This window comes from Halichoeres trimaculatus, unplaced genomic scaffold (assembly GCF_033239565.1).
Source record: "Halichoeres trimaculatus isolate MK-OKI-2021-1 unplaced genomic scaffold, fHalTri1.1 fHalTri1_scaffold_11, whole genome shotgun sequence".
Classification (NCBI taxonomy): Eukaryota; Metazoa; Chordata; class Actinopteri; order Labriformes; family Labridae; genus Halichoeres; species Halichoeres trimaculatus.
In genome coordinates, this window is record NW_027437189.1 from 32,476,642 (window position 1) to 32,615,736 (window position 139,095).

The 139,095-nt window shown below is 41.1% G+C and overlaps 2 protein-coding genes across 5 annotated transcripts in view; both read left to right on the forward strand.

Annotated features, from left to right (window-relative positions):
• Nucleotides 1-258: 258 nt before the first annotated feature.
• LOC141799254 (helicase ARIP4-like) lies at nt 259-118,376 on the forward strand. Of its 4 annotated transcripts, XM_074681450.1 has the most exons (25): nt 259-406; nt 21,960-22,043; nt 30,029-30,174; nt 42,310-42,468; nt 97,844-98,087; nt 100,421-100,554; nt 100,703-100,858; nt 106,865-107,082; nt 107,157-107,339; nt 107,455-107,588; nt 108,426-108,622; nt 108,716-108,919; nt 109,060-109,198; nt 109,352-109,529; nt 109,652-109,870; nt 110,100-110,218; nt 110,314-110,438; nt 112,063-112,162; nt 112,271-112,476; nt 112,875-113,050; nt 113,530-113,726; nt 113,804-114,000; nt 115,707-115,796; nt 115,907-116,002; nt 116,101-118,376. In XM_074681450.1, the coding sequence occupies exons 4-25, from the start codon at nt 42,354-42,356 to the stop codon at nt 117,093-117,095; spliced, it is 4,422 nt and encodes a 1,473-aa protein (XP_074537551.1). In that variant the 5' UTR covers nt 259-406; nt 21,960-22,043; nt 30,029-30,174; nt 42,310-42,353; the 3' UTR covers nt 117,096-118,376. The 4 variants fall into 4 exon arrangements, with proteins under 4 accessions (XP_074537551.1, XP_074537550.1, XP_074537552.1 ...); XM_074681449.1 differs by lacking the exon at nt 21,960-22,043; XM_074681451.1 differs by lacking the exons at nt 259-406; nt 21,960-22,043; nt 30,029-30,174; nt 42,310-42,468 and adding an exon at nt 70,191-70,482.
• A 5,019-nt stretch (nt 118,377-123,395) lies between these two features.
• Nucleotides 123,396-139,095, forward strand: part of tmem115 (transmembrane protein 115) — a 16,467-nt gene continuing 767 nt past the window's right edge. Inside the window, exons 1-3 of the mRNA XM_074681916.1 lie at nt 123,396-124,813; nt 132,764-133,128; nt 136,116-139,095. The exon at nt 136,116-139,095 is cut by the window's right edge and continues 767 nt beyond it. Coding sequence (XP_074538017.1) covers nt 124,322-124,813; nt 132,764-133,128; nt 136,116-136,428 — 1,170 coding nt within the window. The 5' untranslated portion in view covers nt 123,396-124,321 and the 3' untranslated portion in view covers nt 136,429-139,095. The remainder of the gene's footprint in view (nt 124,814-132,763; nt 133,129-136,115) is intronic.

The window sequence follows — 139,095 nt, forward strand, 5'->3', positions numbered from 1 at the left end:
AAAAAAAAAGGTAAAAAATGAAGATTTGACCATAGCAAGATAATATTCGTACCTTTGGTTAAAAAATACTAATATATGAAATGAAAAAATGACTTAGAGTGGTTAAACTGTGACAAAATTTGGTCTCAGTTCTTGGTTTTCATGGTATTTCTCTGGTGTTGGAATACATGAAGCTTTGTACTCTCGGTAACCCCCAACAGTTCGGATGCTCGTGCACTTCCGGAACTTTCGTAATGCCTTTTCTGTGCGGGGCGCGTGCAGGGACCGAAAGCACCGGCCCTCCTCTTTTAGCAAGAAAACTGATGAATGAGTGAAAGCGGCCAAGCCTTACCCAGCATCTCATTACCACTCCCGAAATAAAAGCTTTTGTACCTGGAGAGACTCACCGCAGAAACGTGGACGGAAGGTGAGAAAAAAAGAAGCGGTTTTTATTTCTGCTTTTGTTTTTTCTTCCTGTGTTTTTTTTCTTAAGTCTGAAATGCGGAGCGTCAATTAGGCTCCAGACAATAGAGGAACATGCTGCACTTGTGCACCTTTGCTTCCTTCAGTCTGCAGTGCTGTTGCAGCCTCCTTCCGTGTTATGAAACAAGCACGCGGTTTTTCCTTTTTCACAACAAGCCCCTCGGTACAAGCCGTGACCGCGGCTCCGATGGAAGCAGCGGGACACCCGGGCAGCAAACTCAGTGACACATCTGTGAGGTTAAAGAGCCCCGGTGAACAGAACCAGCTCCTGAGATGTGTCTCTGTTATCTAACGACCAGTTAGGCTATGGGGGCAACCAGAGTGGCTTATGTAAAGAGTTATGTATCTATGTAAATTAACGGTTAAATGTCACGACAGCCGCCTTATACTTCCATAAATGTGTGAATCTGTCCCGGCCATTAACGTTCAAAGTCCACTTGAACCCCTAAAGTTGTTCTAAGTTCAATGGGGCAGTGAAATGAAGCTTGGGGGTTGCAGTAGAGGAGTTCAGAGGTTAAATAACAGACTGAGCATCGAGAGGGCTCATGGCTCTGTATGGCTCTTCTGAAGCATCCAGCTGACTCATCACTTCCTCAGTGTGGAAGTAAGATCAGCTGGAATCACAGACATTACTGTTACTGTGAAAAGTGTGATTTCATGAAGCATACCTCGTGCTAGCCTTCACACTGGAAAAAAAAAAAGAAATCCTATCAAGTGTTTTTGTCTTGTTTTCAGTGGTAAATATCTTTTTAGACTTAATATGTGCCACATTCCCCTGAGCAGTTTATTTTTGAAGACTAAAATGAGGCTTGAACTGTTTGAAAAAAGTTAAAAAATATTCCAATTTAATAAGAAAAAAGTTACTTGTTTCACAATGTTATTCTCGTTTTAAGCATTTTTTTTTCTTTTCTATTGGCAACGGAAGCGTATTGCATTCACTTGAAGAAAAAAAAAACAACTCAGGTTTTTCAGAGTAATTTATTCTTTGGTTTGTTTTTGTGGTAATTAATTTTGTTTTTCTGATTAATATTTTTTTATTGGTTTGTTTTTTGTTATAATTATTTCTGTTTTTATGAGTATTTTTTTTTCTGTTTTCAGATTACTTTTTTCCTGTTTTTGGGAGTTATTTTTTTTCCTGAAGTATCGAGATACTTACAAATCCCGCGAGATCCTCCAACCTGCTGTTTTTCGTGGTAATTTTTTCCTCCTGTTCTTAGGAGTAATTTTCTTCCTGAAGTATCGAGCTACTTCGAAATCCCGCGAGAACCTCTAACCTGCAGACGACTCCCGTGGATGTGTGTGCTGATTCGTTACCACAAAAAAATTACTCAGAAAAACAGAAATAATTATAACAAAAACAAACCAATGTAATAATTATAACAAAAAAAAACAATAAAAAATATTAATCAGAAAAACAAAATTAATTACCACAAAAAACAAACCGAAGAATTAATTACTCTTTTTTTTTTCTTCAAGTGAATGCAATACGCTTCCCTAATTGGCAGATTGTTTTTTTACTTGTTGCAAGCAATTCAGACCTCATTTTGTCTTCAAACAACTCAAAACAAGACACTTTCTCTGGACTGACCAGTTGAATGTGGCTCATATCAAGTCAAAAAAGACATTTCCTCCTGAAAATAAGAAAAAAAAAACACTTGATAGGATTTCAGTTTTTCCAGTGTAGCTCACTGGTGAAGCCTCCTATCAGAATCAGAGTTATTACTTATCAGTGTGAAAGATAATGAACTGCTTTACAAGTCAACACACAAGAGTTTCTGACTCAGAGTAAGTGTTGGAAATATTTCTTTTTTTTTTCTTTAAAAGCACCACGTGCTGATTGGTTAATGCATTCACAATGAAAGGGTACAAAAAAGAGTAATATTACCCACAATGCATGTCAACCATAGTTCTTTCAGGGGCCACAAATGTTTTTATGATTAGTTCTGTAAAGATTTGGTAACTTCTGAGTGTGAACGAATACTTGGTTAGACTACATTTCAGTGCTCCTCCCTGTTATGAATCCTCTCAGAGAAGATTCTAGGCTTGTTAAATGCAGGAGAGACGGAGGGAGACACTTAGAGCGAAAGAGAAAAGTGGAAAAAATGAGAGACAAGCCTTTGAATCAATACCCAACACGCCTTCTTGTTGAAGTTCATTCTGGTCAATTGAGGTTACTGTGGGTGTTGGCTCTTTATAGATTTCTGTCTGTTAGACTGTGAATATGAAATATCAGACAGAAAATGTTATTCACTTTAAAGAATGCAGATACTCACTACTGGAAATTATGATTTTTTTTACCCTGTTACAAAACAAATCATCTGTTTTGATTGTTGAAAAAATGAATATTTCCAGCTAACAAAATAAAACCCAAGTTTTCCCTGAAAGCACTGACACTGACTTCTTTGAGACTTCGCTGGAGGGAGTTTGGCGAATCTGATTCGTTGTTGTTGTATTTCCAAGTCACATACTGTACCACGCTGAACGACCTGTGAAAGATCATGTTCTAACAGTGTGACTGTCTGGCTCGATGTTATCAGTGTTGATTTAGGGAGTTTTCTTATAACATGACTTTGGATCAGGTATCCAGAAAAGCACTCTAGTCAGGCGTAACCTAAGCTGATGGATTTTTTATGTAATCTTTCCAACAGCTTGAGAAAACACAACATAAACAGTGACGCATGAAGTGTGTGGATTCTGCTTTGGACTTTGTGAAAGCTTTAATCATCGCTCTGCTTCTTTTAACATCTTTACACCCTGAATTTTGCTGTTTGAAGGTGTCAGTTTGCTTTTTATTCTCCCCCTTTACAGCTAGTATTAGGAGCACAGTGCATGTTTCTTACTGCAGACAGTCTGGACTGTCAGCTTTGAACTTGAGTTATGTTTGAGTTTTTCAGTGGACATATGTGTCTAGTTTGGAGATTTACAATAGTCTGCCACATTTAATAATGTTTTCATTCTGCAAACTCCCAAGTCTTAGAAAAAGATGTCATTTCTCATTATGTACGTGTTTGCGTGCGTGAATTTTTAAACAGTCTCATATTTGGTAATCTGTGCTTAGTGCATTATTATTTAGTTGCTGAAATGTGTTTTCTGTTAAGAAAGTTTCAAAAACAGATGTTGGCAGACTGCTGCTCGAGGTTCAAACACCACTTAATGTAAGTCTGGTTTTAGCCCAGCTAAGACCCACATCCTGTTTATTTTGATGTTTTTGACGTGTCTGCAGCAGTGGTCTGCTCAGATGGACTGCGCGGTAACACTAGGTACAACGTGTCAAAGTGAAATGAGCAGTTGAATTGAAGGCGATAGCTCCAGTTTTTGTTGAATTATCTACCTGTAGACTTAAACTGAAGCAGCATGGCGTTTTGGGATAAAACTCTTTGATTCTTGATTTTAATCCTGGTTTCCTGGACTGTCAGGCTGATACTGAATTTGCTCGTTGACACAGATTTTTGAAGGTACCACAGCTCAGACACAGCTTTTTGTCTTCTCTCCAATCAATTTCTGTTGATTTTATGAAAAAAGGCGCCATAAGACAGGTGTTTGGTTTCTCTCTATTCAGTGAAGCTAATAAAAGATAAAATCACAGTCACTGCAGATGCTTTAGTCTGGATCTGTTGCTGGGAATAGTTTTTATAGTTAAAATATATTTTAAAAAATACAGAGCATGTGGCAGCATCTTAAAGGGACAGTTCAGTTTTTATGAAGTAGGGTTGAATCAAGCAGAAGCCCCTGGTCTGAAAATATGAAGCCCATGTGGAAATGCTTAACAACATAATGATGCTGTCTGCAGAAACACCGGAAACCACAAACACATCAAGCCAAAAAGCCAAATTTTACAGCATTAGTAAAAATGTTACTGTAAGGTTCAATGTTAGTTTCCTTCCAGCACACTCTGTGCATAAAGGGACTTTTTTTATGACTCTTTATTTTCAAATAGGGCTGCAGCTATCAAATATTTTAGCATTCGAGTATTCTACTGAAAATCCCATTGATTAATCGAGTAATCGGATAAAATACATTTCTGTTTAGTTAAAGAGCAGTTGTTTTTCAAATGATTTTTTTTTCTTTAAGAAATAGAATTTTCTGATACAGCATGTCAATAAGAGCACTTGCTTTGGTAGCTCCAAAATTTGTAAACACACTTTGACACATTTTTTGTGTCTTGTACATCTCATCAAATGTTGTGGACCCAAATGGCACCGTTTTCGTAGAATGACCCATTAGTCTCCAAACCCCAGAAAAGAAGCTAGATTTGTTGCTAGTTGCTATTTTGTATAAGAGGTAGCTTGAGGGGTCTGAAAACTCTCTTAATATGGCCTCAGCTCTATTTGAAATACCACTCTTTGATCTTTTTTTTAAATTAAACGATTCCTCGAGGCGGAGAAAATTACTGGAGTATTTTTTGTAATCAAGTACCTCGAATTATTTGAGGAATCGTTTCAGCTCTATTTTCAAAGCTATTACACTTTTCTCATTTAAAGGAATGGCTAACTTTAATAGGCAGGCATCCTGTATCTGTCTGCAAAAAGGCTTAAGGCCCCCGTCTTCACCCCATCCAAACTCAAACAAAGCTAGGGTTGAGTTTAGATTCTCAAATCAGGCCCCTGTCAGGATGGGCCCCCAAACTTGAAGAAAGTCTGCTTCCTATCCGCCCACTGGCCGATCAATCAGTGCCGATTTTCCTTAATTTTGGGAGATCGTGATCAATGATCGGTGATCGGTGACCAGCCCATCCTTACATATAAAACTGATCTTATATACCTCCAAGAAGGTCTGACAGCCAGCATTTGTTGCTTTTTGCTCTGAGATCTAAAACTCAGGACACTTTATTGGATGTTTAAGTTAAACACAAAGATTTTCTTGTTTCACAAGTACTGTACAATGATTTTCAATAAAATACTATAGGAACATTGAAGGTATATGCTGTCAGTTATAAAAAATAAAAAAATAAAAATTGGTATTGGCCCAAATTGGTATCGGCAGATCAGGCTTTTTAAAGTGGTGATCGGTGATCGGCCAGAAAATTGTGATTGGTGCACCCCTAGTACAAACACATCATGGGGGGTACTTGGAAACATTTAATGATGTATTTCCATCTTGGAAGTACTGAGATCAGTCAATAAAATGATAAGTGTGCATTACAACTCGTTTCCCCAGTGAGACATAACCTGTGGCACAGCCGCATCAAAATCAAAACAGATGCTTATCTGCAGCCGGGCAAATAAGAAAGACAAGCAAGATCAAGTGTCTCATTAAAGCTCAGATAATGGATGAAAAAAGCAAAACTGCTAAAGTGAGTCTGAATATTATTTTGTTGAGTGTTAAATGCCTGTTTAAAGGGGATTTTTTCAATGGAGCTCCATTTTTTGTTGTAAATGTTACAAGAGTTATATACAACAAAGGCAGGTTGATTAATTTGATTTCATGTTTATTTAAAGTATTTATTCATATTGAAGGTAACATAATTTATTTTTACTTGAGTTCAAAAAAGAAGAAGAAAACACCAGTGAATTAAATGTTCAAATTAAGGAGATGAAATTAAATGGTTTCAATTTAATGACCAGTTGTGTCACATTCTACTTTTGAGGAATCATCAACAGGCAAGAGCGAGGAGGTACTCATGATGTGGCAAAAAGGATCAGGGGTAAACAAAACATAAACTGTTGGGTACCACTGGTTTAAGTGTATTTTATGCAAAAATAATTCAACACCCTCTGTATCTACTTCAGAAAGCCACTTTGTTTGGTACTCTTTGGTGGACGTGGCTAAGGATGCACCAAAATAAAAATCCTTGACCGAAACCGAAAATGAGGAAACCTAGGGGGAGCACAGAAACTATGAAAGAAAATAATCTAACAGTTATTATTAGCACCATTCTGTAGTTGAAGACACAGTGTTTCCCTGCCATTATAGCGAGGCGCCCCCCCTGGCCCCCAGAAGTCAAGTTTATTTTTATAAAGCACCAGATCACAGCACAAGTCATTTAAAGTTGCTTCCCATATAGATCCGGTCCATACCTTGTTGTTTTATTTATCAGACTAAATAGTCTTATGTTATTTCTCTCATTGACACAACAGGATGCTCTTTTCATCTCTTTATCTCTCTCGCCCCAAGACATGCAGACACACATGCTTACACACACACACACAGGTGTGCACACTCCGTATAGCGGACAGAGAGTCAGGAAAAATAATGTCACAGCCACCAAAAGAAATGGGCAGGGCACATAAAACGGTGCCCATCTTTGTGTCACTGCACACATGCTGACCACAGATTTTGCTTTCAGGTGAAAATTTTGCAGGCTTCCAAGATAAAAATACTTCAAGTTGATATAGAACTTTGCCATTTTGACGGCAGCGTTGGCATGTAGTCAGCTGTGAACTAGACACAATAGAATACCATTATAGACTACAGGACACAGGGGAAAACAAGAGTTGAGAGGCCAGTAGAGAGAACCTTGACTGCCCTTTTATAAATAACACAAGGTATATAATTAGATTTGAACAGCATGAGCAACATGAACAAATGTGTGCGTATAACCTTTTTCTCAACACTTAAAGTCAAATGAATGTTGTGGATTCCCCGGATCATAAACTGCTGGGCAGAAAAGGGGCTGCACCATGGATGCAGATGAAAAGGCACTTTGACTGGTGTTGGTCTCATCGACCGTGTATCTCTAAACAGCAGGGGAGGGCAGGAAGCACCAGCGTCTGTCTGACCAGTCCTTGTGAAAACAGCAAGGCGGGGGGGATAGATGCTGGGCGGCGCAGTCTGACTGACCTCTTCTGCTCGTAGTCAGGGACGAGTGAAGCCTCACAGCAGGGTGTGGAGATAGAAGATCCAGTTTTACCCTCACTCCTCATGTGTCTGAACCACTGGAGCAGAAAGGGAGGGTGGATGTGTGGAGGAATGTAGGGCGACTTAGACAGCGACCTACGCTGCCTCTCATGTTTTAGTAATTATTTGAAACAACATGTAGGGAGCAGACAAACCTCTGTGTGTATAACCAAGTACAATTTGCTTGGTTTGCTTTTCAGAGACTTTTACATTTTTCATAGGAGAGGAAATTTTATGAGCATGGTCAGAAGTCTGTAGCTGCCTTTTTCCTCGACAAGAGGTGAGAATTTTTTTTAAAAAAAAGGTGTACTCCACTGTAACTTCATGCTCGTATTCAGGGGCCTGAAACCAGAGCTGGAATGAGGTGATGAGGGGGAAAGTTGGATGTAGAGATGAAAGCGATGACAGCAGCAGGAGACTCAGTTGTCAGAGCAATGGTCTTACAACTGAAAGGTCAGAGATTCAATTCATAATCCTGACCAACTGTACCCAGTGGTGACATTTAGGTTGTTAAATAATAGAGAAACCTCTACATATATGACAGGATTAAATGAAAGACTAGAAACCAGCTTCTTTAGTGCATATAAAGAGAAATTAGTCTCCTCTCTCATGGTCTGAAAAAGAAAATGTAATAATATGCTGTTTTTGTGTTTCACAGGCAGGTTTCTAACTGAGCTGCAATGCAGGGAAAGTAAGAAGAGTGGTAAAACTTGTACTTAAAATCGTGCTATCTCGGAAGATGATGTACTACCTATTAACGCAGTTTAACTCAAACTGTTTAAAGGGACTGTATGCAACTTTTGACGTTAAGTTGATTCTGGTGACCCCCTTACATCGGAGATCCTCGTCAGATCTGCATCTGCTCTGTTGCAGTTTGGCTATGTTCTTCCTAGCCTGTCAACTACAGTGGTCGGTAGGTGCCTGTATCTATTGTTTCTCGAGTGTCCGCTTGAGGCTGGCTCCGCAGGTACTGGAAGCCACATACACACCAAGCCAAAAAAAGAAGTTTTCAAAGCAGAAATTAACCTATTTACAGTCTGTTCAAAAAAACATCTCCTGTCTGAATCACTCAATTTACAATCGGCACACACTGTACGAGGGTGAATTTTTTTCTAACTTGGCAGTTTAGAGGATATTAAGGTGCCCAATCACGACTGTATGTGAACCCACCATTGGCCGCTATAGCTGATGTGCTTCATTTTCTGCTTCAGAAACAGACGGGTGACGTCCGGGAGTTAGTAAATGATTGTTTTCCAGAATTTCATTAGAGGTGTCCCAGTCAGATATTGATATCGGATATCGGTCCGAAATCAGCAAAAAAACAAGTATCGGTATCTTAACAGAATGCATCTAAAATCTCAGAGATAAGCAGTTTCTGTTACCCATTGGTTAATAATTAACGGGTCCATTTTTCCTCATGCCTACTGTTCCTGACTACTGTTCTTTGTTTGAATAATATCACCGAATCAAGCCTTTTCTAACATGACAGACATACTATAAAATAAATGATAAAAGTATGCATGTTTAGTGCTGATATCATATCTGATTAATATCGGTATCGGCCAATACTCGATGCTGCAGTATCGGTATCGTATCGGAAGCGAAAATGTAATATCGGGACATCCCTAAATTTCATATTTATGGCCACAACACAACAGAAGTACAGCCACAATCGGAGTTAAGAGGACAGTTGTCCTAACAAACACAGAAAAGTTGTGAAAGGGTTAGGGTTAGGGGTTAGTAAATGATTGTCTTCTTTTATTACCTCAAGATATGATAAATAAAGCTTTATTGCTAACATTATGATCTGACTGATTGAGCTAAATATAAGATGACGTATTTTCCGTAAATAAAAAATATAAGTACTATGAAAGATATTACAAAGTGGGAGCTCTATCAAGCCTTATTTATCATAGATAAGGTTAAAAAAGAAAAAAAAACTTACTTTTACAACTTTTCTGTGTCTGCTAGGATAACTAACCTCTTTTATCTTCCATTGTGATTCTACTTCCGCAGTGTTGTGGCGTTTACTCTTGCATTTGTGTTGTGGCTTGCGAATCATCTGACAACTACCGGCTCTGTAGTTGACCACATAGACTGTATAATATAGAAACAAAGTGTCAGTGATGTCATCTATCTGTTTTGTATGTGGAGTTATGAAGCCTATCATCCTTGGAAGCAGTATTTGACATGCTCAGCTCAACCTAGCTTCTTTCCAGGTGGTGTCAGGTAAAGGGACAAGCTTTGAGCCTCCTCACGAACAGCTACAGGGTGCCAGCTGAGCTGTGCTTCATAACCGTAATATCCTCCAAATTCTTGGGTAGTGAGAAAATTTAGCCCTGTACAGTGTGTTGGGTTAGAGAATTGATCCATGACACTGAGGCCATTTTTTGTACCAGGATGTAAACTTTGATTTTTGCTGTAAAAATCTGCTTATTTGAATTGGTGTGAATGTGACTTGTGGTACATCTGGTGCAAGCCTCAGGTGGACACTTGAGGAATTGCAGCTTTTAGTGCTTTCACATTTGCTTTGTTTCTCACAGCAGGAAGTTGACTCTTGTCAAACCCACTGACTATGATGTCAGCAGCCAGACCAGCGCAGTGAAAAAAACCTGCGTTTACACAGAAATGCTGATGGACTGAAAAGGCTGTAGTAAGCATGCCAGACCTGTAGGTGGTGCTACAACTGTCTTGTCCAGAAGCCACTTTTGGGAGATCTACACCGAAGTAGAGTTGAGCCAGTCATCTGGTGTATTGGGGAATACTAAGTTAAAAAGTGCAGCAACAGATGCACATTTTGTATAAAGACAGTCAGCAGATACAGCAGATTGAGCAGCACAAGCACAACATGGTTGTTCACGACAATCGTAACAACGGTACGGTTGTCCTGTTGTATGTGTGTGCGCGAGGAGGAGTGTGAAGTCAGTGCTTCCACTGAAAACACCGGCTTACTGTTTACACGGCAACGGTGTCGGTAGTGTTTCAGAAGAATCCCACTCTGGAGGCCGTTTTCAAAAGTCTGCGCTTTAGGTGTGACTGTGTAGGCTGAATGTTGTTTCCATGTAAACGCGAGGCTGAAACGCAACAAAACTTTTGCGTTTCAACTCTCAAGTCCAGTTTGTTTCATGAAGTGTACAGCGCTCGCTTCATGATGACGTAGGCGGCCATGCATGGGCCTCCAGTCCGGTTCATATTGAAGTAGTGTGACTGCAGGCTGTATGGGGCAGTGGGGTAACGGCACTGTTGGGGGTTGGGGCACAATTGTGCTTGAGTACCGTCAGGTATGGATGGCTGTGTGACTGCGCTGTGAGTCACAGGACCAAGGATTCCCCACTCTTCCCTTCCCCCTGTCATGAGCTCCTTTAAAACATTTCAAATCTGGACTCTAGGCCTGGCTTTGCTTTTTATGATGGCCACCATGATGGTTTGGTGATGTTTTTGTAGTTAAATAAAATATATTTTATTCTGAAAAGCAATATTTACTGTTGTTTCATTTCCTGTCTTTCCCCAACCCTAACCCTTTCCCACTCAGTCTCTCATTTATCGTGGCTCAGTCATCCAGTGCCACAATGGAGCAGAGATGGACCAAACACGGATCTAGTGGAACTGAGCTGTTTGAAGAAATCATCATCTGAAATGATGACTGCATTTCCCATGAGCTCTATCACATCTGTTGTAAGGATTTGGCCGTTGACAACCTTTTGGAGGATGCAGAGTGAAAGTTTCATTTCTACATTGGAATAATATGGGCGGCAATCAATTCAATAACTACAATCACCTTGAAAAGTTTGCTGCTGTAAACAAATAACCTGATAAGTCTGGGGGAAAGCTGTCCAGCCTTTCTTTGTACAACTTTCTAGAAGCAGGAATAGTTTGAGTGTGTGTTACAGGTGTTGTCAGGCCTTTTATTCTGTCGGTGGCAGTGAGATGAATAAAGGCGTTTGTAACATCTGAGGGTATGCAGACAGAGTTACACCTTCAGGCTCAGAGTGGGCGGATAGGAAGGCAATGACTGTGTATTGTTGTTTTTTTCCCTCAGGTCTGTTTTTCCTTTAATGGAAAGAATCTAGCACGCTGCTGTTGTGGAAAAAGAAGTCCCTTCGGGGCCTCATCCTGCGGAGGATGTGTAAACTTTTAATGATTTAACATCAGTGTTCTCTTCGATTCTCACTCATAATTCTCTCTTCAGAGACAAGGCTTTGATTGATGAAAACAAGCTGTTTGGATTAGTCAGATTGATGGCACTAGATCTCTGGGTGCAGAGGGAATTGTTTCTTGCTCTGATCCTTCTTTGATCTGTTTGCTTGTAGCTTCATTTGAGGAAAGGGTGAAGAGATTGGCTGAAGTGAGGGCCATGTTTTTGTCCCCTGTAAATGCTCTTATTAGAAAGCTTTGAATGTTTATATGTTAGAGAATTGAGTTCCTCATTGTATGGCAGTCTTTGTTTTTGAGAATAATGTGTTTGGAAAAGTTTAAGACACTTGTTTGAAAAAAACTTCTCCTACTTTCTGTCTCACAGAAGGTAAAAAATTTGAACTGAGATTTTTATTTAGGTATTGACTAATGTGTGGTCTTGCTTTTTTGGAAATAAACATTCAAATTTTCTTTGTGGTTTCAACTTTCAAGGTTGTTAGGAATCAGTGATGCCTGTAACGCGTTACTCTGATTTGACCACTTTTTTCAGTAACGGGTAATGTAACGCACTACTGTTTCCAAACCAGTAATTAATTAACCAGATTAAAGTCACTGATCCAAATCACTGTGTGTTACTCTTCGTTTCCCTTTTCTTGTTAAGAAATCTATATGCTTTTTTTTGTGCGTCTTGGGGAGTGACAGGAGTTGCGTGTTCATCATGTTTTCAGCACTCTGTGCTGGCAGTTTTCTTAAGATCTTTGACTGAAACATTTAGAAATCAAGTTGAGAGAGATCCACGCACTGCGGTCATAAACACTTGAGAAGTTGTTTGACTTTTACCTGGGGAAAGGTGAGTCCTGTATTTCACTGTAACTCCATCTATTACAAGAGCTGAACCCTCTGTTTAGCACAAATCCATCCGTTGAGGAGCAGAGCAACATAACATAGGCTACAATGAGGCACCCGGTGGCAAGCAGGGGCGTGCCCAGACTTTTTAGACTGGGGTGCCCTGAGCAGGATACTGAGGATATTTGAGCCCAAACATTTATTTTTTCTTATTGTATTACAAATACAAGATCAACAGACTACAGTAAAGGTGGATGATAAAGCCTCCAAAATATATCACAATATTTTAAGGAAATTTGCGATAACGAGATTTATGACCATATAGGGGAAAAAAACAAACTTATTATTAGTGGTTGCTACTTCTGAATAACAGCATTATAATTGCACACACAGTATGGAAGCCACTGTGTCAACCATTTACTTCTACTACACAAGCTTGTAATGTAAACATAGTACGAAAATCAGATCCAAAAGGAAATCTGAATTTTTAAAGGAGGAAAAGTTAATCTTACAGGTGAAAACTTCATACTTATTTATGACATGACAAATTCTTTCTATAAAGACACCAACATTAAGAGAATGAATGAATATGTTAAATCGAAAAAAAAAAAGGATTTTATTCTTCAATAAATTGCTATTTTTTTTACCACTTTAACACAGAAAGTACCCAAAATTGGTACCGTTGAGTACCGGTACCGATTGACAGGTACCGGGTATAGGTACCTTATCGTTTCAAATGTGAAAGGTACCCATCCCTAACCATAAGTCTAAACGTCTTTAAAGTTGTAGCAGTGCTCTCTGTGTCTCATCGTGCTGACTCTGATGATTTGCACTTCGCGTAAACAGACGTTCACGATGACATAGGCGAGCCATATGACACCTGCTAGAGACTGGTTCATATTGGAGTAGTGTGACTGCTGGCCGTACTCTCCAACGCGGAAATGGTGTTTGGGGGGGGCAATCATGCTTCAAGGAAAAGTTCGGTTTATACAGCTTTTACATTGTTTATAGAATGAAGTAGAACAAAATACTCACCCAGAAGGCTTTCCTGATCCAAGCAGTGCTTCGGGAGATATTTAGATCCAAAATCGTGCAGCAGACGTCCGTATAATGGGATCCATTGGGGCATAGACAGCGCCGCTCCTAAAACTGCATTGATCGTCCAAAAACTCGTGTTTTTCACCAATATTCCATCATGGTCCGCTCCGGGTTAGTCCTCTGCTGCAGTCTGTGTCACTCCAGACAGCGCTGTGTGGCTGTAATGACCTCTGAACTGACGAAGACTTTCTTTACGATTGCCCCTCAAAGAAAAGAGTCAGCTTTCCAGAGAGTACTGCGCATGCGCAGAATGGCACGGCACAGTTGGATGGCCAGTGTGACCACGCCCTAAATCCTCATGTGAGGACAAAGTTGATGCTGCTGTGCTACTTTCGCTCTTAGCCACAGTTTTGTACACAGCAGGGAGGGTCATATGTCACTGCAAATATATCTCCACTGTAAATATTGGGTAATGACAAATTTATATCGCCAAAAATATTATACTGGTGTTATCGTAGATTATATGAAATGGCTCACCCCTAAACTACAGCTTTAACAAAAAATGAAACTGATAAAAACCAAACTAGACTAAAACAGAGCATTTGAAAAGAAAATAATTTTAATCTTAAATTGAACTGAACAGTGCTGTAGTGTACCAAAAATAATGCTGTAAAAGCTTTTTTAGTTGTTTTTTGAAATTCAAAATGTAAAAAATGAATATTTTTGTTTTTAATTGTAAAGTACACGTTTTACAATAACCTATGTCTGCCTGTTACTTCAAAACAAAACATGTAGACTCATTATTCACTTTGACTGCATTGCACAATTTTGCCAAATTATGCAGCTTCAGGTGTTGTCGGCAGCTGCTAAAAGTAACTAATAAAGTAACTTGTAATCTAACTTAGTTACTTTTAAAATCAAGTAGTCAGTTAACTAACTAAGTTACTTTTTAGAGGAGTAATCAGTAGTCGGATTACTTTTTCAAAAAGTAACTGTGGCAACACTGCTAGGAATACATGAATTGTCTTGTTGATGTACTGGTCAATCTTAAAGCCTGTAGGATTTCTGGAGCCATCTGTGTGTGTGTTTGTGTCTGTATGTGTGTGTGTTTATTATTTAGCCTGAGTGGATGCACCTGCTATTGTTGACACTCATTTGTTGACTTTAATCCATGGCTGCACCTCATGCTCGTCTTTACTCTTAATTATCATCACCTGTGTGTCCCATCTTCATTACAGCTCTGTGTGTGTTTGTGTGTGTGTGTTTACGCTTTTCCATTATGTTATTCTTGTTTGAATTTTTTGGTCGGTGAATAACATCTGTGGTCAGTGTGTGTGTGTGTGTGGTGTGTCTTTCAGTAAATAACAGCATGTGTGTTTTTGAGGATGACTGTGGCCTCAGACAGGTGGAGCTCTAACAGAATCATAAAGTCTCAACGTGCTTCTGTATTTGGAATTAAAAATATAGATCTTTTTCTCCTGTTGTTATAAGAATGTGAAGGAGTTGTTGCTCTCAGATCATTTTGCTCTGCTGGTTACTGTAATCTGTTTTCATGCTAAAGACTCAGCTCAGGGGTCAGGGAGCATCTGTGTGGACAAGCAAAACACCATTTGCATAATGTTGGGAGCAGTTTTTTTAAACTGTCAGTTTTGTGCAATAAAGAGGGCCGAGGAGTTAAATCTTATGTTTTTTTTTACAACATGATGTGACATGATAAGTGCATATTCATCATCCAGTATAATAAAAAGGTCTAAATACAAAATTTGACAAATCTTATATGTAACATTTTTACTAACTGAGTGTTGAAAAACTAGAGTGCTGCTTTTTATTAATAATAATTTAAATTGAATTGTTAAAAATTGTCTAACAAAAATCTAGTCTTTTTTCTTCTTTTTTCTTAAAGCTCCTATAAGAAACTTTCTGTTTATGGTGATTATAGCACCCTCGTGGACAATGTGTTATCCCTTAAATCTGTACCAATTCTGTTTTTTACATGTGTGCGCAGGGCTTGACATTAACACCCGCCAACCTGCCATACGGGTGAATTTCAGCTGTGGTGGGTAACACCGTCACTCCTACTAGCCACTTTGGCGGGTTGAATTGTTTAATTGTAGTTTTCAGAAACAGCAGCTGAAATACTAAAGCTATTGCAGTACGAGATTAAGACACTACAACTCCCATGAGCACTGCCTGCACACAGTGTTTGTACATTGGTCCATTTGCGAAGTCTTCTGCTGACAGGCGCCCAGACGCGCTTGTCTCCAGCCTCCGTCTTGTACACCATGACAGCTCCAGGTGTTCAGGGCCTGATAACGTGATTTAAAAGTCCACTTGCGTCTTTTTTGTTTTCCATTGTAAACAGTTCAGGGATTTAAGGTACAAACTAGCGCCAAAACTCTTTTACTCACTCACTTTTTTAAAGTGGGGCCATTTATTGGATGGAGCTCAAACCAAATCATTCTAAAAAAATGAAACTTATGGTCAAGTGTGACTTTTATATGTTGTTTTTGTCTTCATGACACATTTTTTGACTGATAGGACTTCAAAAAAATGTGTGATAATACTACAGAGTGACTTATAGTGTAGACAGTATGGTACTTAGTTAATTACTGAAAAAGTACTGTTGTAAATAAATATTTAAGCAGACAGTGTTTCTAGCTAGATTTTTCAGTTTAGTTTTTATTTTTTCAATTAATCTTCAACCTTCACAACTTTTATTAAATTCAATGATAATCTCCTCCTTTTATCACATTGTTTCAATAGTCTGCATATTTTCATATTTAAGAAGCACAACCGTCAGAGCTGAATACCTGATTTATGTAGTCTTTATTTGAGCATGCACAGGGGTAATTTATGTTTAAAAAGGTTGTAAATCTATTTCAAGTAAACTTTACCATGTCATCATCCGCTTTGATCAAACTAAACATAATTATCCAAAAAACAAAATTGTGGCTAGTGAAAATGCAGAGTGGCTAGTAACTCAGAGAAACCACTAGCCACAGTGGCTGGTGAGCAAAAAAGGTAACGTCAAGCCCTGAGTGTGAGTAATGATTTCCAACAGGAAATCTCTTCGAGCTTTCTTTTAATAATCATCTGACATTAGTTCATTTTTGATGTGGAAAAAGTAATAGAAGCTGTTTTCAGCTAGCTGTAAATAGTGGTGTCTCACTTCAGTTCCCTCTTCATGGTTACAGGCATTGACAATACAAGAAAGACAAGGTCAGTCTTTGATTTGTGGGAAACTCCTCATATGTGTTGAGGTGACGCCTTCACATGACCTATGCTGTTCAACCAATAGAACAAAATCCTGAAGAGGTTCATACAAACAAACATAAGGTGATTAATGCTGGCAAGGAGCAGCCGATTCAAACCCAGGCGAAGGCTCGAGGGCTGGGCTAAAGCGTGAGACCTAACCACAAGGATTTCTCATCATCTGTGTTTGGAAATAAGATCACGTGCTGGGTGAATCGAGATCACAATCTTTTCAGGATTAATTGTGAAGCCTGTGTAGAATTTCCCGACATTAAAGTGATACTCCGGGATGGAACAAGTTGGGTCCTATCACAAGGTTTAGGGCAGAAATTACCCCTACAGCAGTGTTTTTGTGCAGCAGCGTGAATGCAGACCGATATCAGATTTTTTTGGTGGGAGTCCGTTTATTTGTGTTTTTGGTCAAGTGAAATATGGCCCTGTCTGAGTGCAGAGGAAACCAGCAGAGGAGCAGGAAGGGGGTGTTTGGTGCGAGCGCCCTGGGCTTCTGCTGCACAAAAACACTGCTGTAGGGGTAATTTCTGCCCTAAACCTTGTGATAAGACCCAACTTGTTCCATCCCGGAGTATCACTTTAAGACAGCCAATAACTAGCTAGTCAACTAGCTATAACGTAGTGGCTTCAGATCATCTTTAAAGGTCAAAAACAATTAAAATAAGATTAGCAGGTCAAACTTAATATCAGTTTCACTTTAAATTAGGGTCTTAAACTTGTTTGAATTGATGGAGCCATATGAAAAATGCAGCTTCTCAGACTGGTTACAAAATGATTAAATGAACAAAGTGGTTTTCAGTAAGGGCCTGAAACTGAAGACCTGACCTGACCCTTCTGTACCAATCAAGAGCTCTCCATTCTGTCTTTTTCTCCACTGTGTGTGCTGGCAGCAGCCGGACATGTTAGCCTTGTATTGTTGCTAAGTATGGCTATGTATGGTTAGGCACTATACACCCTTCCTCACATGCGTCCCCACATGAACCCTCATAAACCCTGTGAACCTGCTGGAGCATCCCTGATTGGCTGGAGATCAAGCAGCAGTATCCAATTGGAGACAGGGTGACATGGCACAGTGACTTCTGATCCCACCCTCGGGTCCTCTCAACCCTCCCCCCTCACACACACACAGGCTTGAACAGTATTGATTACCCCTGTGAGCTCCTGGTGGGATCTCATTCTCCTCATCTGATGCAGGAAAATCTGAGATTGAACACATTTTTTTTAGGTCTTTATATGTGACAAAAATAATTGAGGAGAATTACATCAATGTGTTAGGTTTGAAAACTTCCAGAAACACAGATCACATGATCACTGGTGCATGTGGTTTCTGTCTTTCACTCTGTGACGAAACAGCAGGCTGAAGGAATCACAGGTGGGTGGGGATTAGACGTGACACCCAGGTGGGATTGACCTGAGGGTTTACCTGCTAAAAATACTCCTGTAAGGGAGTCGATATAGGTCAGCTTTGTTTACCGATCCAGGTCTCTCCTGGGTATTGATGTGTTTGTGCTTGTGTGTGTGTGTTACCTCCAGGCCAGGGTATTAAAGGCAGGCTTATCCTGAATAAACTTGTCCGTGTAGGAGGTATTTACAGGTTCAGAGACAGATTTAGAACAGTTGGAGTCTAAATTGGGATGAGCAGGCTGCAGGTTGGAGCATTGTGTTACAGGTCAGATACAGTTAGCTCAGGTGGGGCCAGGTTTAGAAGAACTCTGAGACACGGTTTATTTTAGTCTGTGTTGTTCAGCTCTATTGAAACAAAGCACGAGTTACTCTTTAATCAGGTGCAATATTAATATATAGTTGTTTTTGGAAACAGGTGTTTAGAGAAAAGAAAAAGGGTGGAAGTGTTGATGGTTTGGTGCGTTGCCAACAAGTTTTGAAACAAGAGCTTAATGAATCACTAAGTATGTTTACATGCACCCAGCGTCCTATTAGGAAGCTTGATTGTGAAGTCACAGTGGGGGTCTAGTCTTGTCTGCGTGTACGTGCTGAAAAGAGGATCAGACTTCTGGCTGTGAACGCCTCACTCTACTTTGATAATGGGTGGCATTAGACGCATTTCCTAGAATTGTGCAAAACCTAAATATTGCAATAAAAAAATTCAATTGAGACACAAAAATTTCATTTATTTCATTTTCCACCGCTCATGGCAGCAGTGCCATCAGTGAAGACCAATGGCCCTTGTCCCTGGCCACTTCCACCAGCTCCTCTGGGAGATACCAAGGCATTCAAGACGTATAATCTCTCCACCGTGTTCTGGGTCTACCCCGGGGTCTCCTCCCAGTTGGACATGCCCGAAACACCTCCCAAGGGAGGCGTCCACCAGGCATCCTCACCAGATGCCTGAACCACCTCATCTGGCTCCTCTCGATGCGGAGGAGCAGCAGCTCTACTACGAGCCTCCTCCGGATATCCGAGCTACGAACCCTATCCCTAACTGTGTGTTCACACCAAAAGAGGCAAAAGCGGCAAGCACGCCCGAGAAATCAGACAGCGGCCAAAGCGGCTAAATATGTTAGCCCATTTGCGCCTTGGCACAGTGTGTGTGTGTGTGTGTGTGTGTGTGTGTGTGTGTGTGTGTGTGTGTGTGTGTGTGTTCTATAATCCTAAAGAAAAATACCCAGGAACCGGACTCATTGCTTATCTTTTAATCAATAAATGAAACCCCTGCGCAGCCCGTGCATATTCCCTGTTCCAAAATAAATCACAACCAAAATAAAACAACAATCTCAATGTTCATAAAACCAAAATCATGAAAAGTTCCCAAACTAGAGAAGAAATACAAGCTGTCCTTCTTCACACTATTTTAAACAGTCCTTTAATCCTGTTTTTTCCAGTCCTCTTAAGTCTGTAACACAAAAAGACGTTAATCCACAAGAAACTAAAGATGAATCCTCAAGGAAGAAAAGGGGTATAAAAGGGTAAAATACCAAAATAGCTTCGATGTCACCCCAATCCCAGGCAAGTGAAAACCATGTTACTGGTGTCCTGGGGCACAGTCCGGTAAGAAGCCATCCACGGAAGGATCCAGCGGGAGACTGTTTGGTAATAAAAGTAAAACTTAAATCGTTGCTGAAAAAAGTTAGCCTGGAGCCCTGGTGTCATCTCATTCAGATGAAGCAAGAAATCATTGCATGCTAGGCTAGGCGACGTTTTTGCCACAGACTACACTTCACATTGTATTTTCTGCTATTACTGCACATTTTTTTAACTCACCAGAACAATCTACCACCTCTGCGACACAATTTTTTTGTTGTTGGTCACGGTAGCTAAAAAGGTGGACATTAAAAAGAATAGGATGAGCCCGAACACAGTTTATGAGCTTTTCTGTATCCAAGATGTAACTAGGAACCAAAGCTACATGCGTTGTTCCTTAGGGCCCGTTCAGTCGAAGGACTCTCTACTCTCATTGGTTGCCATTGTTTGCCGCTGAACTGCGTCAACTTCTCATCTGGTGCCCCTTTTGACGCTTTAGCCGCTTTAGCCGCTTAGGATGCTTTGGCTGCTTTGGCCGCTCAGGACGCCGGGCTCTCACTAAACTTGAATTTACATCTGGCGTGCTTGCCACTTTTGCCTCTTTTGCCTCTTTTGGTGTGAACACACGGTAAGGCTGAGCCCAGGCACCCTGCAGAGGAAACTTATTTCAGCCGCTTGTATCGCAATCTGTTTTTTCGATCATGACCCACAGCTCGTGGCCACAGGTGAGGGTTGGAACGTAGAATGACCGGTAAATTGAGAGCTTTGCCTTCTGGCTCAGCTCACAACAACACTACAACAACTGCATCACTGCCGACGCCGCCCCGATGTGTCTGTCAGTCTTTCGCTCCATTTCCCCCTCACACGTGAACAAGACCCCGAGACACTTGAACTCCTCCGTTTGGGGCAAAGACTCTCTCCCAACCTGGAGTGGGCAGTCCACCCGAAAAAAAAAGCCCTTCAATTTATTCACTCTCATGAGGTGGTTTTCAAGAAGTTTGGATATTGAAGCTTATCACTAAATTGCAATTGAAACACCTTTTTCTTAAAAACACGTCAGCAGATGTGAATAACGGACGCACCTCCCTCACCTTTTTGGCCATGATCCCCTCCCAGAAGGGAAGGACAGAGGTATGAGAGAGCAGGCGAGCTGGAGATGACGATTTTCATCAAATATTTTGTTCCAGCCTGTTTGGAGCTGGCGTGTTACAATAACGTCTGTTGACGACATCAGCAACAACCGTAGCGCCCATCAAAATGACACTTCAGGCTCTCAAAATGTTGGGGTATCTGTGGTTACTGCCTGCTATAGTCCTATAGTTCCTTCCTCTGCAGTCTGCAAATTGAATCTCATGGGATGAAATTTTACTCAAGTTGTGAGCAGTTTTAGTTGTGAGGTAAACACAGGCAAGGTGCACTCGTACTAAATTGAATCTTCAGAAATGTTGCTTTTATTTGCTAAAAAGTGCAATGAAAACACAGCTAGTGTGTCCATTTTTGATTAGTCAAGCTGTGAACGTATCTAACCAGTCGAAACAGATCACCTTTTTGTGTTTTTCTCCCATCCATTAATTTATATTGTTTGTTGTTTTGTACTTTAGTGACCCTATGTGTGTCTATTGAGCTCCACTTAGTCCGTTCTCAGTCTGACTAAGCTGTTTACATTCAACTTAATAGTCCAGTCTCATTCTTACTAACCTCATAGTCTGATTTCTTTAGGTCCATGTAAATGTAATGAGTGAGTTGCTCAATAAAACAACTGATAATAATTTCTTGACCAAGAAGACTTATATCATACTTAACTTAATCCAAGGTGAGGTCTGGATGAGATTTTGCCTACCAAAAAATTTTGAATAGTGAAATATTAAAAACTTGTCAGAACTCTGGACTCTGACACTTTGATCAAACGTCAAAGTTTTGAGAGACTGCTACGAGCTAGAAAACAATCCCAGTAGTTCATCGGTAGCCATAGATGAGCATCAGAGTGATAGACAATCTCAGAAGAACTATTTTCTCAGTTTGTTTAACTTGCAAAACCAAATGTAAGCCTTTAGAAAATGAGTCAGCCAGCTGCATATTTAGAGCTACTCAGTGTCGTGAAACTGCTCACATAAAGGTAAATTTGATTTAAGTGAATTATGTCAACATTTCTGTTCTTATTCAGGTCTCATTCTTTCTTTGGCTTTACAGATGACAACTGAAAACATTCCTGATAGAAGCAGTTTTCTAAAGTTTTATCACTGTTGCCATTGTCACCATCTTTTGTGTTAGTGATAGGTGACTTTGAAGCAATCAATTTCTTTTCAGTTTTTTGCTGACAAGACAGAATCTTGCCCTATTTTCCCTGACTGAAGTTTCATAAACCTGGTTTATTCTTCTTCATTGACTGTTTTCTGTAGGCCCACTCTGTTGCGATGCACACCTCATGTAACAACTCATCAAACTGGAGCAAACCTTCATCTCCTGAACTTACATCAATGCAGGTATCACTTCCTAACATTGATCAGCATTTATCAGCTCTAACTCTGACATAATGTTCACACTCAGTTGCATAATTTCCTGTGCACCAGTCATCTCTATTGCACAAGTTGCACACTGGGGCAGGTCACAACATTTCAGCTTTGACACAAGACTAAAGTATAACTAGACTTTTCCCACTGTAATCCCGTAACAGCTTCACTATGAAGTCCCCCAATCACTACACCTTTGTCCAGTGCTGTCACACCTTTTTCAGCTAGCTGTCAGTATTTCCTGACTATCCAGACCAGCCTGAGGCCCCACTCACCTGACGTTTCACCCCAAAACCCTAAAATGCAGTGGAAAACAGTGTGTCACACGGAAACGCTTGGGGACTGAAAATGCTGTGGTTAGCATGCCAGGCCTGTAGTTGGCGTCATATCTGACTTGTCCAGAACAGATGCACATTTGGTTGAAAGACAGTCAGCAATCAGCAGACAGCAGCAATCAGCTGCCTACTGCACAACATGCAGTAGGCAGCAACGATCATAGAAACAGTACTGTTGTATGCACACAGCAGAGCATGACGTCAGCATTTCCACTAGGGATGAAACGGTTCTCAAAATCCACGGTTTGGTTCCTCACACGGTTTTAAAGTCACGGTTCGGTTTGGTGTGCATTGTTGTTGTTAAACACCTTTGTTTTTAACCTTATACCCTAATAATCTGAAAGTAAGTAGGGATTGGTACCTTTCACATTTGAAATGATATGGTACTGATGCCCGGTACCTGGCAATTGGTACCGGTACTTAACGGTACCAATTTTCAGCACTTTTTTGTGTTTATGTGTTAAAATATATCAATTTGTTTAATAGTAAAGTTTTTTTTTTTTTTTCAAATCAACATATTTATTCTTCAATATACAACCTTGCAATACTGTGTTCATGCCCATTATGGAAAATCACCCACTCTTCTACTCCCTCACAGTCACAAGGATGCATTTAGGTACCTAAACATGGTACCTTTTGATTCTACGTGAATCGGTACCTGGTACTTTTGACAGGATTCAGTCGATACCTTTAAAAGTACCTCATTTGATACCCATCCCTAAAAGTAACAGATTATTTCTAATAAATTATGTCACATATAGTCCTGAAAAACCTGAAAGAATGAGGCTGTTTTCCATTTCAAACATCATTAAATCTGAGTGAAACATTGCTAGTTTCAACATGCCAACTCTTCAGTAAGGAAAGTCACTATTGGCTGTCCCAGAAGTCCCTAAAAGCCACTAAATGACTCTGCTGTCCAATCTGCATTATAATCCATGTGCATGTAATTGTCATGGACTCTGAAAGAGAGAGAAATAACGTGGGAGACAGAAAGCAGGTAAAACACAACATCATGAATATGTTTACAACTACAAATTAACTTTCTTCAGTCCATTCTTGTTTTTTTTAATGTCAAAATATCAACCCTCTTCCTTTATGTGGGCTGGGGACCAACAGAAGTGACCAATAAACACACACGTGTGAGATTTCATCTGCTGTGAGTGAGGACTACGATGGCACATGCTGCTCATTCAGGCGATCAAAACACGCTTCAACGTCAGACTCCAAACTCCAGAAAAATAGAAAGAGTTGTCGTCTTTAAAAAAAACTCGCCAGAGGGGTCTGAAATCTAATCTAAAGTGCTCTGTGACAGCAGATCAACTCAACGCCACAGGTACACCCTCTAACTCTGCCTTCTCAACTCAACATGTAAACATCACACAAGCCAACCCACTACTGTTCCGCTGTATCCTTTGCTTCGTATTGCGCATCTGTATGATCGGAGCTACATACTTGCTTCAAAGTGAGCTGTAAAACAACAAAAAAAAGAAAAACACAAACCAAAAGGAGCATACACACCCCGAACCAAGTTAGGGAAACCAAACCAAATTGATTTTTTTCATAAACCGTTCATCCCTAGTTTCCACTGAAAACTCCAGCTTGCCGTTTACACGAAAAAGTGGCTGCAACATTAAAAAAAAATTAAATCTGGAGGCCATTTATGGTGGTTTCCGTTTTAGGTCACTTAAAACTCTGTTCCATGCAAATGAGAGGCCAAATGCAACAAAACTTTTGCGTTTCATCCTAACACTGTTGTCTTGTACGGCCCCCTGAGACAGAAGAAACATTTTTGCCACAGTGTCAACAGGCAGAGGTGAACTGGTGATGCTGATTGGAGTTTAAAACATGTGATCAAGGTTTAATCTAAGAGTAACTTAATTTTCACTTTAACTCGATGAGCAATAAACCATTAACTTTGACCACATTTGGGGGAAAAAAAAAGTCTGTTGACAGAAAAAAATAAGATCTGTTTCATTTTTTTTCAAAACACTGATTTTAACATTTCAGCTTGTTCCAGTTACTAATATGTTTCCATTTGACTGTTGACACCAAAATGAACATGTTTTTCCAAACACTTTTTGTTGTATTCTGCAAAAAAATAAATAAAAAAGAACAACAAAACCCCTCAGATACTGATCACATCAAGGCCTTGAAGTTTAAAAACACTTAAAGAGGGGGTATTGGGCATTACATGATTATAGCCATTAAAAATCCTAGTTTTTCTTACACTGGTCTTTAAAAACCCCTATTTCAACCCCGAATGCATTGTTCTTGCCGCTGTTTCTTTAAGGCTCCATATTCCAAAAACCCCCTTCCCTCTGATTGGTCAGTTTGTGGGGGTGATTAAGGGCAGACCTTGATTTTTGAGGCCCACCCCTCGGATGTAATGGTTTGAAAATTTGCATTTTAAGTCTGAACATCAAACATTGTTACTGTATATCCATGATTAAAATATGGAAGGACATAATATCCCCTCTTTAATGTCTGATAATGAATGTTATGTAATGTAGTGTTATAACATTTTGGATGAGCCGCCAATATGATTTAAATAAATTTAAAAAGTTGGTGAAAATAATTTAAGATATTTAGGCAATTAGCTCTTTCTCCTAATATGTAGGATGTGAAGTCAAGAGGTCAGATACTTTGCAAACATGATTTTAAACTTCCTCAGTCAGAATCAGACCGACCAAACTTTCCTTCAGCTCTGCCAAATAAATACCCACACAGGAGTTTCAATGCTTGCAGCATCGCCTCTGATAATGAAGACCACAGAGACTTCAAGACGATGCCTCAAATGTAGTTTTTTCTTCCTTTTAACAGCGTTTTTCTCATGTTTACTTTGAATGAAAGAAAGCTGAGTCAATGGGTTAACCCCACTCCCCCCTCCCTGCCCACCCCCATTGACAGGCTCCGGTATTGTGTAAGTCTGTTACACAAGAGAGGGGCAGTAATGCGGATCTTCTGAGTGTGTAAGCAAGTCCAATATGAAAGGATGGTGTTATACAAGATCCATTTTTCAGAGCCATAAATCGCAGCGTTGGTGGTTTTAATAATGCTGCGGGTGACCTGTGTTTTGGAGCTGGACAGTGAAGCTTAGTTGACGTCCGTGAAGTGGATCATCAACAGATCTGAGGAGGCCACTGACTGTTTTATTTCAATGATGCAGACACTATATGTGACTTCTGGGTCCTTTTACATTATTTGTTTATTTCTACCTTTGTGCAATTTCTAGGTGACATTTTTATTTATTTATTGCTCAAATAGAAAAAGGGACAGGGTTCTGGGTTTTCTTTTTCCTACTTCTACAAAATGATGTCAAAATATATTTGATGCTTTTTTTTATTTTATTTTTTTTAGAAAAAAACATTCATAGATTTTCTTGAACTTGAACAATTCAGAATAGTTTTTTCTTTTTTTAGTGAAGTTCCACCTTCACTTTCTCCTTTTATGTTTCTCCTCCTTTATTTAAATCTGCTCTGAGCTCCTGCAGAGTTTATAATGAGGCCATGGTACAAACTGTTCGATACTGCTGACGTCCCTACCTAGTGTTAAAGGTGTGTGTGTGTGTGTGTATGTGTGTTTTTTGTGGATGTATGCCAGTGGACTCTGGTGCCTCTATCTGTCCCTCTGAGAACTGCTTTGAAACCAGTTTTAGGAACCAGGGATTTTAGTCTGGTCCTACATCCGTCAAACCAATGAGACAGAGATGATGTTCAGGTGATGCTGAGGAAGTATTAAAGTCTTCTCTCCCAGAGCTCAGGTACAAACTGTGCTCAAAGTGGAATAAGAAAATTCGACCTCCTCTCCTCTGCAGGGAGGTAGGGGGAAGTGGTGAAATTAGACTGTGTGTGTGTGGGGCCTTGTACAGTGTGTGTGTGTGTGTGTGCGTGTGTGTGTGTGTGTGCATCTTGGCATACATCTTGTATAACTTTTTTTTTTCTTGTCAGCTCAACAGTGGCATTATTAGCCAGATCTTATGTAAGGCAGCTTATGCAAGCAGCTGTCTTCACACTGCCCTCCTCCTTTATCACTTCTTTTTATTTCTTTGTAACCCCCCCCCAGTCTCCCTCTTCCCCCGTCACTCTTTCTCCCCCTCAGAGGTTTTCAATGCGTAAGAACACAGTGTCTATGGATGCTCATTTGAAGGTAATCTGTCCATTAAATCCATGGAACAGGGAACATCTAGTGCTCTCTAAATGTAAGAGTGGGTTTGAGCTGGAAAAAATGAAAGTGAGTTCAGTCCTCACGTCACTCAACCACTGTGTCTTTTTTATTTATTTTTTTATTTTGATGGTCATTCTCATTCTTATTATAAATTTTATCTTTATCGTGTTTTGCTATCTAACAAGCACATGACACCACCGGTACAGGGAGTCAATACCAAAAAACAAACAAAAAACTGTTCATGGGGGCTTCTTTTCTAAGAATTGAGCTAAGCCGCCGTCACGGTTATGTTCCTCATTTAATAAAAAAAAAAAAGAAAAGGATGAAGAGAAAAAATTCTTGTAGATGTGTTAAAATTTGAAATCATTGCAGAAGTTACAAAAGTACAACCCCAGTTCCATCAGAGTTTGAGCATTATATAAAATGTTTATGGAAACAAAATATGATGGTTTGTAAAAACAGTAGATGCAATATGAAATAAAACAATCCAGCAACATCAGATGACATGTTTTTTAGTAGAAAGTTGCAAATATTTTTAGAATTAATCATCAAGAATCATTCAGAGACTCTGGAGAAATCTATGTACTGTAACCGTTTCATCTGATACTGGATGGTTGTGAAACAAATATGACTCTGTGGTGGAAATCACTGCATAGGCTCAGCGTCATTTCCACAACGTCCTCAGACTTTAATCTAAAGATGTGATTTTGCACAGTATTATCAGAATTTCTTTAACTGTTTTTCATGGAGCAGGCATTGGTCAATGAATGGGACATCAGTCTGATAGAGGAAATAGCAATGATGACATGCAAATATTGCCTTTTCCTGTTGTTTTACATTAAATCCAGATTTACATTTAGAGAAATGAAGGTTTAACTTTGAAAAATCAGCTCGTGCTGACATCGAACCTCTTCTCACACAGGGAGGTTGTTTCAGGAGGAGATTAGGCTTCATGTTGTCCTATATTTGTTTGTTAGACAAATTTAGGTTATCTCCACCCCTCCCCCCTTTGAGTCACTGGGATGTTTTTCAGGACACCAGACAGATCAAACTGTTCCCCTCCCCCTGTATGTTCAAACCCCCCTCTCTCCTCAGATCACCCTGGCCTTGTGTCCATTTGCCTTCCTACTCTATATCCCCTCTCTGAGCATTTCACGTCGGCCTCTCATCAGCATCCTGTTTCCATGGTTTTTCTTTGTGCTTTAAATAGTTTCACATTAAAAAAAATGTTGAACTTCACGTCATAATGTTTGTCTTTATGTTCATGATATGAAGTAACATGTTCAGAAAATGGTTTTACTTCCTGTGTGAACAGCTAGAATGAATGAATGGATAAATAAATGAATGAATGAATGAATGAGTGAATGAATGAATGCTTTATTTCGAACATGTGAGAGTAATACAAAGAGGGAAACGAGGAGAGCGTCACCAGAAAAAGAAACAAATGAAAAAAAAGAAAGAAAAAGAAACAAATGAAAACACAAAAATAAACAAATAGATAAAAAAGGGAAAAAAAACCAAGAAAAACAAAACAGAACATTTGTTACATTGTTGATGGTGTGTGATCACTTTTATACTGATGAGACAAACTTTCTGAAAATTAACACAAAACATTTGCTGCCTTTTAAAGTCTCCCATAGGCTGAGAAGATGCTAATGCTACCCTAATCATGCCATTAGCCAGTACAAGAAGGCACACAAGTTTTGGTACCGTACTTGTACCGTACAAGTTTACATTTTGCTCAGTTGGATTTTAAGAAGGTTCTAAGTAGAGCTTCAAAATGAAAAAAGAAAAAATAATAGTAAGATAAAAAAAGTAGGTTATTCATTACAAACAACATTTGAAGTGAAATAGTCTGTTTATCAGCTGATTAAAAGATTTAGACCACACCCAAAAAAAAGAAAAAAAAACAGAAAACCCCCTCAAATAGAAATAAAAGTTTTAAAAAAACAGCTCCACTGTTCTTGTTATCTTCAAAAATTTGTTTCAGCATGCTTCGTGCAAGTTTTTTCCAGGAGTCTGTGTGACTGTTGCTCCAAGTGGTGTAGATGTCTTCATGGAGGATCATCCACTGTCTGGACCTGATGTCCATTCCTGTAAACGTCTCCATCCATCCCCAAATGTTGTCAGAGTGATTTAGATCAGGGGAACATCAGGATGGTCCAAAGAGTGAGCTGATTCCTCTGGAAGAAGTCCTTTGTCAGGCGGACATTGTGACCTGCAGCGTTGTCCTGTTGAAAAACCCAGTCATTACCACACAGACCAGGGCCCTCAGTCATTAAGGAGGCCCCCTGCAACATCTCCACAGAGCCAGCCGCCGTTTGACACCCCTGACCAACCTGAAGCTCCATTGGTCCATTGAAGGAAAAAGCCCCAGATCATGATGGCGCCCCCTCCACTGTGCCGCCGTGAAAACATCTCCAGTGGGATCTCCTGGTCATGTCAGTAACGTTGAAGCCATCAGGACGTCAAGGTTCAGTTTTTTCTCCTCAGAGAATCAAACTTTCTTCACCTTTCAGTGTCCCATGTTTGCAGCTCTCTAAAAAAGTCCAGACAGCGAGTGTGGAGAGAAGGTCTTTGAAGATATGTTTTGTTCTTAAAGCTTGTCTCTCTCAAGGGGTGTTTACACGACAATGGTTTGAGGGTGAAACGCAAAAGTTTTGTTGCGTTTCAGCCTTGCGTTTACACGGAAACAGCGTTTCAGCCGACCTAAAACGCAAACTTTTGAAAACGGCCTCCATAGTGGGATTTTTCTGAAAATGCTCCCAACACTGTTGCTGTGTAAACAGTTAGCTGGTGTTTGCACTGGAAACGCTGACGTCACACTCCGCCTCGCGCGCACATACAACAGGACAACAGTACTACCGGAACAATTGTCACGAACTACTGTGTTGTGCTTGTGCTGCTCAATCTGCTGACTGTCTATAACAAAATGTGCATCTGTTGCTCCACTTTTGCACTTACAACACACTAGATGACCGGCTCAACTCTTCGGTGGAGATCTCTCAAAAGCCGCTTCTGGACAAGACAGTTATAGCACCACCTACAGGCCTGGCAGGCTTACTACAGCATTTTCAGTCCATCAGTATTTCCGTGTAAACGCAGATTTTTTTTCACCGCGTTTTAGCATTTTCAGATGAAACGTTGTTGTGTAAACGGGGTCTCAGATCGTCTGATGGTTATTGGGCTGCAGTCGGCTACACTAACAGCCTGCTGATGAACTAACTGTTTCACATAAATTGTTGTTTTCAATAAATTGCTTTTCCCCTTTTTTTGTCTCAGTCTCATTTCTTCTTCTTTGCATTTTGAAACTCTACTTTAAACCTTCTTCAGATCCAACAGAGCAAAACATGGATTCCTGAATTTTTTCATCTGGTTTTAAGATTTTGCTCAGGTGTGAACTGACATGGGGTCTATATTATAATATAGAAATATTTTAAAGTCTCTTCTCTCTTACAGATTTGAACCATCAGTCATCAGGCAATCTCAGGAGCTCCTCACATATAGCCCTGTGAGGATACAGCATCAGGAAGAGACTGCCTGGCAAACTGATTTCCACATTGGTAGAGCAGAATTTTAACCCCAGTTCGCCGACTAGTCTGAAGGTAAGAAAACAAATATCCACATGAATATAAATATCCACAAATATCCTCATAAAGGTTATCATAAAAACCCTGATCAGTGAAAAGAAAAACTACCAATTATTGACCTCCATGATAACATTAAGACCTCCATCCACATTTGAAGACTGTGAAACTTTCGTGTGTTGTTGCCAGCGCTCAGCAAACTCCTCATGTGGTGGTCCCCAAACTGATGACACGTTTCTTTTCAGTAAAATCAACATGTCAGCGTGCTCTGCTTTAAGTGGAGACTGCAGCCGACCAACTATAAGTCTGGCAGCTTAAAAATACTCTCAGTCCACACAGATGTGGCAGGCGCTCAAAGATAGTGATATGCAAGCTGATGTTTCAGTTCAAAAAGTGACTTTATCAGCTGATGACAGCGTGTGTGCCTCTGGTTATCAGAGTTTCAACAGTTGTTTAAAACAGGAGTTATTTTAAATGCCTCTGTTTATAATTACACATTAATTACATAATTGAAGTTTTGACATCTTAACAAGGAGCTATTCTGATTTAAACCCAGACCCATTCTGGAGGAAGTTGCACGGTCACCTGTTAAAACTAGACACCAGTTTGGTTTTGGAAAGTGTCTTCCTGCTACATCTTTTCCAAAGGGCAACATTCGGTCAGTAAAAATGAAGTCTATGCAGAAGTGTTAAAAGTTGCTGTGCGTTGAGAATCTGCTTGAGGCTGGCTGCAGAGTGACCAAAAGTCACGTACACATTCAGCCATAAAAACAGACTGTTACATCATTAAAAAGCTATCTATAGCCTGGTTCAGATAACAGCTTGGGTCTGAAATGCTAATTTCACTATCAGCACACACTGTACAGTGAGTTGATTTTTTTTTTAACTCAGCGGTTTTGATGTTATTAGGATCGTTCGATTGTCAAATCAGAGACACAGCTCAGGTCACATGACTGCCCCCCTGTAGCTGCTCGAATTGAAACTTACAGCTAGCGACATATCAAATGTGGCTTCGTCCGTGGATTGGCTTCCTTTCAAGTGTCAGGAACAGGGGGGTGACGTCACGGAGGCCATGTCCATGTTTTATACACTCTATGGTCTCTCCCCATGTTAGCATTATGAGCCGTCAGTATTAAACACATCAGTAATTCGTGTCTGTGTGGTAGTTCTGGTGGCATGGAGGGGGGGCGACAGCATTGGATCTTAATGCCCACATTCTTGTTAAGAAGATTTTCACTTCAGTCTGTGGAGTCTGAATCTTAAAAAAGACAGTTTATGTGAAATGTCTTTGATGATGAGACCACATTGAAACGTCACATTGAGGCATCACAGGCGCAGCCATTGAAGCAGTTGTGCAGCCAGAGTCTGTGCAGTAGAGACTGTGAGGGATTCTGGGAGAATCTGAGTGGAGCCAGATGACAGATAATGATTACATTTTTCTTTTACGAGTCCAATCTCTTCTTGACTCTACCTCCCAACATATTTAACAATCCCGAAAAAAAATACACAAGAACAGCGGCTGTCAATCATCTTTAAACGCGAGGTAAAATCTTGTCTCTAACCTCTTATGACAAATGAAAATGAAACTTCAGAAAAAAAAAAGAACTTACAATATAAGGCAGCCAAATGATATCTTCAAATCACCACAACAATCTCTACAAGGTGTATTAGTTTTTTAGAGTTTAACAACAGCCCATCTGGAATGACTGGAGAGATGGAGTTTTTGATCTACACTGCAGCCAGCCACCAGGGGGAGCAGTTTGTGTGGCGACCCCATTTCAAGCCGAGCCAAGCTGATTACGTCCATTTTTTTTTTTTTACAGTCTATGTTTGGCACGCTTCGAAAAGGCTTGGATCAGCATGGTACATTTTGCATGAGCACAAGTACACTGACATGAGGTATGGCGTATTAGCACTGCGACTGCTCCTCTCGACAATAACTCTTAAACAATGTCGGGGGTGTTAGAGTGCTGTGTCGGACAAAAACGACTTAACATAAAGCAAAAAGTCCCTAAAGTTAGAGCAGTGTTCCCTGTGTCTCATCATGCTAAGGAATAAAAATTCTTTATAAATCTTTTCATTAAATAATAATATTATCATAAATGTAAATTCTCTGGGGAAAAAAAAACTTACTTGGTGTTTTTTTTTTTTTACAGGGAATTTAAAAAAAATTAAACCATTTCAGCAGCTTGTATTTTATCCTTTTTTTTAAATCTGTCACCCCCCCCAGCACTTGTTCAAATGTTGAAAATGTATGTTGTTGCCTTACTCCCATGTAAACGGTGGCTCTATACTCTGTCAATTAAGAAAATAATAATAACAATAATAATAATAATAATAATAATAATAATAATAATAATAATAATAATAATAATGACGCAAAGTAAAAAAAATAGTAAAAATTATCTTCTTTTATATGTGAGGTTTTGGTTTACGAGGGTTTGAAAAGTAATGTAAGCCTGAAAGGTGAGGGCGGCGCTGTGTGACATTGAGGAAACAGGAAATGCTTCGTAGACCAGACTGTCTCAATTCAGTTCAGCCTTTGCGGTCTACACAGGCTACGAAGGCCGGGTCCTCCCAAGGCTACAGCCTACGAGCTGCAGCCCCTGAATTGGGACACAGCCCAGATGATCAGCTCAACTCTACTTCAGTGGAGATCTAATAACAGCAGCTTCTGGGCAAGACAGTTTTAGCGCCATCTACAGTCCTGGCATGCTTACTATAGCTTTTTCAGTCTCTCAGCGTTTTGCATTGTAGGGTGAAATGTTGTCATGTAACGGGAGTGATTAGTTGTTGGAGGCTGAAGCAAAAACCTGGTTTTACAGAGAAAGCAGCCGTGATCAGGTGATGGGAAAAGCAGCAGAGGACGGACTGGGCGATACAGAGAGTGATATGAAGAAAAGTGAGGTGCTCTCTTTTGTTTGAGATAACCAAGTTTTTTATGTTGTTGTGCCATTGAGTTGTTAGACTGTCAGATCAGTGTAGTGCTGACTTGTAATTTGTTTTTCTGAGAAACTGCTTAGGTCAGCATGCTAAAATCCACTGCAGCAGCTTTGCAATGAGTATTACCTTTCTGTAGTTTTATATATATTTTTAGAACTGTGTCAGATTTGTATACTCGCTCCTGAAGTTGTAAATCGGTCTGTAACTTTGAGATTATATAACACCATTTTTTTTTTAAAGAGGAACAGGAAATGGGGTATTAAAAGGACTCTGATAGACCAGTTCTGACTGTGCTGCTGATATAACATGTAACATATCAGCTTCAAATGCTTCAGCATCCCTCAGTTTTGATTTCATTTTGCAAAAGTTGAACAGTGGCTTCTTTATGTTATTGTAGACGTGGTGCATGGGAATGTTTTGATATTTGCAAGATATATGAGGTTTTAATTATGAGGTTGTGCCAGGTAAGAAGTCTGACCTACATACTGGACTGGCAGGGAACAGCTCAGAGTGGCCGACGTATACTGTACCTTATGTAACTGTTATTTTACAGCCTGAAGGAACGACATGAGCAGAAGAGTTTGGCCTGCTTTCCCCTGCTGTATAAAGTTACATAAAGCTCCATGGCAATGGATCAGGTGGTTTCTGGATGAATGTGACTCCTGAGTTATGTAGGGAAAAAAGAACAAGCTATAGTGTCCGGTATCTGCAGGAGCTTCATGTAGAAGAGTTGAACATTGTGTGAGGTGAATGAGATTACTTTGTTTTTGAAAAAAAAGCTCCCTTTTTGTGGAGGAAGTAAAGTCAGGTCAAACATATCAACAACACCGTATAAGATAAAAAAAAAAAAAAAATAACTGATTTCACTGCTTTAGTAAAAGCTGCTTTTGCACCAGTGAGCTTCTTCTTCATGACAGCTTTTTTTTTTGTTTTGTTTTTTTAACACTTGCACAGAGTTACCCCTGGACTTGCAGCCCAAGATGTAAATGCACAAACAGTATGTTCACACACTTAAGTAATATCCACACAAACAGCAAGACCTCTCAGCCAGATCCTGCTGCCAACACTTTCCTGGCATGTAACGTTACATAAGAATGTCACTGATCCAACTGCTGTATGTGCAAGTTCCCGCTGTACTGAGCGCTTTCACGTCCGAGGAGAGGAGAGTCTGTGTTAATAAGTGCAGCAGCTTTTAATGCTCTGGGTTTCTTTGAGGAACCAAATCCAGAAACTGAACAGGATTAGGAACACACCCTCCTAATGTGTCCTTGAGCAGCACACCAAAAACTCATTTCAGCAGCTGAAGGGTTGTCTCGTGGCAGAGAGTAAATCCCATAATAGTCCGTCACTGGCTGACATTTTAATACAGTGGTGGCCAAAATTATTAGAGCACCTGACAGATCTGAAAATACTGACCTTTCGTTTGCCTCCAAAGCCTGTTCATAAAACATGCACACGACTGCTCTGGGCACAACAAATATCAGGTGAAGTGAGTCCTGCTGTTTAACTTTGATATTTGGTTCGTACACCTTTTCTACAAACTACAACAGCACGTGTCTCTGGCATGGTGTCGGTATCTGTAACTCAGACCAAAAGCTTTTCAATGAAAAGCTTTGAAAAAGAGATCTGTCCACTTTTATTTTCCAACCTGTCTGAATTTGCTGGATGGGGTCCAGACACTCAGAAATGAGATGACATCGTGAACAATAATTCAACATGACGCAGCAAATGATCCCATTGGACCCTGGCTTTTGGCATAAAACCAGCATTTGCAGTGGTGTTTTTATCTTTTTTTGTTCCTGTATTTGTCGAGAGATCCTACAAGTAACCATGGCCGCATTGTTGATACACAAGAACAGCTGTTAGCAACCTGAAGCATGCCAATGCTAACCAGTGTTAGGCTGGATGTTCCCTACAAGCTGAGGTGAGGACGACATGATGGTACTGGGCTGTGAGCTTAGATGAGTCAACATCGACCTATCCCTCCATCCATGGTTATGGGGAATGTAAGATCTATCTCCAATGGACAAGCTAGCTGTGCTAACCCAGCACCAGAGGGAATACCAGAGGACAGAGTAGCATCATGCTATTCACTGACATGGCTAACAGAGCTAACATCAGACACCAACGCTACATTGGAAGAGCTTCACCTGCTGTGAGCAGACAGGATCCAGGAGACAGAGACTGAACAGACTGCTGAAGAAGCCCAGTCCTGGACCCTGTGGAGTTGGAGACTGAACTGGAGAATGATGGACAAGCTGTCATCTCTGATGGACCTGTTCAATTATGTTATTTAGTAAGTAAGTTTGACAACATTTGATCTAAATTCTCACAGACTTGCTAAAAAATTCTTATTCCAATTTTCGTCCTGTGTTGAACTGGTCCATTACACCTTTGAGGGGGGGGTGAACCTCAAACACCGAGGTCTGCCTGTAGCTCTGCCCCCAGCAGGCCTCAAGAGGGCTGGCCAAGTTGAGATAATCAAAAAAATGAAAAATAGGGTTTATTTTAAACTGTAAATTATGTGAGGCCACTTCAGGACCACCACAGGGACAGTGACCTCTAAAAATAACCACAATATGCCTCGCTCTAACCATCGCTCTTGTTGGGTGTCATATGCCACTTTAGCTAGACAGTTAGTGTGTCCGTGTATGCATCAGGGTGGAACTTTGCTGCTTGTTGTACAGAGAGCAGAGGAGAATTGTGAATGCGGGACCATGCAGACAGTTACAGGACAAAGGAACAACTCTTCTCTGTGACCAAACAGGACACTCGCGCAGCCAAAGAAGGATGGGAACTGAAAACTGGTTCCTGTTGAGAACCGATTAGAAATGTTTCAATCAATCAACTCTGTTAGATTTCATGCTTGACTATTCCTTTATTATTTCTTTTCACTACGCCAGAGCTGCCAGACCTTGTGTTGACTTGTCTGCCTCAGCTATCTTAGCTTAGCAGTTAGATAACGTTTCCCAAAAAAACCCTCTGATTCACGGTTTTTAGCTTGAAGTTTTACTGAAGAACTGAACTCACAAAGAAATGTTTATGACTCCTATTCAGTACATCCAACATGGTATAAATCTCCTTATTTACCAAAAACGATACAAACAAAATAGTGCTAGCTTGATGCTAACATATACTGGAAATTGCATTGATATGCTAGCAGTAATCATACATCAGTATAACTTTGGCTTCAAAATAGAATTTGACTTTCATCACAGAAACATTTCAGTTACTCTCTAATACTGAGTCAAAATACTTTCAGGGAGATGAAAGAAAACTTACGAGCAGGCTAATGGCTGGCTTCATAACTATGGCAAGGTTCCAAACAACTTAAACAACTGTTTCAAGACACTATATAATAGATAACAAAACAGTACATCAGGTGACGTGCAAATTGTACTTATTTCTATTTATTTATGTCCAGAGATATCCAGATCCAGAAACCAATTTCATATTTATTCACTTATGAACTCAATTAAATGTTGCTGATCCAGAATAGCTGTGCCACGTTTTGTACAGAGAAAAGGAACGATAAGCAGAATTGATAAGGGCATTGTTATCAATAAAATTTTATTAATACTTATCCCTACAGTCAGACAACAACAACCCCCAAAATTTTGCAATTGAGGCTTTCAGGGGGTCTCTTTTGTCACTTAAGGGTTCTTAAGACCCTGCTAGACCACTAATTAGGACATTGAATGAAGTATCATCCGTCTACTGTGTTTGTTTAAATCTGGGTAGCACTTTAGTGTTATGGCAGTAGCCTTTAACCAGAGCTACAGCCCCATCTAGTGGTCAGATGCTGCACAACAGATGAAATTTATGGACAGAATTTTGGAAACATGTAACCATTAAAGTAAATAGCACTGATTCAGAATGTAGAAGCAGTTGGTCTCAGCTGTGTCACCACAAAAAGAGTTCCTCCCTAACCCAGAATTAGAAACACTTTTGTCTCGATGAGGATCTGAGCTGCAGAGAGTGCTTCACACAGTCCTTGAGTTGATTTCAGGAGGTTTTTACAGGAAGAGAAGAGATGTTCAGTCTCACTCTGTTGAAAATCAGTGAAATAAAATGAAAGCGTGATGATTACTTTGATCTTTAACTTTCTGCTATCAGCGCTATGAACTACAGTTACACAATACTGCCACCACTGATTACGCTTTTATAACAGAAACATGTCTGAAATCCATTTCACTGGTTTCTTTGGTTATGTAAACATCTGGTATTTTGAGAAACCAGAACATAGGAGAAAAAAATAGCTATCAGGTCCTCACTTACTGATTTTCAGCCCAGATACAAGCCCATCAAATCTAACTGGGTTGGATTTATGAGGTATGTAAAACTGTCCTGTCTGACCAATAAGTCGACTTGGCCTGAGCTGCATGTTGTGTAATGTGCTGAGTAATGTTACACAAGGCTAGCTGGCAGCTGATCAGTTGCTAACCTTGATATGATGCTACTGGTTGTCTGGGCTTATCCCAGACTCAGTGCATATTTCTCAACACCTTTCTGACTCAAGATATTTATATATGACAGATATCAGTCAGGGAAAAACTCCTGGTGGATTTATTTTTAAGAAAAAAAATCATTTTGAATGTCTTAATCAAAACTCCATGTTTCTAAATGTTTCTCTGATCCTTCTTTTTGGGATGACACAGGAAATGATATTTTCATGCACTTCTCAGCGCTCTTTGAACTGTGACATTAACATGATTCCTGTTGTCCACTGTAGAGTTTTAATTCTGGAAAACAAGAGAAACATGCTTTGCTTTTATCAAACCACAGCTGGTGATAAAAGGCAAAGCAGATCTGTGTGGTTTCAGTTCAGGATTGTTTGCCAGTGTAATTTTCATGCTGTTGAGAAATGGAGCTTTAAAAGCATCCCAGCAACTTCAGAAAGCTCTCGATCCCTCACTCCTCCTCTCTGCTGCATGTTTCCTTTCTGTCCATCTGCTCTGCAGCTCTGTCTTTCATCTACAGGTCATGATCTTTGTTTGTCCCTCCCCTGTCTTACAAAAGGCTCTTGAAAAGGCTTCATGTCCCTGCTGTAGCGTTCGAATTCCTGTCTGCTAAAAGAGCACCAGGATTTATTTTGCTCTAAAAAATGCAACAAGGAATTTGCGAATACTTTTACATTTTAAGTTAATGCAGGCAAAGCATTCTGCATTAATATGACACTGAAGCTTCAGGCACAGCTAACAGCACGTCTGTGCTCTGTGTTCAAAATGTATTTTTGAGATCCAGTCTGCTTTCAAAATTTGAGCTGGATTAGATTTATTAGGTAGAATAGTGAAAACTGCAACAGAAAATAAAAGAAAGGGGAAAACGCTGAAGATCACACATAAAAAAAAACTGAATGAGTATTTGAGACACATTAAAAAAATAAGAGAATAATCTGACATTACTTATTTCCAACTGTGTGCTACACAGAGTGTGCTTGCCTTTCTCTTTCTCTTTCTGTGTGTGTGTGTGTGTGTGTGTGTGTGTGTGTGTGTGTGTGCCCGCATGTGTTTTTGTGTCAGTAAACGGAGCAGGGGAGAAATGTGAACGCACGGACATGAGGCAAAAGTGACACCCTGTCTTGTAAATAAGATGAATACCATCAGGCTGTTTAGTCTGTTTGATAAAATAATAAGATACAGACCTGATCCAAAAGAGACAAGGCATTACTGCCTGAATTTCTTCTCCAGTTAAAGTTCTGAATGAGTAAACGCCAACAAAACAACAGACGACTCACACAGCCTTTTTAAGAATGATAAGTAACATGAGACAGTTTAGTCTGTTTAATAAAATAATAAGGTATAGACCTGATCTATAAGAGAGGAAAGGCATTATAATTTTGTCTACATCTTAAATCATGAATGAGGAAACTAACAAAACAATGGACGAATCGCTCAGCAACTTTCCTTTTCAACAATGACTGTTTTTCGTAGAGCCCGACCGATTAATCGGGCCAATTATAGCCTGTCACCGATTAATCAATATCGGCCAAAATGTATCCAATTAAAAAATTAAAAAAAAATTATTATTAAATTATTGATTATTATTAATTATTAAAAAAAATTGCTCTGCAGAGATTCTTTCGCTCCTGCTCCTGTGTGTTAATTAATATAAGGCTACTACACAGCGTCTCACTTCATAACGCCATGCAGGATTAACCTAAGTTTATAAATTCCCCAGTTATTGTTTTGGTTGAAATATTTTTTGAAAATGTTTCAATGTATTTTGTTGTAATTGTATTTATTGCATGTTTTGAAAGTAGCTACATGGTTACTTAAAATCTAGTTTAGCCCCATGAATTAAATGGAAGATTAACTTTTCAACAGCTAGTAATAATTTGTGTTCATATACAGTATATATCCTGTGTATATCAACTAATTTATTATACATCAGCCGATATATTGGATATCAGTCGATATATCGGATATCAGCTTCATTTTGCCCCCAGTATCGATATTGGCATCGGCCCCAAAAATCCCATATCGGTCGGACTCTAGTTTTTCGCTCTGGTTGTTGGTCACTGTAGCCCCGACCCAGTCAGGCACTGGCCTGGAATTAGCACCAGCACCAGTTAGGTGAAAAAGGGGTATAAGTGATCTTGAAAAAGTCTCTCTTCTAGATATATGCCTGATTGTAATCCACACTTTAAAATGAGATTATATAGCACGAATATAGGTTATTCCCAAATGCTATATGTTATACAAAAAAGGACACAAGAGCAGAAGAAAGCTCAACAAGAGAGTAAAACACAGGCTAAAGGCTAAAACATGAGCTAAACGCTAACACAGGGGTGAAACTGTTTGTGATAATGTTGATTCCAACCCACAGTCAGCAGTTATTCTGCAGTGGTCTGTTCAAACTTGAGTCTATCAATAAAATGAAGAGTGAGGTTACGTTAGCTCTGATTGGTAGATGACTGGCAGGACATAACCAGGATTCACTAACGTTACACATTACTGACATGTAGGCTGACAATAGCACTGAATATAGCCAGCTACTACAATACGGTACAAACTGACAAGTTGTCAAGTTTCAAACAACAGAGCTATGTAACTGTTGATATAACCTTATCTCGTCACATTGTAACTCAGTGAAAAGTTGTCCTAAGTGATGAAAAGTAGTGTTAAAAACAAGAACTTCATACATTTCCAAATCAAACACACACCTTGTTAAGAGTCATATCATCACGATAGTGTGCTCAACTCCAGTCCGAAAGTGTTGCCGCAGTCCACTTTAAATAGATAGTCCTCAGGCTCCCTCTAAGTTTGACTTCACAAGATTTTCAATCGTTCGTTTAATCACTTCAAAATAGCATGCAGGCTAACCGTGGTCGAAAATTCTGTTTTTCTCATGTAAGTCATGACACCATTTTCATATAATACAACTTTACCTCATAAAACAGCTTCCATCTCAAAGTTCTACGTCTTAATTCCAATTTAACTACAACTTTACCGTACAAATCTTTTTTAAAATTTATTATCTTTTCTATCATCCTGCTCCTCCGTCATTAAAGGGGCTGTGGATTGTAACACATACGGTTTATAACTGCCAGTCAGTAAAACTTCACGATTTGTACTGATGTCCACAAATCTTTAATCTTCACAGAAGTAGCGACATGAAGACACCGTGAAAACTGGAACAATAAAAAATCATCACATCCACACAGATCCAGAACATATTTCATGACTGAAGCCTGGCTCACACTACAGGATTCTCACCCTGATTTAACCCAGATTCGGTCCTCCCGACAATCGGGGAAGAAATCTGGTCGGGGACTAAAATCGGCCCCGATGTTCGGGCAAGATTATCTTCTAGTGTGAGCGCTTGACAAATGAATCTTTAGCCCCACGATCATCTCACAGACTCGTCGGAGCTGCCCCGATAATTTTCAAACCTGTTTGATATTTATCTGGATGATTGCAACATTCATTCTCACTGAGGATGACAACAGACAATCAGAAAGAGCTCCAGAGACCGGACGGCAGAGAACAAACGCAGGCTCAAAGTGAAACTGAAAGGCTCCAGGTCAGCTGACTGCGCGCTCCACTGGCCCATTCGAGCCAGCTCAATAATGCCTTTAAAGATAACACATAACCACGCTATTTTCATACAGTAGCAAACTGTTGTTTTATCAGTGATTGGTGTGAGATCATGCCATTATTGGCTGATACAGCAACAGTTTCACCTCTGTCCCTCTGCGTGTGCGTAATGGATGAAAGGCACCGCTGCAGACAGCTCCGCTTCTCTCTCCTCCTGTCCCACCAGTGCACTAAAAACCTCAGATCAAACAACTGAGCACATGTGGTGCATCACTCTCTCTGGTCAAATAATCTTGGTGAAATCCTGTAGTGTGTGCTGGTCAGTATTTTCAAATCTTGTAGTTAGTGCGTGCTTAAGATTTAAGAGAAGATGATCTGTGAAGATTCTCTTTATGTGAGATACAGCCCGATTTCAGAATCTTTTAAGATTTTTAAAATCCTGTAGTGTGAGCCAGGCTTTACTCTTATCTTCTAAGTACATAAACACAACATTAGACAATGATTACCGTGTTTGCCTGCTGACCGACAGTTAGAAACAAAAAGGACGGGATAAAAGCTCCTTCCACAATCCACCTTCTCTGTCTTAGCTGCTGCATGTGGCTTAGCTTCCCGGTCAAAGATGTCACAACTTTCAGCACAATTTTATTGAGACAAAAAAATAAATAAATAAAACTGGGGATAAAATTTACTTTATTAACAAGATAACTTCACTTTGAAGCTTGCATAAAGGGTTATACAAAAAGAAAGAAGACCCTGAGGATGGGAATTTATTGACTGTTATTTTTTTCAATGAAATCTTTATTAGATTCATTTTGACTAAAAAGTTGGGATGAGCGTGTAATCAAGCAATCAAGCAGAAAAGACGGTCTCGGAATCTGTTGTGTCTTTTTATAGAATCTTTTTTTTCTCCAACTGGACAGAGAACATTATTTCAGAACAGCACATCCCAACACAACAAAGGGTCTATTTTTCAGGTTTACATGAGTGTACGTGGAGAACCTTAGGGTGAGGCTCTACAAATAGAGCAAACTTTCCCTACTTCAGCTGCCTTTCCTGTTCTCACAACATTTCCTACCGTCTCTGCTGGGAAATCAATGTCAGAGATAAATCATCGAAAACAGTCTTGGTTTTATTTGTCTTTCTCTGATTCAGCGCTGTCCTCTTTGTTTCAGGTGTAGTTTGGCCATGCAGAGGTAACAGCAGCCTGCAGGTCAGGATGTCTGATGTCGAGGACGTTTGTCTGAAGAGGAGGAAGGAGACGGAGGTTTTCTACATCTCTGACGAAGATGAAGACTACAACGATGGAGATGATGAAGACGAGGAGGTGCCTGGTGAGTCAAAATGGAATAATGTGATCCTGTTATTTTTAGTTTGATCCCACAAAGTCCAGATATAGTTACCATCACATTCAGAAAATAAAAGAAGGAGAGTGGGACTATTTTCCACTCAGTGAGTCCCTGATGAGTCAGAGCGATGACTGCTAATTTATGATTATTTCCAAATATATTCTGCAGCTTCAAGCCTCTGATCTTTTTCCAGCGTGAATTCAAAAAGTGAAGTTTATGGTCCCTTAATGGAAAGTTGTTTGCAGCCAAACCAAACATTCAGCTGGACACACGCAGACTCAGACATGAGCTACATAAAGCAGATGATATGAGCGACACACCTTTCACCAAGCAGAGCATAAAACCTGCACTCAGCCAATTTTGACCAAGCCTGTCAGCATAACTCCACTTCCTTTACTCCTCTCACCTCAGCACAGCTGTTAGAAGACTTCAAAAGCATACACATATAACCCAAAACCTGATTTCTTACCTCGGGTGTCACCGGATGTGTCAGCAAATTTACCAACAAGACGAGATGTTAGTCAGTCCACTTTCTGTGTTGGATCAAGACTTAATATCAGCTGCGTCACAGTTTGTTTGTGGCTTATCTCCCAGCCTGATGACATAAAATTATAAACCCCCATTACTGGAGCCCAAATGTGGATTCTTGGAAGATGATTGGGCTGAAAGTTTGAGCACAGAGTACAGAGCATCAACAGCGCTGGGGAAGCAGAGGCAGAGACAAGAAATCCTGCAGCTTGATTAGAAAGGGTTAGTCTGTGGTGCAGTTGTAAGAGTGACGCAGGAAGATGTGGAATTAATGCAACGCTATATGCAGGCCAGGCTTATCACAGATGGCAAAGAAAGACAAAAGTGATGAGTTATATTCTTCTATATTCAGAGAGCTGACACAGCATTCCAGTTGCCCCACTGAAGCAAACTGAGCGTTAAAGGTCAAGTGCCCAGAATAAACACTGACCAAAAGAAGGATGTCCCAAAACAGCTAATTTTCTAGTTGTTCAGATATCTAAATGGCTGGTCAACCAATCTTAAGGTAAAAAAAGAATTTTCAAAAATGAATAAAATGAAATAAAATAAGATAAAAGGTAGAAATAGAATAGCTGTGATGCATAGAAAATTCAGTCAAATTTTTAGCCGAAAATGGCCCAAAAGTGCATCTTCATTTATTCAACATAAAAGACTTAAATCACCAAAACAACACAGCCGAAACTGTTGGTTTGTGATGATGCCAGCAAAAAAATGTGGCTAGCCTGCTCTAATCTGGATAAGGGCCAACATGTGTGTGGTGTTGACGTATTTGATGGCTTTGTAGGCTTTAAACTGTCCACCTCGTGAAGTAGCTCCATGCGATTTACAGCAAATGTTTTTTCCTAAAACTTTGTTTTAGAAAACCTTTATTACAGCATCTGGCTAAAACACTTGGTTTTATCTGCCGTCCCTTGAAGGCTTCCTGCTCCACAGACCCCCTTCCTTCTGATTGGCTGACCCTGTGGAGGCCTGTCAGGGTCAGTGTTACTGGGCAGACCTTGGTGTTTGAGGCCAGCTGCTCTGAGTGTCATGAATCAAGATCCTGATGTGATTGGCTTCATTATTTCAGTCTTTTGAAGATCTTGTGATTCTTTTTAAGACTGGACTGTTTCGAGCAGTATGCAGACAGATGTACATGTACACATGTAATGTAGCAGTTTGAAAATCTGCACACATAAAGTATGGACCCCAGCATTGTCATTAAAAAGAATATTTATAAAAAAAATCCTGCACTTAATAGCAGCACCTGCAGCCGAATAACTAGTAGCACTGTTGTTGCACTAACTAGGTTTTCCTTCTGTTTAAATTTTTGCTTGTGTTTTAAGTCACTTTGGACAAAAGCTTCTGCTAAAAGAAACCGTAAACTGTAAATGTCCATTTTTAAAACCGGGTCTGGGTTGCGGGGGCAGCAGTGGCATCAGCGAAGACCAATGACCCCTGTCCCCGGCCAATTACACCAGCTCCTCTGTAGGGATACCAAGGCATTCTCAGGCCAGTCGAGAGATATAATCTCTCCACCATTCCCTGGGTCTACCCCGGGGTCTCCTCCCAGTTGGACATGCCTGAAACACCCCCCAAGGGAGGCATCAAAGAGGCATCCTCACCTGATGCCCGAACCACCTCATCTGGCTCCTCTTGATGTGGAGGAGCAGCAGCTCTACTCCGAGCGTCCCCCGGATCTCTGAGCTACAAACCCTATCCCTAAGGCTGAGTCCAGACACCCTGCAGAGGAAGCTCATTTCAGCCGCTTGTATCCGTGATCTTGTCCTTTCGGTAGCTACCCCACAGCTCGTGGCCATAGGTGAGGGTTGGAATGAAGATTGACCGATAAATTGAGAGCCTTGGCTTCTGGCTCTGGTCTCTCTTCACCACGACAGACCGGTATAGAGTCCGCATCACTGCTGACACTACCCCGATCCATCTGTCAATCTCTCGCTCCATTTTCCCCTCACTCGTGAACAAGACCCCAAGATACTTGAACTCCTCTACTATGGGCAAAGACTCTCTCCCAACCTGGAGTGGGCAGTCTGAGAACCATGGCCTCAGACTTAGAGGTGCTGATCTTCATCCCGGCTGCAAACTGCCCAGTGCGAGCTGGAGGTCAGTGTTCGATGAGGCCAACAGGACCACATCTTATGCAAAAAGCAGAGATGGGATCCTGAGGACTCCCTCCACCACTTGACTGCGCCTAGAAATCCTGTCCATAAAAGTAATGAACAGAATCAGTGACAAAGGGCAGCCCTGGTCGAGTCCAACCCTGACTGGGAACGAGTTTGACTTACTGCTGGCAACATGGACCAAGCTCTCACTCCGGGAATACAGAGATTGAACAGCCTGGAACAATCGACTCCATATTTACGAATCACACACTACAAGACACCTCAGGGTACACAGTCGAAAGCCTTCTCCAAGTCCACAAAGCACATGTGGACTGGTTGGGCAAACTCCCATGCGCCCTCTAGCAAGGGTATAGAGCTGGTCCAGTGTTCCACGGCCAGAACGAAAACCACATTGCTCCTCTTGAATCCGAGGTTTGACCAACCGTTGGACTCTCCTCTCCAGCACCCTGGAGTAAACCTTACCAGGGGGGCTGAGGAGTGTGATCCCCCTGTAGTAGGAACACACCCTCTGGTCCCCCTTATTAAAAAGGGGAACCACCACCCCAGTCTGCCAATCCAGAGACACCGTCCCCTATGTCCATGCAATGTTGCAGAGACGTGTCAGCCAAGACAGCCCCACAACATCCAGAGCCTTGAGGAACTCAGGACGGATCTTGTTCACCCCAGGGGCTTTGCCGCTGCAGAGTTGTTAAACTGCCTCACTTCTATGGAAACTGCAGCTAGCAGTAGACCAAACCAAGTGAGAATACAGATGTTAAACGTTTTAGAAAATGAAAAAGCGCTAACAAATAAAACATGGTATCCAGCTCTGGGTACCACCTTTGAATTTATTGTGTACTTCTTCCTCCTACTAAGTCCATGCCCTCTATTTTCCCATGACCCCAACACCTGATATTGCTCTCATTCTTTTAAAGAATGGAGCTTTTGGAACAACTGAACCAGCGTTTCTCTGTCCACATATGTGCCCAGACGAGCTCTCCTCATCAGCCTTTGGCCTTCTGTCCTCCCAAAGGAGGCAAACTCCTCTGAACTCTCCGGTCTCCTCCTCTCCTCTTATTTCTTCTGTTGCCAGCGCGTGTTACGTAACCCGGTGAATCATCTATTGGTTCTATTAGATGCTGAGTCGTCTGTGTGTGTGTGGGGGGGAGACTTGTCTTCAGCACTGTCTTTTTGTGTGTGGGAGGTGAGATTTAAACTTTGGTTGGATAACTTAGATGGCGTCAGTCGTTGGATGACTTTAACCACATTTTAGAGTGAGAGAAGCAAAAAGATCACACACTCAAAAAGATCACCAGGCACCTTGTGAACCCAAACAGCATGTTAAGTGCTTTTACAAAAGATTCCAGTAAAAAAAGAAGCACAGCTTTTCAAGGAGGAATGTCAGCTTAATAAGAAGACAGAGAGGGACAAAATCAGTTTCTGCTGGATGTTGAATTTGCTTTTCACTGTCTTTTTTCCCATGTTTTCTGCTTCATTTCTTCTAAGGTTTTTCCAACAATGTTTTAGACATTGCAGTTGTTTGGCCTCCTTCTCTTCAAAGGTCAGTTTGAGGGCTTCCAACTCCACATGTGCAGCATGTTTGTTTCTATCTGAGACAGAAATTATGGGACATAGCATACAGGTTTTTAAAAATGACTGCACCTGTCCAACTTGTTAAAAGCTGTGTTTTGTTTTTGTTAAACTTTTACCACTTTATAATATTTAAAGCAAATGCAAACCAGAGCAGAGCAACATGGTCACTGCAAAAACTGAAATCTTATCAAGCGTTTTTGTCTTATTTTCAGTCGAAACTTTCTTTTTAGATAGAATATGAGCCACATTCACCTGGCCAGTCCAGACAAATGTCTGATTTCAAGTTATTAAAAGACAAAAATGAGGTCTGAATTTCTTGTAATGAGTAAAAAAAAATCAGCCTGTGGAACAAGAGAAAAGTTTAAGGCACCATTCTAGTTTCAAGCACATTTTATAGTAAATGTTTCTAGTACCATTGACATTTTTTTAAATTTGTTCCGACCAGTCCAGGTACACCCCTGACTAGGGATGGGTACCTTTCACATTTGAAACGATGCGGTACTGATGCCCGGTACCTGGCAATCGGTACCGGTACTCAACAGTACCAAGTTTCGGTACTTTTTTGTGTTTATGTGGTAAAAAAATATGAATTTGTTTAATAATAAAATATTTATTTTTTTCACTTTAACATATTTATTCTTCAATATATAACCTTGTAATGCTGTGTTCATGTCTAGCATGGAAAATCATGTTCTCTTCCACTCCCTCGCAGTAACAAGGATGTATTTAGGTACCTAAACATGGTACCTTTTGGTTTTACATGAATTGATACCCGGTACTTTTGACAGAATTCGGCCGGTACCTATGAAAGTACCTAATTTGGTACCCATCCCTTCCCCTGACTGGTCGCCAGTCAATCACAGGGCTGACACATAGACAACCATTCACACTCACACACTCACACCTACGGACAATTTAGAGTGCTCAATTAACCTGGTTAGCATGTTTTTGGACTGTGGGAGGAAGCTGGAGGACCTGGTGAGAACCCACGCATGCACGGGGGAAACATACAAACTCCACACAGGAAGGCCCAACGGCCAAGCTGGGAATCGAACCAGTGACCTGTGTGAGGCTGCAGCGCTAACCGTTGTGCCACCGAGCAGCCCGTGTGTTCATGAGAAGCCAAAAACACTTTCTAGCCAACCCTGTTAAATTGCTGTTTAGAGAACTGTTTTGCCTCAAGCTAAGCCCCACCCACCAAACAGCATCATGCTGTTTCGTAGAGCTGTGCAGCTGACCAGTTTACGGTCTGTATTATTTTGAACTGCTGAATACTGTCATACTGGTGAGCTGCTGACGTGCTTTAACCATGAAGTGCACAGGAAGCTGCTGCACCAGGCACATGCTCCAATGGGCAGCAGGGCCAACGTTCCCTCTTCACTCAGAGTAACAAAAACGGTTAGGTTACAATTTACTAGAGCTGAGGGTGCACGGAAAATTAGGAAGCAAAGTGATGGAGGTTTAAAAAAATTAGGGACCAGTGACACACAAGAAGAATGTGTACTGAAGAAGACTGGTGTACAACATAGACTAAAAGAAAGAAAAGAAAAGTTTGTTAAATATTCTAAGTGTAAGGTGTTATGGTCGGATCCCAGACCCTCACCTACTGTGAGTGCAGGTGAAACTGAAGAAGCAAATGCCTCCTCAGTCCTTTTCTGTCTCTCTTGCATTCAGAGAAAAAAACATCCCTCCTCTCCCGGCCTCACCTTCTTCTCGTATGTCACAGGGATCCTTTTTTTTCCACCCTCCACCTCTTTTCTTGATTCTCACTGAACTTAGCCCCTCCAAGCTTTTTCACAGAGATGCAGCTTGCAAGCCAAACTCAGGCCCCGTTTACACAACAAAGTTTCATCTGAAAACGCTGAAACACAGTGAAAAAAATCTGCATCTAAACAGAAAAGCCAAGGGACGGAAAACGCTGTAGTAAGCATGCCAGGCCTGTGGTTGGCGCTATAACTGCCTTGTCCAGAAGCCGCTTTTGGGAGATCTCCACTGAAGTAGAGTTGAGCCAATCATCTGGTGTTTTGGCGTATACCAAGTGCAAAAGTGGTGCTGTTGTATGCGCTTACGCGGAGCGAAGCGTGACGTCAGCGTTTCCACTGAAAACACCAGCTTACTGTTTACACTGCAACGGTGTCGGCAGCGTGTCAGAAAAATCCCACTCTGGAGGCTGTTTTCAAAATTTTGCGTTTTAGGTCGGCTGAAACGCCATTTCCATGTAAACGCGAGGCTGAAAAGCAACAAAACTTTTGTGTTTCACCCTCAAACCGTTGTTGTGGGAACGGTCCCTCAGAATGAAAGTGGCACAGCGGCAGACCCCTGACAGACCGTGCCCCACAAATCCTCAGTGTGTGTCATTAAAGAGAGGCACCCTCTTGCTATGGCGTGGATAGTTAGTGTGCATCGTTAGAGAGAGAAAAACTGTGATTTACCATTAAATCAGCTCAGTTTTAGAAAATGACACTTACACAATTACACATAAATGCTCTTTGTGTCTGGACAGGTGAATATCCTGCTTTGTTTAAAAAGAAGAAGAGGTTTAATCAATTAATCACCTTTTATTTGTAGAGCCCTTTACAACACACAAGGTGACCAAAGTGGATCTCTGTAGCTCACAGCTTTTTTGCAAGAAAAAAACAGCATATTGACTTTGCAAGTTTAGGAAGAACAAGTACAAGTTACAATATTTCCTCCAGGCCTGTGCACATGAAACCTTTTTTTTTATTGCAGCCTTTGCGATATGAAAATAACATTCTATTAAATTTCGGTCTTGGTTTTCGATGAGTTGTTCAGCCCTAATCAGAACAAAACTACTCAAATTCAATATAACAACAATACAACACAATTATAGTGGCTAAAATTTCTCACCCTGTTACTGTGTGTTCAAAGCCAGTCTGAATATGTAGGTTTTAAGCCTGAATTTAAAAAAAACAAAGTCAGGGGGCAGCTTATTCCACATTCTGGTCCCAGTGCCCGAGAAGGCCCGATCACCCCAGTGTTCAGTCCTTGCCCTGAGGACTGTCAGCAAGAGCTGAGAAAAGAGAAAAAGACAGATAGGGAGGGGCAAGGCCATTAATGGCTTCAAAAACAAAAAGTGAAATTTTATAATCAAATCAAAAAGAAACAGGAAGCCAGTGAAGGGCAAAATAATCTGGGGTGATGTGTTTACAATGTCAAGTACTGGTTAAAAAGCGTGCAGCAGCAGCATTCTGAGCCAGCTGAAGACTGCTGAGTGACGACATACAAAAAAGCATGAATGTTTTTTTCCAGATCTGTACGATTTAAAAAAGGTTTTACCTTTGTTGAGACATGTAACTGACAAAAACTGTCCCTGAACACTCTGTTAGTTTGCTTGTCAAATTTGTGGCCGGTGGGTGTCAGATTATTTGCAAAAGCCACAACACAGCGCAAGAACAGCCACAACAGAAGTTAAAAGAGGTTAGTCATCCCAGTGGACACAGAAAATTTGTTAAAGTAATGAAATGATTATCTTTTTAACTTCATCTATGAGAAATAAAGTTTTGTGGAGGTCACACCTTTTAATATCCTTCATAGTACTATATCATTTTTTTATTTAGGGGCTGATCATTACTTAAATAGGACCGGGGTATAGTTGGGACGTGATTAAGATTTTATTTTTTCCTTACACCCCCCCACCCCCCAAGCGAAACGAAAAAAAAAAAACGTTATGGCCCCCCCTGAGGGATTGGAGAAACATGTATGACCCCCCCTCCCAACCATATACAACATTTTTGTATATAATCACACCAGCAGTAAAGAGCAATAATGATGACAATTTCCATCAATAAATAGCACCGTATTTGACTTTGCCAGTGTTTCTATATAAAAGCTTACTCTGCCAGGTGGGGTCAGTATTGAGTTCACAAAGTTACTGTGAAACTAAATCTGGAAACGTCTTCCATTTGATTCAGACACTGCAAAATAAAGACAGACTGGGGGCTATATATATATATATATATATATTTTTTTTTTTAAATAAACAGCTGTGAGTATAAAAGCTGTCACTATCAACTGTCAGGTGTGAGTTTTTTTCTGTCCTCCCTTCCCAGCTGTAGAACAGTGTTGTGTTTTAAACCAGCTGCTAAAATCCATTCTGTGTCCTCTTGTAGTATTCCAAAGCGGTCCTTTAAAGAGCCATTCAGCATTTAACATACAGGTAATAGCTGCAATGTCATATGAGCAACAAAATACAGTTCTGCTCCTCCAAACTTGTTTCTACAGGCTCGCGCCATCTTGTCATTCTTTGGTACGACCCACATTGTACTTTTCGACCAATCAGATCACCCCGGATTAAACCATTGCATTAAACCAGGGGTTCTGGGTGAGAGAGCATGTCCATTGGCCACTGTTTTCATTCAAGCCTGGTGACGTGAGGATAAACGTGCCACTATGAAGGTGACATGTGCACAAGTGGGAAATACAGTCTATGGGGAAATATCAATGTGGACCATGCAGGGTAACTTTATATAGGGGAGTATAAAACAAAACCTCTGAGTAAAATACAAATGGAAAACAAACAAAAAAGCATACAAAACTTAAAAAATAAAAGTTGCATGACCCCCCCTGAAGCCAAAATAAAAACCCTATGACTCCCCCCTGTTTTGGACCAGCCCCATTTGCATATAAATATCGATCAGCCCCTTACTGGAAAATACGTCATGCTATATCTGGCTCTATGGATCAATAGTGTTAGCATTAAAGCTATATTCATCAAAGCTCAAGGTAAAAAGAGAAATCAATTATTCACTTACTTTCACAACTTTTCTGAGTATGTCAGGAAAACTGACCTCTTAACTTCTGTTGTGCTGTAGCTTTAGCATTTATGTTGTTGCTTTTGCAGATCGGCTGACACCAACCAGCCACCGTTAAACTGATTTAAAAAATGACTGAACTGTTCTATAGGGGTGGCTTTTTTATAGATTGAATCAAACTTGTTCACGTTTTTTCATGCTATTGTTTTCAAGCTTTGAAGGACCGGGATGTGGGCGACTCAACTTTTCAGCTGAGGGGTTCGTGGAGTGGGTTTGTCGCTGAACGCTTATCTTCTCTTTTAACACGAGTAGCTTTTGTCTAATTCAGTTTTCCAGGCTCCATGTAATTTGATGTCACAATGATAAGATGTTCAAGATAAGATTGGAGCAGCTCTCCAACCGGTGCCTCTTGAAGTGTCAGTCCACGAGGAGAGAGGGGTTTTGTGGTGGGTGCGTGGTAGGAGTGAATTTTAATGTTGTAGTTTTTCATTTTTTTCTTCCCTACATATGAGCCCATAAATCTTTTTCGGATGAAGTAGCACTTTGTGTCACATCACAGATGATTAGAGGCCCATCTCATCAAACTCTGAGAGCCTATGGAGCCTATAGAGAGCTGTGTCTCCTCCTCAGCGCTGTGAGTCAGTTGGATAACTCCTCAGAGAAGCAGATTGCATGTTATGCTCGGTCGGAGGCAGCAGGAACCTGTGAACCTGTGAAGAACTCATACATACACACACTGAACACACATACACACACAATCACCGTTTTCTCTGTTAAGCAAACACACCTCCTGCTTCTCGTGACACACTCCCATTCTTTCTCACACACACACAAACACACATGCTTACTCTGTACATGTTGTCCTAATTACAGCGTCAGATGTTTAATAGCTCTGATGCTTCTTATACGGTGTGTAAGCTCTCAAAGTGAAAGTCTGAGAGAGGAGAGATAATTTCCAGCCATTAGTCATCAAACAAAAGAGGTTCAGGTCTTTGTACCTTTCTACTCAGGGATCAGGCTTATGAAACATTTTTACCACCATCGTTGTGCAACACTTTGTATAACTGACCCAGTGTAGGGAGCAGGTTGGCAGAAGCCAAAAGGCTACACAAGTAGGTTTGGGGCTGTAAGGTTGCCAGTTTGATGCCCCGAGGGTAGAAAGCTCAGTGAGAGCAAAGGATGGAGCTGCTTGTGCTGTAACCACATGAAGGAATCAGTATCAAACAGGGAGACTTGGTATAATGTTTCTAAATCAATTGAACGTAACAATTCTACATCTTCTCTCCAACCTATAACTAATAATAAGGTTTTTTTATCAGGACAGGGAAAATGTGTATTTCAAAAATAGTTTGACAAAGGGGTTTAAACAACAGGATTCTTGTTTGCTGCAGAGGAACTTATGGCCTTCCAGCAGCTCAAACTCAAATTTGGATTATCCTCTATAGATTTTTTGCATATTTACAGATGGGAAACTTTGTATTTAACTCTTGCAGGTTTCTTGATGATAAATACACCAGGAGCTCCCTTGACAACTTTCTATTGATCCCAAATATTAAAAGAAACTTTATTTCTCTATTCTACAGTCCCTCAAGGGTCTTCAACCTGTGGCTCTGGAGCCTCATGCGGCTCTTTGACTCCTTTCCAGTGGCTCCTTCTAGCTTCAAAAAATATAATATTGAAAAAAAGAATTTCATTTTTCTTACAGAGGGTATTGATGATTAATGACATTGACAGCAAATAAAATCCTTGGTTAACATTTTTTTGAACTTAATATGCATCACCTCTTGCAATAAAGCTTCCACATTTTTTTAGACTTTTGCATTTTTTTTTAATTCCTGCAAATTTTTGCAAATTGTTTAAATTCCTTTGTTATGAAGTTTTGCAATTTTTAAAGTATTTCTATTTTTTTTCAAGTTAAACAGATTTTGGAAATTTTTGCAAATTGTTTAAATTCCTTTGTTATGAAAATTTTCCAATTTTTAGAGTATATCTCAATTTTTATAAAATTTAACAGATTTTATAAATTACTATTCTTGTTTTTTTGCAAATTTAGCATTTCAAAATTTTTTGGAAGTTTTGCAATTTTGGCATTTTTAAAAAAAAATCCTCTTTTTTAATTTGCAAACTTTTGATTTTTTTTTTATTTTGCAATTTATAAAAATTTCATAAATTTAGCCAATTTATCAAAGTAACAAATATTTCACTTGTTATTTTTTCAAAGTTTTCTAGAAATAAAACAAACTAAGACCTTACAAGTACAATTTTATTTTTAAAAAAAACCAAACAAACTCTTGTTTAGATAAATATTTACTAGAATTTTAGAATGTTTTGAATTTTATACTTTTTTTGTCTTTATTCTGAAGATAAAATACATTTTGTGGCCCAAATGACCAAAAAAAAAAAGTTCACACGCTCTAATATTTGGTTAGACCACCTTTAGCTTTGATTACAGCACACATTCGCTGTGGCGTTGTTTAGATAAGCTTCTGCAATGTCACCAGATTTATTTCCATCCAGTGTTTCATTAATGTTTACCAAGATCTTCATTGATGATGGTAGATTTTGACCACAGAGCAAAGCCTTCTCCAGCACATCCCAAAGATTCTCAATGGGGTTAAGGTTTGGACTCTGTGGGGGTCAATCCATGTGTGAAAATGATGTCTCATGCTCCCTGAACCACTCTTTCACAATCTGAGCAGGATGAATCCTGGCGTTGTCATCTTGAAATATGGCCGAGCCATCAGGGAAGAAAAAAATCCATTGATGGAATAACCTGGTCATTTAGTATATTCAGGTGGTCAGCTGACCTCATTCTTTGAGCACAGACTGTTGCTGAACCTAGACCTGACCAACTGCAGCAACCCCAGATCATAGCACTGCCCCTACAGGCTTGGAGAGTATACACTAAACATGATGGGTGATCACTTCATCTGCCTCTCTTCTTACCCTGATGGCTCATCACTCTGGAACAGGGTCAATCTGGACTCATCAGACCACATGACCTTCTTCAATTGCTCCAGAGTCCAATCTTTATGCCCCCTATGAAACTGAAGCCTTTTTTCTGGTTCGTGTCACTGATTGCTGACTGACAGTGGTCAGACTCTACCATCATCAATGAAGACCTTGGTGAAAAATTAATGCAACACTGGATGGAAATGAATCTTGTGACATTGCAGAAGCTTATGGGAACAATGCCACAGTGACTGTATGACGTAATCAAAGCTAAAGGCAGTCCCACCAAATATTAAAGTGTGTGACCATTTTGTTAAGTAGCAACTTTTTTTTTGGCCAGGCAGTGTAAATGTTGAAGCCTTGATTCATTCTGTTACTAAGTGTCCCCTTTGTGGAGGACAGCTGTGGTGTAAAAGTCTTACTTTGGAAAAAAATAAAAGGCAGCATACTTATTATTTCTAAGGCTGATATCTGCTCATCATCTGCAGAGCTGGGAAAGACTCTTTGCTCAGCCCGTCACTAGTTTTTATGCTGTTCTGCGTAGATTAAAAGATATTTAAGGGCGTTTAATGTGATGACTGCTGTGCTTTCTTATCCCGGATCTCCTCATGATATTAACAAATTATTTTTTGATTGTACTTGCAGCACTGTGTGCACCTTACAAAACCAGTTTCTAAGTCCTAAGCTGGGTTTTTTGGGCTGTAGGTGAACTGAACAAAGCTTTCATGCTGGTTCGTCCTTGTTTTTCTTGAACTTTCTGTCTTTTGCCGCCAAAATAGACACCATTGAGTTGGTTAGGTTTAAAATGTGTGGTTAAGCACTTGTTAGTTTGCTCCAGTTTCCTTCAAAAACTCACTTTGTCACATGCACATTGCCCTGACTCAGCCTCAGAAACTCTCAGTCTGATCTTTAACCTGTTTGCTGGACTTTAGTCACATACAGCCGAAGACGGAAGCTTCAGACTTTGGGCACAAACGGGCGACGCTCTCAGAGCTCGTCGTCTCTGCAGGAGGTGGGAGAAGTGAAAGGTCTGATGGAGAGAAACATCCATTTACATATTACCTCTCTCACTTAGCTAATCTATTTAGCTACTGTGACGTCATCACCCCCTGCCATCCCCGCCGTTTGCAGCGCGGTTCCCATAACAACCGTCACCAGGACTCTGCCCCCCTGAGAGCTGTGATGGTTTCCACCTTCAGGCTCACCCCCTGTTTTCCTCCTCACTTTCAAGCAAGTTTTACCCTCTCATCTATTTTCTAAATTATCTCCTGTTTTCCTCTCATGGTTCATCTTCCTTGTGTTATTTCTGATCTTGTACAGAGAAAGTTTTCAGTCTCTACATACATTAATACTTTTGAACAAATGTGCTTTCCACGCTCTCCTTCCCTCTTCATCCACGCCTTTTGTATCTGAATTTCAAACATGGAGAGTTGTACATTTCTGGCACAGGAGGTTTAATGTTTCAGTTGAAGAAAGCCGGCCTGTGATAGAGGAACATAGAGACTCGTTATGAAGTGAGTGGGAGGTTTATGATTATGGAAAATGTAAAAATGGAAGAAGACAGAAGTACAGTTGAAGTTCAGGCGACTGAAATAACAGCATCAACAGTTGTCAGCTTTTTCACAGTTTTCACAGTTTTATTTCTTGTACTTCAGTCATCTTCAGAAATTCTCTTTTTTTTCCTCAAAATGTGGTGCTTTCAATATTTTTCTTTTCATAGTGACCACTTCATCACATTTATCACGCATTCACCTACAGAATGAGGCATTTTCTGTGTTTTTGCAGATATCTCTCAAAGACATTGCTTCTGGAAAAGTGACTGCACTATAGCAGACCAGGTCAAATGTACATTTTTGGATGAGCCTTGTGTTGTTGTGCCGAGACTGAAAACCATGTGTGCATCTTTATAATTTTTGTTTTCTCTGTTCTCATTATTTTCCTCATTTGGAGGGAAAATTCCACATGATGATGCAATGGAAACACACCACTTCACAGAGATGAAGACTGAAATGGAGAGGAAACTTTTCCACATAAAAAAAGAGACAGACAGGGGAAAAAAAAACAACTGAGTGAGTAGTTGGTAAACAGGTTTAAAGAGAGTTTTATCCACTTTTTATGATAAAACTTTTATCATAAAAAACAGTTATGTGTTCAGGCCCTGAGAGATGAAAAGACAGCTTATGTCAGCTGTTAGAAATTCACATCATGTGCATGTTTTATCAAGTGTTTTGGAAATATCAGATCATATTAGGCTGACAATGACGTGCTAAAGTTTACTTGAACTAAATTTACATTTTTTTTTTAATGTAATGACCCCTGTGCACACTCAGATCAAGACTACATAAGTGTTTTATGCCACAGGTCACTATCAGGTATTAAGCTTTGAAATGGTTGTGTGGAAGGTTGTGCTCCTTTAATATAAAATTTTGCAGACTATCAAAACAAATTAATAAAAGGAAAAGTTGTTAAGACTGGAGATTAATTGAAAAAATAAAAACTAGGGGTGCACCGATTACAATTTTCTGGCCAATCACCCATCTTTAAAAAGCCTGACCTGCAGATACCGATTTTTATTTTTTATTTTTCATGTTTTATAACTGACAGCATATACCTTCAATGTTCCAATCTTATTTTATTAAAAATCATTGAATAATACCTATGAAACAATAAAATCTTTATTTTTAATTTAAACAACCAACAAAGTGTCCTGAGTTTTAGGTCTCAGAGCAAAAAGTAACAATAGCTGACCGTCAGACCTTCCTGTAGTTATATAAGATCAGTTCTATATGTAAGGATGGGCCGATCACCGATCCCAGATTGCCTTTAAGGGCAACTCCGGTTTTTTGACACCTGGACCTTATTTATAGGTGTGTGCCTGCTCATATACTCACTCAGACAAACATCTTGCAGGTCGGAGTCCTTCAGAAGTTATTTAGATCCAACCGATTTTAGCCGCACTTAGCGGGGGCCACGGGAAGGGAGCTTCAGCACGGGACATAATCTCTGCAAAATCGCTCATTTCAGCTGTATTTTTTCATCCATAGCCAGTGTAATTATAAAGTCAGCTCGTCTACCGTCTTCACACTACGACTTCGAGTTTGATGGTTGTCCTTACCGGTTTGAGCCTGGGTACACGTGCGAGGAGCTCCATGAAAGAAGGATGAGGAGGGAGAGAGACGAAGAGCTGGCTCGAGAACATCAAACAGGAGCACGTCCACAACTCAATGCAAACTGGTGGTGCGTTTGTGGACCGTGTTCGCCTATGGCAACAGAAGAGGAGTGTGTTTGTGATAGCGATGGATGGCGATGGATGAAAAAATATAGCCAAAATGAGCGATTTTGCAGAGATTATGTCCCGTGCCGAAGCTCCCTTGCCGTGGCCCCCGCTAAGTGCGGCTGGCTGGATCTAAATAACATATGAAAGACTCCGAGCTGCACGATGTTTGTCTGAGTGAGTATATGAGCAGGCACACACCTATAAATAAGGTCCAGGTGTCAAAAAAACGGAGTTGCCCTTTAAGTAAAGCTACTCGGCACAGATCAATCTAGCTGAAAACTAGCTAGAAACACTGTCTGCTTAAATATCTTTTTAAAACAGTAATTTTTCAGTAATAAACTAAGTACCATACTGTCTAGACTATAAGTCACTGCAGTATAATCATGCATTTTTTTTAAGTATCAGTCAAAAATTGTGTCATGAAGAGGAAGACAGCAGATTTAAGTCACACTGGACTCTAAGTCACATTTATTTAGAACGATTTGGTTTGTTTACAGTGTTTCCAGAGTAAACTTTTTACATATAACTTTGATAAATGTTTGTATATTAGGAGCTTTAAATATTATTAATTTATACCTCATATCTGTGACCGTTTTCTCTTCTCTCCGTGCGCTCCTCTTCTCCTCCTCTCCCCTGCTCTCGGTGGGTGTTGTCAGTGAGATCCGTGCAGTGCGAGTTTAAATGAGCTCCATCTGATAAATGTTTTTACTTTTAACAAGTTACGGGAGTTTTGATGCTAGTTTGTGGCTTAAATCCTGGAGTCTGTTTACAATCCGTTTACACAAGTGAACTTTTAAATCACGTTATCAAACTCCGGGAGCTGTCACGGTGTCCAAAACGGAGGATGAAAATGAAAGAACGCCTGTCAGCAGAAGACTTAGCAAATAGACCAATAAGCAAACACTGTGTGCAGGCAGAGCTCATGGGAGTTGTATTGTCATAGTCTCATATAGCAATGGGTTTAGTATTTCAGATGCTGTTTTAGAAAACTACAATAGAATAGTACCACCCACCAAAGGGGCTAGTAGGAGCGGCGGTGTTTCCCGCCACAGCTGAAATTCACCTGTATTTGGTGCGTGTTAATGTCAAGCCCTGATCACAGGTCTGTGTAGCCTGGGTACATACGCAGAGGCCAAATCACGTTGATGACAAAGTGTCAAAACAACACAGACAGCAAGCTCAGTGATTGGTACACTGACTGTATTGTGTTATTTAAAAATGTCTCAAATAGCTGTGAATTAGCAAGCAGAAAAAGTAGCATAACAGGAAACAGTCAATCTGACAGTCAAACAGACCTCATGTGCTTGTGACAAAGAGCCACATGGAAATCACATCATGGCGTCTGTTTTACTGTGTCACATAATTCTTCTTCGTTGGATTTTATTGGTGGGGTGCACTGTGTCGTGCCGTTATGGGGTCACGATATTATGTAGCTGACACAGCTATCGGCATCCGGCTTACCAAGAAGGTTAACCTGATTCCTTGATGGTGTTACGTTGGAAAAAAAAAAAAAAAGGATGAAATGCACTTTATCAATAACACAACATGAAATGGCAGGCACCTTTGGTGTAATGATCTCTGCTGTTTTCATTTCCTCAGACTTTACTGACTGAGGCCTTATTTCTTGCTCTGAATGAACACTGAACCTGTGCATCTCACCAGTGTGCCGCCAAAGCTGCTAGAAAGCGCTTCCACCACCCCTCCCCAACTCCTCAGACTGAATATGCAAAGTACTCTCACCTACTTTCCCGTATAAAAGCAGGAAACCTGTCAGAGGAAAAGCAAAGCTATTCATCACAATGTGACATGGAGAAATGGACTCGGGAGGTGGGGCCAGTCTCCAGGAATAAATCCCGTCTCTTCAGCCGCACAGTGATGTGTGTTCTGGGTCAGAACTGTGTGTGTTAATGGGTGTGTATGCGCAGAATGAGGAGTGTGTGCTGTGTGTTGTTGGCTCCCTGCAGCTTTAAAGAGGCCGTCATTAGGTTTAGTCATGTCTTTCATAACACACATATGTACACAAACACACACATACACAGGAACTGTAAGTCCAGAGAGCAGGAGAGGAATAGTCTGTTAATTAGCCTGTTGCTCCCCTGCCTGTGTGGAGGCGTTGGTAAGCAGCATACACACTCACTCTCTCAAGTTCAGACTGAAGAAAAACATGTAAACATGTTTCCTCCTACGAATGTTGCAGACACCTGGTGGTTTAATCAGCGACAAGACGCACCACCCGCACACTTACATCATAACTAGGTTGGTGGAACATGAGAACAGGAGAACGGGTGATTGGAAAAAAACATGGATTTCACCATCTGAACAGCGTGAGAACAGGTGATACAATAGCTGCTGAAAAATGAAAAAAATCTTTGATCAAAAATGTGAAAACATGACAAAAGTGTGTATAAAGGGACTTTTTTCTCCATTCGTATGTCATTGTTATATATTTTTGCATCGTGTTTTGTGCATTTTTTTGCATACTATACGTCCACGTGTGGGACTCTGTATCCATCTTTTTCTTCTTCTATGGTGTTTGTGAGCTTGACTCTTGTATCCATCTCTGCATTGAGACAGAAAAAAAAGATGTGTGTAGACAATGGATTGGCTGGGTAGACATTGGCAATACAGTCTCTCAATTCTTCAGTAAGAACAGAAGGTACACAGTGACAGCTAAATTGAACTTTAGACCAACTTCTTCTAACTTAAGACGTCACTTCAGAAATAGCGCGTGCGAGAGGTTGAGGCAAGTCAGCTCCTGGTACTGTTTCTCCTGTGTGATACCTTCACGAGGAGCGTCCAGGATTTCAAACATGTTTGATTTTCATGTGAACAACTGATTTGTGATCGGGAGCAGGTCATGAGGTGTTAATCTCTCCTCGTTACCCCACATACACTACACAAAGCATGAAACACAATTGAGCTGAAATTTGGCCCAATCCAAAAACAGACGCACAGTTCAAAATGAGCCGACAGTTGCATAATGTATGCCTAGTTTTAGCCAACAGGCTCTAATATGTCTTTTTCCACTGCCTACCCACAGACTTAGAAACTAGCCTAGGTCCCATAAACAAGCTTTTTAAGACCACAGACAGAAAATTTAAAAAACATTTGAGACCAAACAAGAAAAACTGAGCAGGAGTCCCTATGCAAACCAGCTTGTGTAAATGAAGTCTGAACTTCCTTTGGGACCTGGACTATCATCAGTTTCTGTTGTATTTATACAGTTTTCCTGGAACTGCAAACAAATGGTGTACTCTGCAGCACTGAGCTGGGGGGTGTTTCCAGGTGGTGTTAGTCTAACATCTAGAGTTTGGTTATAAAATGTTCATGTATCAGACTTTGATGGTTTGCAAATTATTGGAATCCTGTGTCAAGTCAACTATATAATAGATGTTGTAATTGCTCAATGAAAAATAAATTGTAATTTTAAACTTAATACCATAGACTGTAAAATAAATGGACGTCCGCTTGCTCGGCTCAGAGTGAGGTCCCCACAAAAACTGCTCCCCCTGGTGGCTGCCTGCAGTATAGGTTAAAAAATACGTCTTTCCAGCCATTCCAGATTGGCTGTGGTCAAACTTTAAAAAACTATTACACCTCGTAGAAATGTTTCTCATGTCCGACTGTTGTGGTGATTTGAAGATATTATTTGGCTTTCTTGTATCCAAGTCCTCTTTTTTCTGAAAAGTTTCGTTTTCATTACTCATGTGAGGTTAAAAACAAGGCTTTACGAAATGTTTAACGATGTTTCACAGATGCCGCTCTCGTGTATTTTTTTCGGGGATTGTAAAATATGTCGGGAGGTAGAGTCAAGAAGTGATTAGACTCTGGAAAGAAAAAAAAAATTATTATTTTTGTCACCCAGCTCCACTCAGATTCTCCCAGAATCCCTCATCGTCTCCACTGCGCAGAATCTGGCTCCAAACTGCTACAATGGTGGCACCTGAGACGGCGGTAATTTGGCTTCAAAACCGTACAATGATAAATGGCGGAGCCACTCAATATACAGTCTATGCTTAATACTAGCAACGTATTTTAAATAAATGTTAGGACCTTAGACTGTAAAAACAATGGACGTAAGGTCGCCACAAAAACTGCTCCCCCTGGTGGCTGGCTGCAGTATAGGTCAAAAAATCCGGCTCTCCAGTCATTCCTGATGGACTGTGCTCAAACTTTAAAAAATTAATACACCGTGTAGAAATGTTTGTCACGTTTTAGAGTATCTTGAACCATCTTTCAAGACCCAAATAATATTGTTTTCTATGACGATGTCAACACCAAAACTACCTAAGAAGAGTGATTCAAAAAACAGACAAAACATACTTTTTTTGATCACACTCATCTCAGGCGCTCCGTCCTTTGATCTGTTTTATGATCTCCATCGTCTTTTCTCATGATGGTGCTGCTCTTTCTCTCTGAACTACAGCGACACATCTTTGCCTCCGTCATCCCACATCTTCTCCTCATATCCATGCTGAGCTCTCGTCCAAAGAGCGCACCGCTCTCACCCACAGTAGTTTATGAGCATGATGTTGATTAACAACTCCACTAAATAAAAAAAAAGAAGAATTTATAAATCCTTCTGCTTCAAGTATTAATTTTATCAGTCGTGCACTACAATTATGTAATGTCTTAGAATTCAGATTCTTTATTTGGAGACGTTAAGCAGATATGAGATTAAAATTTGATTAATTAGATTGATTATTTACAAATCTTATAAATCAAGAAGATTTATTGTTTTCATTGCCTGGCAGCACTAGTTTTTATTATAAGTGTGATTATACAATTTGTCTAACATTATAAAACCATGACATTATGTTATACCTGTGATATTACAACAGTCACAATGATCACGCCATACATGTTTAGCAAGTCAAACATTAACTTAGACTAATTCCTAATACAGATTAATGAGTTCTTGTTTTGTGTTTGTGCATTTCTGTGTGTGTGTGTGTGTGTGTGACCTGATTAAGGTCTGCACAGAGAGAAGTGTAGGAGGTGATACAGTAATACCAGCTGGTCTACATACTGGCACAACAGACTTTGTGTGTGTGTGTGTGTGTGTGTGTGTGTGTGTGTGTGTGTGTGTGTGTGTGTGTGTGTGTGTGTGTGTGTGTGTGTGTGTGTGTGTGTGTGTGTGTGTGTGTGTGGCTCCATGTCACCCTGGTTATGAGTTAGATGCAGTCATCCTGGGTCTTCATCCTGAAATATGTTTGCTGATCTGCACTCCTCTCTAACGTTACTCAGACTGTCGGGTTCAGACTGCTGATGTGATGACGTTAGTGACATGCTCAGGGTCAGGATGAAAATAGAATTGACCTCAACACTTTTGTTCTTGAACATTCTCATCCCGCCCATAATCTATTATCAGATGCTTCTCAGTCTTAACAGCAGAGGTCTAAGGAAAGGAATCACGGACACTTTAGATCTCTGTAGGAGTGAGTTTCCCAAAACCAGATTACTGAATTAATCATAATTTCTTTGGAAAATTTAGGCGTTATCTGTAGCAGTAGCTGTTTAAATGCTGGATGAATAGTTTGTAAATGAATGTGAAATAAGTGTAATTTGCAAAAGAAGATCAGAAAGGACGTTCATTTTCTGGTTAGCTTTCATTATCACAGCCAGGACCATGTCAAAGCTTCTTGAGAAGAGACAATTAAAGCTTGGCTAACAGGTTCTGAGGTGAGACCTTAACACATTACAAATACCTCAACTCTACAATAAACTTTCTGATATGTTTATTTTAGGGCCAGAGAAGAGGGCACAGTTGTACACATGAGGGCTTTGATGACAGTTTTTTATGGGTCAGGTGATTTTTCTTAGTGGTATTTTTTTTACCTTCTTTGGCAGAAATTTTTCTTATTCAACAGACGCATCATATCTGCGTTGGACCAGCCTTTTTGTTTTGAGACTTTCCCCTTATCTCAGAGGCCGTTTGCCCAACAACAGTTCTGGGGTGAAATGCAAAAGTTTTTTTGCGTTCAGCCTTGGGTTTACACGGAAACTGGGTTTCAGCCGACACCGTTGCCGTGTTAACAGTAAGCCGGTGTTTTCAGTGGAAACACTGACGTCACACTCACTTCGCGTGAGCACATACAACAGGACAACGGTACCGCTATTACAAGCGTTGCAAACTACCGTGTTGTGCTTGTGCTGCTCAATCTACTGACTGTCTTTCAACAAAATGAGCATGTGTTGCTCCACTTCTGCTCTTAGCGTTCACCAACACACCAGATGATCGACCCAACTCTACTTCAGTGGAGATCTACCCAAGCGGCAACCTCCGGTCTAAGAATATGAGACAATGCGGAAGTGCTAAAATCTGCTGTTCATCGAGTGTTTGCTTGAGGCTGGCTCTGGAAGTACCTGAAGTCACAAACACACCAAGCCAAAAAAAGCTGTTTTCAAAGCAGAAATTAACCTATTTACAGCCTGTTTCAAAAACGTCTCCTGTCTGTCTAATTTTACTATCAGCACCCACTGTACGGGGGGTGAATTTTTTTCTGACTCGGCCGTTTAGAGGATATTAAGATCGTGAGCTCCCTGAATAAGAGGCACAGCTCAGGGTCACGTGACCGACAGACGCCCTGTGGCTGTAGGCGAAGCTCTTGCCACTACCAATATGGCCGCTATAGCTAATGTGCTTCATTTTCTGTTTCAGAAACAGACAGGTGATGTAGGCGAGACTACGTCCATGTTTTATACAGTCTATGGATTTACCAAAAGCCTTCTGGACAAGACAGTTATAGCACCACCTGCAGGCCTGGAATGCTTGCTACAGTGTTTTCAGTCCCTTTGTGTGTCTGTGTAAATACAGATTTTTTTCACTGTGTTTTAGAGTTTTCAGATGACACAGTGTGTAGACAGGGCCTAAGAGGCACATTGGGCTTTAAGTAGCATGGGCTCTCTGGTGTGAGTTATGCAAGGTTGACTTGTCACAATTTTTGGAAATGCAGTCACTTGTTGTCCAATCATCTGAAATAAAAGAGAGACCATAGAGCTTGTTGAATAATTTCATGATGGCCTGCAATTAAAAGAGTGTTTATTTTCTTTGCTGGACAAGTGCTTCTCAGACTTGGGGTCTCAAAAGTTATTTACAAACACCATCATCCATTATTGTAAAAAAAAAAAAAAAAAATGCAGGGGGTTTGCGTGTGTTTGTCTCTTTTTAGATTTGCCTCTTGGTGCAGTTCTGTGGCAGGGAGTCACCAGTGTCGGGCACTGCTACTTCAGGGGTCACAGGCTGAAAACTTTGGTAAATGCAGCACTGGACAATCTAATTCAATTCATCACAGGTTACAGTTTATGTTTGGAGACTATTCATAAAATTACTAAAAGAATCTTTTAAGATCATGATGCAATTCCATCAAATTTGATGTAAATTAAGAAAATCAGCTCTTTTTTTTAACTTATTATGAATATAAGATTTAAAAAATATATAAAGATATAAAAACATGCTGTTCTGTTCAATACATGTCCAATACTCAAAGAGACAAATAATGTTTTTATCTACAGTTAGTTAGAAGAACTAAGTTCATCCTCACTAAACATAATTCATAGCTTCTCTGTATTTCCTTGATGGTTTTTCTGTTTTAACAGACCCAATAAAAATAAAAATTGGGACGCATGCAAGCCTCAGAGGAAATCACCAAGCTGTGTTTTTGGCAAAAGTTATGACGTCAGTTTGAGCCATATTCTGTCTTTATTTTTTATTTCCCTCTATGTTTTTACTTAATTAATGTTAATTAAGTAATTAATTAATTAATTAGCTTAATTTTTTAAGCTTTGTTTCACTGGTGGTATACAGTTCTACTGATGTTAGCTAAGTGGTTGTTTACACAACAACAGTTTTAGGATGAAATGCAAAAGGTATTAATGGGCTCTAGTCTACATGGAATCAGCGTTTTAGCCCACCTGGAACAGAAACTTTTAAAAACACTCCAGTTTGGGCGTGAGCTTTACACCTTCATTGTGAATCTGTGAACTGGACAACAACAACAGTAACAATGATGGACTAAGATGTTGTGCTTGTGCTGCTAAATCTGCTGACTGCCTTTCAACACAATGTGCAAATCCCATCACTACTGCAATCAGCCAAGACACGTTCAACTTCAGATGATCATACCACCTCTACTTTTCAATGGAGGACAACTAAAAGATTCTACTGTTACATCGCCAACTACAGGCGTGGCGTTTTCAGTCCCTCAGTGTTCTGGTGTGCACACAGATTTTTACAGCATTCTTTGTGTTTTTGGGTGAGACATTGTTGTGTAAACATCTGCTAATGCTAGCATCATAGCAAACGTTCTGCCATGCGATCTCTCAGGTAAGATTTATTTATGTCATTGTACTTGATCAATTTGAAGCATGACAGTTTGAAGCATTTTGTTTTTCTTGTGAGTTCATTTTTTTACCAACCCATGGATTAGAAGTCTAATGAACAAGCACCAAGCTGCAGCAGCTCATTCAATCCTGTAATTTTCACACTTTAAAAAAAAATAAGTACAAGTCTTTTTTTTACTACACCTAACCAAATTCAGGATGCATGTGTCTGATTTTTTGGATATCTCAGGGAGGGGTTGAACAGTATTGTTTGGACCTTTGGCAAAGAAGTGCAGAGAAACTCTGCAGGAGTGTGACTGCCTGTGTGTGTGTGTGTGTGTGTGTGTGTGTGTGTGTTTCATTGGTGGATCTAGGTTATATAAACAGTGAAATGCGAGCTTTCCTTCCTCACAGGAGGAGGAGTGGCTGGACACCAGAACTGTGGTAGTGTGGCAAAGGTGAATGTGAGTGTGTGTGTGTGTGTGTAACTGTTCATGTGTTGTCAGCCAGTCCTCCTCTTCACAATGCTGCTGTCACCGCCTCCTTCTGTCTCCTCCTCCCCCACCTCTCTGGCTCTCTGAGCCGCCCCTCCCCCAGCCTCTGGAGTAATGTGGGTTAGTGAGTGGAGCCATGTGAGACTGGGATCCTACCTCCCAACCTACTTGTGTGCACACATGTGTGCGTATGTGCATGTGTAGGATAATCCCCTACCTTGGATGTGGGTTTACAGAGGTCTCTGGGTTCAGTGGGGTTGTTGTGAAACAGGCTCCTACCTGTGCTGCCTGATATCCTCTCACTGATTCTCTCTCTGACGTCACCTGTTTCTACTTTTTTGTAGCTCTTTTCATCTTTGTCTCTACTCTTTTTCTTCCTTCCTTTGTCATTTTAAGTTTGGCTCCGCTTTTTTTAGGCCGTATTCTTTCCTTTTATGACGTTTCTCTGCTCCCTCACTCTCTTCAGAAGTCTCTTTTCCTTTCTCACCCTCTTATATTTCTCTCAAGTTTTCAAATTTTATCTTGTGTTTCATTCATTTTTTTTTCTTTTTCATCCTGCCATCCTCAGCTTTGATGGTTTTCACATTTGAGTGTTGGTAAATTTACTCAGTGTCATCCGAGGTGTTTATGATGTGTTTACTGCCTTTACGACGTGCGATATCGTCCCGAGAAGCCAAACGAGAATTTTCCGACGCGTGCGCTGACCAGAAAGTGGTAGCACATGACTTATTCAGCTCTGCTCCTTTTACCTTCGGTGTTATTCTTTATTCTTTTGACTTTTCACTTCTGTCTCTGCACTTATTCGCTTTTTTTTTAAATAAAAAGCTTTTCTTAATTGCATCAGTTGTTCCAACGCTCCTGTGACACTTGTAAATTTTGCCTCTCAGCCTGGTTAAATAAAGGTTTGCTGTTGTTTTTTGCTCAGAGGATATCAGCTGGTCAAGAAAAATGTCAAATTATTTGTGTATCTCCAAAAATTGTATCAAGTTCATCAGGTTTGGTTGTTGTGATGAGTTTACCATATTTGGTCGGATAAGAGAAAGTGGTTTTTGAGGATTAGATGCTCCAAGTTAAATGTCAAATTGTGAGAAGGCAACAATTCATTTTTAAAGTAGGACTTTTATTTATTTATGTATTTATATTTAATGTGGGTGATTAAAACTTATCTTTTTCATCAAAAGTCCTCACTTACATGCAAATATTCAAGCTATCAAAGTTGAGATGTACATGGAGAAAATGTTATTTATCAAGTAAAGACATGGTTTTCATAAGATCTTTGTTGACAATAAGTAAACAAGACCAAAAAACTCTCCTCAGGTCAGTGTTATCGTTCACCTTCATCTTCTCTACTCTTTAAACCTCTTTGCTTCCCCCTCATCGCTCATTATTTTGCTAGTTGAACCTCGTTACCCTCATTACCTAAGCCAGCCTCAGTGAAGAGGGGCGTGGCTTGCTGACATCACCCTCCCATGTCGGTTGGCTGGGGGGAGGGGAGCAAAAGAGGAGGGAGACAGGAAGAGCAGCACAAGCGGGGAGAGGTGGGGGTTGTCTACTCACGACAGCTCCTGGACGCTTTCAGCGACCCATTGTTTTGTAATTGTCCCAATGGCCTTCTGTCCTCACTGGAGTGCCGGTAAAGCTGCGAGACGAGACTCAGAGCGTGATGGTGAGAGTGCCTCACACACTTTGACACAGCCCTTTCAGCGTGCATCAGGAAAGTGTGTGAGCAGTGTTTGAGGGAGCAGCTGGAAGGAGTTTTGGGAAGTGGAGGTGTCAAGGCAGCATGGATCTCACACTAGAGTAGGAGAGAAAAACTTGGAACCACATGACATGGGTGAGTAACTCTAAACTGTCTGACTCATTGCTTCAGTGTCAGCTTCTCAGGCTGTTTCACTCTTTTCACATTTGCTTCATTTCTTCTGAACTCAGTGACAGTTTTCTAAATTTCTCCTGCATGTGTACCTATGTGTGTATGTCTAAATGCCCAGGCAGGAGGAGGGGGTTCTATAACACTGACCTAGATGTGGTGCAGAGCCAAGTCTGTAGCCGGGCCACTCAGGCGGAGTGGAGCTCAGAGGTTTCATAAGGCATGTTATGAAATAGATGCGGGAGTTGTCCTTGTGCCAAAAAGAGTATCTTTGTCTGGGTTCCCAAGGACCTTATTGTAAAACTACTTATATAAAAGTCAAGCTTGTGGGCCAATGTCTTTCTGAAAAAAAAAAAGAGGAAAATGCAAAAAATATTTCTCAGTATAAAAGCATCTTTAACTCTTAGAGGGACGTGACATTGTGAGATGCTCCAGTATTTTTCATAACTGTGTTAGAGTAACCAAACTTAAAAGAAAAAAAAAACATAAAAAAAAAATTAAACTTTTCCTTTTTAAAAAATGTAAAGGAGTGTACGAAAAACTTTGTACAACGACATGTAGTCAAGTGTAGTGTTTGCACATCTTTTACTTGCTTTAGGGATTAGCACAAGTTTTGCTTCTGTAAAGGACACGCTTCAGATCATGACGTTATGTTAAAAAGTGTGATGGTATTCCAGAGACCTTCACTCTGACACAGATTCCTCCATGCCCTCCATTCTGACGCACACTTGCTCTCAAACCCCCTGTGTCTGGGTCAAAAGGTCTACAGCTCTGTCACACGTAAGCAGAGATGTGTGAGGTCGAATTTTTCACATGCCGCTTTCATTTAAAGGTAGAACGACTTAAAAAAAGACCATACTTGGAGAGCCAGTGTAACTTATTGTTCCTTTTTTCTTGCTTTCCAGTTTCCTAACTCAGTCCCTCTCAGTAAATGTATGAAAATAAAATAAAATCCATGTTTACATCCTTGATATGGTCTAATTTCCACTGTGTTATACCCACTGCGCTCCTCATCCTCCAAGAACTGTATGTTTCCCCCTTTTTTCCCAGGGTGAATTTTCTGGCTTGCACCTGCTACTTTCTCTGGTATCACCTCTATTGAGGAGTCAGGCAATCTGGAACAATGCAGATTTGAGAGAAAGTCAGTCACATCATAGATCAGGGGTGTGATTCTCCTAGATTTATCTAGAACATAGACTGCAGTTTAAATTTGCAGACTCAGGCATCACCTGTTGGTTTCTTCAGCAGAGTTTTGAAGACTCAGTCTAACTTTCAGTCATGTAACAAGAGGCAAAAAGGCGTGTTTCTTCTTTTTTTTCCCATGCCAATCACACGGCTGATAATTCAGTTTGAAACAAGACTTAGATGTTTGCAAGGAACAGTAATTAACTGAATGTGTTGAGTAATGCTTGTAGATGCTGTGTATTATCTAACCTTTACTGATGCATGACCACATTGCATTGGAAGTTGTTTTTGTCTGATAGTTTTCAGCTGAAGAGCAAACATAGCTGAAATGTTTTGGTTTTTCCAGAATCTTCTTTTTCTTTTCTTTTTTCACTTACACACCAGCGTGCAGTATGACTGTGTGGGCGGCTGCTTCCGTACATGCTCTGTACATGTAGTCCTGAGTGTGTGATGGAGGAGTTTTTTTTTTTTTCTTGGAGGTAGGACTGACAGATTGTCGTCAGTAGAAGTCCCCCCTCAGTGGGGCCCCGGCTCCAGCATGAAACGTTATGTAAGTGTTTGAGCTGCCAGCTCTGCTGCTCTGCCTCTACCTTTCATTCGCATTGCTTTTGACTACAGAGGAGCACACAGAGCAGTCAGCCAGTAGTCAGTGAGTCAGTCAGTCACTGAGGCAGTAGACTGAAGAGCAACTGAGTGTAAAACAAGGCTGTGAGGAGGAGTAATACACCTCCTTTTGACTACCTTCTCCAGTTTTTCCCCTGCAGAAGGAGGAGGTTTTTGAGAGTTAGTGAGGGAGTTTGAGAACAGCAGAGGAGAGGAGAGCAGAGAGGACCAGCACTACTTCTTCTTCTTCCTCTTCTCTTGTCTTTGATAACTATGCTTCTCCTGGACGAAGCAGAGCCGTTTGCAGGTAGGTGGCATTGTCACAGGTGTGTCTTTCGCAAAGTGGGTAGAGTTATGATAGCCTGGCTCCTTAGAGAATCGGTAAAATTAGAAAAAATGAGCTATGGGGTTGTTTTTGAAAGTGGTAAAACATAAAGAAAGTGCAAAATCTGCATAAAGGATGGAGGTTAGGTTGTGTCTTTAGAGGTAGAGCCACTGCAGAGATGCTGGGAGAATGACTGGTAGTTTAACTGCAGCATCCTGACCGATCAAACCATCATAAATTAAAGCTGAATGCGTGATATGGAGGTAAATTAGGATTTGAGTTGGCGAAATGAGACAAAAAGTAGGTTGGAGCTGCTAGAAACGTGGTATTAGTGTTGATTAAAGCATACCAAGTTACTTAACGTTGTTGTGTAACACCGGGTCCACGATTACCGCAGCTAGCAGAGTCTCTCTCTGTCGTTTCTCTGACTTTTTTTTACCCCCTTCGCTACATTTTAAGCTCATTGTGCAAAATTAGGGGAAATGTACCAATTATTTTTTCTTCACATTTATCCCGGTATCTGCTTTTCTTCGTATCTCCTATATCTCCTCCTCCATCTCTCAGCCGGTGTCTCCACCGCGCGTGCCCGGCTGCCTCTCTCCCTCTCCCTCGTGTTGTTGTCTCACGAGCCGCGCTCTCATTGGCTGTTTCTAGGGTTACCTAAATCAATGCCGGAGCTGGATTGGTGGGTGCAGGCAGGCTCTGGCCATGCTGGATGTGTGAGCATGGAGGCAGGAAAACATATGGTTCATCAGACCAGTGGGTTAGGGGGGTAAGCGCATGAGGCGAAGAGGCAGGCGGGGACAGAGCGCCGCCGCAGTCTGTACTTTGTCTGGATGAACGACAGGAAAATATGTGAGGACTTTTTTTTTATTCATAAAATATTTAGTACTCACAGGTTTATATGTACTCACCGTATGAAACTCGACAGGGCACTTCTTGTGATCGAACTTTCTTCTATTGCTATGCCATTGTTTGTATTTTGATGTAAAAAAAATTAGGCATGTTATTTTTTACAGTTTTCCGGAAAAAATAATAGCTGTGTCTAAATCGTTTGGCTATGCTAGGTTTACAAGTACACCGTGTCTTATTTTGAAGGGCTGTTTATAGGACAATGACACTACTCCAAGCTTTAGATGTGTTAAGTTAAATGTTGTTCAAATACCGACTTTTACCAGACATTTGGAGGATTTTACAGCCGTGCATCGAGCTCAGACAGTTATGTCCACCTTTTTGCCCTCCGAAACTCGGGTCATTTAAGATTAGCCTAAAAATAGATCAACGTGGACTTTATGTTCAAACTTCTCAAAACGACTCAAAACCTGCAGACAGTAAAGAAAGGTGAAAGACCGGTTCAAGTTGTCAAATGTAGCATACAACATGGCGCCTTTTCCCCGAGAAAAGCTCCATGTTTGCCTTTCCATAGGGTGTTTTTTTTCCCTCTCATTACCTTACATGACCTACACAGTGTACCCAGCGGCCTATAGACCTGAACACTCCGAACTGTAAGCCATGAATAAGCTGCTCTGCTTCAGTTAACATTATATGGTATGTTTTGGATCCAATATTCATTAATATAGTCAGAAACTATCTTTGATGCTTTAATTTTTTCATTCATGCAATCTTTGTCTTTGACGTTTTTTGATCCCTTCAGTGTTCCTGGCAGTTTAAGATAACTCATATTTGTGCTGGAAATGTCCCTGCTCCTAATATTTGCTTACTTCCCAGTAAATATGTGTCAGATAAGGTCAACTTTTTATTGTTCAGAAACACTCAGTGATCTGTGGAGGATTGCACGTTTTTTTCTTTCCTCTGCTGTGAAAACATGTCCTCATTTGATCTGGATTTGCTCGGGGTGCACGATGTTCCGCTGCCTCCGCCTCTTGCTGTGTGTACTTTAACTCTGAAAAGCGCTCACAGTGATCCTCTATGGACACTTAACTGACATCGACATGCCTGTAATTCTTAGGATTGCTTCCTGTGTTTGGCTGGCTGTGAAAAGAGACACTAGATGCCTTGTCATCGCTGCAGACATGGCATGTAGATAGTTAAAGGGCTAAAAGAACACACTGTTCTCCCTCCCATCTTTTGTGCCGGTGTGTATGTATGTGTATGTGTGTGTGTGTGTGTGTGGCTTTTTTTCACATATCTTCCCGTGAGTACAATCTGTCCATCAGTGGCACTGTGCTTATTGTGAGGGGGGAGAAATGTGAGTCAGTGTTACAGCAGCAGTCATACAATGAAGCAGGAAAGAGTTTGTTGTGCTGATTCTTGTTTTATTTTGTAGCACACTCAACAAACTGTGTGATTGTGATCAGTCCCAGCACACCGGTCAGGAACAACCTGTCCAGCTCTGTCCACCAGACACAGGGTCTGTTCTCAGAGCCAGGAGCACATGTAGTCTGGCTGCTTTCATAACAGCAGAGAACAGAGGATGGAGGATGTAGGCTTCACCGGTTCAGCCACATGTCTCATATTCCCACTTCCTTAATGTGCACTTTGTGGAGCTCCCCCCTCCCGCCCCTTCCAAAGATCTGAGGCTGCTTTCTTTGTTCTCCTTTAATGTAAATTTCCGTCTTTCAAGTTCACTTTGTGAGAGCTTTTTCCTTTTTTTCTTTTCCACTTTGCTGCACAGTGCCATTCACTTTGTTTCTCCTGTGCCTCCTGTTTTTGACTCATTCCTGGAGTTATCCGGTCCTCTGGACTGTAAATATTTTGCAGACAAATATTTATTACAGTTTTTTTGACATTGTTATTCCCCAAAAAACTTATCTGAACCCTATATGTTAATATATTTCAGGGTGTCCGCGGGGTCTTAAAAAGTATTTAAAGTTGATGAATCAATTGGGAAAATTAAGGGCCTTAAAAAGTCTTAATTGTGGTTTTATGAGGTATTAAGTTTCATAGGTATTCAAGCTTTGTCCCAAAAAATATCCATGAATATTAATTTTCCTCCTTGCAACTGTCCCCTGATTGGGACGTTAAACATTCAGCCGATAAAGTTCTAAAATAGAATAGAATACAAAAGAATAGAGTTACTTTATTGATCCCAAACTGGAACATTGTTGTGTTAACAGCAGAAATAGATGGAGTCAGTAGAAAAATACAAAAAATAAAAAAGAATAAAATAAAAAAAAACACATAAGGACTCTAGCTACAATATAATACAACAACAAGGATTGTGAGCGGTATAAACACCAGCTATAAATTAACGTCATTTCTAGTTTCATAAAGAGAAATTAAATACAACATTAAAGCAAATAACACTATCTCCGACACGTCCTAAATTTTAAAAATGATTAAATAATTTCTCATTTTCTTCAGCAAGTTGGCCTCGAATAACTGCTGTTTCTTGTTGTGGGAGTGTTGATAAACCTGCATTTAGTTTCATTTGTTCTTTCAAGCTTTATTCCTCCTCAACTTACTTCATTTCTGTAAAAATGTAAACTACAACTGTTAAAAAGTGGATGCCAACAACAACTGAAAGTTGCGATAAAGTCTTAAAACTTTTTGAAAGGTTTTGAAAAAGTCTTAAAAAGGTATTGAAATCAACCTCAGGATTTTAGCATAAACCCTGTGTTTAATTCCCAGATCATGATACTGAAGGCACAACAGTTCCCTAAACAGACGCTCATTTGTTGCCTTTTAAAGTACAAGCTCCATGTTTCAACTGACAACAACACAAAGAGCCGCACCCCAACCCTAACCGTTCAATGTTATTTATGATTTCAGATGTATAAACTCATACAGCGCAGCTCGGGTGTTGACTGGTGTTACGTTTCAGGAGATCTTGTGATCAGAGAGTGAACATCATGAGAGCAGTGTCCAGTCCAAGCCGGAACCACACGCAGTATTTCACAGTGCAGCTAAACCCAGTTACAGGCAGCACCTTTGTTACACAGTCTGTGGAGCCTTTGTTCGTGTGTAACCTGATTATAGACTCATTTAGTTTTATGTGAGTACGAGTGGTTTAATATTTCAAATTAAAGCCGTAACTGTAACACACGCTATGAGACTTTTTATCAAAGAGTTACTGAAATAGTATTTACAATAATTCATAGTTTATGACTTAATGATGTACAAGTTGAACTATTTCTGACATGCAGCGCTCCACCTTATCAGTCTTATCTCCCTATAATTTAAATGAACAACCATGCGTATGTGTTTATGTGAAGTTCAATGAAGCATGTTGAGCCTTGAGGTTGAGCGACAGTAATTGACAGAACTCAATACAGAGACCTTCTGAGCATGCTCACAGACGTCAGAGTCACTATCTGCTGAAAAACCCCTGAAAAGTTTCTCCAAGTGTTCATACTGTTACAAAACAATCTGCTGATCAAATGGGATCTGTCTGGGTGGGTTAGAGAGGTTTAAGAAGATGCTGATGTGAAAAGACCTTTAGTAAAAGGTCAGTATTTTTATTCAAACTGTAAACACTCCCCAGGGTTCCCCCAGATCCTTAAAAAGTCTTAAAAGGCATTGAATTCATGACTCTAAAAACAAGACCTTAGATGACCTTAAATGTCTTATATTGATCTTAAAAAGTCTTAAAAAAATTCAACACATTAGTTTGATTGCAAATAGTCCTGAATCTCAAAATAAAAGCAAACTTTTTTAAAAGTAATTTACAGAGCGACTCTCATTGTAACATCACAATCACAATAACAGGGTCAACGAACATTGATGTTGTTGCAGCTGGGACTCTATGGGGCCCCATTTCCACGACGTTTCATCCGAAAACACTAAAACACAGTGAAAAAATCTGTGTTTACACAGAAACGCGGGAAGACTGAAAACGCTGTAGTGGGCATGCCAGGCCTATTGATGGCGCTATAACTGTCTTGTCCAGATGTTTTCGTTATATCCCAAAGAAGAGATGAGAAGAGTTTAGGGTAAAATGCAAAAGTTTTGGTGCGTTTCAATTTACAGTTTCATTTAGCAGACGCATTTGTCCAAAGCGAAACCTAGTAAGTGCAACAACAGTGCTACAGGTTATTTAGCTGCAGGTGCTACCATTAAGTGCAGGATTTTTTTTTAATTATATATTATCAACGCATAATACATTATAGTATTTACTTTTTTCTTTTTTGGGGGGAGTTAGCATTTACACGGACACAAACTTTAAAAAAAACACCAGAGTGCATTTTTGACTGACTGTTTTCTACAGTAAATTTAAGTTTCCCAAATTTTCAAAGCGACTGCAATAACTGTAATAACTGCACTGCTGATTGGCTGCTACCCAAGCCATGGCTCTGCTTCTAACAAATCAGATGGTACTGTGGGTGGGACAGTGCTGGGGATTGAGTAGTGACTGCAAACAGTGAAGCGGCTGTATCAGAGCTGCAACAACACAGTTTTAAACTTGTTTCTTATCGGCAGGCGGATTAAAAAAAAGGCCGCTGCCAATATGCTTCAAAACGCCAAACAACGGCCCCCGATAATCAGCCCGGCTGGTAATCGGTCTATCCCTAATCAACACCCAAAAACAGTATCTGTCACGCCACAGGTGAAATAAAAGGTTGAAATAGGTTAGAACTTTAATTCCACTTTATTTGTATTAAAAAAAACACCATAACTGGCTGTGTAGGTTCACTTCTTCTTGATAAAACAAGGTTTCCTTACACTGCTGGAAATAACACCTCACAATTCAAGCCCCAAGTCTAACTGTTACATTAACCAATCAGAAAACAGCAATACATCATCAATTAAGAAGATTTATTAGTTAAAATTACCTTTGAATGACACATATATCATCAACCTGAGGGACTTTGATGATGATCCAATGTTAAAGTGACAGTAAAGAGAACTACTGTGACGGTTTTTCATTTGTGAGTAGATGAGTTTCCAGCGTTTAGATATGGGGGTGTGCGTGTGTGTTCTCTGCTTTCACTCCTCCTCCTCCTCTTCCTCCCTCCTCTTCCTCCCTCTGCAGCAGTGACACACTGGCCTACAAACAGAGTGTTCCACCTCGCCTCACCCCTCTCCCCCTCTCCCTCCCTCCCTCACACACACACACACACACACACACACAGTCTCTACCTTCCTTTTCTCTCCGTCAGATTGCTGTTGTGCTCTGCTCTCAGCGCCTCATCGCGGCTCTGCAGGAGGGTTTCATAACTCACCTGCCTCGCTCTAATAAAGCCGCCTTAATAACTCATTCAGGCCAGTCAGTTACATAAGAGAGGTGTGTGTGCTCATACTGGTTTGTGTGTGTGTGAGATAGAGTGTGTGTTGCGTTACTCTTTTTGATTTTGTCTTTCTCGAGGCGAGTTACGTAACCCAGTTAAGTCTTGGTTTGTCTTGGAAAGGAAACAACCGTTCTCCACAAGTATTTCTCTTTGGTTTTGGCTTTTCTCTTCTCTCTCCAACTTGTGGTTTTGGGTCTGAACGTCTGATCCTCTGGATCTTTCTCCTCAGTTCACCCCAAGCAGACATGGGGGTTGAAGCTGAAAGGTGCGGCAGTGTGATTAATGGTCAGTAAATGAAACATTAATTTATGAGTGTGGTTTTCCACAAGTTTGCCTTCTTTTTACATACGCCAAGACTCTCTTTTTTCTCATCCTTCGTGGTTGACAGAGACTGGTTTGGATTATTAGTATTCTAACATCTGGAGCTTTTGAAATGACAGGCTTCTGTTAGCTGAGGAGAAAGTTTAGCCCGTGTCGCATATCTTTCATTTGGTCACTTTCTGTTCGTGAAAAATGCCACGAGCAACTTTTGTCGTCTTAAAACCGCAATTACAGGACACTCATAGCCGCAGAAATCTTCAACCCACTTCCTGAAACTGTTACCAAACCAGAGAATCTTCTAGTTTCATAATTTAGAAAAAGTGAACAAGAAAAAGGATTGTCATGCTCTTGAGTCTTGTTTCTGATTCTACCGACTGAAGCTGGCTTGAAGATTCTTGTACAACCAGATGTATGGTGGATTGGCAGAAAACTGTTCACTTTTTCCAGAATTTGCGACGGATTTTATTTAATCCTAAACAGCAATTCTTTTGGTTATGAAAAGAAAATATTCAGTATGAAAATTATTTTCTTTTTTTGTTCAGTTCACTGAAAATCCCCTGGCACACTCCTCATCCCTGCAATCCAAAGTTGTTAAAGTTGTAAAAGTACAGGAACACCATGAACTCCGCTAAACAGCAGGAGTGAGGTGGAAAATCCTGACACACACACACACACACACACACACACTCGTCCCTCTCACAGGCAGACACTCATCACTGCATGTGTCCCCTGTACGTCTGTGAGAATCTGCGTCCAGGAGTCGAGATGTTCTGTAAATGTCACCATGTTCGTCTGGGTCTGTCAGCTCCGGCGAGTGTGTCAGTGACGCCGCGTGTTGTTGTGTGTGTGTGTGTGTGTGTGTGTGTACAAGACGTGAGGTTCTTGTGAACATGCTGGTTGTGTAACAGCCAGAGGCAGGCATTACATAAGCGTCCCCCCTCGTCCGACCAGCCTCAGCGTCGGTGGCCTGTCTGTCTGTTTGAGAGCAACTTTCTGTCTGAGTACAGCGCGCATGTGTGTGTGTGTGTGTGTGTGTGTGTGTGTGTGTGTGTGTGTGTGTGTGTGTGTGTGTGTGTGTGTGTGTGTGTGTGTGTGTGGAAAGCAGGTCATCTTATTGTGTGCAGCAGCCTCCCCTGGTACATTGAGGTGTTTCTATAAATGGAAAAAGACTTTTTTCTTTCTTTCTTTTTTTTTTGTGTGTGTGTGTGTGTGTGTGTTGCTCACTGACCTCAGCTCTTAACACAACCTGCTGACCTCATTAACACCTTCACTTTGAGCCGGGATCGCTCCTCTCCCTTTGTGCGCTCACACTCTGACCTCTTTTGACATTTTAACACAAACACTCCAGCGACTCGGAAGAGGCCGGTCGCTTACTGTCAGATAAAATCAGGCTTTAGGTTTTCTGATCCTGTGTTCTCCTTCCTGTACTGTAGAATTTAAGAGCTTCAAACGTATCCAGATGTTGCGTAAATACTTTTTCACTCACTTTTAATAAACTTTCAGATATCAACGGGACTTCTTGTAACTGTCAGCAATCCTTCAACTCATCTCGTCATTGTACTTTCATTTCCTGCAGCTTCGAAGCGGAAGTTTTTTCTTGTTTCTTATCAGTGACCCTCCTGGACTAACGCGAGCGTAAGGTTATAAAAGACGTCTCAAACTGCTTCTGAACACTGAATTGGTCAGACAGATGAAATTACAGCTCGTAATGACGCAGTAAGCGGAACATTTCAAGGTCTCTCTGTCCTCTAAGACGTTATTCTGTGTTTTATAACCGCACAACGGAGAGAGGAAGATTATGTAAGAAATAGGACACATCGGCCAGTGAGCGTGCTCAAACACACACCTGGAAGGGAAAAGGAGCAGGAGGAGGAGGGGGGGGGGCTACAGGTAAAAGTAGAAGATGTGAGGAAAAAGGTAATACAACAGAGGATTTGTTGAAGTTGGAAGGAAATTCAAAAAAGTACTTCCAGAGAGTTGAGGACAGAGAAAGAGAAGGTCCGAGAGACAGACAGCTAAGGAAGGAAAGTGAGCGGAGGAGGAATGAGAAAAGAGGAAAGGCGGTTAGAGGAGGAGGAGGAAGGAAAAGTAAGAGGAGAAAAAGTCAAAAATAAAACAGGAAGGGACAGAAATATGGACTGAAACCGGCCCAAACACAGCGGAGGGAAGAGGAACAAGTTCGATCAAAGAAAAGGGCTCGGAGGTGTAATCAATAGATTTTAGCTTCAGAGCCAAGGAGTTATTTTTAACAACTGTCACACCTCTCATCTTCTTCTACGTCTTCTATAAAGACAAAAACTTCCTGAATTTTTTTACGTAAGCGTTTTTTCAGCTTCAAAAAGATGCTGACTACAGGAGTTCACCTTGTTGAGCCCTCTTCGAAACAACGGTAAAAGTAAGCTAACGCTAAATCCACTGAGTGCTGACTGATCACAGTTTTGGTGTTGAAGCTTTTTTTTATTTTTTTTTTTAAGGGGACATATCATGCTGATCCCTGATTTAATGCTTACAGATAATATATCAAATTTGAAAACAAGACCTTTCACCCCCTGAATTTTCAAAAAATGAGATATTGTATTTTTTCTGATATCCTAGAACGAGATTTGATGCCTCTGAAAATAGGTCATTGCGAGATGGCCGCGAGATCTCAAACGTCATGTCAACACGAGGATCCTTTCTTTCTATTGGAGTAATCTGATAAAGCAGCTCCTCCTCTGTGATGTCAGTTAGTCACACAACCGCCACCGAGGGATACACCCACCTAGAGCCGAGTATCCCCCCTCAGATGCTTGATGCAGGGACTCTGCTCTGCTGAGCAGCTCGGCTTTACATGGTGAATTAGCAGTTAAAACACTGTAGTTTTAGCAGACGTGGTAATACTTGTGAGACTGTGATATTTGCATGCTTGCTCTGACATGCACTGTGAACCTGGACCACAATAATGCTGCGTAATAACATAGTGAGGAACTGACGGTAGAGGTGATCTTTAGACTACACTTTCAGCATGATGGATAAAACAGACAGAGAAAAGTGAAGGAGCAGGATGGAGCCCTGTTAGAGAAATAGTTTATTGGTGAAGTCTGCCTATATTTCCACGTATAAACTATACATGTTACAGTACCGGTTTGACTCACCACACTGAAGCGTCCTGAGATGATCTGTGTCCAGGTGGATTTTCTTCCTCCTGAGCTGCAGAACCGTCCGGGTCTGACTCGGGGTCCAATACAAAAGGACGTATCCTACACTCTGACATTTCATTAGTGCTATCAATGCCTTTCGGTGAAGTTTTGGCAAACAGCAAACTCGCTCGGTCTGCTCCATTCAAAATGTTTTTGTGAATACTGCCATGCTGCAAAAACCGCCCCCTGGCTCTACCCCCTCCGCCCCTCTGATAGAACTGACCAATCAGAGCGGAAAGGGCTGTGACGTTGCGAGGTTACTGGAGGTCATTCTCGAAACAGAGTGTTTCAACGAGATCTTCAGAATGGCCTAAAATGAGGATATTGGAATATAAGGAGAAACAAGCATGATATGTCCCCTTTAAACAAAAATGTAAAATTAAAGAATTTCCTTTAACACAGACAAATTCCTCTGCCCCTTAATCCCAGTCTTGACGCGTTGAAACTCAGAAATGTTTTTTTCAGTTATTCAACAAGCTGCCAACATGGGTGCCACCATGCTTATGAAACTAAAGCGGTTGATACAGAAATGATTGCCTAATCACACACTCTGATTTCAGACCTGCCATTTTTCCCTCAGACTGCGGGTTTCATACAAAAGCTGCCCTATCACTGCCCTTTCAAAGACACGAGTTACACAACACTTTCTAAGTTCCGAAAACACGTTGAATAACGAGCAGAAAATTGGGACCTTTCTGCCTCTCAGTGGAAAGGACATAAAATTGATTCATTTTTCTCTCCCTCTGTCTGCGTAAAGCCCAGCTTAACTTTCTTTTGTTGAAGCGGTTACATGAACGACCCAGCCCAGCACTCTGTCACTAATTCTGTGTCCCTCTATTTCCTGTCTACCTCCTGGAATCCCCGCTCCGTGTTGGATAACCAGCGTCCTCCCTGTATGTGCCAGTCTGCGCGAGTGTGTGACGTCGAGGATTCTCCACCACGTAGTAGTAAATATCTGGCGTCATCAGTAATCTCCTTACGTATAGCGAGGACAGGACACAGACGGACCGTCCGCTCTTGTCTTTTGATTTGTTCCTTTTATGTAAGTTAGTGTCGGTGTCTGAGTCACCGAGGTGAAAAGAGAGGGAGTTTGTTTGTGACAGAAAGCAGCTGAAAACACCGGCTCCTTGCTTCCAGAGTTTGAGCCCTGCTGTATGTTTGACTTGTGGCTGAGTGACAAAATAGACCTGGTATGTAGGTCAAGCAGTCAAGACCTCATATTCCCCATCTGCCTGTTTATATATGTGCGTCTCCGGGGTTGCCTGCCTGCATTCATGTATCCTGGGTGTAAAAGAAGCTACGTAGCCACACGATACATAGTGTGATATCTGTATACAGAGATCAACAGAGATTCCCTAAGCTGCTAAATGTAAAACACAAGCCTTTGTGGAGCAGCAGGTTTATCTTTTCAGGGTTTTAACGCTGATCTTGAACCCTTGAAGTGATATATCTTTAGCTTAAGTTACAGATTGGCTTCTTATCACTGGATCTGTTGCCTCTGTGAGGAGATTTTAAAATGCCTCTTCATGACCCACATATTAAAACAGATTATCAGCAATGAGATTAGTCCGTTTTGACATCATGTTTTGTTCTCATAGCTGATAATGGAGCGGGATTATCAAAAAGATGGGTTTTTGTTGTTGTTGTTGTTGTTGTTGTTGTTGTGGTGGTGTAATTTTAGAAAGACAAACTCTCCAGTGAGAGCAAGCTTTGTGAGGTAAAACAGCCAAATGACTGTAAACAGGATTTACACCAGCTTGCAAACGCTCCACTGCTCTTTGAGGACAAAGGAGGTTAATCATGTGTGTGTATTCACTAGGGCTGAACAATTTTGGAAAATAATCTAATTGCCATTTTTTTAGACCAATATTGCAATTGAGACTTAGCATCCGATTATTTTTTTTTCTTTTTTTGGGGGGGGAGTTATCTTCTGCATTGTTCCTTTAACACAAGTTTTAAGTTGTCTTATAGTATGACTAACCAACAAAAGATACTGTTAGCATTTAAACAAGTCTTTTTGCATTTCTTAATTGAAAAAGAAAAAGGAACACTGAAATTTTACTGACCCCCAGTTGTCAGTAAGAGTAACAAACCAAACAGAACAAAGTGATCAAGGGGTATGGCTCTACAATCTACTGGATAGATCTTTGTAGCCCACAGGGTTTTTTTTTTTTTTTGCCAGAAAAAAAACAGCATTTTGACTTTTGCTGGTTTTAAGAGAGAACAAGTACAAGTTACTACATACCTTCCACATCTGTGTACATGATTTTTTTTTTCTAATTGCAGCCTTTGAGATTTCAAAATTGCATTCTGTTACATTGCAATGTCGGTTTAAAATCGATTCATTGTTCAGCCCTGGTATTCACGCTATTCAGACATTTATTAAGAGCACACATGACACAGGGCTGTGACAGGTGTCGTGGAAGCAGGGCCTCTGGGAACCTTCTGGAAAATTGATCTCTGCTGACAAAGTTCATTTGTTTTTCAACATTATCATCCTGCAAAAAGTTATCCTTAATGTAGAAAAGAAGAATTACCATGCCTCCATGGTTAATGCATGCTTGATAAGAGCTGCACCAACACCACAGTGGGTGATGGTGCTCATGGGAAATGCAGTCTTCATTCCTTTCCATTAAGCGGTACACTTTAGTTTGTCTCGGTACAGTATGCATTTTGTTTCCTTTGACTAAAACTGGGACAGGTCCCAAAATTACGGACCCGTACCGTCCCACTTTTTGGTGCCCATCTGTTGGGGTGCCAGACATAAGCCGCGTTTCCACCAAGCAGTCCGGTTCGGTTCAGTTAAGCCTGATCCAGTTTGCATTTCCACAGCAAACTGTGCCCTCTTGTGGTAGGTGGCATGTAAGCCAGATGCCCAAAGCCGCAGCTGTTACATGATAGCGTGACGCCGTAGCAGCGCGACACAGTTTACCCTGCTAATAAATCCAAAGAGGGGGAAAAACACGACACATTAAACAAAGAGCATTGATGGAAGACATCCAGCATTTGTCCTCTCTCTGTGATTGGTATGTGGCTCTTTGATACAAAGCGCAATCAAGCTTTGTTTCAGGGAAGTCTGTGTGCTGCCAGGAGAAATGCGCTGTCGCACGGTAAGTGACGATTCTTTTGACCAGTCAATGGACTGCAGTGTTGTAGCTCCACCTTCCAAGAGTGGATCGATTCAGTCTGGCACCCATAGGAAAGGGTCCCAAAAAGTGGGACGTCTTGTCTCGGTCATTCGGGGATCTGTCCTGAGATAAGTCAGTGGAAACGCCACAAAATGCGCACTGTACCGAGACGAACTGAACCGGTCTACTTGGTGAAGCAGCGGCTATACTGATCCAACCCCAGAAGGTGGAGCTAGAGACAGTGCTGTCCATTGATTGGTTGAAAGAATCATCACTGTCTTAGTGACTTTTTAACTGTCTTTTTGTTCCGACAGTGGTGCCATGAAACAGCATGAAACTGTTGTTGAAAACATGTCGCACTCTTCTCCTTTGTTGGATTTATTAGCGAGGTACTCCGTATCACGCTACTATGCCTTCATACTATTATGTAGCTGGCACAGCTTCCAGTATCTAGCTTACATGCCACCTACCAAGAAGGGCACAGTTGACTGCGGGAACGCAAACAAGAATAGGCTTTACAAATCCGGCCCGTACCAAACTGTGCTGATCCGTACCGGACCGGACCACTTGGTGGAAATAGGGCTACATGTTCAGACTCATAGGTAATGTATGAACTCATTCCTGAGAGTATGAATCTTTATAAAGTAACACTCATTTCACGATGCCTCTTTGGTAGTTCACTTTGGCATTAACAAGCAGTAACTGGGTAAAAAACTCCTAAAACTCAGATTCCAGACATCCAGCCAGGCTTCAGATCTGCTCATTTGGTTTCAGGCTCACAGCTTTAAAAAACAGATTGCAGAGGAAAAGCCACATTTAGTTCTGTCACAGTCTGTTGAATTAACTAATGAAGACATCTAGAGAAAATGTTAGTGGATGACTGTACAGATTATAATCTTTACTAGAGTTTCAGGCTCTGGGGCAGACGGTCATCCATCTGCTCCACACAAGTTCCCTTTTTTCTTTTGCAAAGCAGCTATTGATATCTGCACCAAGCACAGTCAGGGGAGCTTTCTGGCAAAACAGTGTTTTACTGACTTATACATGTGTTTCAGAGCCAAAAGAATCAGTCCATAGAGTGTAGAATTTACCCAGAGAGGGTTGACAGGCTTTTGATATCAGAGAGAAACAAACTGATGTAAGATCACAGAGGAATTCTGGGTAAAAATTACAGCTTTTATTTTTCACAGGGTGGTTCATTCTTTGCGTTTTTGATCTTTTCCCATCTCACTTTTCTCCCCCAGCGTCTTTCTATAACACTGACACACTTCTTGCCCTGATTAGAAACACACACACACACACTCACACACACACACACACACACACACACACACACACACCGGCTGGTGATGTTGTCTTTTATAGCGCAGTTCAAGATGTTATATAAACTCTCAACATATACGTAGAAGCGGTTATATAACCTTGTGGTTTCAGCAGACATTTCCCGCATCAACCCCCTCTGAGACACGCTCACACACACTCACACACACACAGCGAACACACACTAACTATGATTTATTTGCCAATGGCCTCACATTCTTGGGAGTTGCGTATATCTCGGGTACATGTTGTGCTGTTTTTGTGCGGCGCAGCAGGTCTTCAAACCGCGGGGCGCATCCAACAGAACAAATTAATGACTTAGAAATGTATCTGCCAGAGCTGCTCACTCCGTGACACAGACAGATGATGATGAGGATGATGACTCAGCTTCCCACCAAGACACATGGCGCTGTGTCACTCTGAGCTCAGAGGGTCAGAGGTCGAGGAGGGCGAAGAGTTCAGCTGCAGGCTAACTTTCAGTTCACATACACGTTGTTAGCTGTCCTCTTAGCGTGTAACATCTCTTCACAAGTCAGAATGTGTGAGTTTGACACCTCAACAATCTGTTTTCCTGCTCAAATCTCCACCTAGAGATAACACCTCCATTGTTGTCGAGCACAGGGCTCCAAATCCTGCTCTGCTCGTTACGAAACTGAGTTTGAAAGACGTTTGAGAGGTTTCCACATTCCTGACTGAAAGATAAGTTCTCCACGTTTGATAAGCCAAGAAAGTGGTCTGCCAGCACATTTGTTTCTGATGAAGTTAAACAGACTGATGATTGTGAGTCTGCAAGTTCCCAGACAAACAACTCAAAGTTTGAGAACCCTGAACTTTCAGGAAAGCAGAGGAAAACACGCAGTGACCCCAGCTGACCTGAGTTAACTAGAAATGTTTCTTGTTTTGTACAATTTACACTGAAGCAACTTTTTTAACTTCATGAAAAGATCCTCTATTGACATTTCTGTAACTGAAAAGTGAATTTATGACTGAAGTAACTGTTACTTTTCACAAAACTGCCGTATCAGACATTCATCTGGCAAGTCCAGAAAAATATCTTAGTTCAAGATATGAAGACACAAAACTGACAACAGGGAAGTTGTTTCGAAAGAGTGGAAAAAAAAACCTGCAGATGAGTTGGGATAAATTTACTAGTTTTACTAAGTTTTACTACTAGAAACTTGATAAGCACAGGTTTTTCACTCCTAGCAAGAAATGTAGGCGTTGTTTTTGTCTTTTTATATCGTGGGACTTGTCAGGTTAATGTGGCTTATGTTACTTCAAATAAGACACTTTTGGCTAAAAGTAAGAGAAATGCTTGTTTAGGTTTCAGTTTGTGCAGTTTCTTAGGAAGAAACGAAGGCGTCTCAAGTCATCATGACTTCACACTTGCTGTAAGAAAGGAGAGCGAAAAGTTGAGGCTTCACCATAGACTGTATAAAACATGGACGAAGCCTACGCGGCGTCACCCGTCTGTTCCTGAAACTGTGAAATGAAGCCAATCCACAGGCGCAGACACATCCGCTACGACGCCCACTGCAATTTCGAGTTTGCTCTTTTTAACACCAGACCTTGTGAAAAGTTGAATAATAAAAAAACACATCACATGTGAGTCACTTTTGGGGGTTTAAATTGGGGATCGAACATTGTTATTAGATAATCGTTGAAAAACATTCCGCCCTCTGCTGGAGAAAAGCTGTAACTTTTCTTTTACAATGCAGCTTACAAACAAAGACAATGAAGGGTTTAAACTTGTAGAAAAGGGATTCAAAAATTAAACAGAAAATCCTGACACCTTTATGATCAGTTTTTTTTCACCTAACCAAAGCATGTGAGCGAAGTGGAGCAGCGATCTGTTCCACGCTCGCTCTAAAAATATGTGCACGCCCATTTAATTTATCTTTATTTGAAGGCTTAGGCTCAAAATAGGTGGCAGGTAATAAAACATCTGTACTCTGATATAGAGCCTGACAGATAAGGGATTTTTGGGGCCAATGCCGATACCGATACTGGGGGCAAAAAAAAAAAGTAGATCGATATCCGATATATTGGCTGATATATATAATAAATTTATTGATATACACAGGATATATATTGTATATGAACACAAATCATTATAATACCCATATGATTCAAGACAGAGACAGAACACTGTTAAATTATAACAAGGAACTTTAATTATAAAACTGTCAGCGTAAGAACTGTAGTGTTAACCAGTGATAAATAAGAACAAGCTGTAAACACAATAATAAATAAAGAAGTCAAACTGTACACACCTTGAATAAATAAGTCAATCTTTAAACACAGTAAGTATAAAAAATAAATAAAAATGTAAACACACAATGAGCAACTAAAACGACGTTAAAACACCGTATTAAAGTCTTACATTAGAAAATGGTGGGTGTGTGAATTAACAGTAGCATTTATCTCTGTTTATCTCACAAAAAAGCAACTACCACGACGTTAAAATGTCATTCTAGAGTCTTACATTAGATAATGGTGGACGCAGGGCAAGGGCACTTGGGCAGTGTGCAGCCCAACACACAGACACACAGGAGCAGGGGTGACAGAATCTCCGTGGAGCAAATTTTTTTTAATCGGCTACATTTTGGCCGATGTTGATTAATCGGTGTCAGGCATAATCGATTGATTAATCGGCGCAATTGATTAATCGGCCTGACTGATTAATCGGCTCGACACATTAATCGACCCAACCAATTAATCGGTCCGGCTCTACTCTGATATTGAACTTGAATAGATTTTGGCCCAGATTTGGGCATGAATAAGACTGTTGTGAGTGGGAACAAGCAAAATTTCAAAAGGACGGCACCCCGCTTCACTTCCCCATTCATTTAAAACAGTCCCGTTTTACTCCTTTCAAAGTTTGGCTCTGCTTACTCGAGGTCTGCTCCCAACCCAAGAAAAAATGTGAAATATGTTTGCATACTTGGGTTTTTATGGAAACTTCAGAGATGAAAAATTAACTTAAGCGTTTACATGATAAGGTCTAAAAGAAAGGGTTTCTCCATCTTACTGTGAATGTTTAACTTTCTGGTCTGTTTGTCTTCGACATTCAGAGAATTGAACAAATTCTTACATTAGTAATATTGACTTCTTTGTTGTTATGTCAAATTTTCCTGTAGATGAAAGCTGACTTATTTATCAAGAATGAAATAGATATGTTATATACAAAATGCCTTGGCTACAGGTTTGTTCGTGTGTGTGTGTGTGTGTGTGTGTGTGTGTGTGTGTGTGTGTGTGATCAGTCAGCTGATGATTCCTTTTTTACCTGTGTGACGTTTTCCTTGGCGCGCTGCCCTTCTTCTGTCAGACTTCCATTCCCATAATGTCTCAGTTTATTTGTGTGGTTTGATTCAGGACGGGTTTTCAGTTTCATGGATCCTCAGAGGAGAATGCGCAATGATTCATTAGTTATATAATGCATTTTGTGTGTTTATATGTGTGTGTTGTATAACCTGTCCCTACTGTCTGGCTGTGCTGCTCTGAGGCTCTCCCCTGTGGTGTGTGTGTGTGTTTGCACGTCTGTGAGTCTGACTCTGTGTGTATGTGTGTGAATGTGTGTGTGTGTGTGTGTGTGTGTGTGTGTGTGTGTGTGTGTGTGTGTGTGTGTGTGCTTGTGTGAGGCCCTTCACCTTGACATCACCCAAACAGCTGGGTGAAAAAAGTCACAGTTGTTTTCACCTGAACGCACAACTTACAGTCCAATTTGAAACCACGTATCCGACTCGATGCAGACACACCTGATTTATGAACTTTGTGACTGTTGAAGGAACGTCATCCATACTGAGGATGTACATGCATAGAAAACCGTGTGTGTGTGTGTGTGTGTGTACCCGAGAGGTTATGAAACTTGTTTTGCAGCCTGTTTTTTTTGTGCCTGATTTCTCTTGTAGAGTGGTTCCTTTAACAGAAGTGGAACAGAAACAAGCGGTTGGCTGAATGCCATCCTACTCTCAGAGTAACAAACGTTACATAAATAACAGCGACTGACGCCACAGTCTGTGAAATGTGATGTAAAAATCTGACCTCACATTCGGTCTGGGCCTAATCAGTTTAGTTGTAATTGAACACGTAACAGCTATTTTCATAATGGAGTAATCAGTTTTGTTATTTTTGGATGAATGAGTTAGTGGAAGTTATGTCAGAATTCCCTAAAAATGCACAAAAATTCCCCGCTCCAGGGAACTTCTTCTTTACGATGCTCTCAAGTTTTTCCTCCCTCATTTTTTATATGGTTTGATAAAATCAGGCTGTTAATCATTAATAATTTCTAGCCTGTGACTTTAACGCGTTAATTAGATTAATTAATTACACCACACATGACACGTTATAAAAATCAACGCAAGATGAACTCATTGGCTGCCAGACATTTTCAGAGCATCTTGAAGGATCTTTTAAGACCCAAATAATCTTGTTTTCTATGACCATGTAAACACCAAAGTTACTTAAGAAGGGTGGACTCTCTTCTTTTATGTCTTTCTTCCTGATTTTGGTCCAAAAAATAGAAATATCAAACTTTTTTGATCACTTTAATCTCAGGCGCTCCATCCTTTGATCCTCTCCATGATCTCCGGCGTCTTTTCTCACAATGGCGCAGCTCTTTCTCTCTGAGCTACAGCGACACATCCTCAGTTGGAGCGTGAGCTGCCTGAACTTTTCTGACTAGCAGCGTCTCTCTCTGTCTCTGTCATCTCACATTTCTCCTCATATCCATGCTGAGCTCTCATCCAAAGAGCACACCACCCACAGTAGTTTACGAGCAGGATTTTGATTGACAAGCTCCACCAGACCCCGCCTCCCTCCGCTGAAAAATATAATTTACTTCTATAGACGCAGTAAACAGTAATCCAATGTCAATGGCAGGGAACACGGACATTTTAATTAATATTGTCCAGATGAAAAAAAAAAGATTCACAAATCTTGTCTTTTTCATACTCATTCCATTAGTCATGCACTATAATTTTGTAATGCCCTAGAATTCAAATTCTTTATGTGGGGACCTTAAGCAGATATAAGATTAAAATGTGATTAATTAGATTAATTAATTACAAATCCTGTAAATAATTAGATTATTTTTTAATCTGTCCACAAAAAAAACATCTTCTAACCAAAATAAACAGGATTTTGTTGTTTCAATTTGTGTACGAGAATATTCAATGATTTAGTCTTCTACAAAATCTGTTTGAATTGAAAAGTGGTGCTTCTGATGTTGAATATTGATGTGATCAAAATGTGATTAATTATGATTAATTAATTACAAATGGCATGATTAATTCGATTAATTTTTTTAATCAAGTCCCACCACTTATAATTTCAAATGAAAGCAGGACTCGACTTTTCTCAGTGTATCCGGCTTACAATGCCCAGGATGAGCTGTAACGCGTGGCCCCACAGACCGAGAATCACTCTCTTCTCCCCACATTTCCTGTCTCTCTTCAGCTTTCTGATAAAGATGAAAAGAGCTCCAAAATTCTTCCTAATTCTTTTTGGTCTCTTTGGCTTTCTGTCAGGCTCCTTTGCTCCCTCCCACCCTCATTTTTTGTCCCATTAATCTTCACAGGACACAGGACTCCTTCACTCTCTCCTCTCAGTCATCTTTTTCATAAAGGTCCTTGAGAGGGAAATAAAAAACGCCTCTTGTAAAATGTTATCTGATCAAAGATGCATGCCAAACCCAAAGTGAGAAGATCTAACTGCCAGATTTTTGATTAAAAATGAATCAAGACATAAGGCAGCTCATATTACTTTTTTTACTTTTCCATTTTTTTTCCTGCTAGAAATGAAAATTCTATTTTAGTTTCTGGCAGTAACCATCTCAGACAGACTAACTAGTTTAGAAATCAGGAGGCATGTGCATGCTTGGACACTGGATGCTAGCACAAGGTGTGTCTAACAGCTTATAAAATCAGATTTGGTAACATATTTCATAATGCCCTGCCAGTCGCCCTGGCTGTCTCCCTCTGTGTCTCCCTCTATCATGAATAATTCTTTGACTTGTTGTCCTCTTGACCCTGGCTACCAAAAAAACACAGATTCCCAGAATCTACGTCTGCATGCTTGTTTGTGTGTCCCCTTTATATATTTTTGTGTGTGTCTGACTCAGAAGTGCGTCTCTCTCAGTCTCTTTAAATCATGGCCCGTCTTTTATCTCTCGTCTCTCCCCTCTTCTCTTTCCCTTCCTGTCTGCCCCTTCTGTGTCTGCTTTGAGCTTTGAGTGCTCTCTCTGTACAAGCGCCTGTGTGTGTGTGAGAGTGTGTGTGGTGATGTTTAGGCAGCGTGCATTTCAGGAATGGTTATATAACTGTCCTGTACGGTACAGTTTGAGGGAGCAGGGGTAAAACACAGGGATGATTAGTTTATTGGGTGTTATTTTGGGACATCTTTACACTGAATGAACGGCCTGTTTTTGCAGCTCTTATCTCAGCCTGAATCATCAAACCTGCGTCCAGTTGCATGAAGGCTTTTTCATTGACCTTCCAAATAAACAGACTGGTTGCAAGTTCCTGGAAAAGTAATCAAAACACATGCAGGAAGTTCTGTGTTTTTTGCTTCCTGTTTTCTTCTTTGATTGAAGTCAGTGGAAGAAGAACTGGAGAGTTTTGACCAGTTTGCTCCAAACAGACGAGGTGTGCTGCAGTTCTGCACGCGCTTTACAACTAATGAGAAGTCACTGTCTGCTTTGGATCATTCCTTATTATCTGAAACTGGTTGTCACTTTTTGGTAAATGTTGTCCTGTCTGGCAGCTGTAGTTCAGAGAAACAGTACAGAGTTTATTATAGTTGCAGGCTAGGGTCCAACCAGCCACCAAAGTAATAAATACAGCTGACGCCGTCTGCTATATTTACAATGAAAAAGTGTCCCCCTGGGGCTGGCTCCAATAACCAAGGAGCCCTGTTAATTATGGTGGTATTTAGAGTCTGGTACCTAAAAACAACAACAAAAGTTTACCCTGAAGAGTTTATTTTTTATTCTTATACTCTGTACAGGATAGTTTGAAGACATTAAGGTTACAGGTTTTGCTGGCTGACCTGAGTTACAGGTGCTAGGAATGGGTACCTTTCACATTTGAAACGATAAGGTACTGATGCCTGGTACCTGGCAATTGGTACCAGTACTCAACGGTACCAATTTCCGGTACTTTATTGAGTTTAAGTGGTAAAAATTATCAATTTGTTTATTACTAGAATATAAAAGTTTTTCAATTTAACATATTTATTCTTCAGTATATGACCTTGCAATGCTGTGTTCATGCCCAGCATGGGAAATCACAGACTCTTCCACTTTCTCACGGTCACAAGTAGAGCCCGACCGATATGGGATTTTTGGGGCCAATGCTGATACCAATACTGGGGGCAAAAAAAAGCTGATATCCAATATATCGGCCGATATCCGATATATCGGCCGATATCCGATATATCGGCCGATATCCGATATATCAACCGATATCCAATATATTGGCCGATATATATAATGAATTCATTGATATGCACAGGATATATACTGTATATGAACACAAATTATTGTAATACCCATATGACTCAAGACAGAGACAGAACACTATTAAATTAATTTGGCAGTGTGCAGCCCAACACACAGACACACAGGAACAGGAGTGACAGAATCTCCGCGGAGCAAGATTTTTTATAATCGGCTACATTTTGACTGGTGTTGATTTATCGGTGACAGGCATGATCGGCCGGGCTGTAGTCACAAGGATGCATTTAGGTACCTAAATATACTACCTTTTGGTTTTACTGAATTGGTACCCGGCACTTTTGAGAGAATTTGGTCGGAACCTACAAAAGTACCTAACTCGGTACCCATCCCAAACAGGCGCACTGTGACTATGAGAAACGGTCAGTGTGTTAACATGCGCGCAGAGACCTGACTGAGGTTGTAGATCAATCCTTAAGTCACAAAAGGGAACTAGTCTCGTGGGCGTATACATGCAGAAAAGAGAATCAGACTTCTGGCTGAGAATATCTCACTCCGCTTCAATAGGCGGCGCAATGTACTGATTGATAAGTGAACACCCAACGACGATGCCCGGGATGGATGCAGCTCTGGCTCTTCATGTTTCGTACATTGTGTTTTTCTGTGGTGACCCTATTCCTCGTGGTCATCTTCTTCCTCTTCCAGGTGAAAGACCTACCAAGTCCTGCTGGTCCCCACCACAGTTCGATAGCAATCACATTACTGAGGTGTTGTCAATCACTTAAGGCGGGTACACACTAAAGGATAATCGGGCTGATTTTTGTCCTGATCCCCCCTTATGATCAAAGCCAGCACAGACCTGATTGTCTGATGACATCATGTGTGATTTTCCTGTGGTGTGGGGTGTGTTAAGAGTGCTTTCTTCTTTACAGCATTAAGAAGCATATCATTTTTTTCCAAATTAGCAATTTAGAAGATATTAAAATCATGTTTGTCCAATCAGATGTGCAGCTCAGCTAACGCAACAAACGTGATCTGCTGTCTACATGTAAATGTACTGATAGATGTGGATCCTGTCCCCCTTTGCTTCCTGAAACAGGGTTTCAAAGCCAAACACTGGCGTTTATCTTATTGGTAACTCAATTGGTTGACACAATCTAGCTTGTGGTCAACCAAGAAATAAAGATAGAAGTGACGCTGAGGCCAACATCGGCGTGGCCCTGCAAATAAGCAAATCCAACCCTGGCTCTCAGCTGATATTCCTTCAGTATTAACAAAATAAGAACAAACTACCCATACAGTGGGTACAAGTAGAGAAATAACCCTTCAAACCAGACTGTTTTTACAACCAGGCTCTAAACATGGAGAGAACTTTTACAAACAGTCTCACACCCAGGGAAATGCAGCTATTTATGCATCTTCATGGCGCTGGAGGTCATTTCCTGCTAAATTGACTGAAAGTTGAGTTGAGTCATCGGTCCCTTTATCAAGGGTAGGGATGGGTTTCACATCTGAAACGGTACTGTACCGATGCCCTGTACCTGGCAAGCGGTACTGGTACTCAAAGGTACCAAGTTTCGGTACTTTTTTGTGTTTATTTGGTAAAAAATATAAATTTGTTTAATAATGAAATATAAAAAAAATTCAATTTAACAAATTTATTCTTCAATATATAACCTTGCAATGCTGTGTTCATGCCCAGCATGGAAAATCACCCACTCTTCTACTCCCTCACAGTCACAAGGATCTGTTTAAGTAACATGGTACCTTTTGGTTTTACATGAATCAATACTTGGTACTTTTGACAGAATTCGGTCGGTACCTATAAAAGTACCTAATTCGGTACCCATCCCTAAGCAAGGGGCAACCACAACTGGCGGGTTTCAGGTCTTTCCTCAAGAAACTGATGGTTAACATCCTTGAGACCACATCCATGTTTTTTCATAGTCTGTAGTGCAATAAATGCAGACTTGATGGTAATATGAGAAAAATATCAAGAGTAGGATGCTAACATGAACAATGATAATGCTAATATACTAGCAAAGGAACACAGTTAGACCAGTTTGGGTGTCTTTGTTGTAGCTCAAGGATGGGAATCAGGCTGAAATCCTTCAGAGTTTGTACCATTTGTAAGACAGTGACTTTTAGGTTTTACTACCTGATATCCTCAGACTGCATAACAGTTTTTCGATGTTGCTGTTGGAAAGCTAAACTTAACACAGACAAGCACACATGCACACATGCACACACACTAACTACCGAGACAGGCTGGTGTCATTAGCAGCCACATCAAGAAGTTTGTTATCGCCTTGATGGATGAAGGGGCGTTTTATGTAAGTTGTTTTTCAACTGGCAGTGAGCTCATCACCAGCCTCCATGCTCCATTATGTTAGGATGTGTGTCTGTCTATGTGTGTGTGTGTGTGTGTGTGTGTGTTTATTCTGGTAACGTGGGAAACTAAAACTTTGGCTTGGGCCAGGTGTCATGCTGAGAACATGTCTTGTTCGCATGTGTTTGTGTGTTATGGAATTAAGCATCGTGTGTGTGTGTGTGTGTTGGCTTGTTTGCTCTGGCAGATTCGGAGTCAAACATAGCAACACATTTGTGTATGTGCGTTTGGGTTTTTTGGTGTGTTGATTTATATTCTTATTGAACACTTGTCCTCTGTGGAAAGTGTGTGTGTGTGCTGATGTGAGAGTTTGTGTGTGTGTGTGTGTGTGTGGTTCAGTGTTTGTGTCCTGTCTTGTGTTTCATAAGCCGTCCATATTTATGATCCAGCTCTTACATAAGCCTCAGATCTGGTTCAGTGTGTCTCTGCCAGAACAACTGAGAGAGGAGGAGGAGGAGGAGAGAAGAAGAAGAAGAAAGAAGGTGAAAGTGAAATACAAGCAGATGAAGTGTAGATGAAACAAGGAGAGTGCGAAAAACAAGGAGAAGTTGGGATAAAAGAAAGAAAGAAAAAGTGCAGACAGATGAGCTGAAGTTTCATCTTGAAATTTTCCTCGGCTCAGAATGAGATAAACCTTCTTCCTGTTGTTGCACAAGTCTTGTTGTGTTAAAACTTAAACCCAGGAAGGCTGAAATAAGTCCTGTTCAGATAAAGTTTCAAACAACAGAAACAGGAAGAGGAAAGCCATGCAGCAGCAGCAGCAGCAGAGAAGCACTTTTCTTTTGCTTATAAAGTTTAGGAAGATGGTTTCGAAACTTGTTCTCTAACATGTTACTCATACAGTGTTTGACTTTTATCGCAGGAAAAGAGTGAGTTTGTGTTTTCATTGACTTTACTTCGGCTGTTTTTCCATCTCTAAGACGAGCGGTGGTTTGTACTCAAAGCCTTTTGATCGCAGAGTAATATCTGAGTGAAAGAGGAATGAAACAAGTTTACGAGCGGAGTAGTGCCACCTGTTTGTGTACCGTGCCAACTCGCTGCCCTGTGAAGTCTTTATCTTCAAAAAAGTGTTTCATCCACACCTCTGGCAAACGCATCCAAACATGACCTGATGTGATTACAGGGACAGAAGTGAGCAGTCATCGTGACATAATGGAAAAGTAACACAGTGATGATACGGGTGAAATCAGCTTTGGGAGGTTCTGGGGATTGCTCACACCGAGTAATGATTCATTTATTTGATTTATGTCTTCCTATTTACTGACAGTTAAAACGACCAGGTTTGAGACTTGGTGTGTAATCAGTGCTCGGAGCTGTTCTGGAGGGTGAGGTGGCACACTGCATTACTTTAATGACAATATGTGTCCTTGATTTAGCAGTTTGGAGTCACTGATGCGTTTAATGACTGCTTATAAAACACTTGATTCTGGATTTTTTCACTGGTCCTGGATTTCGTCACAGATTAGAGGACAGTGTTTCTCAAACATGCAACAGTAATGTGACATAAAGTTAAATCTGGATCATTAATCTAATCCAATCCACTTTATTTATAAAGCACATTTTACAAACAGAGCGTTACCAAAGTGCTGCACATCAAAAACATAATAATGAAAACAGTAAAACAGCTCCACCAGTTCTCATTAAGGTAATAAAAACAAGTAACAGTAAACAGCAATACACTAAAACAATAAAGAGTACCTAAAATAATAAATACAAATAAAATAGAGAAAAAAATCAAACATTAAAATTTTAAAATCAATTCTAAAATTAACAGATGCAAGAATTGAACTAATATGCTCATGTTTTCTGGCCCCTGTTAAAAGTTGTGCCGCGGCATTCTGAACTAAATGCAGATGGAAAAGAGCTCGCTGGTTAAAACCGGAGTAAAGGGCATTGCAGTAGTCCAGGCGACTTAAGATAAAAGCGTGCAAGACTTGCTCAAAAAGATTAAAAGATAAAAAATGTCTTGACTTTCGATAAAAGACGAAGATGTGAGGAGTTAATCGCTGGGTATTTAACACACTGAAATTAATACGGATTCCTCTTTTGGACCATCAGTTTGGAGACTGATGGTTTATATTTCCTCTCCTGCAGGGGGCGCCAAATTCACACAGTCCAAAAGTTCCTTAAAGGAGCTTTACATAAGTATGGCGTTCACCCTTCAAAAACCTGATTAAAAATTCATTCTGAAACCTTCATTGATGAATTTTTCCTCATCACGTCTCCTGTTGGCATTATTGCTTACAGCAGAAATTGAGAGAAACACACACATCAGGTAGTTCCTCAACATGGAAAAGGCACAATATAACACACTTCCCCTGCATTGTGTGACAGACAAAGAGAAAAGCGGTATTTCTTCATGTTAGCTCTTTAAACTGCTGGAAAAGTTCATCTTTAAGTCTTTTAACATGTTGTTTGGTCTAGTCCTACTTTGATTTTATAGCGCTGGTGTAAACTTATAGTTTTATTGATCTTACAAATGAAACAACTTGATCATGTTTTGAAAATGTCTTTGACCAATATTACCTCTTCTTATTCTTATTCTTCTTTATTCATGTATGAAGGGATGGGTACCTTTCACATTTGAAACGACATGGGACTAATGCCTAGTACCTGGTAATCGGTACCGGTACTCAATGGTACCAATTTTTGGTACTTTTTTGTGTTGAAGTGGTAAAAAATATCATTTTTTTTTTATATTGAACCTTTTTTTTCAATTTAACATATTAATTCTTCAATATGTAACCTTGAAACCTTGCAATGCTGTGCTCATGTCCAGCATGGAAAACTGCCCACTTTTCCACTCCCTCACAGTCACAAGGATGCATTGGGTACCTTAAAATGGTACCTTTTGGTTTTACAAGAATCGATACCCAGTACTTTTGACAGAATACAGTTGGTACCAGAAAAAGTACCCATTGGTACCCATCCCTATTCTTTTTTTTCCTTTGGCCCTCTTTTCAGTCCCTCTTATCATAAAAAATATATTTTGCACAAGGTCTACTGGATTCATATGACAGACTCTAAATTGAAAAGAAAAAAATGTTAGTGGGTTTTTTTGGTTCTGTTTGTTTTGTTTTGTTTATTGGGTCACTTGGAATAATAGTCCCATAAAGATAAATTGTCATTCTGAATTGTACACATTTTGTTAGAATTGATTTACTATGTTAATTATCCTTCTGTGTATGTTATATGTTTTGTTAAAAAAAAAACAGGAAAAACTGTACCCCAAATGCACTGAAAAGTGATAAAGTGACACAGCATTTCGATAAAAAGAGAATTTAGAAAAGAAAATGTTTTTACTTCATGGTGTCGATTTGTTGTAAATAACCACTAAATGTCCTCTTTCTGTTTCTGTCACACAGACCAGTCCCACAGCGCCCCCTTCAGCTCCGAGAATGAAGCTCAGGGAGGCGACTCGGCTGCATGGCAGTGCACCCCTCCCCCATCTACCTCACCTGCGGGGGAGACGCCAGCCCACCCTCCTCCCTCCCAGGCCGCGTCCAGACCCCGGTCCAGGCCGGCCAGCCAAAGCCCCTCCCCTCCCTCCACCTTGACAGGAACTAAGAAGAGGAGCTCCAAACCAGCACACATGAGGCGCAACATCAGGTAGGGCAGCCTGGATCAGACCTGTGCGTGTCAGTGGGTTAACGTGACAAAATAATCATCAGAATATTTCATCAGCAGGATAAAATCAGAAGCAAAGTTTCTTTCATCAATTAATCATTCAAGCTGGATTTAAGAAAGAGATTAAATGCTTTGCATTAGAAACCAGTCAACCATGCGTTGAAAGGGATTACCCACAATCCCTTGATTATGTTTCTAAGTAAACCACCATTCACTCTTGCTCAACACTGTTTCCAATGATGGTCACTGTTGGTTGGATATTTAGATTCATCACCTTCTTGCTGCGTCTCTTTGGCCCTCTGCCTCTCTGATTTTCACTCTCTGTTAAAGATCGGCCAATTACAGATGAAATCTGTCCCTGATTAAGCTTCACTCTTCTCTGTGTGCAGCTGCAATCTTTTTGGCTGCTAACATTAACAGAGCTCCACCTGCAGCTTTCGCATAAAGATACAGCAATGGGTGTCACAGAGGAAAGCTGGTGTGAGTTTGGAATTATAAATGCATTGTTAAGTCATTTTAAGGTTTGTCTGAAACTCTATAAAGTCTGATTAGTTATGCTCCAGCTAAACAAATCAGAGTCTCTTGCTTCTTCTAATCTTCATTTTACTACTTTCTCTACACTGCTGGACCTGGGATGATAATCAATAAGTCATTTAATGCCACGATAAATGAAAACGAAATTGCGATGTGCGTGTGTTTGTTTCCCTCGCCCCTTGCCTCCAAACAGGCTGGATGACAAGAGTGTTCACTCTGTGCATCGCTCGCAGCACCTGAGCGCTTTTGTGGCGGGATAAACAGAGTGAACCCTCTTATCAGTCATTAGTCTCTTTGTCTCTGTGGGAGGAGGCGAGGCCACTAGCATACACACACACAGTGCAGCAAGCAACTTGTAAGGAGAAACACAAGATAACAAAGTAGAAATTAGGAGTAGAAAAGGTGACTGGAAAGCTAAATGTCACAGCCCTGGTGTTGAAAAATTTCAGCATCTCAAAAAACTTCCATGCTCACCAAAAACCTAGCCCCTGACCCAGCTGCACCTCAAGATGCAGATCCTGACAGTTAACACTCTGTGAGAAGGACCTAACAGGGTTAAATGGAACACACTCACAGGAAGTGTAGTTTGATACATCCCAAACAAAATGCTGCCCCTTAATGCAGTTTTTTTTAAATTTAAGTGCAGTTTTTGATAACAAAATGAATTTTGTTTTTATTGATATTATCATTTTTTTTTTAATTCACGTAGGATGTTTAGAAGTTATTGACATTCAAATAACGATGAGGAAAAATAATTAAATTGAAGATGATACTTTTGAAAGGGTGTAATTGCATATTAAGAGCTATTACTATTACATTTGTGGTTAATTTGCTCTCAAAATAATGTTGATTATAATATTATCTGCATAATTTGTGAGACAGTGTATCGTCCAAATTTTTTAATGTCACAGGCCTACACTGCTATGCTGCTACAGCTAACAGTTTCCGCTTCTAATACAGGGCTACTGCTTCTTTAACTACAACTGCTAGTGACACTACCACACTAGAAAAGAAATGTAAAAAGAAGTGAAAAAAAAATTTAGAGTCATAAAACTCAGGCTCATTTCCATGTGCTAAAAGCATACGCACATTAGCCTGTAGTTAGCATAAAAGCTAAGATTCATTTTGATTAAAACAGCTAGCTTAAAATATTATTTCCCTCAAGATTAAACGCTTTTTATCATTACTTAAATTTATTTTAAAAAAAATGTCATGCTGATCAGATTTTTAACAACTCTCATTCAGTTTCTATCAGTAATGCTTCAGCTAACACTTCAAGCACTTAGCCACATTAGCAACATTTGGAGCTTTTTTTTTCCCAAAGTGACTTTAAGTCTGTTACTTTCTCCTGTTTCTGCTTTGCTCTTATTAAACCAACTTTACAGCAATCATGCTAATCTTTGAAGCAACATTCACAGTGTTAGCCGCTAACTCCACATTGTCTGGTTCATATGGTTAGCTTCTCTGCTAACGGCGTCTGGAATCAAACCTGATGAATGAGCTCTGGGTGAATGAAAGTGGTTGTGCAATCAGACCAGGAGAATTAGATGCTAACTCTCTGTTTGTTCAGCACTTAGTGATTCACTCCTTTCATAATCTCAAACTCATTTGCTCCAGTGTTAATATTAAATGAGTCATAATTAATACAGTGTAGAAAGTGAATGTTTAGTGGTCTGTTATGTTGATTCATTGTTTTTGGCGGGAAAAGCTGGTACAAACAGTTAGCTTGTAAAAAAAATAAATGTGATATTGATGTTATCTTTGTGTTTCTCTCTGTGTAGGAAGTTACTGAGGGAGCATCAGCTGGAGTCAGTGACCAAAGCAGCTCAGCAGGATGAACTGGAGAGGAGACGACGGCTGGAGCAGCAGCGAAAACAGGATTTCCCCGTGCTACTGCTGCCTGAATACACAACTGGTGAGAGCATGAGGAGCTAGCTAACCGAGCACTGAATCTCAAACCGTTTATTTATAACATCAAACATCGACACAGTAGAAACACCAGCAGCACCCAACATGAATAAAACAGCCCAGTGATCAGTTTCATTTCTGTGATCCATCAACAGATAATGTGTCATCAGCATCAGCAACACCACAGCAGCAAGTTAAATCAGTCCAACAGGAAGTTATCAGTCTGGACTCCAGCAGCTCTGTCAGCATCCAGGACGACACCAAAACCAGTGAATCCCCTGCAGCTACCACTCAGCACACACTCAAAACAGGTGAGACACACAAACACACAGTCACCTGGAACCTTTAAACGTTGTTTTCTGGTAAGATGATCTGCTTCAGACAGATTTTTCATAAAGACATAAAAGCAAATAGAATAGCCTGACTCTTCAGTTTTTCCCAGCTCAGGTGTCATTACCTTGACTTTTTTATGTGTTGAGTTTTCTTTTTTCAAGAATAAATGAGCATCTTAGCTCTGCAGTTCTTTGGGTGAAAGCATTTGTAAGGTGAAAATGGTCAAATTACTCTCCCAAGATGTATCAAAGGAAGTGGGCAGAGGTTTTTAGAGAACAAGTGAAAAGAAAGGTTCAGTAGGTTTTATTCTTTGGAGTAAATTAGATTAAGAAAAATAAGCTCAATCGAAAAAAAAGCATCCTCAAATCTGCAGTGCTCATTTGATGTTACCAGGATGTGTGTATGAGCCAGTCAAAGGAGTTACAATTGCCCCACACATTGAATTTCTCCAGCCCCAGTTAACCTTTGACCTGTGTGTAAGTGGGCCAGTAGGTCAGAAGGCTTGGAGTAGGTAGTCACGGGAGGGGAAGTTAATTCATGACCCAGCATCCAGCTGTGTGTTCAGCAGAGCTAAGTAAGCCTTAAATACACCAGCAGCTAATTCTTTGAATGCTTCAGTAGCACAGAGTGAGCACAAGAATCACATGTAAAGAGTTTTTTTAAATGAATCACATATTAGTTTGAGTTCATTTTCAGTTTTAACAATTACTTATTTTGCATTTGGATTACATCACATCACTTCAGGTTTCATGGATCTGTTGAAGTGGACTTTGCCCTAGAAATTTAATTTGAATGACCTGTGTAAATACAGCAGCAGTGGTGATATAAGCGCTCTTATTGATAAGTGAAATGACGGAGGACGGAGTTTGCCAGAAACTAGAACACATAAATAAGGATGAAGGAGTTAAAGACTTAAGCATTGTATCAAACCTTGCCTAGATATTTAATTAGTAAAGGGTTTATAAGAGCATGGATGGAAAGTAACCATTTACATTTTCTCAAGTTACTAAAACTGAGTCGATTTTGTGTGTATTTTATGCTTTATTGCTTTGATTGGGCAGTATTATAATGTCCTTAGAAAAAAATCAAAGAAGACACAAGTCTTCAATCTACGGTCTGTACAGAGACTCAGAAGAATCTCCACAAAGTAGAAAAGGTCTTCCAGCTTGATAACTGTAACATTGCCAACACAACTGTGACACCTTCTTTCAGCTTCAGTAAGATGGACAGTAAGCTAAATCCTGACTTTCATCCAGACTAATTAGGGGCGTCACAATCCAATATTGATATCAGTTTAATATCAGCAAAAAAGGAGTATTGTCTGAAATCTCAGATATAAGCACTCAGATACAAGCACTCCATTCCATACTCCGCTCCAGCACTTCTGCCGAGCATACAGAACCCACACGTTCACCATAAAAGCGTGTGCTTAGGTGCTAACAAAGTAGCAAGGAGTAGGAGTGATATCGGCAGTGTGGCAGTGTTTTTCGTTAAAGTCTGAAAAATACATTGCAGCTGAGTGCAAAACTTTTCATGCACAAATTTCCTGTGGTGGCACTAGTGATGGGTACCTTTCACATTTGAAACGATACGGTACTGATGCCTGATACCTGGCAATCAGTCCCGGTACTCAACAGTACCACTTTCCGGTACTTTTTTGTGTTTATGTGGTAACAAATATCAATTTGTTTAATAATAAAAGATTTTATTTTTCAATTTAATACAATTATTCTACAATATATAACCTTGCAATGCTGTGTTCATGTCCAGCATGGAAAAGCACTTACTCTTCCACTCCCTCACAGTCACAAAGATGCATTTAGGTACCTAAATGTGGTACCTTTTGGTTTTACTTGAATCGGTACCCTGTACTTTTGACAGAATTTGGTCGGTACCTATAAAAGTACCTAATTCGGTACCCATCCCTAGGTGGCACAGAACTGAGAAGAAGATCTTTGAGTTGAGTGACACTTGATCAAGTCTTTTTTAACATTCCATGCCACAAAATAAGTAATAAAAGTACGTATGGTTTGTGCTGCTACCAGATCGGATCAATATCAGTATCTGCCAATACTCAAGGCCACAGTATCAGTATCGCATCAGAAGTGAAAAGGTTGTATCGGGACACCCCTAAGGTTTGCCATCATGCAAGCTGGACAATTTTTTATCTGTGCTTGGAATGAACCAGCCATTTGTAAGAGGCAAAAACACCGTCCAGACCGTGCAACACAGACAAAAACGTAAATCATTCAGTAACTTTACGCTAAACTAGTGCAGTGTAAACAAAAACTGGTCTCTTAGTTGAGATTAATTTGAAGGAATGTGATCTTCATTTTGTGGGTCCAGTCTTACTTTTCTCAGTACTTTAAGTACGTAAGTTGGTATAATGTCCAAATCAAACATCTGCTTTAAACCTGTTTAAACAATATGTTGGATGTTTGCATTTCTGTTGATGTCACAGTAATTTACATGCCGGTTCTACCACTTTAAACCAATTTAAGAATCAGTGCCAAATAATCAAACTGTGTAACCACAAAAGCACGACGAGTATTATATGATTGACCTGCCCAGAAGTTATGCAAGTGTACTGATGAAATAAGTTATTTGTTATGAAATAAAATCTCAAAGTATACTTAAATGTTTCATTTCTAAAGTTGTTAATATGGGTTTGTTGTGCTGACTGAGTCAGTATACCGTAGACATCAGTGTTTTGTCTCTATTTTGGGGTTTAAAATCATTTTAAGTTTAACTTGTTACAGTGCAGTAGACTGATAAAATCATATTCACAGGAACAGATATTCGTGAGAAAGATTGGCCACATCCTTCATCCTGGAGTTGAATACCTTAGCACTCTGTTTGACCCTGTTTGAGACTGATGCTAGAAGTTTAAGGTGTTGAAAATATAACTTAGGTTTAAAAAGTTATCCCACATTTTTAAGTCAACAAACCAAAGTTAAAACCACTTCTGGAATAAATCTTGATGTTTTCATTTGTAAGATCAAAGTTGAAACCTTCCAGCTGTCCAGTTTAGCTACAGTCATGATTTTGGGAATGTGTCACATGAAAAGGCCAGATAAGCCTGAATCTCCAGGAATAACGGCAGAAGAATGATTAACAGACAAATTCAAGGTTTGCTCTGGAGAACCCAGGAGACAGCAGATGCTGCTTTTACACCACTGAGACACAATTTTCAGAGATATTTAAGGTTAAAGAAGAAAAAGATGCTCTGTTGCATAAGCAGTTCATTTTGACAAAACTTGGCGAGCTCTTAAAGTTCACTGACTTCAGATTTCTTTCAAGGGTGAACAGACCACACAGACTTTTCTAAACTAAACCCAATTACTGGAAGTTATTGCCTGATTTAAACATCTGAGGTCAAAACTGTCCTAATTTCTCACAGGAGTGTGTGCATGTGTGTGTGTGTGTGTGTGGCTCAGGGGCCGGAGGGAGTTTTCGTAGATTAGCTGCCATGTGCATCAGAATATTTAAAACCTCCACAAGGTACATGGTGTACCGTGCTCTAACTGCCAAAGCACACAGACACACTTTCACGCAGCCTTTCAAACAGGATAAACACACCTGTAACACAAACACACAGGCAAACATATGTGTGTGTGTGAGGGAGAAAGAGAAAGACACCGTGTGTGTGTGTGTGTGTCCAGATGAACTCAGACAGAGAGTGTGTAGATTCAGGAGCCGGGAGAGACAAAAACGATTGAAGGGTGGAGAGAGGCAGGGAGATGAAAGTGGAGTGTGTGTGTGAGTGTGTGTGGCCGATCAGAGCGGGCCTGTGCAGCAATAAAGCTGGCTAATCCTGGTTTTGAGCCAGAACACACACACACACACACACACACACACACACACACATACATATATATATGCACACACATATAACGAACACACACACACACACTCCCAGTGGCACAGTGACATTTCTAGTTGGGGTTGCATAACCAGTCTCCCCCTCCACTCTAATCCTACTTGTATAACCAGCCATTCACTGCAGTTATATAAGCTCTCTGGCTCTTTCTCTCTGGCCCGGCACACACACTAACATACTGACACACACTCGCACACCTCTCCTCCTCCTCCCCGTCATGCCCTCCTAGATTGCCAGCTTGTGTAACTTTCACCACTTGATACCGTTGACGCTGAAGTGCGTTTTATCAGATATGGATTTCAGTCTTTCCACACACACACACACACACACATGGGATGACGTCCATGTTTGATGTTACAACACAAGTCGCGTAAATGATGGGGTGATTCTTTGTCGCTTCACTGGAGACAAACGTATGAGGGCAAATAAAAAACCAGAGCTAATTGTTATCAGGGGAGAAGCTGCGGCTCAAGTTCTTCCATCTGTCGTCTTTTCAGTTGTAAGCCAGTCTTTGAGAAAGTTAAAGCTCTTATTTTGGAGGTGCTTAAGTAACTTTTGAAAACAGTTGTTAAGCTTTTCATGGAAACAAAAACAGTCCCATCTTGATGGTCTGTAACACCTTTGTTGGAGCCTTTTTGAAGGGCAGGAACAAAAAGAAAAAGGGCACATACAGCGTGTTCTCCTTACTGAAGGAGGCCCTGAGTTCTGCATGTTTTTTAGGGGAAAACCAGCACACATTTCTGCTACACAAGAGGGGACTTAACATGTTTTGGCTCCCAAGAGGTCACTTTAGCAAGTGTTCTGGTCTACTGGAGAGGGCACTTAGGCACGCATTTTTGTCCCAAACAGTGCACTTAAGCATGTGTTTTGGTTCCAAGGAGTGGAGTTTAGCACACATTTGGCTCCCAAGTGGGCATAGTGTGTGACTGGGTCGCAAGAGTGCATGTTAATGTACGTTTTGGCTCCCAAGGATTATATAAGCCAATTTTTGGCTCCCAAGAGTGCAGTTTAGCACACATTTGGCTCCCAGGTGGGCATTGTGTGTGATTGGGTCGCAAGAGTGCACTTTGGTGCGCATTTTGGGTCCCAAGAGGTCACTTTAGCTCATGTTTTGAACTCCTGGAGGGAACTTTAGAGCAGAATGTTGCTCCAAAAAGTGCATTTTAGCATGTTTTTTGGCTCCCAAGAGGGTACTTAATGCAAATTTGGCTCCCGGCAGTGCATTTTTAGCATGCGTTAGGCTCTCAAAAGAGCACTTTAGCATGTGTTTTGGTTCCCAAAGAGGCACAGTAGTGCACATTTTGGTTCCGAATAGAGCACTTTAGCACACATTTGGCTCCCAAGAGGGCACAGTTTTTGATTTGGCTCTCAAGAGGGCACTTAAGTGAGCATTTTGGCTCCCAACAGGGCATTTTAGGAAGCGTTTGGCTCTCAAAAGACCATGTGTTTTGGCTGCATAAAAGGCACAGTAGCGCACATTTTGGCTCCAAAGATGGCACTCTAGCACATGTTTTGGCTCCCAAGCGAACACAGTGTTTGATTTGGCTCTTAAGAGGGCACTTAAATGCGCATTTTGAGTCCCAAGAGAGGACTTTACACACATTTTGGCTCCCAAGAAGTCACTTTGGCCCATTTTCTGACCTCTAAGAGGGCACTTTAGCGTGTTTTTCATTATTGGGCCACTGCCCTCACAAATTGTTGAAGGTAATGGAATCAGTGTCATTTTGTTATATCTTCTGATTTGTGGGATAAAACCTTTGAAAAGCAAAAGCTGTGACATCATTCCTGGCTCATCTGTTGTCAGAAAAGGACCTTGGGATGTTCTTTTTTCAATAAAGTCTAAAGATCTTGAAGTAAGAGAATGAAAAGTGGTGCATCAAAGAAGAAAAAGAATCTGCTGAAAAAAATCAAAGAAAGGCAAAGTTGTAATAAAGTAAACTCAGTTTTCACCAAGTTTGCTTCAAACCACTGTCTGATTCAGAGAAAACGTTGAGAGCCTCTTCACTTTTCTGGATTTATTCAAAGGAAACAAGACAACGCTCTTTGTGAAACTTACAGTCCTGTTTCCCCTTCCTCTGCTCACCTGTATCCTCTCTCCATCCAGATGTGATCGATGTAAGCTCAGGCGAAGACGAAGCCGTTGTCCACATCAGCAGCGAATCCACCAACGAGGAAGAAAGTGAGCAGAGCGGCGCACACACCAACGACACCTTAAACCAGCCGGACAGCGAGGGCCGGGTGCTGGTCAACCTGAACCACCCAACCACAGAGGAGGACATCTACCTGTCGTCTCAGCTGGCTCGAGCAGTCAAACCTCACCAGGTAATCATGTGACCTTTCCCTCACTCACACTCAGGTCTTTACTCCTCGGTCTCACCGCGTGTCTGTCCTCGCAGATCGGTGGGATCCGTTTCCTGTACGACAACCTGGTGGAGTCTGTAGAGCGCTTCAGCAGCAGCAGCGGCTTCGGCTGCATCCTGGCTCACAGCATGGGCCTTGGGAAGACGCTGCAGGTCATCTCCTTCATCGACATCCTGTTCAGACACACCAAGGCTCACACCGTGCTCGCCATCGTACCTGTAAGCAAGAAAGAAAACAGGGTTTAACAAACTAGGTTCAAGGAAAATGAAATGTTTGGAAATATTAAAACACATCTAATGATTCATCATCATCATCATCTTAATTTCCTCTCAGGTCAACACTTTGCAGAACTGGCTGTCCGAGTTCAACACATGGGTCCCGCCCCCAGAGGCGTTACCTCCAGACACCGACCCCAAACTGGTGACGCCTCGGGCTTTCAAGGTCCACATCCTCAATGACGAACACAAGTGAGTGCCAGGAGCAGAAGCCTTCATTATCTTAATCTGTGTGAGGCCAAACCGCTGCCACCCAGCCACAGGCTCTGTGTGCTTACGCTGGACTTGTTGGAGGTGTAAACGGGGTATCAACAGTGGAGAAACTCTCCTCCTGTCTTCTGATGAACGCTGTAACTGACCTTCTCATGTGCCTCTGCACCTAATCCCCATCTGCTCGTCTGTTCCCCCTTCTTCCATCTCACCATCATCCTCTTCCTCAACAGCTGCTTCAGCTGGAAAGAATCTTGAACTTTTGCATGCACAGTCGTGTCTCTGTGAGTGTGTGTGTGTGTGTGTGTGTGTGTGTGTGTGTGTGTGTGTGTTTGGCATCAGGGTGGAAGGAATGCTGCATGATGAGTGTGCAGTTCCAGGGAACAGCCATGTCTGAATGTGACACACTGACCTCGTTACACTGAAGAACGTCTTGTTAGTGGGATTCTTATACATTTACATAACTTGCATGCTTAATTTTACTGCTGCAGTCTTAATTATTTGTTGATGATTGTTGAACTAAGTAGCAGATATTTTAGCACGCCATGGTTTGATTTAAATGCCTTTAATTATGATTTTCCCTGCGTAATGTGAAATAATCTGCAGAGCTGCATTTCCCACTGCGCTGTTCTTGGAAGTATTACCAAAAGCATTTGTTCCATTTCTGAGAAGCGGCTCCAACGAGGCTTTTTACGCTTTATGAAACGTATAAATCAAGTGTTCAGAGCTTCTACTTTACATATCTTTTGTGCTCGTTTCTGCTCTGAGGCAAAGATAAAACTGTTTATTCACTCTCTTACTGTTTCCTGTATTTTCCAGGAACACAACAACCAGAGCCAAAGTGGTGGAGGACTGGTCTCGAGACGGAGGAGTGCTGCTGATGGGCTACGAGATGTACCGCCTCCTGTCAATGAAGAAGAGCTTTGTGGCTGGGAGGAAGAGGAAGAGCAAAAAAGCAGCAGGACCTGTGGTTATAGACCTGGATGAAGAAGACAGGCAGCAGGAGTTGCTCAAAGGTCGGTGAAATAAAGTGTGGATCAGAAAGAGACAAATGAAGAAACCTGAAAGGAAATCCGTTGCGTTATGTTCTACGTTTTCTCCTCCCACAGGTATCGAGAGAGCGTTGGCCCGGCCTGGCCCAGACGTGGTCATCTGTGACGAAGGCCATCGTATCAAGAACTGCCATGCCAGCACATCCCAGGCCCTGAAGAACATCCGGACCCGGCGCAGAGTTGTCCTAACCGGATACCCGCTCCAGAACAACCTGATTGAGTACTGGTGCATGGTGGACTTTGTGCGACCCGACTTTCTGGGTGTGTTTTTATATTTGTTTAATGATTTCAGGGAAGTTTTTCCCATGAGTCACTGAGTTGACCTTAAAATGGAAAAGCTCTTTTGTTTGTGTCGTGCTGCTGCTTCAATTTGTATGTGTGTGTGTGTGTGTGTGTTTCAGGGACGCGGCAGGAGTTCAGTAACATGTTCGAGCGCCCCATTCTGAACGGGCAGTGCGTGGACAGCACGCCTCAGGACGTCCAGCTGATGAGGTACAGGAGCCACGTCCTGCACAGCCTCCTGGAGGGCTTCGTACAGAGGTGAGACAGCACACACACAAACCTGACCTCCATTAAAAGTTTTGATGGAAAACCAAAGTCTCTGCTGGTCTGTGCTTCAAACACCGGATAGTTTCACACCTGATCTTTTGATAACACAGACTGAACAGTGATTACACTTTGTGTTTCCTCCAGACGAGGTCATGACGTCCTGAAGGATCAGCTGCCCTCCAAAGAGGAGCACGTCATCCTGGTGCGCCTGTCCCCCCTGCAGAGGGCGCTCTACACTGAGTTCATGAACCGCTTCAGAGAAGCAGGAAACACGGGCTGGCTCAGTCTCAACCCACTGAAGGCTTTCTGCGTCTGCTGCAAGGTACGGAGACGCTGTGAGAAAATGAATGATTCTCATAATTAACTCTTTTTTTTTTTTTTTTAAACTTACGACTCTCCTACTCTAGAGATTTTTCACGCTGCTGATCTGTTTTCATTCCTCAGATTTGGAACCATCCAGACGTGCTCTATGAGGCCTTACAGAAAGAAAACCTGGCGAGTGACCAGGACTTGGACCTTGATGACATCACTTCCTCAGGTGCTGCTCGATGCCCAACTGCACCCAATCAGAAGCCCAAACCCATAGAGAACCCCAACCCCATTGGTGGACTGAGTCTCAACCAGCTGCAGGAGAAAGCCAATCAGGTCATCACTTACGAATGGGTACGTGACACAAACATAAAGATTTAAAATTCAATAAAAATTTCCTCTGACTCTTTGAAACAACTCTTAAAATGACTCCTGGAGCACAAAGTGAAATTTTTGAGTAGACTTCACATCTTTGGTGATCATTTCTTCTCACTACATGATGAACTTTCCTTCTCTTGGCTCCTGTGAACGTTATAGTGTTAGAATTAAAGGTTAAGTCATGTCTCTGCTCTCACACTGTCAGGCTAAGGACATTATGTGTGACTACACGCCCGGCCTTTTGGAGAACTCTGCAAAAATGGTGCTTCTGTTCCACCTGATCGAGGAGAGCGTCAGGAAAGGAGACAAACTCCTCGTCTTCAGGTAGATCAGATATAACATCTGCTGTATTCACACGGCTCTAGTTTTTTCACCATCAGATGAAATCCTTAAGTTTCTCTTTTGTTTCCTTCCTGTAGTCAGAGTTTGTCCACGCTGACAGTGATTGAGGAGTTTTTGGCTAAGAGAGCAGTGCCTCCATCACCCAACATGTCCAGCAGGGACAGACCCAACCAGAACTGGGTTCGCAACCTCAACTACTATCGTGAGTGATCTTTAAATCATGATTCAACAATAATTACCATGAATGCATCTCAGAAAATATCATTAAAATCAAAGACATCTAAAAACGTGGCCATTAGACTATGGAGAAGACAGAGTTAAGTTAACTAAGGAATTCAGAGAAGTGACCATAAACTGCAGGAGGAAAACCTTTCCTTTCTGTTTACAGTACATAAAATCAAAGATCTGCAGGTGTTTCAGCTTCTCAGGAGAGTGTTTACAGTGACTGTCCTCCCTCTCCTCCCATTGACCTACAATAAGTGCTGCCACCTGCTGGTGGTTTTTTGAAACAGACAGATCTCAAGGAACAGCTCTCCACAGTCACAGAACATAACTCACAACCATCTAGGCCTTTCACGATAAATATTGCTACGCGATAATTTTCCAAAATATTACTGCCGATAAACATTATTATTGTCAATATTATTTTGATTTTTTTTTTCATTTTTTCATTGATGTAATCATGATAAATGGGATGATAAAGTGAGTACACCATATCAAAAGCAAGAAACTTTAATTTCTTAAGAGTATTTAACTGTAATTAAAAGGTCAGGATCTTTTAAATAAAATAAATTAAACAAAAAATGTAATACATTTAACAAACAAGAAAGAGAAAAAAATACAATGAAAATGAAATGGACTCTTTTAGAAAAAAATACATGTCAATGAAAATAATTAATACTAATCAAAAACAATAAAACATAGACCCTGTCTCTAAAGAAAAAATACCCCCCCCCCCCCCCCCCCCCCAAAAAAAAAAAACAATAAAAACTATAGCCTAAATAAAAGGGAGTTTATACAGTTCCTGAATTGTTTGAAACATGTCCTTTTTCACAGTCAATCCGTACTGTCTGTCAAACATTTTGAACATTTCTGGCTTTCAACCGTATTGAAGGGCTGCATTTCTTTGGCAATGTAGCTGTCTTTGAGCGCCCACCATTTGGCGCTTTTATTTCTATTTACTTTGCCGACCAAAAGCCTCAGTAAGAGCGGATTGTCAAAGAACAAGGCTCCGCTGCACCTCCCCTTCTTCTTCGTCGCCACTATTTTCAAACAAATGCGACATATCAGCTCGTTGGTGTTCATGAGCTCACACTTTGTTCATTCTGATAAAAAAACAAAATATTCCCACACTGGGACTGTGGCAGGCGGCTTAAGAACCGTATCTTTGGTGCCATCACTCATATTAGTGTGTGTTTCCTCCTTACCCCTCAGGACGCTCGCTTCAGCTCTCTCCGTGTGTACGCGCGAGCAGCCCTGTCTTCACCCCAAAGATCACATTTTTGACAGATGCTCACTCCGATATAAATCTGCTAAATCCGCTATAGAGCCTGTGCACCCCAATGTTAGGAAAGATAGACGTAGTGAGCCATCTTCTCATTCAGCCTCTTTGGTCGAAAGAGACGAGGAAAACAAACATGCAAACATGTGGCATTTTGAAGCATATTGGCATCTTATTAATCTTTAGGCTCTGATGCAGTAGTGCCACTCTGTCTGCAGTTACTATTCTGTCTCCAACATTGTCCCCACTGAATATCGGCTCCAAATATGACTAATAGTTGGTATCGGCCCTGATAAAACCATATCGGTCTATCTCTGTCTTTTAGGACTGGATGGAAGCACAACAGCCTCAGAGAGGGAGAGGCTCATCAACCAGTTTAACGACCCATCCAACACCTCCGCCTGGGTTTTCCTGCTCTCAACAAGGTAACACACAACAACAGTAACACATAAATAGAATAAAATGAATGTAGTATGATTAGATTAGGATTTCATGTGAGGATAACTACATCGCCCTTCTTCTCTCTGCCTCAGGGCGGGCTGTCTTGGTGTGAACCTGATTGGTGCAAACCGTGTCGTCGTGTTTGACGCCTCCTGGAACCCGTGCCACGACGCTCAGGCCGTGTGCCGCGTCTATCGCTACGGTCAGAGGAAGCCCTGCCATATCTACCGGCTGGTGTGTGACTTCACTCTGGAGAAGAAGATCTACGACCGCCAGATTTCCAAGCAGGGCATGTCAGGTGAGATGAGAAGAGCATCAGTGAGTTACTTAAAGTTTGAAGCAACAGATTTAAAAGTCTATAAGTTTCTGCGTCTGTTGACTCCTCTTGTGGAGCATTTGTTGTTCTGGGAGTCACAACAGAAGAAGAAAAAGTAATGAAAGGGGCTGAATGCGCTATAAAACTGATCAGTCCAGACTCCCCTGTGTGAAAACCCTGCAGACAGACCCCAAGAAACTAATTTCACACCAGAGTGTTAAAGGAGCTCTTGTCTGGCAGACTAAACTGTCTCGAGTGTGTTTAGTAATCTAAGTCTGGCGAGACAGACGCGTCGAGGGCACTTAGACTTTAAGAGGAAATGAGACTTTTCTCCTCACATGTCATCTTAACCCTTTGTTTTGTGTCTTCTTTCCTTCCAGACCGTGTGGTGGATGACTTAAACCCTGTCCTGACTTTCACCAGGAGGGAGGTGGAGTCTCTTCTTCACTTTGTGGAGGAGGAGCCGGACCCCTCCTGTGTCCAGCTGAAGCCCCAGGACGGCGTCGAGAGCGTCCTGAGGAAGGCGCTGCACAACTTCCCTCATCTGATAACAAAGGTAGTTAAAGAGAGGAGCCTGAGAAACTCTATCACTGTGCTGCCCCCTAGAGGACTTAATGATTAACACATTTACAAGCCTGTGTTTCACTGCTCAGCGGGAACCGTTGAAGGTTAGAATCAGCGTCTACAGCTCTCCATGAATGAATAACTCACAGGCTCCGTCTGTGTCAGTGAAATAGCCGAGCAGCGTTGTCATTACCTTTCTAAATCTACACGTAGGTTTAATTTGAGGTGAAAACTTTGACGCGCAGCTGGAATTACCCCCCTCTTTATGTGTTTTCACTGTTTGAGAAAGCTCCTGCAGCTGGTGAGTCACCTCATTATTAAACCTGCAGGATTCTCAGCGGATGTTTTCCAGCCCACACTCTCCAAACCCGAGCTCACACACTTTTTAAGCCGCTTTTAAAGAGGAATAAGCTCAAATTTGGCACTTTCCTGTGTGCTCATATTTTCTAATTAACCTTTCCTCTCTTCCAGCAACCATTCCCTCACGAGTCCCTGCTGATGGACCGCAGGGAGCTGAAGCTGAGCAAGGCGGAAAAGAAAGCAGCAAAGAAAGGGTATGAGCTGGAGAAGAGGGCTTCTGTGCCGTACACTCGTCCTTCCTACGCTCACTACTATCCTGCCAGCGACCAGAGCCTCACCAACATCCCTGCGTTCAGCCAGAGAAACTGGTCAGTGCTTAACTTTGAAGATTTCTCACATATCTTTTCAGCTGATCTCAAATCTAACTCCAAGTCTCTCGACTCAGGCGCCCACCTCCTCGTGCTGAAGAGAAGCCAGTGGCCAGTGTGAGGCCAGTCCAGTCGACTCCAGTTCCCATGATGCCCCGACAGGCGACTGCAGGCTCACCAGGGGAAAACGCACCGGGATCAAACCTGGGAGGGTTCCCCCTCAACTGCCTGCAAAAAGCTGGAGTGTTCGTGCAGAAAATCGTCACCACCACTGGTAGGCAAACAGCACAAACTCACTCTGACAAAATCGTTGTCAAGTTTTTTCTTTTATTCAGTGAATAAAAGTCAACACAACACACGCCTGAGCAAAACCTTGAGACCATTTGGAAAATTGCATGAATTTACATTTTGCTTTGTTGGATCTTAAAAAGGTTTTAAGTAGAGCTTCAAAAAAGAAGACAAAAAACTATTGGGTTACTTGATTGAAAACAGTTAAAGTGAAACAGTCTGTTCATCAGCTGGTCAAAAGTTTAAGACCACAGCTGAAAAAAATCTAAAAAAAAAACAGACCAGGGCTCTCAGTCATGAGGGAGACCCCCTGCAACATCTCCACAGAGCCAGCCGCCGTTTGACGCCCCTGACCAACCTGAAGGAAAAAACCCAGATCATGATGGCGCCCCCTCCACTGTGCCACCGTGAAAACATCTCCAGTGGGATCTCCTCGTCATGCCCTGCTGTAGTGGGCTGCAGTCGGCTACAGCAACAACCTTGCCCAAACAGCCAATCAGATCCTCTGGATTTTTGGGGGTCTACTTTTTGAATTTTACAGGGTGTCAGCGGGGTCTTAAAAAGTATTAAAAGTTGATAAATCAATTTTGGGAAAATTAAGGCCCTTAAAAAGTATTAAAAAGTCTTAATTGTGGTTTTAAGAGGTATTAAATTTTTAAGGTATTTAAGCTCCAAAAATATCTATTAATATTATTTTCTTCCTTGCGACTGTTCCCTGATTGGGACGTTAAACATTCACTTAGAGTCAGTGTAAAAATACAAAAATTTGAAAGAATAAAATAAAATAAATACATAAAAGATTTTTGTTGCAATAAGATACAAAAATTAAGATTGTGAGAGGTATAAACACCAGCTATAAATTAATGTCACTACTAGTTTTAAAAAGAAATTAAATACAATATTAAAGCAAATCACACAATCTCAGGCTCATGTCTTAAATTTTGATAATGATGAAATAATTTTGCAGGGGTTTTTTGCAAGTTGGCCTTGAATAAGTCTTCTTCCTTGTTGTGGGAGTGACGATAAACCTGCCTTTTTTTTTATTTGTTCTTTCAAGCTTTATTCCTTCCCAGCTTACATCATTTCTGTAAAAATGCAAACTACAACTGTTAAAGATAGGTTGCCAACAACAACTCAAAGTTGCGATAAAGACTTTAAACTTTTTGAAAGATTTTTGAAAAAGTCTTAAAAAGGTTTTGGAATTAACCTCAGGATTTTAGCATATACCCTGTTTTAGTTCCCTAACCCTCAGGATCTTTGTCGTACTGCGTTCAACCTCAGCAGTGATGGCGTGTTGTGAGAGGCCTTGCTGATGCAGCTCAACAATCCGACCACGTTCACAGAGAGAAAGATTTTCAGCTTTTGCTTTTAGGAGGTCATGACAGAGAGAATACGTAACAGAAAATGACTGAATCCACTTTTTAGAGCAGATTCAGTCCTTTAAAGTCTGTGGTCTTAAACTTCTGATCAGCTGATGAGCAGACTATTTGTTGTTTTCACTAAATTGCTCACTCAACTTTATTTTTGTCTCACTCCGATTTCTTCCTTTTGCATTTTGAAGCTCTGATCAGGTCTTTTTTAGATTCAACAGTGCAAAATGTAAATCTGTGCAGTATTTCAACTGGTCTTAAAATTTGATGAGGGGTGTAATGCTTTATATCTTCTCACAACAAATGTGTCTCCCATATTTAGATATCGTGATTCCAGGAACCAACAGCTCAACAGATGTCCAGGCCAGGATCTCTGCTGGAGAGAGTATCCACATCATCAGAGGCACAAAAGGTACTAAACTTCTCTATAACTCAACAAACCAGTGATATGTGGAGTTTTAACTGCTGTGATTGTGTGACTCAGGTCATGGTCACTGTTCTGATTTTATTCTTCTGTTACAGGGACTTACATCAGGACATCAGACGGACGAATCTTTGCCATCAGAGCTGCTAACAGAGCTAAAGCTATGGAGGATGGTACCTCTGCAGCGCCCAAAGGTACGCTCAAAACACACGCTCGAAAGATAGGCATTGTTCAAACAGACAAACTTTACCCTTTTACTGTAAAAATACTGAAGACTTCTGTCTGTTTTCAGACTCCATGGCCCAGCCAGAGGAAATGTCAACCAATGGGAGCAACGGCTGCCTGTCACCTGATCGTAGGCAGCAGGTCAACCCCACGACTCTGCCCCGCCCTCTTTCCCCCGACAGCCCGGAGATCATCAGCGAGCTGCAGCGCTACACAGGAGGTCCAGCAGGGGCTCACACAGAGGGGGCCACAGAGAACAGCAAACTGGCTCAGACCAACTGCAGCAGCGGCAACGTCATCCAGCCCAAAATGGATGCCACCGCAGCCCAAGACCTGAGAACAGGCAGCAAGCGCAAAGCCTCCACCCCGTCCCTGGAGGAGCGGCCCAGTAAGCAGCCTCCTGTAGGCAAACACTCCTCCGCTCCTCCTCAAGGCTTCCCCTTCACCGGTGGGTACGGCCTTCCTCCTCTGGGCCTGAACCCCGCCTTGCTGGGCGGCTCGCTGGGGCACCCGCTCTTCATGGGGGCTGGCTCGCCTTACTTCCAGACCCCCAACAGTCAGCTGAGCGACCCCAGCTGCATGTACCCGGATCTGTTTGGCTTCGGTGGAGCAAGTGCAGTCCCCACTTCATCGTCCTCCTCCCCGACCACAAGCACTACTACTGCCACCTCCTCCTCATCATCACTGTCATCCTCTGCTCCAATCAAAGCAGGAGCCCTGCCACCGTTCATGCTGAGCCCCAACATGGCGGGCATGGCTGGGATGCTCCCACCAGGGTTCCCTCTCTCCTACAATCAGTCTCTGGCCAGCCTCTACACAGGGTCTATGCTGCCAGGCGGGCTGCCAGGACCAGCTGCCACTCCCGGTCCAGCAGGAGCCAGTTTCCTCTCCCAGTATCCCCCGACTACCGCTTCCTGCTCCTCCTCTTCATCCCCTTCCTCCTTCTCCCCCTCAGCGCAGTCAGAGGGCACCCGGGGGCCGGTGCTGGTGAACGGCAGGAATATCAGCAGCTCCAGCGGCTCTGACGACGATGACGACGTAATCGAAGTCAGCGGACAGTGACGGATGAAACACGTAGATGCTGAGCGAGCTTGATTTGATGTGATCATCCTCTTGATAGGATGACGTCCTGTTTGCCAGGATGCAGGCTGAGAAGGGCCTGTGGCTGAGACGGTGAGGGACTTAAAGAGATGTGAAGTGATGACAACCGAGCCCATACTGTTTGCTTCTGCCTGAGTGGAGATTGAAAAAAGACGAAGTGCGAGATGGATGTGCTGAAGACCAGAAGGTGAATCCTGAGGGAGGAAAAAGCTCCAGAGGAGAGAAGAAAAACCCGAGGACTTTGGGCTTCCAAGTTTCTGAAATCCTAATCACTGGACTCGGTACTGCTGAGAGCGGGCCTGCAGTGACCACAAACGGCCACTAGTTGTAATGTTGACTTTAGAGATTCTAGTTCTGCAGCTTCGCTAGATGTTGAGACTCTTGCTTTTTTTCAGCTAATTAAAAAGACGAGCGTAGGGAGGATTGCTTCAAAAAAGGTTTGATAAATACGATAGCTGGTAGTTACATTAGTTAAATATCAGTAACTGAAATGGTATTGTTTGTCACTTGTCGATTATTGCTACTGAATTCTTCTTTAAATGGTAAAAGAAAATGTAAAAAGGATCAGACGGGACTCGGGAAAGCATTTCTGTTTGCTCAATAATTCACTGCCAGAACAGGTGGGTGTTGTTTATCTTTGTTCTTGAAGAAAATCAAATCAAAGATCCTCTTGAATTATTGAAGAAGACGTTAAGGGTTGAGGACAGGGTTAAAGACGATTACTGAAACCTTAAAACTCTAATGACAGAATGTACGCTTAATCAAATGCCTTGAAACCAGGCCTTTTTGAGAAGACTCCTTCTGTTTTAGGCATCAGATGTGGGAAGATCTGATTTTTCTGTGTGTGCGTGTCTTTTATATTTATGTATTCTCTTTTACTTCTTAAAGAAAATCATTGCCTAAAAGACAGCCAGGTGAAAATGAGAAAAAAAAAAACTGTGGTGGAGGTTTCCTCCTCGTAGCGGAGAAAACAACCAAACAGAAAATGCCTTTTTTGCCTCCATCTTTCTGAATGTGAACTGTGAGAGAGGATAGGTAAAGAGAGACGGGCGCTTACAGCGGCTCTCTGAATCTCACCCACAGTCTTACTGTAGCCTCGCGAAAAACGATGCAAAACACTCACTCAAGCCTATATACGTGTTGGTAAAAGCCCAGAAGAATGAAGCTTGCCCTCAGTCTTGGTTACGCTTGTGTCGTCACTGTGTTCGTAACTGTGTGTTCTGTTCTGTAGGGTTACAAATGGAATTAAATCTTTTGCTTTACCCGGTTTGGAAACGTGCTCTGAAACGACAGATTCCACCTCTATTTATGTTCTGTTTCTTTCTGTCTTTCACGTGTCATTTTGTAAACAGAGGTCATCGTGAAACCAAACTGACTTTGACTCTGGAGAAAACGGTGTAGCTTTGCCAAAAACAGAAATTGCAGAAGCACATCAAAAACCTCCACGGCAGAAGATTGTGTCTTAAGAGACCAAATAATGTTGACGTAGACAAGAATTGAAACCCATCACAGACACAAACACTCTCTTTAACAAGAACATATCCACCCCTCTGCACCACCTTACAGGTAACACTGTACTCTGTCCTGCACTGTCAAAGAGACACTAATCTGTATCTGTTAGCTGAAGCTGGGGAAGCTTCATCACGTGACCAAGTTTCCTGTAGATCACCCACAAACCCGAGCTCTGCTGTCCAATCCAACGCTCTGAGCACACAAACTGTTCACTGAGTAGAGAAATCTCCTCTGAAACGGCTTCAGTGAGAGCTTTTAAAAGCACCAGCTCTCACCTTAAAACAGAAACGTCATCGAGAGAGGACTGAGCATTTCCTGTTCTTTCACTTCCATTTGTTAGTTTACTTATGTTTCAATTTTTTGTTCTCTTTTTACAATGTTTGAATTTACCAAATTAATTTATTTATGACGGTGCATATTTATTCATTTGTATTTTTATTTTTGTACAATGTTCTTTTTTTGGTTCCTTTTCTTTATCTCGTTTGTAAGGTTTTTTTTTTAATTTTGAGGTCATTTTACTGTCGTCGTTACTACCGATCATAACATTTTCTGTTTGATGTTTTGTTTTTGAGAGAACTGATGATTCTGCCAGTCTGACCCGAGCTTGTGAACGTGTGCAGAACTTACACGTGGACCAACAAACAGTAAATGTGCAAATGAATCAAGAGCATAAATAAGAAGTAAATATCTGACTTATGTATGATAATATCACAGTAATTTCTAAGCTGTGAAAAACTTTTTAAATGATATTAAACTCCTTCATCCTGACTTTTTTTTTCTTTCGTTTTCTTTTTTTTTTTTGTGGGTTCCTCACAAAAAAAAAAAAAAAAACGTCTTTTGCCAACTGATATGAGCCATTTTTTGCATGTAAATAAAGCTAATTCACAAGCTTTCGGGTCAGAAACTGAAGCAGTCCAAGCATACTTCATTCAAAAAGAGAGAAATTAATGAAATTAAGTGCTTCTCTTTCCTTTTTGTTTTCATTTTTCTTTGTTCATCACCATATCATCAAAAAATGTCCATCTGTGTGTCAGCTCTGTGACAGCAAGCGAGTGAGTTCCTCAGTGTTGAATTGTTCGATCCATGGTCAGCTCAGGCTCTGACTGACTTCTATTTCACAGCTTTCTACTTGAATTTACATATTTATTTATGAGAAATCGATAAAGTCGGTGGAGATGAACCGACTGTCTCCTGTTCCATTTTAGCCGAGGAGAAGATTAAAGCTGCTGTCTTTGAGGATTGGCTCTGTTCTAAGCCTGTTGTGTAGTTTATGGATGGATAAATGTATGACCTTGGATTACTTTTAGATCCTTTTTTTTGTTCGTTTTTTGAAGTTTGTAAATAAAAAGAAACATGTTCTAAATAATACCTTTCCTAATTTTATTTACAACAGTAGTCAGTAGCAAATGTAGTGCCTATAACCCCCTGTCTCTCTCTCTCTCTCTCTCTCACACACACACACACACACACACACACACACACAGCAGAGCACATGCAGATTTGAAAACAACCGTGCAAATGACAGAAAAATAAATCTTTTCACACTTTTTCTAATGTAATTACAGTTTTTTTCATGTTTGTTGAAGTAAAACAAAACTTTGCATGCTTAATGTCTGTTAGATGAAGCGTAGTGAACAGTGTGGATTTAAGAGTCAGACTTCAGGGGAATCACTCGGGCTTTAAAAAGAAAATGTACCCACAGCCCTGAGAAAGAAAAGAGAAACTCGATTGTGTGTCTGCTGAAGATTTAATGGTCCATTTTATTACATGGTGACAGGTTTTTCCTCATCTTAAGATACATTCATAAAAGAGAAAATCAAAAGAAACAACAAAGTCAGCATTGAACTGCCCCAAAAAGTACTGTTTTTGTTGGTGGACTCTAAAATAAGACCAGGGGCAGATGATTTTAATACATGCAGGTGTTCTGCTTAAAAACTTTGTGATGTGTGCTCTCATATTTCTGTCCCCTGAAAAAGGGTGGACTCTAAATGAACCAAAGCAATACAGCTCAGTCCAGTGTTGGAAACATCTTAAAGAAAGGAAAGTGAAGAAAATAAAAATAAATAAATAAAATGTAGCACCTTTTAGAGATAAGTTCTTAATTTATGAATGATATCTAATAAATCTTGAATATTTCAGATAAAAAAGAGTTCTTTTTTTAAATCCATTCACCATTCACAGCAGAACGAGGCCAGCTAAAAATATCCGACCCAATTGGAGTTGTCCTCTGTTAATTTATTTACATAATAGTCGATGTCAGTACATTCAGTGCTATCAGCTGTTTTTATCCTTATCCTGTTCTTATAACTGCAGAAGTAGATCAGTGGAATGTAACAGAGGGTGAAACCTGCATTTTTTTTCTTGTCAAACATTCAACCTTTATGTCTCTCTTAAATAAATAACCTCTCCTTCGATGAGATTGATATGAGGCAGGACCTACTTCTACTTTGCAAAATTTTATTTACCGCTTTGGATCCTTAAAATCAGAAAGAAAAACATCCTAAGGAAGTTTATTATAAAAAACCAAGAATTCATCATCCTTTATTTTGAAAACTGTCTGCTTACCATCCACCCAAACAGGATCAACTGTACCTTCTAACACTGGTGGACTTCAATCTGAAATGAACACAAATAAATAAAGGTGAACAGAGAGCAGCTAATGTGATAGGTTCTCCTCAAACAATGGTTCATTTGGTGGCTCTGCAGTTAAAGCGCTTTCCCTTGTTTGGTTTGTAATTAAATTACAAAACCCACAAACTGTTTTTTTTATTTGTTTGAACACCTGTACTGTCTGTAACTGTCATGTCCAGTTTGCCAGCCGCAGTACCTGTAATAAACAGAATCCATATAGATGATAATCATAGAACTGTGGTTTCAGTACATAATGTGCCTCTAAATCAGATGTTTATACAACAGATTATTTTATTTCATTCACAAAAGCCAGGAAAAAGTGTCTTGCTGGCAGTCTTAGCATGAATGCTGAGACATACATTTTTGGTGCATGAATAAATTAAGCGTAACAGTGTTATAGATAAAGGTGTAGTGTGGGAGTCTTCAAAGCATGTACCATGAAGCACAATAGATGTCACGTCTTTTTTATTTTTATATGAAATGGTGCCTGTGATCTTGATTTGTTTCTGTAAACTTATATAAGAGGTTGCTGTTGCAGTCTGTGTCCCAAATCTTTGTTAAAACTTATTTGTATTTGTCCTTCTTTTGTAAATGTGATGGTCTGGTTGTTCAGAATAAAATAAATGCACATGTCAGGTTTCTGTCTGTTTTAATTACAACTTGAATATGAAAATATTTGCTCATTTAGCTTAATTTTTATTCATCCCTTTCAAAGTAAAGGTAGCATAAGTCTACTAAATACCATAATGGTTTTATAACAGAACTGAAGGAGGTCACCTAAAAGGATTATTGGTGACTAAAAGCAAAAATGTTTAGGTCATTTTTTTTTTCTTTGTTACACAACCAAAATTAGATTTCCAGTCATTCTTTTAATGAGGTGCCTTTTGGGTCATAGAAATGGTTAAAAAAAAAAAAAAAAAAAAAAAAAAAAAAAAAAGGCTTTTTCATTTTATTTTGATGTTTCTTCTTAAAAACATGACTCTAGGCTTCATGAGAAGCATAAAGGTCAATCTCAATCTGCTACATTTAATATATTTTTTAAAGTTTTAAAAATATATGTCACAGTGAATGTGTCCACTGTGTTGTGTCCACCGTTTTATCCATATAAGGATAACACGGTGGACAATAACATGGTGGACATTTTACAACAAAAATAGCTTTTAGCCTAGCTTCATTAGCATTTAAGCTAACAGGATTTTGGATAGCTGACAAGAAATCAACGTTTTTACCCAGGAACCTTTTAAAATCATGATATTTGATAATTTTCTTCATAAAACTGGGATAACACGGACATTTTATAACTGACCACATTAGATCTTCATCATAAAAGAGTAACTATAATAAAATTAACAAAAGAAAAGTGAGTAATCTTACCACTGTTAAACTTCCCTCCTCTGGAATGACATCACATCAAAAGACTGCATCATGCTGATATGTGTGGAGCTTTCTTAGAGGTACAGTAGCTTAGGATAACACGGTGGACACTAAATCCAGGGCCAAATATTAAACTGCAATTTTAGACAAAAATGTAATTTTTTGCTGATGAAATTATCAAATATATAAAGAACCCCTTATAGCTGAATAAAACCATCCAGAAATATTTTGGGAAAAAAAACAACAACATGATTTTCTTGAACGAAACAGTGGAAAGGGCACTGGGGACATGGCAAAATAGCACATTTTTAATTTTTAAATGGTATTTTTAAAAAAACTGTTTGAGTTTTATGAGTTATATCCTTGTGTTTTTAACAGATAATCAGTAAAATTTCACTAAAATAAAGGTTTTTTTTTTAAATTCTATTATTTTCAGAAAATACTGCTGGATTTAAGCTGGGGACGCAAAATGCACCGCATTTAAAGAATGACCCAGTTATTATGAATCAAACTTCAAAGGTGTACTTTTTAGATAAGATTCGCAGTCTTAAATCTATAGCGACTGCCCCACTTTACGTATTTTAACCGTCTTTATATAACTTCCGACCACAGCTACATGAGTATCTGCGTAAACGTTGCCAACAAGTATAATGAGCAGTTATTTCGCAACGTGTGATGAACTCAGTTACCCAGGGTGCTTTGGTGTTGAAAAATTACGTGACTTGACGTTTTTTCCACCGACTGCTGATGACGGTGGCAGACAGCGCAGGTTAGTAGCTGAGTAGTGTTTCTGGTAGGAGGAGTACCTATCAGGATAATACAATTTCCTCCGGCAACCTACTACCAAAAGACGGAAGAACTGTACAGTAAACGGATGACGCCGTGGTATAACGTAAACCTTTGAGTTATAGGTGAATTGAGTCTGCGTGTGAAGCGTCTCTGACATTGTTTTGAAGGCCTGTTGCTAGCTAAGAGGAATCCTCGGGCTAGCCCGGTGGACACCGGGCCGAGAGAGCGCAGAGGACCAGGACGGGGACTCCGTGGACCGGTTTGGCTGCTCAAGTTTTACCTTTTTCGGGGGTTCTTCCTTGTTATGAAACGACAACTGAACACGTTATGTTCCTCCTCTGTGGATATCAACACAAGGCGCTTTTACTTTGACAGCTTGCTATCGTTAGCTGCCCGTTGTTTACAAGCTAGCTTAGCCGTGATCCTCTGGAGAAGTTTACTCTAAGCTGTACTGGTGGCAGTTACAATTTGCATACTTTACCCCGACCATCTGCGTCGCAGTGGACTGTGTGCTTGTTCAGCCTTTGTTTACGCTGACTGAAGGTCGCCAGGTAGGCACCAAGAGGAGGAGGTCTTATACCTGAGGTTATCACATCCTCAGGCTTATCAAACACAGCCTCAGGTTTGTTTCACAGCTCAACAGAAGACATTTAACTCACTGATCTGATTACTGTGTGTCCATTACTGCTATGCGGATGAAGACTCACAAAGATGAGGGGATTCTGATAACAACGGGACACACGGGTGTCACCTGTTCAGTGTGGGAACACTAATCCCACATCAACACCTCACATCTGCTGTGCTGCAACAGAAGACACTGATCTTTTGTTTTACTCTCTTGAGCTGATTTGCTCAAGAAGGATCCTCCCAAACAAACCAAGATGAATCGTTACCTGCCAGTGGCTAGACAGCACTTCCTGGCTGCCCTGGCCAGCACCAGTGTAGTGGTGAAATCTATCAGTGCTGTGGTGGTCGTCCTCTACCTGCTGTCATGGGCTGTCGACACTCCGTACGCTCTGGGGGTGACCCCAGGATACCTGTTTCCACCCAACTTCTGGGTGTGGACACTCGTCACCCATGGGGTGGTGGAACTGCACATCTGGGGTGTGGCAGCCAATGTTGGGACAGTAATGGCTTGTGGGCGGTTGCTGGAGCCACTGTGGGGTGCTCTGGAGCTCCTAATCTTCTTTGCAGTGGTCAATATCTCTGCAGGCTTCTTGGCGGGCATCTCTTACTTCCTCACCTATGTCGCCACCTTTGACCTGGACTATTTATTCGCCGTCCGCATCCACGGGGCAGCCGGGTTCCTGGGAGGTGTCCTTGTGGCGCTGAAGCAGACGATGGGGGACACCACAGTGCTCAGAGTGCCACAGGTGAGTATTTCACATGTGCTATTTTACTTTGTTCTGTTTTGATAAAGGAGTCTACACCTGAACAGCGAAGAGAGGAACAATGTTGTGTAACTGAGAATGTAGCCAAACAAGAATGTTGCTTGCTTTGGAAAGAAAACACTGGTCTGAAACACAAGTAATGAAGTGGTGTATGTCAGGTTTTTGCAATTAAACATTTATGTCTTCCAGCCCCTGTCACAAAAGGGAGAACAATGCACTTTCATCAGGTTAAATAAAGAAAGAAACAAAGATCAGGGACACAGATGTCTCTTACATCGAGGGTGTAAGCTACAGTAACTTGATGTATTCACTAAATACCACTTGTTTGTGATCCACGTCAGTTTTGAAGGCTTTGGGTTTGTACCATAAAAAAGCAAAGTAAGTGTAGCTTTCAGAAATAACAGGTAAGAGAAGACAATATCCAGATTTTATACTCCGTGTCAGGTTAAAAAGGCAGTTTTTGCTGCTGCCTGTCTTGGCCAAATCCCCCTTAAAGGGGACATATCATGCTGATCCCTGATTTAATACTTACATATAATATAATATATTTGAAAACAAGACATTTCACCCCCTGAATTTTCAAAAAATGAGATATTGTATTTTTTCTGATATCCTAGAACGAGATTTGATGCCTCTGAAAATAGGTCATTGCCAGAAGCCCGCGAGATTTCGACCGTCGTGACGACACGAGGATCCTTTCTTTTTATTGGAGTAATCTGATAAAGCAGCTCCTCCTCTGTGATGTCAGTTAGTCACACAACCGCCACCGAGAGATACACCCACCAAGAGCAGACTGACTGAGTGCTGGATGCAGGGACTCTGCTCTGCTGAGCAGCTCGGCTTTACATGGTGAATTAGCAGTTAAAACACTGTAGTTTTAGCAGACGTCGTAATACTTGTGAGACTGTGATATTTGCATGCTTGTTCTGACATGCACTGTGAACCTGGACCATAATAATGCTGCGGTAATAACATAGTGAGGAACTGATGGTAGAGGCGATCTTTAGACTACACTTTCAGCATGATGGATAAAACAGACAGAGAAAAGTGAAGGAGCAGGATGGAGCCCTGTTATAGAAACAGTTTACTGGTGAAGTCTGCCTATATTTCCACGTATAAACTATACATGTTACAGTACCGGTTTGTAGGGCTGTCACTTTTCCTCAAAATCAAAGTCGAACGGTTTTCAACCATAAACGAAAATAATCGAAGATAATCGAACACCCCCCCCCCCCCCCCCCCCCCCCCCCCCCCCCCCCCGCCGCCGCCGCTGACCGGCTGTGAATCACAGACACGAGACATTTCCTTTATATTCTCAGCCTTTTTTTATTGCCACAAACACTGCACAACGGCACTAACTGACTTATTTTCTCATATTATTTGCCAGAAACACAAGCCTGTCAACCTGCTCAGGATCAAGTGCTGCTCTTTTTTTGTTAACAATGTTGCCTGCTGACGAGAACACCCGTTCAGAGCGCACTGAGGTACCCGGCACACACAGATATTTACGAGCCAACTTTGAGAGCTGCGGGTATCGAGCACACCCTATTTCTCTCCACCAAAGCAGGGGGTTGCTGTCTGCAGAGAGTGGGTTCTCTCTCATGTAGGTTTGTATTTCTTGAATGGAACTCGCGTTACTTACAACAGAGTCACTCGTTTTGTACAAACTCCCAAACAGGGAGCCCATCGCTCCAAGAGCAGCTGCCCTCTCTTCAGGTTTACAGTCACTGTCTGTTTCATAGTCATTCATCTCACGTGACAAGCTGTCAATGACAACATTTTTCTTCTCTGGTGAAAGGTGGACTAAGCGAATGAACCGGGGGTCCAGGAGCGCTGCTTTATTGAGAAGCATCCACTCGCCGCTCTCCTCACAGTAGCGCGCTTTCAGATTAGCCAGCATCCGCTCTGTGAACATTATGAAAAAAAGAAATATTTTTGTCCTAAACTGTCATGTATACTGAAGTAAATACAAACCTCTGAATAAATAGTTTTTAACACTGAAATACGTATATTTTGATCATTTAAACGCAAAGCTGGCGCAGATTTAGACAGAAAAAAATTGTATGAATACCTCTCACATTCGTGATGACGGGTCTGTATGACGGGTCGGGGGTGCTCAGCTGTGACAGCATGACGTGCTGCAGAGGCAGGACAGCTGATGCTGTGGGGTAGGCATCCGTCGACAGGGCCTGAGTTGCCACTTTAAATGGCTTCAGAATGTCCTTAAGCTGATCCACCATAGACCATTCCAAAGTGCTGAGCTCCAAATGGGACAGCTTCTTTTCAAAAACAACGGCAGCCACTGCAGCCTGTTGCTCGGATGCGCGACAAATCATGTCGTAAGTGGTATTCCATCTGGTAACGCAGTCATTTATGAGTCTCTCTTTTTTTAATCCAAGAAGCTCCTGCTTTTCCTCCAGAAGGCAGGAGTCGGCCGGAGACCTCCCGAAATGAGCCGCAGTTTGTTTCAGTCTGGAGAGCGCTGTCTCAACTCCTTTAGCCTCCAGTCCCTTGCGCACTGCCAGGTTCAGGGTGTGAGCCAAACACGGTACATCAATAAGCCCCAAATTGTGCACGGCGTTCACATAGTTAAGAGCATTGTCTGTGGTAACAGACACGACTGCCTCCCGGGGTATGCCGAAGTCCTCCAGCGTGCTACTAATACTAGCGGCTACGTGTGCAGCTGTGTGGCTCCCTCTAAGCTCTTTAGTGCACAAAACATAGTTTTCAAGTTCCCATGTGTCAGAAATGAAGTGAGCCGTCACCGTCACATAAGCATGAGTAGCCATCGATGTCCACCCATCGGTAGTAAGGGAGAGCGTCTTGTCTTTTAATATAGTCTCAATGTTTGCCCGCGTAACATCGTACAGCTTTACGATGTGGCTCGAAATGGCGGTGCGGCTAGGAATGGTGTACCGTGGCTCCAGTTCCATCATCAAGTCCCGAAAGCCCTCTCCCGTAACCACACCAATGGGCCGCATATCCTTGCATATGAATCGTGCAATCTTGTCGGTAATAGCTTTTTTCCGCACCTCTGGTAAGGACCCTGCCGAAAAAAACGTTGTCACACGGGGCTGAACACTCGATGAAGCACCGCTGCACTTTGGCGCCTCCTCCTCGACTGCATGGCTTGGATGAAAAGCCGATAGATGAGACCGCAGACTTGTTGTTGAGGACGAGTAGGTAAACTGCTTTCCACATAACCGACACACAGCCCGGTCTTTGTTTTTAATTTTCCCATCAATGGCGTAGAACCCAAAATACTTCGACACATTGCTCCTCAGATGATTCGGTGTTATTATTGAACGTCGTCCACTGTGGCTTTCTGCGTCTTCCATTTTTATCAACTATACTTCACTCTTTGGTCACTGAGGTCAAGAGAGAAGTTCATACGCGATGGAACTGTCGAGCTTTGCGGACAGCGCCCTCTGCTGGATGAAAGGGTTCACTGCTCCAGGCGCCCTGATGAGCTGCTGAACCCAATATTTTACGTTCGAATATGTATTTACTAATCGGTTACGGATATTTATCCCCATGTTCGATTGATTATTCGAATATCGAACATAAAGTGACAGCCCTACCGGTTTGACTCACCACACTGAAGCATCCTGAGATGATCTGTGTCCAGGTGGATTTTCTTCCTCCTGAGCTGCAGAACTGTCCGGGTCTGACTCGGGGTTCAATACAAAAGGACGTATCCTACACTCTGCCATTTTATTAGTGCCTTACGGTGAAGTTTTGGCAAACAGCAAACTCGCTCGGTCTGCTCCATTTAATATGGCCGTTTTGTAAATACTGCCATGCTGCAAAAACCGCCCCCTGGCTCTACCCCCTCCGCCCCTCTGATAGAACTGACCAATCAGAGCACAAAGGGCTGTGATGTTGCGAGGTTACTGGAGGTCATTCTGGAAACGGAGCGTTTCAACGAGATCTTCAGAATGGCCTAAAATAAGGATATTGAGAACGCTATTGTGGGGCAATGAAGGAACTAAATGACTTGTACTGAGGGCAGAAATGCTTTACAGGCATCCTAGTCTGGCATAGTGAAAAGGAGAAACAAGCATGAAATGTCCACTTTAAGGAGGAGGGTTTTAATCTGAGTGGGACCAACCTGGTTTAATAAAAGTTAAATGAATCGAAATGAAAAAGATAAGATACTCAGTTTCTTTTTGATTTTTGAAATTTCTTTTGTTTTTTTATTGATGTTTAAATAAGAAAAAAAAAGTCACATTCAGCCTTTTTGAGAGTTATGTAACCTATTGAGACGATAGCATTTTCCATTGTATACCTTTAAGGCATGATTCCACAGATGCACAGTCATCCCTTTAAACTGGATGTAAGGTGTAGGTCTGGGCTACTCAATTAAAATTTCAGTCTGACCAGATTTTCAGACTAAGGACATGAGCTGGGCTGCACATTTTTAGCAGCAAAGTTAAGCTGCCGTGACCCTCTCCTGAACTGTGCAAGTTTGCTTTATTGTAGTACAGCTCAGGTTGTAAGACGTAGTCAAACTCTGAATTTTAGCCGCCCCTTCATGAGATCCCTCCCAGTTTCTTCAAAAATGTGACGTGTTATTCAGTGTGGTGTCTTTGAACATTATGATCTTTCAGCACTGCAACGCACTCGTTGATTTTTTGTTTTAGGGTGTGAGGGTTATTTTCACCTGTGTGGGACTGTTAACGTTAACTTTTCAAATGCACCTGCTCAATAACACAATGCATTGGGTCAGTTGCTCGGTTACAATAGGTGTTGCAGTCAATATTTGTAATAATGTTGGAATTTTTGTAAGAACTTGTCAGTGCTAGTTAAAGATTTTTTCTCATCGGATCCCAAATCCCAATCACTTGGCAGCTGCTGCTGCATGTGGCCCGCGGGCCCCTAATTGAACAGTGCTGGTGTAGGTTAGGCCTGTCACGATAATAAATTTTGCTAGACGATAATTTTCCAAAATATTATTGCCGATAAATGATATTATTGTCAATATTATTTTGATTATTTTTTCATATTTTCATTGATGTAATTATGATAAATGGGATAATAAAATGAGTATACCATATCAAATGCAAGAAACTTAAATTTCTTAAAAGTATTTAACTGTAATTAAAAGGTCAGGATCTTTTAAATAAAATAAATTAAACAAAAAATGTAATACATTTAACAAACAAGAAAGAGAAAAAAAATACAATTAAAATGAAATAGACTCTCTTTTAGAAAAAAATACATGTCAATGAAAATAATTAATACTAATCAAAATCAATAAAACATAGACCCTGTCTCTAAAGAAAAAACGAAACTCCAAAAAAAAAAAAACAACAATAAAAACTATAGCCTAAATAAAAGGGAGTTTATACAGTTCCTGAATTGTTTGTAACATGTACTTTTTCCCAGTCAATCCGTACTGTCTGTCAAACATTTTGAACATTTCTGGCTTTCAACCGTATTGAAGGGCTGCATTCCTTTGGTAATTTAGCTGTCTTTGAGCGCCCACCATTTGGCGCTTTGATTTCTATTTACTTTGCAGACCAAAAGCCTCAGTAAGAGCGGATTGTCAAAGAACAAGGCTCCGCTGCTCCTCCCTCTTCTTCTTCGTTGCCACTATTTTCAAACAAATGTGACATATCAGTTCGTTGGTGTTCATGAGCTTAGACTTTGTTCATTCTGATAAAAAACAAAATATTCCCACACTGGAACTGTGGCAGGCGGCTCAAGAACTGTATCTTTGGTGCCATCACTCATATTAGTGTGTGTTTCCTCCTTACCCCTCAGGATGCTCGCTTCAGCTCTCTCCGTGTTTACGCGCGAGCAGCCCCGTCTTCACCCCAAAGATTGCATTTTTGACAGATACTCACTCCGCTATAAATCTGCTAAATCTGCTATAGAACCTATGCATCCTGATGTTAGGAAAGATAGACGTAGTGAGCCATCTTCTCATTCAGCCTCTTTGGTGGAAAGAGAGGAGGAGGACAAACATGCATGCATGTGTCAGTTTATCGAGGCTGGCAAACTTACTGAGGACGTTTTTATTTATCGTTGGGTTAATTGATTTATTCATTATCCTGACAGGCCTAGTTATTCCTGTAAAAGTAGACATTTTATTTTTTGGAAAATCCTGTAGACGCTACCTTTAATGGTGTGGCCACACCAAACGCGAATTTGCGGCGCGATTACATACAAAGTCAATGCAAAGACGCGTTTAGCCGCCGATTCGCCTCGGGCGGCGCGATTCGCGCGTTTGGCGCGGCGAGTTTGGAGCGTTCACGCGTTTGGGCGGTAGACGCGAATTCGCTCGAGTTCAAAATATTCCCCCACAACGTCATTGTTATGACAACGTTGGGGGGCAACTGCCGCCTGCTCCGGCTCCAACTCCGCCGGAGGATGGAGGAGAAAACAATCTGTGTGGTGTGTCATCATCCAGAGTTATACGATACGACGTGTGTACTCTACAGAGACTGGAAAAACAGGAGCAGGCTTGGTTGAAAGTCTCTGAGGAGTCAGGTTTTGAATGTAAGTTCTGAAAACATTCGTTCCCAGCTGGATTTGCCTGCACGGTCCATCACTGAGTCCGACTGTGTTTTCCTCAGCGGAGTTTTGAGCCTGATAAAGAGGAGGAAAGTGCGGGGCAGGGGCAGAGCGAGGGAAAAGATGGAAGTTCTCTGTGCTCCTCTCTTTCCTCCACCCCTTCATTATCCCCAGGGAGACCTCCGGGAACATGGGTCGGGGGTTCGGGTGGTCGGGGGTACGGGGGGTCGGAGGTTCGGGGGATCGGGGATGAGATCGCAGGGAACAGCCAAGCAGGGCTGGTGGATTACCAGGGAGGGGCAGCAGGCATTGATTGTGATCTCCAAAGCTTTCACACACTCTCCTGTCATGCTTTGGAAACCACAGCTCATTGTTTTTCAGCTGCTCTTTTGGACTTTCGGTCTTTAAATGAACGAGCTCTCTACTCCGCATGCGCAGTACCGCGCATTCGCGTGTTCGCGCCTCAGCTTGTCAAAAAAGTCCAGCGGCGAGACTCGGGCGTTCACGCGGCGCGTGACAGGCCATTCGCGCGAGTAAATTCGCGTGTTCGCGTTTGGTGTGGCCGCGGCATAAGGCTTGATTCCACATATGCACATTCATCCCTTCAAGACTGGATGGGACATGTTGGTCATTGCAGATGGTGTCATCATTTTCAAAGCGTGTGACTGATGAAATGATCTTTGATTTGCTGAGATACACATGGGGTAAAGCAAGAGTATTCTAATAAAGCACAAGTTCTAAACTATGAGGTGGTTTTTGAACTTGTGTTTGTATCTGCTCCAGATGCTGAGATATAAAGGTTTCAGTAAAATTGTAATTTCTTTTTTTTTTCAGGATTTTTTTCCAGAAAACCTTAAGAGACTGTAAAAGATTGAGACAAAGTATGGTCAGGTTTTTAGGGCCTCTTAGGTCTAAATGTGTTTAAATGTCCTACTTTTGTATCACAACTCTAGATGTGGTCTACACGCCAGGATTGAGCTGTTATTGTTTGCTTTAGCCGCGTCCTGTGGTTGAGCTATGAGTCTGTCTTTCAAACTTTGACAACATCGTGACATGCTGTGATAAAATATATTGCCCCTCTACTGAGAAGAGTATGGAGACTGTCCAGATAAAGGTTTAGTTTTTGTGAAAGCTCACATTCCGACTCGACTTTGTGAAGGCGAGTTAGGAGTCTGTGTGTCCTTGGTCTAATCTTCCTCATCTCAGCTGAGCAGGTTATGTACTTCATCATTATGCTGTTGCATTTTTACCCTGATTCCTGCCTGCTACCCTGGCATGTGAACAGCTATTGTTTGGTGTTCCAATTCCTGAATCAAGCCAGGTTGAGGGAGTTGTGAAAATTGACTGTTATTGTGGTAAACTCCTTCTCCTGATGGTTTGTCTTCCTCTGTTTATTTCCTAAAACTCTCCTAGGTGAGACTGAAAGCAGCACCAGCTCTGGTCCTCCTCCTCCTGGCCATACTGCGCCTGTCTGGACTTCTGGACAGCACCGCCCCCCTGGCTTCATACAGCTACGGCGCTCTGTCCGGCTGGGTCCACCTGCGTTTTTACCAGAGGCACAGCCGGGGCCGTGGTGACATGTCAGACCACTTTGCCTTTGCTAGTTTCTTCCCTGAGGCACTGCAACCGGCGGTGGGGCTGCTGGCTGGGCTGGTTCATGCAGCCCTGGTGAAAATAAAGGTTTGCAGGAAAATGGTGAAGAGGTATGACGTGGGGGCGCCCTCCTCCATCACGATTAGCCTGCCAGGGACCGACCCACAAGACGCAGAGAGGAGAAGGTGAGTCAGAGCAAATAAGGAAGAGGAGTTAGACACCATGAATACATGACTTCAACACACACACCCTGACAGTCAAGTGACAACTGTTCTCCAGGTGAATATTGTGTTATTTACTCAGGGAAAGTTGAAGCCCAAGTCTTTTTCCTGTCATACTCAACAAACAGTGCAAATATGCTCACGTCTTAGCTCTACAACACACATCCAGTGACATCATATGAAGTGTTGGCGAGTGTGTGAGTCTTTAACTGCTCCATTGTCCCGCTGACTGGGTCAGACTATCATATAGAGAAAGTAACAAAGAGATGGTGACACCAACACAGCTGCATACAAACACATACGGACTGGGATCCTTTATTTGCACTGGGTACAGTGTAACCTCTTGTCACCTATGGTTAAAGAAGGGGTATTGCACTTCTTTGTAGGCTCTATACTGCCCTCCTGGTGCCCCTGTTAGAACTTTTCATGATTATAGCCTAGGGCTGGGTATCACCACTGATTTTCTGAAATGATTTGATTATGATCCACGAGGTCCTGATTTGATTCGATTGGATTCAATTCAATTCAATTCAATTCAATTCAGTTCAATTTATTTTGTAATAATGAAGTTTCAATTCTTATTAAATACTTGGCTCTTTGGTACAAAGTGCAATCCAGCTTTGTTTCAGAGAAGACTGTGTGCTGACAGGAGAAATGCAGCCACTGTTGCACAGGAAGTGACGATTCTTTGGACCAATCAACAGGCTGCTGTGTTGTAGCTCCATCTTCTGAGAGCACTTCAGTTTGGTCTGGCTCCCCTACCGAAGGGTGCCAAAAAATGTGATAACTCGTCTCTGTTATTTGGGGGTCTGACTCGGGATTAGTCAGTGGAATGGCGTAAATCTTTACCAAGAGAGTGTCTCTGTTAGTTTGGAGCTACGGTGCATACACTGAACCATTTAGCACAGCATTTTACAACCTTTATCTCACTTTTAACATTTTTCACTGTTGGAAATGTGGCTTAGAAAAAGGTGAAAAAAAAATTACACCCAGGTGCCTAGCCTCTTTTAATAATGATTATAATGATGATAATAAAAATAACAAGAAGTATATTTGTAAAGCACTTTTATAAAACAGAAAGTTACAAAGTACTTTGACAGTCAGGACATAAAAACAAGGAACACAAGCACACAGAAAAAGGAACAAAAGGCTTAGTTCAGTCGAGACAGTCTTAGAAATAGTGTACTTTCATATGACATATGAACCCAGTCAATACAAGAACCATGCAATATGAAAAATGAGAGCATGAGGACCAAAATAAAAGCTAAAAACATCAATCAGCGAGAAAAAGAAAGGGCAATAAGAAGGGATTTAGAGCAGAGAACAGGACAGCAAAAAGGTAACATAAAGAGAGAAAAAAAGAATAATAAAAGAAGTTATAAAATAATGAGCAAGAAATAAAACAATAAAAAACTAAAGTAAGGTAGAAATAAAAGAGATAAAGGATGAAAGACAAGATAAAGCACAAAAGAGGATACCTCGTTTCAGAGTCAAATGGACCCCATGAACACTACTTCAAATCTCACAAAAACTTCATGAAACTGAACGAAAAAGGACCTGCAAAAAATGTCAGTGTATGGGAATGGCTATACACACCGTGACTGGCTCATCACGTTTGAAGGTCCCATATCCTGCTCCTTTTCTGCAGTTTAACATGGATCATTGATGTCTTCATGAAATGGTAGTAACATGTTTTGGTCCAAAAAGCCAATAAATCAAGCACAGCAGCATTGTTTCCAGGCTCTCATAGCCCCTCTGTTCAGAACGCTCTGATTTAGTGGGCGTGGCATTCATATGTAAATGAGCCATCGCTGATACCGCCCCGCTCTTCAGCGTCACTGAGAGCGGCGCCACAAGCTCAGAGTGCACAATGTTTAGAAAACAGAGAAGCTTGTTTACCATAACATTACAGGCTAAAACAACAGGCTAACCGCACCTAAAGTTAGCATCCTGAAGCTAACACAGACAGGAGGACACTGAGGAAAAGCTCTTACATCTGCTCCACAGCACACAGCATTTAAAATACTCACATTTCCAGGGTCCCAGGTTTGTTGGAGGATGGTTGGTAATGCGCCTGGATTCAGGAAATGGTTGACCATTTTAACATCTGGCCAGGGACTACAGATGAAAATTAGCCTTTTGGCTAACTCTGGCATATTTACTGTAAATGTCTATTAATATGCATTGTCCCTGTAAATCAAATAAATTAAATTAAATTAAAATTAAATTAAGGACAAGTCAGTTCGCTAGCCCTCTGTTGTACTGTCCAAAGTTGGAAAAGCAGTCAGCCGTGATGTGACTAGCACACACATGCACAGTTTTACTGAGTGTAGCTGGCACATTTCCCTGATAAATGAACTCTAGCCACTTAGTCTTGTCTTCGTCTGAGATGGGAAGCTTGTGCATGGAACTATGTGGTTGTTTACAGCCAAAAACAGTCAAACTCCTCTCCCCGCTGTTGGAGAGATTTCTCTCGGGGGTATTTGCTCCAGTGGACCAATCAGGTCAGACTTGCTCCTGATTGGTTAAAAAAGGGAATTGCTGATGTCGGCAAACCCCAGAAATTCCAAACAGCTTGTTTTAGGTCAGGATTTTACATTCACAAGCTGTACTAAGTACAGGTTTTGTCATTAAATATCACATTTTGTGGGCTGGGAGGAAAGCCAAAGACCCACAAATTTGACTTAAAGACTTAATAAAGTGATTTTTGCATAATATGGGACCTTGAAGCACGGGACTCAGCCATAGGTCAAATTAACAGCTCAAGACTTCAATACTTAATAGCTGCAAGAAAAGCTGTCTTTGTACTGGGTTTGCTTACAAGAGCATAGCAAAGTGAATCTTCGGTCCTTATGTGAAATGTGGTGTTCTCCTATCTGTTCTACTTTACTGCTCACCTCTCTGACCTTCTTTCAGACATCTATTGAGGAACTTTTTCTCTTCCCCAACAGACAACTTGCCCTCAAGGCTCTGAACGAGCGTCTCAAGCGCGTGGAAGACCAGTCCGCCTGGCCCAGCATGGACGACGAAGAAGACGAGGACGAGGACGAGGTCAGAACCGACACACAGCCGCTCCTTCCCGGTGGGCGTGACCCCTCCACCTCCACACCAAGACCAGCAGGCGGACCAGCCGGTGCCTCCCTCTCCTCCACCTCCTCCTCCTTAATGTCACAGAGCGGAGGAGGAGGAGGAACCTCGACAGGCGGACTGCCGCACCCAGAGTCCAGTATCATCAGCTTTGAGGATGCACCTTCCACATCTTAACAAACAGAGCCCACCTGTACATAAAGCCACTCTGCTCTGTTTCACAGGCAGGTCCACTGATGTACTCAGTTCCCTGTCTGGTATACAGATATGTCCAGTGACAGTGATTAGGCACACTAATTCAAACACAGCATCTTTCAGCAGTCCGTACAAAGTCACTGTCGATGTTATTGAGAGTCCAGGGGGCGTTAGGCTTACTGTACAGTTCTTTCAGTTCTGACCTGTTGGCTGTAAATGCTCAGTGCTCCTGAGCAGCTGGACACTTCATTCTTCTCTCCCTCCCTGTATCAGACCAAAAGTCTCCAAAAATTCTGTCTTGTCCAGATTGAATCCCAAACTGCAGGGCTCTGTCCGCTGCTTTGCGTGTCTCTTTCTCTTGCTTTCTAAATAAATAACGAAATGGGTGTAAAATATTCCTTTTGTAAGTCTTTATGGAGCAGCCTTAATTGTTCTCTGATTGCCTAGAGAAAGCCGTCGGTGACAGAAACTCGACTGTTTTTGATACTTGATGGAAAGCCAGCTCTCCACGCGCTGTTTGGAGTAGTGCTGAGAATTTCCATCAGCTTTTGATGCACTGGTTTTACATGTGTGTAACCGAGTGTAGGGAGTATGAAAAGCAGGTGCTCGGCACCGAGAGCTTGACCAGAGGAGAGAAGCTGCTGCAGGTCTGTCCTGCTACCAAACTCTGATCCACAGCCTGTTCAGATCTGAAGAGGTTCTGGTGGAACACATGGAGCAACAGGCAGAACAAGACTATGTTCCAGTTTTTTAACACCCCAAATGTAGGTTCATTGAAAAACTTTTTGTTCTGGGTTGATTCAAAACACGTGTACAATCTGAAAAAATGAAACAGTTTCTGAGCACTAACAAGACATGTTCATGGTGTTGCGCTCACAGAACTGAGGATGGGATTATGATTCTTTTTGCTTTCTGACTTATGGGTTTGTTTATTTTATAAATTATCCACTCCTGAAGCATCATCCTGTTTCCTTTCCCACCCTCATTGTTAAGAATCTGAAATGATAAAAGAGTCGCAGTAGATCCAGTTATCTGGGTCTCTTTGGTGCAGACGGTTGTCCCTGCTTCAAAAAGTTGTATTTGTCACACATTTTGAGATTGGTATTTTACAGCTTCTGTGTTTTAATATTCTGCATTTGACTCGACTTAAATCACAGCATCTCTGACTTGGACTCATCCAGATATTTAAACCCTTCCCACTTGTAAAATCTGCGAACTGCTGCTCATGGAGGAGCCTGTGATGAAATATTTCTCTGAGAGGATGACAGGCAGCTAAATTACTTTGTCTAAAATTGCCTCATAAATTCAAGCCAAACCAAAAGGTCATTGATTTTGTTGACAGTCCTAGCTGTTGACGTCTCACATTATTATGCTAGTGATGGGCCCAGTGATATCTCCATTCCTCGTCTGTCTTTGTCCATTAACGTCAGTTACTGCAAACAAATTATTTCCAGGGATGAATCTCGATGGTGACAGTCTGATAAATGGTTTCTAAGCCCATGAACTTTTGATCGTGAGGCTGAAAATGTTTGGGAATCAGACAGAAATTTCTGTCTTCATTAAGAGATGAATGTACGTTTAATTTGTGGTCCATCAGACGTCTCTTGAATCTAGTTTTGCTCGTTGACTCAGCGGGATTCTTTTGGAGACATCAGGAATGGAAGAATTTGAATCGGAGGAAATGTTTTGATTTGCTACAGAATGTGTGATTACATGTCTGATTCAATATGAAGAGGTCATTTCATTCATAATTTTCCATCAGTTTGTACATTGTGCAGAAATAACCTTGGGTTTCCCGTGCTGATGGTGGAAGACGCCACAGATTGAGTAAGCTTTACGAAACAGACACAGTAACTTATCTGCCACCTGTTTTCATCTCTGTAATCCAGCCCCTGACGTGGACTGACTGAGAGGTCATATTTATTTGTGTGGTGATTTTGAGATGGTGGAGTTCATCTAATGGAAAGAGTGACAAAGTGCAGAGTTATGCGAGTCCATTTCCTGATCAGCGTGAGCCTCTCTGTGGAAACTTTCAGCCCACCATGGACTCAGATTCAGTGGAACTGAAACTTAACTGATGCATTTTACATCACAGATTCAACAAATAACTCACCAATTTGTTTTTTTTTCTTTTTATTTCTTTTTATTTTGGACCAATTCTGAAACAGCAGTGTTTGCCTAAATGGTTCAAACTGTGGAATAATCAAAACATGTAGAAGGGGAGTGATGTTCAGCTGTAGTTTCACCACTTGGTGATTTGTTTTAAAGATGGTTGCTTTTGGCAGGATGGAGTCATGTTGTGCAGAAAAAGTAAAAAGCCATATGAGGGGTGAGGAAATTCTCTTTTTTTTCTGTTTTTTACATTTTTCATTGTTCTGTGAAGTGGTGAATCTGTGGGGACATTTTTAAGTTGCTGTAACAGTGATGGTAATGACATTAACCAAGGAATAGACCAACGTCTGTCAGACTAAAGCTGTGGAAAATATCTGAAATCTCAAACTGCATTCAGATCACAAATGAAGGAAAACTGTCTACACACACACACACACACACACACTTCTACCCCCTTCGTTCACGTATCATTTGACTTGCCAGTTACTCTAGAAATAGCATGATCGCTTCCTTTAACGTAGCTTCCAGCAAAAAAAA

What these genes read in the sequence shown, in the direction of transcription:
- LOC141799254 (XM_074681450.1), top strand. Translation starts at nt 42,354, where the DNA reads ATGTCTGATGTCGAGGACGTTTGTCTGAAGAGGAGGAAGGAGACGGAG. An exon ending in TCAGCACACACTCAAAACAG is followed by an intron (nt 100,859 to 106,864) that starts GTGAGACACACA and finishes CTCTCCATCCAG; the next exon opens with ATGTGATCGATGTAAGCTCA. An exon ending in TCGCAACCTCAACTACTATC is followed by an intron (nt 110,439 to 112,062) that starts GTGAGTGATCTT and finishes TCTGTCTTTTAG; the next exon opens with GACTGGATGGAAGCACAACA.